Raw genomic sequence first — 109,460 nt, forward strand, 5'->3', positions numbered from 1 at the left:
CCGTGCCTACAACGTTGTTCTGCGCATGGAGACATAATAGAGGGAGAGATACATGAGTTTATATTCCAGCCTGTATGTGTGCACAGGTGTGGATGATTGTGTGTGTGCATGTATTTGTTTGGTAATGGGAAAATACACAAGTAAATAATTAACAGGGATCATTTTAGAGAATGCAAAGCACTATGGAAACAATGAATTATATTGATCTGATTTGGGGTAAAGGAATTTGGAATTGTCAGGGAAATCTTCACTGAGCAGATGATATATGGACTTCTAGTTCTGGAAAGAAGGAACTAGCCATTCTAGCTCCTGGGTCAGGAGTTGTCCCAGTAGAGGAAACTGTGAGAGCTAGAGTCCAAAGGTGAGGGCTACATGGCGTATTTGAGAAAGGAAAAGAAGGCAAGTGTGAATGGCATTTATGTACAATGACTGAAATCCACCTGTGAGATACTTGTTCAAATAAAAATGTTACTTAGTCACCATCATGCATATACTGCCCAACAGCGAAGGGTTGGAGAAAACAGACCTCCCACCCCCCACTTCACATTCACCTTGAATATCTAGAATTTTTAAATCAGTGACCATTAGGAGCATGCTCTTAGCCAGTCTAATAAATCCCTCACCTCAAAAACCCTCACATGAGCATTTTTATTTTCCTGGTAGTCATGACACCAAACACTATTAAAGTTGTGCACAAATTGTATACACTGTCCTACAAGTTACTGCCAGATGAAAGCTGTCTGGCCCCAAGGCTTCACTGGGGGAAGATCCAAAACAAACTAATTGAAAGAAAATGACTTGATTGTAATTATCACCACATGCTGATGAGAGCAATTTTGGGTGTAACTCATTTCATTCTGACTAAACATCACATTTGGCCATTGTTTCTGACTATATGGAAAAGGCATGAAATAAGCTGTGTCTCCAATCGCTGGGGAAATAGGTTACACAATCAGGGCGGAGAATCTGGCTGGCTTCCAAATGTATAGGTACTTAGATGCGTGCATATGGATCCGCCTATAAATACAGCCTGTAGAACATCCACAGTGGTGGACCCTATTAACAAACACATTCCCTACAGACCTCACAGACCTCATTGATCATGAAGCCATCAGGCAGCCTTCTGCTTTTGGTTAGCATGGCCTATTTGTTCCTCTGTGCTGGTGAGTATGATGCATTCATGTGAAACAGAATTCTGGGCCAGACGGGTCAGTGACAGCAGTCATGGTGTGCTGTTGTTGTTGATGATGATGATGGTGATGATGATGACGATGATGATGATGATGATTGTAATTATGATAAGGATGGTTAATGATGGTGGCTGCCCACCATATTTTTTTGAATTAGCTACTTTAATTATCACCATAAAGCTATAACAGTCCTAGTTTTATCAAATTGTAAAGACAACATTACATCTCATAGGATGAGAGGGCCTTTCCTGGGTCACATGGGCCCCAAGTGGGTAATGCAGAACTTACAGGCCAATTGTGCTCACCTCAGCAGACCACATGTAACAGCATATGGTTACAAATAAGCTTCATTTTTCAAGGAACCACTTTATACTGAAATTAGACATTTTCATTTAAGTCACCTTCAAGAAATTCTTATCTAATGAGCTTCAATGCTGGAATTTTTCTGAGATACTTTCATTTTACTGAAAGCTGAGTCATACTTACTTACCTCTAAGTAAGGAGAGTAAAGAGATGATAGATGATAGATGATAGATAGATAGATAGATAGATAGATAGAAAAAGTAGAAAGTACCTGGGATGAGGATTTTAAGATTTGGCCTCTAATCCTCATTCTGCTACCATTTTCTCTAATATTGAGCAACTCACTCCCTTCCTCTGGTTTCAGTTTCATCACATGAAAATAGACTGTGAATGTTATATGCTCTAAGACTTCTTTCAGTAGAAGTTTTCTGTTTGTTTGTTTTTTGTTTTAAAGTACATTGGCTTGAAAGTCTAAAAGACCAAGGTTTGCTTCCTGGCTCTGCCATTTACAAGGTGAATGTCCTTAGACAAGCTACCCAAGAGCTTAGTTTCTTTACCTTTAAAATGAAAATATTAAACTTAATGTAAATGAAATTTAATACAGTGCTTAAAATACAGAAATCTTACACACAAATGGTAGATATTGTTAGTGTTAGCAGGAATGGTGATAAATCATATGATTTTTTTCAAATGCTCTCAAAAATATTTTGTATTATACTATGATATTGGTGCCTTTTTTTGCCAGTTGTTTTTATTATCCTTTAATAAAATGGCTCCAGATTTTGGAATTTCATCTTCTTTCTGGTGAAATATAGGCTTCCTTGACAAAGAAGAGGTCCACAGTTTGCCTTCTTTTGTTCAGGTATAGCCTAGTTTCAAGGTAAACATTATACAAAAGAAAACAACCTGTTGGATAAAAGTCACAAAAATCATCCATAGCAAGTGCGGTAGAGAGCACTCTGCACTGGTTGTTTGAAACTTGTCCTCGGACTCAAGCGTGTAGTGTACAAGGTGAGTGTCCTGGATGAGTTCTCTTTTCTTCTCTGGGCCTTGGTTCTTCAATGGAAGATTTCTGAGGGCAATGTCAACTGTAAGCTTCTGGAATTCTTCTGAGGTGCTGTGATTAATCAGTGTCTGTTTTCTCATTGCAGAGGCTGTGAGCCAAGGAGGCTCTCAGGTATGTGCATCTCGGTCATGGGCACTTCTCTGTGACAAGAGGTTGTCTTTCAAGGATGGTGATCAGTTGGGAAGTTCTGTGACTATTTCAGTAGGATCTTCTGCATTCATTTGGTTGGTCTGGTGAGAAGGTGGAGTAATAAAATGACACATGGGTCTAGACAAAGTGTCATTGTTGGTACAGATGCATTTTTCTTAACAGTGGAAAAGAACTGGAAAATTACCTCCAATTTTCTTTAAATGAGTCAGATGTCACATTTCCATAATAAGGAGTTTATATGCAGTCAAAACCTTAAAAACAGTATAGTGCTTATAAAAGTATGGTATGAATGTCATTATTTTCCAAATCAGGATAATTTTGAGAGTGAAAGTAGTATTTACATGAGTTATCACAAGAAGATAATCATAAACTGAGAGGACCCCAGGCAACTCAAAACATACAGTTACTCGAGATCTGAGTACCTTGTTCATTAGCCACTACAAATGCTTTGTAAAATACATATTTATGTTCCCTACACATACATGTTAAACCTATCAATTGAACAGGGATCTCTAGGGCTGTTGAGGCCTAGGAACCTACATTTAGAAAGTCCCTTGACATAGCTTTGTAAGTGATGTGGGCATAATTGCCTACAATAATGAAAACCTACAGAAATTTTTTAATTATTTATGTTCCCCTTAGGCATATATATTTCCCCACTCCCCACCCTGCTCAAACAGATCGTTCTGAATGTGTGTGTGTGCACAAGATACAAAGACAATTACCATGTTAGTAAAATATTCAACTTGAACTGCCCCCTCCCCAGAAATAAGCCCCTTGACATTTTGGGGCACATTGAAACTGGAGAATCACAGTTCTAAATTTTACTAAACAGACTTAGGTATACAGAGAGAGTATTTGGCAGATTCATAGATACTGGATCTCCCAGTAGCTTGGGTTGGCAATTACTAATTACAGGGTCTACATTTTTGAGAGGGTAATTAGTAATAACAGGGTCCACATTCATAAAAGTAGCTATATACCTTAAAATACAACAATAAATAAGCAGTTAGCTGTTTTTAAATATGGGCTTTGAGAAAGAGAATATTTAGGCTCATATTTCAGCAATATTACTCAGTAAATGTTTGACTTAGAAGTCATTTATTTTACCTTTATAGGTTTTGGTTTCTTTATCAATAAAATTCAGCTAATAATAGTACTTAATTAAATGAGTTATTTTAAATATAGTTCTTAAGATGGTTTAGTGCATAGTAAATGTTAAATACTTGCAACTATTTACTATTAATTATAATTTTTATGATTTAATCTTAGCTACTGAGTTACATTTGTAATTTTATTTTCTAATTGAATATTAAATACTTTTAACAAAACAGTTGTAAAGAGATATAGAGAGAAACAACTCCATTACTTTTAAAACATTAATTCAGGCAACAAAAATCCTCCACACTGATGCCAAAGAATATTCTTTCTAACATTTTAATACTCTTCAGGTCTCAATCCAAAATTACAGATAACCTCCCAAGAAGGTAATTTCCAAATTCCTTAGCCTGGCAATGAAGTCCCTTTCCAGTCGGTTGGCCACCCCTTTGTTCAGTGCTCGGCCACACTATGGCCCACAGTTTCTAACATGCCAGCACCTCTCATATGCTTTTGCTAATGCTGCTCTTTCGTTCCAACAGGCAATTACCCCCCACTATCTGCGTGATTATTAAGAGTGCGCTTATTCTCTCATTTGGAAGGACCCTTAGGCCCCCTCTCATGTGCCCCACATCTGTGGGAAGCTCTTAACAACAAAATCATTTCTACCGTATAGTCTCCACGAGTGATCTATTGCTTTCTTATCTGCATTTCTATTGGATTTTACTAACACACTTAATTCAACACTTATTATATTTTGTTACCCTCCACAGATAGTCTTCTCAGAATATGAACCCCTTAAGGTCCGAGGACGTGTTTTCTCTCCTTTACGAATCCTAGTGCTTTAGTCACTGCACTAATTTACTAAGTGCCTCGCCCACTGGATGGATGGATAGATACGTGGTTTGGTAACTGAATAGATGGGTTTATGAGGGAATGAGAGATTCAGAAATTTTAAAGGATATACAAGAAAACTATCAGATGTGAAATATAATGTCATTTCTACTTTGTAAAAAGGAGCTCACTACAAACAGTTTGAGATGTGTCTTTTTAATCTATACTCTTACTTAAACTGAGTTTAAGATACGTTCATGGAGAGGTCTAAATTGACTTTCTGTACTTTATTTTTGAAAGGATTTTTTAATCTTTTCATTTGAAATAATTTGACTTAAAAAGGTGGTAAAAATAGTATATTGAAATACAATATATTTTTTACTCAGCTTCCCCTTAATGTTAAAATTTTACATAACTTTAGTACAATCTTCAAAAATAGGAAATTAACATTGTTATGGAACTATTAACTAATCTATCATCTTGTTCAAATTTTACCAGTTTTCCCAGAAATATCAGTTTTTCTAATTTAGGGTTTAATCTAAGGTCACACATAGTTGTTTTGTCTCCTCAGTCTCGACTCTTTTTAAACAGCAGTTACTTTCTTGAGGAAAAATTCAGATTTTTAGATAAATGAGTTACAGATGATTTAAATAAATCCCTCTTGTACTGCTCTGTATTTCTAAAGGTTCTATTATAAACATGCATTGTTTGTGTGATTGATAGGTAGAGAGCTAGCTAGTTAATTAACAAGTCAGTGATAGAACTATGATTATACATACACATATTTTATTATCCATTTCTTCAAGGAATTTGCATCAAAAGGAGAAAATGTAAGTAAAAACCAACAGGTTTACACTATTAAAATTTGGTGTCAGATCATAAGTTTGTAGGCATTTGGAAACTGGAGCAATCCATTTTTCCCTCTGGGTCATTGGAAAATTTCAGAGTATAAGATGGTATTTGAGATGTACCTTAAAGAGTGATATGAAATGGAAATTTTATTCCATGGAAAAAGGGTAGTATAGTGTTAGGAAAAAGCAAAATGTTTTTAAAGGTTATTAGTGGACCAGTGTGTCTCAATTAGTGGGTTCCTGCATGGTCAGAATGGTGTAAAGGTTAAGAAAAATAGGCTCTGCAGTTAAATTGTCCTTGTTTGAATCCTGGTTCTACAACTTCATAACTATGTGATCTTGAACAAGCTGCTTAGCATCTCTTTTCCCACCCATCCCACAAATGTTTTTCAACATTTGACTTCTACCGGGCTCTGTCTAGGGATTGGATAGACAGGTAAATCAGATATGGCTTCTTATCTCATGATGTTTTGGCTGTGTTGAGGAGTGACATAAGAGAGAAGTATAGACAAATACTTCCAAAAACTCTGAGAAAGTGATGAAGAATTTGTGCTTTGGTGTACACTTATGATAAAGCAATTTGTCAATCAGTATTGGAAACCTTAAAAGTGATAAACTTTGAGACAGCAATTCTTCTCATAAAAATACACCCTAAGAAAATAATCACAAAATGTATAAGTATTTTATATGTAAAATGATCATCCCAGCTAATTAATGTAAGAAAGAAATACATAACAATAGGGTATTAGTAAAATAAATTATTTTACATCATTATGAAGGCGTATTGCAGCACAAAATCTCTCTTTTCTGAATATGCATAATAGTATAGAAAAGGTAAATGATAAAGAATAAGTGAAACATGTATACAGTGTGACTCTATTTCTAATATTATACAGTGGAAATAATGCATAGAGAGGGGATGAAAGAAAACAACTGCTAATGAAGAGTGTGTCTGGGTGTTAGAACTACAAGTGATTTTTACTTCTATTTATTTTTAGCATATATTTTAATTGTAATAAGAGTTTTCAAAAGACTTGCTAAGCATAAGGTTAGCATGTTTTTATTGCTTGAGAGGGCTAATGATGTCAATGCCTTTGATCATATAATAAAGGAAAGAACTTCATTTAAATCACAGGCTTTTTGCAGCCACTATGAGAAAACAGCTACAGATGGAAAACCTTGTCCCAAGAGCCAAAAACCAGTGTGTGGTACTGATGGGCAAACTTACCACAATCTCTGTGAATTCTGCAAAACAGCTATGTAAGCACATGGAGGCGGATATTGGAACAGCACCCTTAGTTTGGGTTAGTGGGTTCTGAGTCAGGGAAATTATTTATTAAGCCTCTACTATGCTAAATACTTTACATATAATTCTTATTTTAAATAAGGCAATATTATTATTCCCAAACAAACCTAGAAAGTTTAAGGAATCTTTCCCAGTTCATCCATCCTGGGCTTAAGCCGTTTCTGCTGTATTTCATTCTGAGCATCCTCTCTCTTCTTTCAGGGAAAGAAATGGAAAGCTTGGTTTCAGACATGATGGGAAATGTTGATTCTTTTGATGCTGCAATGCTGGAAGTGCCTTCGGTTTGCCTTTTGCATTAGAAGATTTATTCCCTGATACCCAATCTCGATTGCAATGTATTTCCCACCAGTAATTATGCATAAAAGAAAGCCGTTTCAATAAAGTTATCTTGGCGGAATTTCTACATTGATGTTCTTTTCAGTAATAATGGAGCCACCTTTGATTTAGTCAGCCCAACTGCTCAGTGAAAGATAGAATTTGCAAACAGAGACAGGGCAGAGTGTCGATCACCACACTGATAGCACCCAAGTTCTTCATTCAGTGCTCTGACTCTCAAAAAGATTCTTCACCCAAGAAAATATACATCATCTGACACAAATTAGCTTTCTTTAGCACATGGTATGTTTGGGAAGTGTTTCCCTAAGGAACATAGTGAGCTTGTTTTAGAACTTGCATGCGGAGACAAATAAGTAACAAGCGAGACTAAATTTTGATCACTTCAGTCATCGGGGCAACTTAAAAGGTTATGGGGCAGCTGAAGCCTTTAGTCTAGTTGCCTCTGGCTGTATCAGTTTGCTGCAGTGTACGACATAAAATATTATCATTTCTACGAGTGTTAACTGATGAAAAAGCTTGCAAGTATAGGTTTACTGACATGGGGGTCCTTAGAAATCTAAAAATAGATCGAGAAACCAGGCATCTTAAGAATGTTTATAGACTATTTGGAGAGACAAATGTATATACCACCTAACTAAAATATAGTTTGATATGCTGCTGTTTAAAAACATCTCAGTGAATTATCCCATTTATTAACTGTACAAATAATTATTCAATGCTTATGATGTCCCAGATTCCATTCCAAGCACAGGGCAAATAAGATACCTACTTTAAAGAATTGTATGTTTTAGTGGGTGCACAAGAATAAACACATCAAAATATATTTTCAGTTATTAATAGATTTATAAAAGAAATAAAGTTGAGGCATATAATGAAGAAAACTGGTACAGTTTGGAGAAGAGAGGATTTATCTGAAATTGATCACTTTGAATAGAATAATGAGACCTAAAAAAGATTCAGGCACAAGCAAATTTGGAGAAAGAGTGTTCTGAGCAAAGAGAACCACAAACATAAAAACAACAAAACACAAAACACAAAACCCTGAGGTGGAAATAAGGCTGACGTGATCAAGGGAGAAAGGAACCAGTTCATAAAGAGCCTTGGGAGCCAAGTTAAAGCATTTGGCTCTTATCCTAAGAATTATAGGAAATAACTGAAGTACATTGAGAGAAAACATTAAAGAAGGGATGTCACTGTAGCTGATCCATGACATAGGAACATTTTGCCTATGTTCCTATGAAGGAGAGGTAACAGTTTAAGCAGAAAAGAAAACATGCCCCCCAAAACATTGTTAAAAATGGAATCTTTGACAAGTTTGTTTTCCAAGTCTCAAACTAAATATGTGAGCAGAAATAAGATAAGATCAGAACTCTGAAAGGGCATGTACCTGCTTTTAACATAGCACTTCTACAGCAGAGCTCTCCAGCGAATGCTGAACAAGATGGGCACGGCTTAGTGGGGGTTCTTCAACTCACAAACTTAGGTTTAAGTAGATGCCAATACTTAAAAATTGAAAACGTTCACATAAAAAAACCGGATTTCTAGAAACTCTTGAAAAGTAAGAAGATCTGCTTACACAGTGCCCCTGTTTCTTAATAACCAACAATTGGTTAACTTCTGACTCCTCTAGCTGAGTCATTCACACAGTGCCCCAGGATCAGCTGAGCATCCAGATAAATCTTACACCCATCTGACGCCATACGTAGTTATTACAGTGTTACTGACTATATTCCCTGTGCTGTACTTCACATCCCCATGGCTACTCTGTAACAATCAATTTGTACTTCGTAATCCTTTCACCTTTTTGATTTGGGAAAATTCACAGTCTAGAGTAGCAGTTAGTATTTGCCTCTTTATCATTTTCACCAAATGGCAATATTTCTTTCAGCTTTGAAACCACATGCAAAACATGGATTCCAAATCAGACATACATGCACACACACATAAAACTTGAACTCCCCTTTTTACATCCGCCTTCCTCCTACACTTACCTTCTTTCCATAGAATATCATCAGCAGTCTTAGCAAACTTTATTTAAAATCCCTTCTTCCAATAACATCAGCTTAGACTAGTGATCAAATCACACATCTAAACAAAAAATAATAATAGCTAACATTCATTGAGTTTTCTAGTGTTTTTATGTGCTAGACATTGTTCTAAGAACTTTACATAGATTGATTAATCAATATTCACAACAACCCAATGAGATAAGCATTGTCATTTTATTTATCTTACGTAAGGGCAATCTGAAGCACAGAAACTTGTGACCCATCACCAGGTTAATGAGTCAGAGACAGAATTCGAACTCAGGTGAACTGTCTCTCAATGTAGGAATTGTGTAAACATTTTTTTCATGGACTTATTAACAATTAATGTCAAAGTGTCCTCAGGTACCAGTGGAAAACAAAGGAAATAAATAAACCTGGATATTTGAATTGTGCTTACTAAGCCTGTAATGCTGAATACGAAATATTTAAGGACTCCCTGACACACTGTGAAATGTCATACTGCACCACGGTGGGTAGCATCTGATAAAGGGGAAAGCTTGTTGCAGTGTTTAAGTCTCAATACAGGCAAGTGGCTTATAAAATTATAATAAAGAGGTAAAATTTAGAATGTGAACTCTGTCACAATATAACTCTGTGACATTAGCCTCTGTCATTAGAGAAATTAAGGTAATAATAGCTATATAATAGGTTGTTTTGAGAATTGAATAAGCTCATTCATGTGTTGGTAACTGCCTTGCCTGGTTTCAGAAGCTGTAAACCCCCATGGTTAAGGCTGAGTCAGAGTTGGGACCATAAGCCACTAAGGAGACAAAGCTATCTCCCTGGCAGGGATGCCATCTCTGCCCACATTACCCTGCTTGGCCCTGAGCTTGACCAGTTAGCCAATGACAGGTAAGATTCCTCAAGGGAGGAACAACCTAAGACAGGCATGGTCACGGAAAAGGCCCACAGGGAAGGACTCAGGGGCCATAGAAAAAGGGGGTGATGGACCCTCGCCCCTCGGCTTTGACATAGCCTGAGTCCTCATTCTGTCTGCAAGAAGTCTCCTCATCTCTTGGCTGCCTTACTTCCCTTGCCTGACTTAAGCCTGAAACAATGCCAGAGGGCAGTGCAGTCCTGTGCTGTAAAGAGCAGATTCCCTGGGGCAATCAGCCCTGAGAAAGAATGCATACAATCCTGTGAAACCTGCTTTGTTTATACCCTCAGCTTAAATGATAAGGGTCCAGGCCTGAAATGAGTCTGTCTCCCAAAGTTTTATAGCCCTTTAACTAACTGACCATAACTCAGAATAAGCCCTCAAAGTTCTCTATAAGTTATGTATTGTTTGACCCTTACTGCCTGACAATGATTGATGAGCTTTATCTGCATTGCTGTGCAAAATGAACCTAATAAAATCCCATGGAGGAAAAGGCTCTGGGCCCTTCTCCTTTGAGAGATCAGCCACCGCTCCTCCCCAAGCAGATCTTGTCTTGGTAGACTTATTCTCATCCATGGCGGACGCGGGGCTCAGAGATAAAGTTCCACGACGTTCATGTAAAGCACTGGCATGGTGTCTGGTCCTGGGCATGCGTTTAATAAATATCAGTTATTTTTAATATAGAGTTCATAAATTATAAATAAAATATTAGGAAAAAACAGTGAATCAGAATACGAGTGTGACAGAGATGACAGAGATGATATGAGAACCAACAAATTCTATGTCCTTGGGCAATCTGCTTCCCTCTTATAAACAAGACAGGGACTATGAGATCCCACATAGCCTGGCCTCACAATCTCGAAATCTCTGGGTCTTCTAATAAAAGAGTCTAGAAAGCAGGCTCAGGTATGTGATGGCATCAAATATCATAGGCTGCCTGTATCTGACCTGCCCACAGTGGAAATAGCCACACACATTTACTCATAATATGGCCATTTATACTCTGTGGCCATTATCTACCAAACAAATACCTGGAGGAGTGAACACTGGAAGAGGAATCAAACCCAAGCTTTGACATTACTTTTGGAATTCCAGTGATTTTTTTTTCTTGATCCTTTCCTATAAATAAAATAAAATTTTGTTCTTCTCTAAGGTACTTATAGTTGTGATATTCTACTACTTAATAATCTATACATACCAAAGTTCCTTTTGTTTAGTAGGTGTTCATCAGTGTATAAAGTGTTGAAATGAAAAAGAAGTAACCTTAAAATCCATAGAGAATGTGGGGTAGAAGTATTGACACAATGTTTCTTAAAGTACTAAACTGGTATTTCTGCTATAAGGTATGTAATATGATGATCTATTGAAAAAAATTATAGCTATACACTTGTTTTAAAGGGTATTTGGAAAAAGAAAAGTATCCCATAAAACAAATTATGTTGATTAAAAGAAACAGCTCTAAATAAAAATAGTTGATCAATTTAAGAAAAACTGTAAGTATTAAATAGAACAAGTAGTATATCTATAAATGCCAAAATAATTTAGATTTTATTCAAGAAAAACTGGTTTCTTTTTGGAAACTCCAAATCAGTAGATTATAGAACTGATTTGTTTGTTTGGTTTGGTTATGGCTATAGATATTTTTAAAATACAATGGAATCCATGAACTTGCTCTTCAAGAAATATGTCTACAGACACATAAAGTTTAGTTCCACTATCATGCTACGTGAAATGAGCCAGTCAGTGAAAGACAAATACCATGGTCTCACTTACGACAGGAATCTAATGAACAAAATAAACTAATGAGCAAAACAGAACCAGAGGCATAGAACCATGGAATAGACTGACAATGGTAAGAGGGAAGGAGGGAGGTAAGGACTGCTTGAAAGAAAGTAAAAGGATTAGTCAAGGAACATTTAAAAGGGACCCATAGACATGGACAATGGTGTAGGGATTGACTATGAAAGTGGGGGGTGGGCTGGGTAGAGACGGGCAAAGGAGGAAATAATTGGAACAACTGTAATAGCATAAACAATAAAACATTTTAAAAAGGAGCAGACAAAAAATTAGTTCCATTTGACTAATGGAATGATCTATCTCAAATTTAAAATGACTATGCTAAAAAAATAAATCACTAAGCTAGAGGCTGATAGAGTTCCCTATAACCCTCCTGAGCAAGAACTTGACCTTGTCATCAGAGATGTGGGCTGTTAATTTAAAATTAATTTGTGAGGTATAACCCAGTGTATATACTAGGGGAGTCTCAGAAATCATCTCCATGTGGCTGGACCAGGATCTATTTTAAGCCTTGACTTACACTAGAATCTTAGTTCTATATTGCCAAAGACCAATTGATTTTCAGCTGAGGGATTCCTAGGCTGATCTCTTAACCAAATGTTTATTTTCCAAGTCTTTATTTCTATGAAGGGTATTCCCATGCTTATAGTCAGGAGTGGAGTTCCTTAAATAAGTCAAAATATCTCTACTAAGGTTAACTGTGTAAAAATAAGTTATTTAACCACCTTGTGCTTGCTTGAGTTTACTCATCAAATATTTATTGTTACCAAAGTGGTGTTTTAAGTATTCAATGAGATTATGCATATAAAGTGCCTCCATAAATGATAGCTATTATAGTTATCATGAGGCATTAATTCAATGTGGAAAAGTAATCATTGTCTTACCAACAATATATCTATTGTTGTGTAACAAATCATTTATTTACCCACAATGCTACAATGTGTGCAGGCTCTGCGGAAGTGGTCTTCCTCACTCGTGTTGTGTTGGCTGGGTGGCTCTATTGGGATCCACGAGGACTTCAGTCTCATTGCTGATGTTTCAGTGGAGTTGCTAGAGAGGTTTCTCTTTTGTCTCTCTGTCTCTCTCTTTCTTTATCTCTCTTTCTCTCCCCCTTTCCCTTTCCATAGTCTCTCATCCAACCCTGCCAGGCTTTTAAGGCTTAGACTTAAAAATGGCATGTTGTCACACCTACTGCATTCTATTGATCAAAGAAAGTCACATGACCAGCTTAGAGTCAACTGTAGGGGAAATGGACTCTTCTGTAGGAGAGGAATAAATTGCATAAAGAGAGATTGAGGGTTTGTTGGTATTGATTTCCGTATATTCTAAAGATACACTCCTTCCTTTATAATTGTAAGACTGATTATGAATGAACATTATATGGAAAGCAACTGGAAGTAAGGCTTGAGAAAGCAGTTTACAGCATGTGTGGATGGGAATGACTAAAAATAATAAATGTGATGACCAACATGGGACCAAAGTGTATAACTTGTTTTCTCATAAGTTTGAAGATAAGTTTTAAAAAGAGACACTGCAGTTATTTACGGGGGTGGTGATAAGGAGGTTAATTTGGAGCTGAGGAAGAGATTCTATTGCAGATTTTTCCCCCGTAGAATTTGTAAACTTGCACATCAAAGATTTCCACATGATGAAAGTCTCAGGAATAAGTCAACAGATGCTTATTATAGCCAATTTAGTCCATGACTATTATAATCATGCTCTATTTAGTATTGTATTGTTCTCTAGTCTCCACCTGTGTATTTAACTAAAGGGAAGATGGCAGAGGTAAAGTTTCTCATCCCAAATGCTTACATAAGTATTATAACAATAGCCAACCTTAGTGGAACACTTTAATGTGTATGTCAGATATATGCATCATCTCAACAAATAATGATGAAACTAAATACATTTGAATTTCAGTTTGCATTGAAATTTTGCATGCTGAATGAAAAAATCTAGGCCCAAATCGTAAAAGAAGTTACCCAGGATTCTATCTCAAGCATCTGCCACCCAGCAGGGCTCCGTGTTCTGAAACTAATGGCTTCCTACGGGTGAAGGTAGGGTGAAATTATCAAATGAGTCAGTCAACCAAGAAAGGGCAAAAGGCCTTAAGTTAGGTTATCTGCTAGTTATCTATTAGTTAGGGAGATAACCTAACTTAAGTGCTTGAGTGCTGGACCTTGGGCCTCTTCTTAATAGAATTGTGAAGTATTTACTGAGACTTGCTGACAACTGACAAATCTCCCTCTGACAGTACTGTCAACATGACACTGAATTTAAAGGACATTTTCCTCCATGCAATGTGAACTTAAAAGACCAAACCAAACATTCGATTTGTCCACTGGATTCAGTTCAACTTATTTATGTTTAAATCTGAATAGCCAGCCTAATGAATGCTATATAACCGAAGTCTTCCAGCTTTTACTATGCTCAGTCTTCACACACCTCCTAAGGTTCAAAGACAGGTGCTATTCCCCCCTGAGGAGGAATCGAAGGAAACTTAGTGGCTAGAGTATCCAGCAGGAGAAAGCGCATATGGAGTTCAAAGTTCCCCACCCTTTAGCTGCATGACAAATGGCTTGTTGAGACAGAATCAGGTAACTGGATGCAGGACACTGTAAAATAGGTCACCATCAGAAACCAAGGTGATTAAACTGCAGTGATGAACTTTTTCCACCAAACCACAAAATTTTTAGCAAAACTTGACTCCTTCAGTGGGGTATTACCATAATTCGAGAAATAAGAGAAATAGGAGAAATAAAAGGCAGATGGAGAGAGAGAGAGAGAGAGAGAGAGAGAGAGACAAAGAGATTAACTAGCATAAGATCACATAGCTTAAAAACAAGGGGAGCTAAACACCTCGGGTCATTTGATGTCGTTGCTGTTGAAATTTCCACCCAAATATGATGACTCCTGGAAGAATAGTCTTGACCTTGAATCCCATTCCAAGATACATGAGACACTCTCTCCCTTTCTCTAATAAGTGGCTGTGGGGAGCATTTTCTGAGCCTACTCCAAGGCAGAATTTTGACCTTACTCCTGAATGTAAAGGAAGACAATAATGGAAGACAATTCTAAAGGTAGGACAATTCTCATTAAAGGAGAAATTAAATATCCCTTTTAAGAGTGTTGGAAGGTTAAAAGCAATTATTAAGAAGGACCTCTGGAATGGCTTGGAAAATAAGCATATGAAGTGAGAGTGCATTGCCTTACTCAATGCGACAACACTCACGGAGGTCGCCTCTGGGCTTCAGGAAACTTTATCTTCTCACTGCAATGTCCTCACATACAAGGCACTCAGTCATAATTGTTATAAATAACAAATATTATGCCTCAAAATATAATAACACCGGAGTTAGTAAAGAGCATGGCTAAGAGAGATGATGGTGCTAAGTGTTACGAAGTATTTGTTTTGGAAAAATGCAAATGCAGCTATTGTGGTCTATTTGTTGATATTCAGGAATTCACTGCATTGAATGCTATAGATGAGTTTTTGGATATGAAATTAACTGGTGTCATATTTACCCATTTTGACAAATATGGAATAGGGCAAATGTATCAAAATATTAATTGAAGAATTCTGGTGGTCTGCCCATGGGTTTTCACTGTACAATTATTTCAACATGTCTATATTTTGAAACTTTTCAAAATGAAATTTTGGTAAAAATCATTTGACCTTTAATAAATGTATATATAATGTGGAGTAAATTATATGAGGTACATTATATGGGATATATATTAACATATACATTTATGTGTACATATATATGTACATTCATATGAATTCCAGTAAGTATAGAGAATAATTACATAGAGGAATAAGGTTACCTTTTTACTATAATTTTTTTAAATTTGTCTCCATTGATGGCTTAAAATGGTTGGCTTGCTTAAGAGAAATCATTTATCATTTAAAAATATGGCCCTTCTAAATAGGCTAACCTGAAAATCCAACACAATCCAAAACCCTAAATCTGAGGATCTTAAAATTGGAAGGGATTGTAAAAATGATCTTTTTCGTCTCCTTTTCAAAACTGAAATTTTCTTTAGAATTCAAAAATGTTTATCCTGCACTTACATTGGAAGAGTTCTGTCATCCAGTACTATGCTGATCAAATTCTATCTTCCTTCTCCATACAAATGCCCTTCAGATGATGAATGTAATGTCAATATCACTGCTAAGTCTGTCTTTATTCAAGCTTATTTTTCTCACTGACGTCAATGAACTTTTTGCTCTACGGTCTCCAGACCTCACTTTATCAAGGTCATTTTCTTTTGGACATGCTTCAATTAATTCAAGTTTTTCTTATATGGGACAGCCAATCTTGAACACAATATTCCAGTGTTTTATAACATTGAGTTTATGACTGACTAAACATCCCAAGGTGATTTTCACATGAGCTTCTGTTTGGCATAACAGCTTGAGACAAGAAGGCCAAGAGTGTAATGCTATTCTCACACATGAAATCTATTGTGTCCTGTTACCTCGTAAAACTACCTTACCCATCATCATCCCCCCCCCAGATGTATTCATCACTTACAAATGTCCAATACTCAATGTGGTTTTACTTGCTTTTAAAATATAATTTGAGGTAAGTAATTGGCACATAATTTATTTGCAGGGAAAGGTCGTGGGAATGTCTGTTGTGGACGAACTTACAGGGTCAATAAGATTACTGACTGAATATAAGTCTTCTCTTAACGATAAAAAACGTGAACACTGAATTTACTTTCCCAGAGGGGTTTGTCCATTGTGAATTTTTTCTCTGAGGAACATATCCAATAGAAGCATATTAAAGTTTGGATATTAATGGGAGTTGGGGCGTGAAGCTAATTTAAAAAATGACAATCCACTCAAGACACACCTTCCAGTTTGCGAAAGTTGCTCTGTAATTTTTTTTAACACAATGACCGTGTTAGCAATTAGGGTGGAGGATTTTTCAAATATATAACATGGTGGTGATCAACATGCTTATTCAGACAGTATCTCCTGAAGAGTGGCCCTTAGCTCCATCCGACTCAGCTGAGTCTGAAACAACTGGCTGTGACATGAAGGCTTTCCTTTTCCTTCCCTTCATGTTCTTGTCCATGTTCTCAGGTAAGAAAAGTTACATTCAATGACTTCTCTTCCAACTCTTGAAGTAAAGAAATAGAAATGCTCAGTGATTAGAAATACTTCCTCAAAATTTTTTTAAATGGGAGTCTATGGCAGAGAAATGGAACAAGGTAATTTTAGATAACATACAGACCAGGGGTGTAAAAATAGTGATCCAGTGAGACAACAGTGGACGGTTTGGTGTGCCTGAAGAGGAACAGATACGAGGGAGTGGAAAAAGTAAGACTTTAGACTGGAAAGAAAAATTCAGTCTAAAAGGATTATGAGTTTGTGAATATTCGTTATGTTCCATAAAAGCTATGATTTTGTGTGAAGATCCAGCGCTGCACGGTCAAATAGAAAACGGTTCAACTCCTGGCTTTTCAACACTCTACTTAAGTTTTGGGGGTAATTTATTTAACTTATTTTAGCCTCATTTTTCTCATTTGCAGAATGGAAATAATTATACACTCCTACAGGTGGTTATAGGAATCATGTGTATGCTAGCATCAGCTACCATTGCTTGTGTTCTTCTTAGGTGCTGATAACCCAACATGCTTCTCTCCATTCCTTACCTCATACAGTTAGGTTGTCCAGCCAGCAGTGTAAATTTCTCAAGATATAAATGACACAGATAATACATTTCTCAAGATAATAAATTAGGACAAATGAAACCTATTCCAATTTATCTCCAAATGATGACCTCCTGCTTCACCATTCTTTTCTTACACATAGTGAAAGGAAGTAATGAAAGTAAAGTGCCTATGACTTTCAGCTGCTTATAGCTGGAACACAAGAAATAGTGGTTCTCTTCGCATTTTGAGCACTGCAGTTGTTTTCAGGTTTTGAGTACAGGGGTGATCAAACTCATTCTGTTAAGAACTATCAGCCTGTAGTGATACTGAAAGTGGATTAGATGTGAAGAAAGTTGTACAGAGATGCCACTTAGGGAGCTATAAAAGTAATAGAGTTAAGAAGAAATAATAAAGAGCTAAGTGATAGGGCAGGAGAAGGGAAGAGAAATATATATATATGTAAAAATATATTTATATGCAAAAAACGCATACATATAAAGTCCCTTACTAAAATATGTATGTTTCATGATGGCAGGTACCATGTCTCTTATGTACTTCAGTGTCTTGCTAGGTAACATTTAGTATATATTCAGCAGGCATATGTTGTTGAAAGAAAGTACATTATAACACACGTAGTGGTTATATAGATTGGGAGGGTGAAGAAGAGTGAGGAATCAGGAATGCCTGATTACAATACATAGCAATGCCAAGCATGTATTTAGAGTTTGTAAATCAGAAGAGAAAAATACAGAAGGGAGAGTATGATTGATTGATTGATACTAAAGCCTTTATGGAAAATGGTGGACATATACTGATTAAAAAGGAAAGTATGTCCTCAGGAAGGAAAGCCACGTCTTTGGAATGGGGTATACGGGAAAGACCGTATCTACGGAAGCCAAATATAAAGATGGAGAGAATATGAAAGGAGGGCTCATGCCTGAGAACTTTTACATGTAAGAAGTTCATGACATTTTCAGTAAGCTGATGCTGGCAATATGGGAAACAGTTCTGTGATATGGAGGAAGTTTTCAAAAGGCATTAATCAGAGTCTGTTTAATTAATAAGGAAATCATTAAAAGGAACTTGGAATAGTATGAAGGCCTAGTTCAGAAAATTCACATTCTGATTTAGAAATGGGGCAAGCTGTCTTGACTCCGTGCTTTTGGGAAACCAGGTAATATGGTCAAGAAAGAAATGGAGGAACCAAAATATTCACGTTATGAGATGTAATGACAAAATTCTGTTCTTGTGGTTTGGTTAAAAAAATATCAAAGAAGCATTAAGTACAAAAACATCTTGGGATGAATGCTGATGATTTTAACTTCTTGAAGGTAAATAACTTTATTTTTATTTTTGTGCTTATGGTATCATTCCAGTGTCTTCGGCCCAGACTTTGAAGACAAGTGTCATTAAACTAGAAGAGGCTCCAGAACCTGCATTTATGTTAGAGGAAAAAAATGAAGCTAATGCTCAAGGAGGACAAAAGGAATCTAATAAACAACGTGATGGCAACACACAAAGAAAACCAGGGGTTTTTATCCTGCAAGGACGACCAGGGTATTCTAACCAGCCAGGGAAACCAGGGAGCTTTAATCAGCAAGGGAAGCCAGGAGTTTTAAATCAGGCTGGGGGTTTGCAAGGGCATTCAGGAGAATCTAACCAGAAAGGTAGTTCAGGAAATGCTAATAATGAGCAAGGAAAACTGGAATCTTCCAGCCAGCAAGGAAAACCAGGATCTTCTACCCAGCAAGGGAAGCCGGCATCTTCCAGCCAGCAAGAGGGTTTAGGGTCATTTAGCCAGCAAGGGAAGCCGGCATCTTCCAGGCAGCAAGAAAAGTCAGAATCTTCTGGCCAGCAACTAAAGCCAGGGTCATCTGGCCAGCAAGGAGTTTCCGGGTCATCTAGACAGCAAGGAAAACCAGGATCTTCTACCCAGCAAGGGAAGCCGGCATCTTCCAGTCAGCAAGAAAAGTCAGAATCTTCTGGCCAGCAAGGGGGTTTAGGGTCATTTAGCCAGCAAGGAAAACCAGGATCTTCTAGCCAGCAAGAAAAGTCAGAATCTTCTGGCCAGCAAGGGAAGCCAAGGCCAGCTACCCAGCAAGGAGGTTCTGGGTCAGCTAGCCAGCAAGGAAAACCAGGATCTTCTAGCCAGCAAGGCAGGCCAGGATTGTCCAGCCAACAAAGAAAACCAAGGTCTTTTTACAATCAAGAAGAAAGAAAAAATGTAGGCAACCCTTTGGATGGCAATATGGAAAGTCAGGTTTGTGTTAATTTCACTTTCTTCAGTTGTCTTATCTCAGCCATTCTATTTTCCAAGTTTTGAAGTGGTTAACAGAATACAATGTACTAATGACAAGCACTTTGCAATGACCCTGATTCAACAAAAGTAGAGGGTATTTGGAGGTCGTTATTTCTGCATACATCTATGATCATTAGTGAGTGTCGTGGTCTTCCATTACATCTCTCATGTCCTTCTACTCTTTCCACTCAAGCTTTTCTACCTATACTGGGCTAGCTCAAACCCTTATTAATTGAGCCTCATTTCTACCAGATTTAACTTTTCATGCTCATTTCCATCCCATCCAGAGTCTACAAAGCACTCTGGTGGTACTTCTAAATCACAAATCCAATCTGATGTATCACTCTTCTGCTGAAACTCCTTCAGTGGTGCCACACTACCCAGAAGATAAATTCCAACCCCCTGAGCATGGCATTTAAGAGTTTTCAAGATTGAACCCCCGTTCATAACTGGACATGATCGGACATATCATGCCACTCTTGCTCACTTATTGTATGCATCATACAGAATCCTTTGATTTTCTACAAATGTATTCCTAATACTAATGATATCCTTTATCATGGTGTGTACCTTATTTGGTAATTGACTGCCCACTCAGTTAGCATAAACTCTTTTAAAAAGTATCATTTCTTTCCAAACTTGTATCCTCAAATGCTAGAAGAACATAGGCATAGGATGGGTTCTCTTGAACTACTTGTCAGGTAAGTAGATGAATGCCTGATGTTTGGGAGGCATCATGCAAACAGGTGCACATCCATGGCACCTGTATTGCCTTCTGAGTTCCGCTGTGCTCTGCCTTCACTGCCAGTCTCTCTCTCAACTGCCAGCCTCCTAATGCCACTTAACAATGACTCTGGACACTTCACTTAATACACCCAAAAGAGTTTTCTAGAACACTACCTCCATCTCATTATGTTAATGAAACTTCATTTTTATCTCATAACTGATCATTCCTCAACCCCATTTGAAATGAAAGCTACCTGTCCCTCTTGGTCTTTATGTCTTGGCTGGCATGAAGTAACAATCTCCCACAGACATTCCTGCCATTCAGACCTTAATGCCACCACTGGAAGATCTCTGAGTGTTTAGGTTGTCGCTTAACAGAGTATGTGGAAATAAAAGTAATGAATTGATATGAAGAAGATGGTCAACTCTAAACCAATGAAAAAGACCAGGGTATTTGTTCATCTTGCTTGGCTCTAAGAAGACTAACTTACCTGTCGTAGGTCCTCACCAGGGCATTTAGTGTTTCTGTGCCCATCTGCCAGTCAAACCTTCTTTATGTTCAAAGGTTTCTGTCATTCTAGAACTTGATTTTGAGGAAATCCTTCAGGTACTACTTAACTGACTCTGCATAAGTCTACCTCCTGCCTCATTTTCTTTCATGGAGCAAGAAAGAAGGAAGATGCAATAAATATGGCCATATGTGTTTTATATTTGCCAGTATGATTTTCCCCTAATTATCATTTCTCAGGTAGGGGAAGTCCTGTCTAGAAAATTAAAGTAAAGGCATTCTAACATGTAATAAAACAGGGGCTCTAGAGCTAGATAACTCAGGGTTTGAATCCCAGCTTGGGTATTTAATCAATATATGGTCTTGGGCTTGTCACTTAAATATACTGCATGCCTGTAACTATACAATGAGGCAGATTTATACTCTTATATTGTTGCATAGATTAAGTGAAAATACAAAGGATCAATAAAATGATTGATTTAGTATAATGCTTAATCAATAGTTAATGAGCAGTGAATGTTTCTTTTCTTACAATATCAGAATTAAATTGAGTCACCCATATTTATCCAATGGTCTTTCATGTTACCGCAGGCCGGCATCACCAGCAGCAAGGACTCGACTGGAAAGACAGAATGTAACTCTATCTACAAACCAGTCTGTGGTTCTGATGGGAAAACCTATGGTAACCACTGTCTATTTAATGAAGCAAAAAGGTAAGAGGACTTGATGTTTCTTTGAACAGGTGCCTTATCTGTAAGAGTTAGATATCAGAAAGTACTATTCTGACCAAAGGGAACAGAGAACAATTTTCTCTGTGCCTTTGTAGTTTCCTCCCAATAGTGCCATGGGTATTTGTCCTAAGGGTATGTTCATATTCAGCTTCTCCTATTTGTTATTGAGTCATTCATTTAGCAAATATTCATTAAATATCCACTATGTACCAGGCATTGCTCTAAGCACTAGAGATAAGATAATGAGCAAAATACACAGAATTCCCTGCTTCCATGGAGCTTTCATTTTTTTACAATTAAGAAAAAAACAGCAAACAAATAATATCTATTAGAGGATAAAGGGGACTTTGAACCCCAAGGATCCCTAATTATAAACTACTAAGGTATATTTTAAATTTAAAGTACAAAATTAAAGGTTGGTTTTGGTAAGCCATGCCAACCTTTAAGAATTACACTTTATTTACCTACAAAAAAATAAGGTGAGTATAAGGCTGTTTAAAATTAGAATGTGTAGCTAAGAAAGAGTTAGATATCTCAGCTTTCAAAATAAGTGAACATTTATTTTCTGCATTCATCTGTGAAGTTAGGAATAAGGTAAAATCATACCTCTCCTGTTTTTGATCGTTCCATAGTTTATTAAGTGCTTGGTAAGTAGTTATTGCAGAAATAAATAAAAGTTAAAGGCAAATGTCCCTATAGTCATAAAAGTTAGAGTTGAAAGGAAAGTCAGGTATCCATTCTCCACTTGTATAGATAAGGCACCTGGTCCAGGGACCCAAAGGGACTGGCACGAAGTTCACAAATTCTCAGAACAGTCCATATAAAGCAGGCAATCCAGAGCCTTGGCCTGCTTTTTCCCACATGGTTTTCAAATAACTTTCTCTCTATGGTGGTGCCACAATTACTTGGCCTTTAATTTCTCTCAATATCTTTTTTCGAGGTTGAGTGATGGAAACCTGACTCTGGACCATGAAGGAAGATGCTAGGCATTTACAGCAACCAAATTGCCTGGAACCTCCACATTCACTTTCAATTCTCTTTGAGCAGTGGATTTCCCTGGGAGTGCTACTGAGGTCAGCAAGAGTCTAACAGCTATGAGGGATCCTACCTTATTTTCAAGTTTGTTTCACTGCAAATAAAGTAAATTCCAGAGTTGCTTCTGATTTCTGGGATTGTTTATTTTCAAGACTTCCCCAAACCTTGGATCTGTGATCTATCTGTTTGAAGCAACACTTCAGGACCTACAGTAGCACTTTGTAAACTCTAATAGATATAAAAATCTCAGAATTGCATGTAAAAAAAGAGATTCCCCACTTTAGAAATACTTATACTGTAGGTCTGGTAACAAACTACAGTTTAAACCACATTCCAGGTAGTCTCTGGACACTTGATTTGAAATTGATTTAAGACTGTTTTTAAAGGATGCATTGATTGACTTCAGAATATCCTGGAACATAGACAAAATAAATTCTCTGTGTACTTTTCCTTAAGGATGTTCTAAGCTTTTCATTAGATTCTTAAAGGGATGAGCACAGGTAGATTTTAAAACCATTAATCTACAGATATTAAATGTAGAAATTTAATGTATTCGCCTGAATTGTGATTTAAGTCTGGCATAGTCTAAAACCTAGATGATTAGAAAGATCTCATTAGGATATAATGTTGATTAGCAACATGGGTCTCAAGAATAGGAAGAAAACCCAATATGATCGTGAGATCAGAGCTGGTAAAAAGAATGGTTTAATGAAAATGACATCAGAGACACTGAACAGAGGTCAGTGGTGAATGCAAGTGCTTTTATACCCAAGGGAGCCTGTTTAGCAGTAGGGAATTTAGACAGTAATTTATATTTGGAATACGTGGATCCAACAGAGCAAGGGTAGCAGGAAAGTGGACAGTGGAATAGGGCACACGGTCCAGATCAAATGGAATTAAATTAAATTGGAATACAGAAAAGCTGGGGTATCCAACAGAGTAACTAGTTAAATCTAAGGAGATGGAAACATAATAGCAGTCCAATTGTGCAAGTTTTGGCTTGATTCTTACTATCAAAGTCATTTCTGAGGTAATTTAACAAAGTAGAATTTTTAACATAAAATAGTGGCATACCATGTTCAGTCAAGTGATTCTTTTATATTATTTCCTTGAAAGGATGCATTTTAGAGTTTTCTTGTTTTGAACTTGACTAGTCTGACCCGGATACATTTGTATTGATCATTGCCTGAGCCTCTTTATAGTATAAGACACCAAACAAACTTGGTCTCTTCTGAGATAGGAGGTAGATTGGAAGACTTTAGACTCCTTTGAAATATTGGGAAATGTGTACTTTTTAAATTCTTTTTTTCAAAGTATGAAGTTTCAAATAAACCCAAAGCTATATAAAAAGCCCACATTTTTCAGTGGCCTGGGAAAATGTTGCATCCAATCTTGGTGTTTTACATGCTTAGGTTAAATTCAGGTACCTCCCTCCTGTTATTGCCCGAAGTGATAGGTTTCTTTGCCCAGAATGTATGGGGCAGTGACACTGAGGAGCATAAACTCTGCTCTTACTTCCTATTTTCTCTCTCTCTCTTCCTCTCTATCTCTTTTAGTATGGGTGTTATGTTAAAGACACAGTCTTCTGCTTACCTTACCTCACCTCTGGTACAAATTAAAGAATATATTCTTTTTTCTTTCTTCATGAAACTTTTAATTCATATATCTAACTTTCCCCTTACTGGCTAATAAGAAAACAAAACCCCAAAATCTTACAGTCTGCTGTGACTGACAGGCAGTCAGTCTCTCCTGCTCCTGATGTCTGCTGGTAAATAAATATGTATGAATGGAGAAGCCGAGTGCATGAGACATAGAAGACTTCACAATAATTTCAGCTCCAGGCTTCAGCTGACTTTTTCCTCAAATGTCCTGTACCAGAAGGACTGATTTGCCACAGGTGCCTCCCATGGTGTCTATGTAAATAATGCAAAGAGTTACTGTAAGAAACTATAATGATGGAGCAATTCCTGCACTCATCAGATTTTGTGTTCTTCCGCTAAATTGCAACTGAATAGTGCTCCACTCAAAGTTCCCTACCTGAATCCTAGCTTTTTCCCCTGCTGCGAAAGGTAGGTTAGATTACGATAACACATGTGCGTCTGACACCCAGCCTGAATGCAGACTGTCTTAATATTTTATCCCTACCATCTAAGAGCCAGGGATTTTTGCTTGCCCATTGAAAATAAAGAATTTGCTTATTAGACAATCTAAATATTGTGTCAAGGTTACTCAGTGGCAAATGGGATTTGGACTCAGGTATTTTGACTGCCAAGGTCTTTTCAGAAATCAGACTATGAAGATTAGTTAATTAGGGAGACATGCAATTTAAGGCATTTCCCCATGGGGCCTCACTCTCACTCCCATGAGCCTTCTTTATTTTTTCCCAGTTTTACTGAGATATAATTGACATAAAACATTGTGTAAATTTAAGGTGGACAACGTGATGATTGGACAGACATGTATATCGAAAATGATTAACACACCAAGGTCTCTCCTGTTTCTGCTATTCACATCCTGTGCTATAGCCTGGGCTACAGAGCTGGTTGTCCAGATCCTCCTCATAAACATGGCTCATTTGTAAACAATTGATTCACAATCTTGAAGGTGACACCTGACATTGATAAAAGGTCTCTAGTAGCCAATGTCAAATCCCACTTGGGAAATGTGTGCTATAGTTTTTCAGGATGTTCCCATTGGCAGAAACTAGTTAAAGGATTTGGGTGAACTCGATTGTTTCTTACAATGGTATGGGAATCTACGAATATTGCAAAATAAAAAGTTTAAATTTAAACTTTAAGGAGAGTTTAAATTTAAAGCAAATATCCAGTTGAGTCTACTGTGCTCTAGTGTTACAAACTACTAAGGGTCTAGGCATGGGCCAAATTACATTTCATAAAACTCTTTTTGGCTGGTTTTGATTCTCTTGTCCTTTCCAATTCAATAGCTTGGAAGGCTTACATATATTTGCTCTATCTTAGGATCTATAATTATTCATATTACTTTTTCCCATCCACATACTTTGTGTTCATCAGATCAAACCGGCCCAAACCCCCTGCTGAGGGAAGACCTATTGAGGTAGTTCATGGTGCAGAACACAGAGTACCTCAGGGTCTTATCTGCCTTAAGCCATCTGTTTTGCCCCAGCAAGCTGCTCACCAGTGGGCAGAAAAAGGAGACTCCTCAGCCAGTGGAGGTGGCTGAGGAGGAAAGGTGAACAAAACAGGCACAGTCTCTCAAGCTGTAGGCCGCTGTCTCCACTGCCCTGTCTGGGTCAGGTAGGTCAGGTGGGGAAGCCATGGGATGGCCTAGGGGTGCCACAGCGCTGCTGGGAGGGCTTCTCCAGCTCAGACCTTCCTGAAATGCTTCTATTCTCTGAGGAAGAACGGAGAATCCAACGTGCCTATTGCCTTAAGTGGAGTCAGGCCTTTGTGGGCTGAGCCAAGGTGTGCGAATGAACAGCTCCTTCTTAAGTGTGCTGAGAGGACTTGTCTTGGGATTGTGCTCACATCTCTAGGAGGCCTGCTATTCATATATCTGTCCCATTAAATCTGAGAGTCGTGGGAAGCAAAGAGAGTACAGTCCTCTCTTTGCTTTGAGTAAGGACTCAAAGGGGCAGAGGGATTTCTTTACCAATTAGAAACTTTTCTTAGGAGATGGGAAATGTGTCCCTGTGCCACGTCATGTAAACATGTCAAAGGGCCCTTCCACAGACTTGATAAAATGTCTTTCTTCTCAGCATGGAGCAAAGCTATGTTCCTCATTGCCTTGTCATTTCCTCTTTATTCTGGTGAGTACCTTTTCCAGTCTGAGGTGAAACATTTCACATCTCAGAACATGCAGGAGATTACCTCTGTCATCTAAGAATAAAAGAGCTCTATGCTACCAGGTTTGTAAACCTTAAACTCTTAAAGTGAACAGGGCATATTACAAAGGCTCTTTAAGTCAGACTGAAAAAGTCAAGAACACTATGACTTCACTCAGATATGGGATGTAAAACTGAAAGCAACAAACGAACAAATGAGACAAAGAAATTAACAAAAACTCACAGACACAGATAAACAGTGTGGCGATTATCAGAGGGAAGAGGACTTCAGGGTAGCAAAGAGGAAAAGGGTCAAATATCTGGTGATGGAAGAAGATTTGACTTCGGGTGCTGGGCACACAATGCAATATACAGATGAGGTATCATGTAATTGTACATTCTAAACCTATATAATTTTATTAACCAATTTCACCCCAGTAAATTTATTTTTAAAAATTAATTAATTAAAACATACAATTGCATTAGTGGGTTGCTTTTGGTCATTTCCCATTTAGCAAAAGTGGAGACAGAGCAGTGGGTGAGAATGCACAGAACTTTTGCTCTTTGTTCATATATGACTAAAGAACATTACCTAAATTCTTTTTCCCCCTCTCTTTGGAGGTAGATTCCATGGCTGTTAAATGCAAACTGTGGGGAGGAATGATTTCTTCTAGGTCTGGTATTGCTTGATACACATTCTGATTTTTTGATCACTCACTCTATGTCCTCAAAGACAAGCCTTGGTTTAAGGAGAGAGCACATGGACACCTTTGGCGATAAGTTAACCTTCTCAGAGCCCAAGGTGGGCCATGAATTTCAGAGTAAGGCATCTGTGAGGTATTGGATACACACACACGTGTTCAAATCAAAGTACTGATCGACCCCTGGCTGCCGTGACTCAGGTGAGCATTGTCCTGCAGAGAGAAGGGTCGCCGTTTTGATTCCCAGTCAGGGCACAGGCCTGGGCTGCCAGCCCAGTCCCCACTTGGGGTGCATGGTCCCTAGTTTCTCTCACACATCAATGTTTCTGTCCCTCTCTTTATTCCTTCCTTCTCCACTCTCTAAAAATAAGTAAATAAAATATTTTTTACAGTGCTGATTAATTAAGAAATAATTGATATCTTCATATTGAAGTGACATGCTACAAAGCATTGTCTTCTCTGTCTAGGATGTCTCATCTATAAAAAATAAGGAGAAAAACATTGATATATTTAAAGAAGGATGTTAAGGATTATTAAAAAATAATACATGAAATTATTTCTCACAGAGGGAGAATAATTGGGAACTTTAAAATATTTTGAAGTCTGATATCATTTTGTAAATTTTTTCCTTTGCTAATGGCATGAAAGTCTTGCCTCATTACTTGCAGGAGTCTTGAGTAAGCAATTTGTGTACATTTTAGCTGTTTAGAGACATGGGTTCTGTTTGATTCTTCTCTTCCCCCTAGCCCTGGCCCACTTCCTCTTCCTTTTTCTCCTTTTATTCTTCTCTCCTCTCCTCATCGTCCTCTTCCTTCCCCTCTCTCCCCCTTCCCCTTTTCTTCTCCTTCTCCTTCCCCCTATTTTGACTTCCTCTTTCTCCTTCTCCTCCTCCTCCTTCTTCTTTATTAACTTTTTCATTTATGCATTGGCTGCAGAAAATTCTTTTGCACCTGAACTTTTGCACCTATCATACTCAGACTTCAGATTTCCAGTAAGCTAATATTGATGGAAGTGTAAAAAGTTAAACAATGAACTTTTTTATATGTAAATTTGAACAGCAAAATTCATCAAACTTTTTGTACAGACATCTTTCAAAAAGTAAAAAGAGTTTTATTTTTTACACTAAAGTCAAGAATTAAGGGCTTAGCAGCCTTATAAAACCATTTGTCATTATCTAGACAATATAAAATGGACATATCCCATTGCAAAAAAAATTTTTTAAATGGACATAAGTGTGTGTTATGGTGTTCATATTAGCACAAAAAGAGTAAAAATGAACCAACCGAAAAACACACTTAAGTGTCAATACCATAATAATTTTTATATATCTGCTTAGGGTAATATTACATAGAGGTGAAAAAATTAAACAGCTCTAAATATCTGACTGAACCTCGTCACAAAGCATTTTTAAAAGCAGTTGATGTAAGCATATACAGAGAAAGGTTTATTTATGCAAATTATCAATACTGTCAACACTTAACAAGTTGTATTTATATCTGTTTATATACACATACACAAATATACACAGACACACACATATCTATATAGTAAGTACACTAATCAATAAAGACAGGGGAATGATAACTAGAAAAATTCAATTTTGTGATTTCTTTTTGAGTTTGGAAGGAGAAAGATGTCAAGGGAAGGGAAGATTGTGGTCCCTACATTAGAAAAGCACATTCAGCCAATTCTATGACCTTCCCAAAAATGATAACAGCTTTGTAAAAACATATTAATAATATTTTATTTTTAAGTGGGATATGGCTTACTTTACTAGGTGTTTGGGCTGTGGATGTTAGGTTTTAAAACTACATGTAGACTTTATTGTTTCAATTTTGATGCATGGCATTATATTAAGATGAAATACAATTTTATTCAAAGTTTCATGCCTTGACACATTTGTGTTGTCTCTCTATGTTTAACAGCCAAACTGTCAACTATATCTGCCTCAACTAGGAACTTGTTCCATGGAATTGGATCCAATCTGTGCAACCAATGCAAAAACGAATGGCAATGAATGTATCTTCTGCACTGAATGGATGTAAGCACACGATAGCAAACATTTGCTCTTCCAAAGGATACAGTGACAGCAAAGTCCTAGCGAAATCTGTGTTGCTGATTACCTAGGCACACATACATAGAAAATAACTGAAGATCTCTGTAAAAAATGAGGGATGATGCTTGTCCCTTGCCCTGAAGTTCTTGTTTCTGAAAGTAGTGTTGTGTTTGAGCTCCCGCTATAATTTAGCTTAAAATTGTGCCAATGTATAAATCAATTAATTGAACTTAATTATGAGTTACTAATGACAGACTATCAATCAATATAATGTGATTCCAAAGCCCAGATGCATAAGGGTAGATGCCTGTGATGGTCATGATACTGACCCATGCAGGCCTCTAGCTGCAGGGAGCATAATTATGCAAGAACCAAAGGTGATCACTGCACTCTGAAATCCATCACAAAGGGGCCATCCATGCTAGTAAGGGACTCCTATGATGGCCCACGTTGTCTCCTGAAATCCATGATTATGCGGACTGTGGCCCGCAGGGTCTGTGTGTTGTGGCTGCGACGAACAAATTCACACGGACTACAGAAGTCCTGTGGAGAAAAAGGGACAGCATGTCCGCTCTCTAAGTGAGAGAGAGGGATCCGGTGTGCCAACTCGCTCCCCATTGGTTTTCCGAATCAGGGGCTGGGCTACATTCCCCATACCACGAGGATAGGTTCCCTATTCCATGACAGCCTCTGATTCTTCCTTGGGGAGCATGATATTCTACAAGATCTCTATCCAATCTCTCTTCCTGTCTCCTTCACTTTGAAGGAGTTTGCAATCTAATAGTTCAGCCAGCATTTCTATCTCCCTCCTCATCTTCTCTCATAAAATCATTGCACATTTAATTCCCCAAATTGGCAGCTGAAGACCCGCTAAGACAATCTCCAATCTCTACTCATTCAGATATATGTGGGTTCCGAGATTGAGTGAAGACTAAGCATGTAAGAAAAGTTATGTGCCTTCAGGAATAAGCAGAGTTCATCTGCTTCTGAAAGTCAAGCACCATCTCTTCATCATGTTCCATGTTCAAGTCCTACTTTTTGAGAAGTGCTTGCTTGTATGCATATGATCTACATTTTTTGCACCATGGAAAAGGATCCAATCTATACAACATATGGTTAAACTTGTAGAAATAAAAGTACTTTCTGCAGTGATACCGCTCAGGGAGTTAAAGTACTTTTTTAGATACAATTTTTTTTTTGGAAATTTTTTAGGTTTACAGAAAAATATCAAAGATAGTACCAAGTTTCTATATCATTTACCCTGTTTCTCCTAAGATTCACACCTATAAAACCCTGACACACTTGTCCAAACTAAGAAATTAAATTAATACATCACTATTAACTAACCTACAAAATTGATTTGGATTTCACCAATTTTTTTATTAATGTCTTTTTTAATATAAAAAATGTAATATACTACATTTCTTCCTTGAAGATCTGTAATTTCTCCCCATCTTTCTTTCTTTAGAGGACAAATGACAAGAAATTCAGTTTTGTACATTTTGGTAGTTGTGAACATTGATGGGGCTGCACACCAGTATGGCTTTTATTGTATTCACATTTTGTGGTACATCCTACAGACAATCAGAGTCTTCACAATCAGAACCTTCAATTCATAAATGACCAGGTGAATCCTACATGACAGAAGATGGGATATAGAGCATTCAAATATTTTTCCAACTCTAAGTACCTGTGACTTCAGGATTTTGATTCTCTGTTTGATTATTCAATGACAGGTTGAAAACCTACTGTGTTAATTGCATGCTAGAGCAAAATGATTGTAACTTAAAATAATAAATATTTCACTCCTGAAAACGTTAAATGATGTTACCCTTATTAAAATGCCTTTCTTTTCGTTAAAACATGAGTAACTATAATCGAAGCAATATTTTCAAAGGTGAGCAAGTAATACATAACCTAAGCGTTTAACAAAAGTCAGATTCTTTGGCTTCTTTCTATCCTGAAGAATCAAATTCTTCAAGGAACTAGGTCTGGAAAGTTGAATTCTAAAAAACACACAAGGTTAAGGTTATGAGCGTGAATACTAGGCAATAAGAACTTTAATTAATCAATGAATTATAAGTTAAATTCTGTAATTGAATGAAGAACCTATTCAAAGATGCTATAAGATTTCTGAGGCTTGGGAAACATTTATCTTCTCATTTTCTTTTGCTTTTCACAAATAACTGATAGGTGAATCATCTCTGAATGCTAGATGACAGTTTTTTACAACTCAGGATATCCATCTGTGGTGCAAGACTAATGCTTTTCCTTTTCTTTCCAACTCACAACTAAAAAGAGGCAACCCTTAGCTGAGGGGCCAAATGCTCATTTATTTAAAGGTTGATTTTAATGACAGAAATAGATTGACTACTGGAAGATAAGTATCAATCTGCCATATATATTATAACAAGCATGCTCTTTTGAGGTAGATATTTTTCACATTTTATTGATGTGTGTGATCTGTGTAAAGGCTATTTATTTATTTAAAATATCTTATTAATTCTTAAAGAAAATACCCACTGGATTGTAAATTTTGGAAGTCATATTGTAAAAATGCAGTCAGCCAGTTTCATGATCTTTTTCCTCATAAAGAGGGGGGAATGGAGAAAAAGGTACAGGGAATAAGAAGCATAAATAGTAGGTACAAAATAAACAGGGGGAGGTTAAGAATAGTATAGGAAATGTAGAAGCTGAAGAACTTACATGTATGACCCATGCACATGAACTAAGGGGAGAGAATGCTGGTGGGAGAGAGGTACAGGGGGAAGGAGGATAAAGGGGACAAAAAAATGGGACTACTATAATAGCATAATCAATAAAATATAATTTTTTTAAAGATCTTATATTCAAAAAATTCTTCAAGAAGCAAATAAAAATCACAATGGGATAACACCTCATACACATAGAATGGCTATATCAAAAACAGAAACGCTTGTTTCTGTGTTTTGAATGCAGAAAACACTTGGCAAAGTGCTGGCAACAGAGGTGGAGCAACCCTTGCACACTGTTGGCGGAACGTGGAATGGCACAGCCACTGTAGGAAAACACTGGTGAATTCTCAAAAATGAAAACCAGAATTACCATGCGATCCAGTAATTCTACTTTTGGGCATTCTTAAAGAATTGAAGGCAAGGTCTCAAAGCGATATTTACATACTGATGTTTGTTTATAACAGCTTATTCACAATAGCCAAGAGGTGAAAGCAACGTCAGTGTCTATTGACAAATAAATGGGTAAACAAAATGTGCATATGCATACAATGGAGCATCATTCAGACTTAAACAGGGAGGAATGTCTGACACGTGCCACAACATGTACAAAACTCAAGGACATTGTGAAATAAGCCAGTCACAAAAGGACAAAACTGTACAATTCCACTTATATGAGGTTCTGAGAGTAGCAGTTGAATTTATAGAGCCAGAAAGGAGAATGGTGGTTTCTAGGGCCTAGGGGGGAAGGAGATGATAGCTGTTCAATATGTATAAAATTTCAGTTTCACAAGATGAAAATAGATCTGGAATTGGGGCTCAATAATGGCAACATATTAATATTAATGAACTGCACACTTAAAAATAGTTATGGTGGTAAATGTCATATGTAAAAACTGTATCATAATTCGAAATTTAAAAAAAAATTTAGTGAGCACTGATATATTCATACGCATATTCTTTATATTTGTATTACACATGTATAAAAACCTATTGGGCATCATGCCCTAAGATAAATCACAACCCTCTAGCAGCTTTTGGTGTACTAGCTAAAATCATTGCCCATTCTAACATGGAAGCTATTCTCCACTGAGTCACTGCTTTCCACAAAACTCGGAGAACAGCTTCCCACATGTTATCTAACTTAGTTCTTGTAAGAATCTTGCTAGGTAGACATTGGCTTTATACTTCAGCCTGAATAAAGAAAGAAACTTGGACCCTAACAATATTTAAAACATGACATTTTGGTAATAAAGAGTTTTAACATAAAATTTATTTTATTGCTTTCTAAACATCTTTACTGTGGTACATACTCAAAACATAACCATTTTTAGGTAGAATACAATGGTTTTTGTCAATATACAGAGATACATAATCACCACAACTCAGCTTAGAAACACAGCACCCAGGAAAGGCCTCTCTTCTTACCTTTTGGTTGTCACTCCCACTTCCTGCCCTCAGCACCAGGCAGCCACCAATCTACGTTTCATTTTTATTGCTTTGTCTTTTCTGGACACTTCATGTAAACATAATGAAACACTATATCATCCTTTGTGTCTGCTTCCTTCACTTTGTATAATGTTTTTGTGATTCTTCTGTGTTGTAGCAGGTATCAGTAGTTCACGAGTTGTTAATCATGACTAATACTCCATTTTGATTGATATCATCATTTTGTTTATTTTTTCAGTAATTAACAGACATTAGGTTGTTTCCACTTTTTGGCTCTCATATAAAATGTTGCAATGAACATACATTTTCACTTGTCTTGGATAAATGCCTAGGAGTCGAATGGATGGTTCATATGGTAATTTTATGTTGAACATTTATTTAAGACCCAGCCAAATTCTTTTGTAAAGAGGACATATCCTCTAATATTCCTACCAGTAATGGATGAATTCTTTCAGTTCCAGTTCTTCCAAATCCTTACCCATAATTATTAGAACTCTCTTTTTAGCTATAGCCATTCTGGCTGATGGCTTTATTGCTTTTATAATTATAAGATGGCAGTCTAATAAGTACATAAAATTTGTGTATATGTTCCATGGTCAAAATTTTTTTTGAAAAGGCAAGTAATGAATAGAACAATCCAAAATATTTAAAGTGATTACCTCTGGTTGATGGAATTAAGATATTACTTCTTTTCACCCTTTTGTATTATCCCTTTTAAATAAAACATTATCCCTTTAAAGTAAAATAAAGAGAATGTTCTCGCCAGTTGGCCAGTAAGCTGGCCTGGGGCTACTGGAGGCCCCTAAGTGCCACTGATGTGTGTGCTGTTTACAAAACTGCTGCATGGTGCGCTGTAGCAAAGAAGGAAAAAGAAAAGCCCTGCAGTGGGCTGGCCCAGATGCCCAGCGACAGCCAGGAGCCCAAGTTAGAAAGCTGGAAGAAGGGCTGAGATTAGACAAGGACGTGCCCTTGTCCACTACTCTGCTAGACGGAGGGTTAGTAGACGAGGTGGGAAAACAAGATAATAACTTGCAGGCTTTAGCGTGTCATTTTACAGAGCTAGGAGGGCACAGACTGCCGTGGATTAAAAAGAGTGCTTATGACAAATGTAATTAGGGTACTGAGAGGTGGGATCCCTGAAAAATGAGGAGAAGAAAAGGGAGGGTGTTTTGCTGATTGGAAATAAAACAGGTGAAGAGCCTCCATGCTGTCCAACCCCTAAACCAAAGGGAAGTTTCAAGTAACCCCAGACTTCTGACAATAGAGAAGTTTGTACCCCAAAATGCATTTATACCCCAAAACCCATAGGAGAAAATTTACATGCTCTTTCTGTCCCCAGAAGATGTACATTTCACCGTGTCTTTGATATTCCAGGCATTTGGCTTTCTATATAGTCCTCAGAACCAGGTTGCAGATATCTACAGCATTACTTGTCATGGTTTTGGTCGGGGTCACATGGAACCTATAGATCAAATTGGGAAGAACAGAGATTTTAAAAATATTGAATGTTCCCGTAGATGAATGTGGTATATTCCTCTATTTAATGAGATCCCTTTTGATCAGTGTTTTTCCAGGCATTGTGTGCTTCATCAGGTCCACTGGGCAGCAGGACAAGAAGATCCCAGTGGAAGCTGAGTAGGCCCCGTCAGGGTTGTGCAGTAACACATGCATCCCAAAAGGACACACACTGCAAATTCTAGGAGAGAGTGCCTTTTCCAGGCGTGACGAGCTTGGTGTTCTCAACACCAGAGCATGCTGATCCACAGTGAGAGTCCCAACAGCGATGTCTCCTGCGAACTTTGTGCCTTTATGGTACTGGGTGTCTCAGCAGGGGCCTCCAGCCTGCCAGATGCCTTTATGGTACTGGGTGTCTCATCAGGGGCCTCCAGCCTGGCAGATGGGGGTAGTAGGTCTTATTGGTTGGTCACTCAAATGTATTAAAGCTGGGATAGCACTTTAGCCAACCTGGATAAGGTGGTGTTCTTAAAAATTCAATCTGCTGTTTTAATATTCTATTCTTCCTTTTTATTACCTTTGCTGCTTGCATGTTCTTTTGTCCAGTCTTGCCTTTCATGACCTCTGAAATGTGACCTCTGATTACTGTCTATTTGATGAGTGTATCTTTACATGGTACTCAGCCTCTCTACTCCCTTAATGGTGGCAGCTCAGTTTGCATGGCAACAGGGAAAGCTTCCGTTAGGCCAGATGCCAGGAGCATAAAAGACAAGGCATACTTAGAATCCTTACTTGGGGTGGGAGGAGGGCAATATAGTTGAATTGTCAATCTTTCACCAGTTAGGGACTCTAAGGAATGACCCCAGATTGCTTTGGCAGCGCCTTGGGTATTTCATTTTCTTCCACTGTAGTATGTGCTTATTATACCACCAATACTGCACTGCTTTGGAGAAGGTAGCTTTAAGTTAAATCTATTGAGAATATTAAATCTTGATACTGGGTAATGTGAGAACTAGGACTGTATTTTACTTCTTCATTATTGTGTTGGCCATTCCAGACATTTGGCTTTCTATATAATCCTTAGAACCAGGTTACAGATATCTACAAAATTACTTTTCACAGTTTTCACAGGGAACCTATACACCAAATTGGAAAGAATTGAGATTTTAATAATATTGAATATTCCCATAAATAAACATGGTATATCCCTCTATTTAATGAGATCCCTTTTGATAATTTTTTGTAGATTTCTGTAAAACAGACCTTGTACATGTGTTGTTAGGTAATATCTAATTTTTTGGTGCTATTGTAAATGATATTGTTCTCTAAAATTTAAAATTCAGTTGTTCATTGCTGGTGTGTAAGAATGCAGTTGACTTTGTATGTTGACCTTGTTTACTGAAATTGTACACACTTACCTAATTCTGGGATTTGGGGGTTAGATTTAGGGCGATTTTCTACACTGCCAATCACATCACCCACTGATAATAGTTTTTTACTTTTTCCCAATCTTTATTTTAAAAAATTCATTTTCTTCTATTGTTAGCTAGAAATGTCAGGGAGATGCTGAATGGCAGTAGTGATAGAGGGCATCGTTGCCTCCTTACTGATATTATTGGTAGTTGTAGTCCCTTTTACAGGTGTTTTGTATCAAGTTGAGGAAATCACTTTTTTCCTCCTAGTTTACCAAGAGTTTTTATCATAAGCAGGTGCTTTTGCAATGTAAATTGATGTAACCATATAATTTTTATCCTTTAGCTCCTACATATGATGAATTACATTAATTGATTTTTGAATGTTGAACTAGTCTTTCATGTCTGAAATACATCTAAGTTGGTCATAGTGTATAATTTTTTATACATTGTTGGAATCAGTTTGCTAATACATTGTTGAGAATATTTGCATCTATAGTTATGAGAGATATTGTTCTGTTGTTTTCCTTTCTTGTAATATGTTTATCTGGTTTTGGTATTAAGGCAGGGCTGGATTCATAGAATAATTTAAAAGTATTCTCTCTGCTTCTGTTTTCTGAAAGAGATTGTGGAGAAATTGTATTATTTCTTTCTTAAAATTTGGTAGAATTTATCAGTGATGCCATCTGAGCATGGTGGTTTTCTTTTGGAAGGTCACTAATTACTGAATCAGTTAATAGGTGTAGCTATGTATGATATATACATATATAATTTTTCATTTGGTATATGGTGTGAAGTGCAGATTTGTTTATTTGTTGAATGTGAGTATCCACATGTCCAAGCATCATTTGGTGAACAGCTATTCATTCTTCACTTGACTTTATGCCTTTGTCAAAATCAGTTGCCCATGTTGTGTGAGTCTGTCTTCTTGTCTACATTAACTTCCATTGATATAATTGTTTTTCTTGTGGCCAGTAAGAGACTGTATTGATTATTGTATCTTTATAATAAATGTTGAAAACAGATCGTCTTAGCCCTCTGAATCTGTTCTTTTTCAGATTTTGTGTGGCTATCTTATATCTCTTATATTTCCATATGAATTCTAGAATTAGCTTGATATTGATATGATAGGGCTTGTGTTGCAAACATGCATTAATATGAAGGAGAATGAACATCTTAATAATACTGCGTTTTCTTACCAAATTCAGGTCATGTCTCTCTATATTAATTTAGGTCTTCTTGAATTTCTCTCATGTAATGACTATAAATGTACAGTTAAACTTTTACATCTATTGTCAGTTTTATCATTATTTTATTTGTCAATATTATTATAAAGTGTTTTTACATTTTAATTTCCTATATTTGGTAGCTAGTTCATATAAAAATATTTTATATTAGTACACTGGTTTGTGTTTTTAAACCTAGCAACACTCACCTTATAATTTCCAGTAATTTTTGTAGACTTTATCAAATTTTCTATAGATGATCATATTATCTGAGAAGAAGGACAGAATTGCCTTTTCCTTTCAATCTGGTGAATTTTAATTTTTTTCTTGCTGGATTACTGGCTAGATCTTTCATAACCATTGAATGGAAACGGCAAGACAGAACATCTTTTATCTTTTTTCCTTTTTTAATAACTGAAGGAAAGCCTTTTGAATTTGAATCATTTCTAGGCCCTGTCAGCTGACATAAGAAAATATATTTTCAGCGAACAAACACAATCTTGGTCCACTTTTCTAAAGTTTACTACTTGCAAAGGAACGGCTCCAACGACCTACAATCCTAATTAAGGTCAATTAGTTCCTTTTTCTTTCCCCAACCCTAAGATCAACAAGATATTTATAACATGAACAGAAGGCCCCTTAAATATGTGAGACAAAGTGCACAGAAGTAAAGTTCTCTTTACACACCCAAGAAGGAGCTACTTACTCTCATTTGGTCAGCCTATGAGAACATTTGCCATATTTAAAGAAAACCTTTCCCTTTGAATCTCAGTGTTTTTCTCAGGGAAATAGGAACTATTATGTCTGAAAGGAATGCTGTGCAACAGGGCTGCTTCCCTATATTCCCCACTTGACCAGCCTCACACCGAGCAGGTGGTGGAGAGCGAGGTTAACAGCAAGGGAGATCGGTTATCTTGTTTGACTTTTCTTCTCATTCCCATTGATCCAGCCTAGGAGTTCTTTAACCTCTCAGTGAGTAAGGAGCTGGATCGGGTAAGACAGATGGCCCGAGGCAGATAAGACCCAGGGGTATTCTGTGCTCTGCCTAGAAACTTTAAAGTAGATCATGGGCGGTCAGAGACAATTTGATGGCAATTTGATGTGATCAACTCAAAAATATGGGGAAGGCAAAAGATAAGAATGGTTACAAATTCTAAGATAGAGAAGAAAAGAGCAAGTTTTCTAAGCAAGTGACCTTGAAAATGCAAGAGAATCAAAGCAAGAAAGAGAAGAGTTTAGGGAACTACACACAGCATGACTGCTTAGAGGTTTTCCACACTAGAAGCACATTAGACTCAACTGAATTGTTTAATTTTTTAAAATTTCAACCTGTTATTATCAGACAATTTTAGATTTAAATAAGTTTTTAAATGTTTGAAGATATATGCTCTATAATAATATATTGCAACATACATGTGTACATATTATAATATATGTACATATTAACATATAGAGTAATGTATGTGTGTATATTATTATATGTATATGTATAATATATTGTAATATATTTTTTGTATCTTAGAGCCATTTTGTTCAATTACAAAATTGTCCATTAAGAGTTAAATGAAATTATTCAAACCAGTTAATAGAATCACAAGTTCTGTCTTTTATACATTCAAGTATTTTCCATCTAAAAATGTAATATAGCTCCGTATTTTTTCCAAGTTCTTTTATGTATGAAGAACACATAAAGCAGGGAACAAAAACTTCTAAGAAGGTGTAAATGCAAAGGTAATTGCTAGAAAAAAAGATAAATTTTCTTAAATATCAAAAGTATTTTAGAACATAAAAATGAAAGAAACAAATCATGTGGAAAATGCACAGGAAATATAGTATAATATATTTGTATGTTACATGTAATATATAAAATATAGCATAATATATAACATTGAGACTGGTGTTAGTAATGATATATGGGAATAAACTTTACTCTGTAACTAAAATTTTAAAAATTTAATAAATTTAATATGGCTTACAAAGTAAGATCCAACTATATGCTGCTTTTAAGAGATACTACTATAGCAAAATGATTCTTATATTAACAATAAAATAAATTGCAAAGGTATAGTTTGTCAGTCAAGAGTCTTATATGCTGTAAAACTACCCCTCAAAAATCAAGGGAACTAAGACATTCTCAGAATTAAAAAATAAAAAGAACCCTTTGCTATTAGGCTTCTCTACAAGACATTTTAAGAGAGTTTCAGGCTACAGTGAGAGGACATAAACAGGAACATTAATTCTTACAAATAAACATGAGTAAAGGTAACTGCATATTTAAATATAAAAATGATTTAAATATATAGTTTTCATAACACTTTCCTTCTCCAATAGGATGTAAAAGCAAAATGTAAAGAGCAACAATTATAACACTGGGAAAAATATTTACAAACTATATATTTAATATGAAACTTCTATCTAGAATATGTAAGAACTTTTACAACTCAAAAGTAAAAAATGTGTTTTTTCTCAACAATAAAAAAAAATCAGATTTGTGAATGGACAAACTATGACTTCAATAACAAAGTGTGAGGGGAGAGAAGTAAAAGTTTAGAGTTTTTGTATGTGATTGGAGTTCAATTATTACCAGCTTAAATTACATTGTTATGACTAAAAGATGTTTTATGTAAGCCCTTCGTGCCTATAGAAGAGACACAAAAGAAAAAGAAAAGGAATCAGAGCATATCACAGCAACAAATAATAGTAAAGGATTTCAGTACTTCACTTTCAGTAATGGATAGAGCATCCAGACAGAAAGAATATCAATAAGAAAACAACAGCCTTGAACAATACTGCAGACTAAAAGGACCCAACAGATATATTTACTACATTCCACCCCAAAGAATCAGAATACACATTCCACTAAGTCCACATGAAACATTCTCCAAGATAGACCACATTTTAAGTCACAAAACAAGCAGTAATAATTTGAGAATATTGGAATCAGACCAAGTATTTTTTAAATGATGTGTATGTAGCCATCAAGCTAAGTCTCTTTTATTGATGTGTGAGTGAGGAGCTTCATGGGGCAAGATGGATGGCCTGGCGCAGACAACAGAAGTATTCTGTGTCTTGCCTGGAGGCTGTTAAATAGATCAGGAGAGATGCCTCACAAACCCTTTTCAATTATCTTCTTAGGCAGGAGGCTTGGGAACATTTTGATCTAATAAACCCAGAAGTATGACAAGGGGTTACAGATTCTAAGAGAAGGTATGTGAAAACTTCCCAAGCAGGTGAGTTGGAAAGAAACAAGGACATCATCAGAAAGTAAGAGATTGGAAATGTTAATTCAATAAGGGTTTAAATCCTTAGTAGTTTTAAAAATCAGATGAATATTAGAATCACCTAGAGAAATTTTGATGTACCATTTCACTGTCAGGATTGTGAATCAATTGTTAATAGATGAGTCCTGGGCATTGATATGTTTTAAAAGCTCGTGCATGGAACTAAAGTGCAGCCAGGTTTGAGAAACCCTGAGAGAGAGCACAGGGTGGGAATTTTTGGAATAAGAGGGATAAAAGGCTGGGGACTGAAGTTGACATCAGATGGGACATTGCCCTATAGTATGTTAAATAAATTTATCTTTGCTTTATAGGTACATGAGAGATACTGAAGGCTTTTGAAGTAAGGAAGAAATTTGACCAATTTTTTCTTCCTAACCAATCAATCAGCTTTACAAGACTGGTTCAGTGGAAAGAGCTCTGGGAGCTCAATTCAAATCCCATCTACCTATGAATAACTTATACTCCAGATCTAGGAGGTCCATATCTGGGTCCATATCTAGACCTTGTAATGCACATTTTATGTATTTGAAATGAGTAAGAATTTCTGTCTCATAGGTTTGTCACAAATATTAGAGATAAACTATTTAAACTGTCCACACTTAAACTGAGGACCTACTCTAGACCTATCAGTAATTTTTGGCACTGAAGGAATCTAGGACTGAGAAAGAAAGTTTGAGACTGGTAATGTTAGAAGCCACTTTAATGAAAGAACACAAATTCAAATCTAGAAAATGATCCTTTAATATTCTAAAGTAAAATCATGCCTAAAATTGTGTTTTCACAGGGGTAGCAAAGAGTAAAGGGGGCCCAACATATGGTAACAGAAGATGATCTGACTTTGGGTGGTGGGCACACAATACAATACACAGATCATGTATCATAGAAATGTCCACTTGAAACCTCTATGATCTTACTAACTAATGTCACTCCAATGACTTTAATTTTAAAAAATTTATTTTCTCAAAACCTCATAAATCTAACGTTATCTTTGTGTAAATTCTGTAATCCATTTAATTTTAGACAGGTCATAGGTCTAAGAGTCTACGAGGCGGGACCCCCTCACTCCCAAAAATGGAGTTATCTTCTGGAGGGCGGGCCCCTTGTAGTACAGGCCTCCCGGACTAGATGAGTGTTCTAGGAGGCCATCTGTATCCGTGTACCAGCTGGCATGTGAGAGGTTGCATTCGGCTTAAGTGAATTTTCTTGAAGATTCTTTGAGGCGTTTGCCCATTTCATGATGGGTGATTTACAAGCACACCTGTGTTCAGCAGTTTTTGACCAAAAGGGGCCTGACCCCCATGCCCCACTCTCTATTCACCCATTCTTGTTCTGAGCGACTCCTTTTTGTTTCCCTGGGTGAAAAATTTCCTCAAAGGGGAACATTTTGCCAGTGTGGAAGAAGTGAAACAAAAAACAGCAGAAGCACGAAAAGGCATCTAAATCAACAATTTCAAAACCTCTTTTGAGCAGTGGAAAAAAAGTCTTAATAGGTGTATTGCATCAGATGGAGTGTACTTGGAAGGTGACTGAAGTTTAAACATGTAAGATAAATATACAATTTTTTAATAAATAAATTTTGGTATTTTTGCACCCCCCATAAATCAATATTGTCAGGATTAATGATCATAATGTTAATCTGATGTACTTGTTAGAAATTCTAGTTCTTAAACCCAGCAACTGGAGTTTCTGATCCTTTAGGAAGGAGAAAATCTCATGCATCTATACTTTTTATAAATATCCAAGTAATGCAATATTTGGAAAGTAATTCTTCATTTTTTTTTACTTATCACTACCAAAATATGCATTTGTGTTAACCCACTACTCAACCAAAGAAATAAAGAGTATTTTAATAAAGATAATATAATGTAACATTTTATTAAGCAAAATATTTAAGATTGTAATTGCATTAGGTTTAATCTTAGCAAACATACATTTAAGGGATTACTCTTTCAAACTGTCATTGAGAACACAGAGAATAAAACCCCTGAAATTCCAAGATCTTCGAATTGGAAAGATTCTTGAATGCCTAATATTTCATCTTGTGTCCAATACGAGGGTTCACTTTGGTCTTGTAGAAATATAAGATCCTGATTGTGAAAACACTAATCATATGATCACAATAAATCCCTAGGAATATATAACTCCATCAGAGGTCAACATTTACCATAATGAGCCAAATTAAATTTGCCACCACTTTCTCTGCAGAGAAAGAGAGAAAGGAAAATTATTACATGAACACATTAACCTCCCTAGAAATGTACAAAGTGCTTCTTACTGCAGATGATTAGAGCTAGGGACATGATGAAGGGATAGTGCTCCACTTTGGTAAGCAGCTGGGTCCCCCTGCTCCCAGGCCCTACGCATCTCACACCTCCCTCTATGGGAATACTTGACCATTCCTATTGGCTTGACCGTGCACTGAGCCTGGGACCTGCCCAGGCCTGAGAAAGGAGAGAACTAGGAATTGTGAAAGGTATGGCAATTGAGGATCTCAAATGTAAAGATTTTATGAGAGGAAACATCTATCTGAAAAAAATGGGGATAAGGCAGGAAAGCCTGGCAGAGCCGTCAGACCACAGATGTCTTAAGGATGGAGAGAAGGAAGGAAGTTTTGGCGCAAGTGTCCTAGGATGCTCTGCAGTCTTGGAAAGGTTTGGAAGGTTGTCTTGGAGTGCGGGGGACAGAGTTGATCTTCCCAGGAGTTTCTTTCTAGCATGAGTGCACTCTCTGAGGTTCTCAGAGTATGGCTGAGATCTGTTTAGCATGGGGGCTTTGGAATCACATCATATTGGTTGAAATCATGGATTATGAATTACTCATCTATGTGTATGTTTGTAGAACACCCAGGATGGTTATGTTCTGAGAGTCCAAATGCAAACAACTTTCAGAAATGAGAATTTCAAGGAAAGGTAGTGTTCCTTTGTCTTTTACAGCAACTTTAGTTATTTTCTGTGTATTCCTTGCTTAAGTATATCAGCAACACGGATGTACTAAGGTTTTGTAATTAGCTGTTCATTTCTGAAAAAGAGCACGTATCTACTACTGTGGTCTTACTTCAGAGCGAGACAGAAAACACATTTGTTGGAATAGGTGCGGCCATTGGTTGCACAGACTGGGAAATACTCTTTGGTGCAAATTTTTAGAGAATGATTATATAGCCTACACGCTGTCTGTAAAACAGAGAAAGCATAACCTTATCAGATAATTAACATTTTAATGACATGCGCTTCATTCTTACATGAAATGTCATATATCCAAAATGCGGTAAGTATCTGTATTAGGAACAAAGACAACACCTGTTTACATACAACACAGTAAAGCTTTAAAAATTATTAATATTTTTATAGATAGTTCCCTATTAAGAAAGAGGTGATTAATTGGTCTAAAGTATTTTTATAATGTAGCTAATCCATATCTATATCCAAGATCTTTCCCCACTAGATCATAACTGCCATATCCCCCCTTACCAGAAGAAACCACCAAGCTGAATTATTTGTTTATTATTTCCTATATTCACCTATAATTTCACTGTATATCAAGATACATATTCATTACATATATGTGTATTTATGCATGCCATATTTATACATGTATTCATATATATTTTTTAGTTTTGGATATCTTGATAATTTACACAAAGAAAACAATAATATGTATATTCTTATATGATTTGCTTTTTAGTACTCCTTTGTGACCTTTATATATACTGATATTTAGAACTGTATGTAGTTCATTTATTTTCACTTCTATGTGGCATTCTACTATGTGACTATATGGATATTATTAATTTTTAACATTAAACCGATAATTGGGTGGTACATTTTTTCCATGTGTTTTATAAGGTTGAATAATTCTACTCTGATACCCATTTCTCTTTATTGTATTTGTGTATAATAGCATCTGATTGCCAATTAATGCAATCTTGGGATAAAAAGATATGTTTATGATTATCTTGAATGATGATATAGGTAATGGTAAATGGTTTTGCCTTGCCAGCTAGATTCTATTTCTTGAACTTGGTATAAGAAAATATGTATTTTTACTTTTGAAGACCATTCTCTTATGCATTTTGTTTGGTACATTTTGTGTTAAATTTTTTAGTAAAAATAAGGTTAAAATTTTACCTTTTCCTATTTTCAAATCAATCATTAATAACTTACCAGATACCTGAAAATTGCTGGTTTTGTCAAGAAAGTTTCTGCAACAAAAGCAGAGATAAGTAAGTTTTAAAAATAAAAAAGAACATAGTCTCTGGTAAGAAGTTCCCACATCTGTATGCAGCAGAAATTGATGTCAATTGCCTACTTACTACAACTAATAAGTCAAGAATGATATGGTAGTAGTAAAAATAATAAACTCTTAAAATGAATCAAATCTTTAAAATTTTAATTTTCAAATTAATTTTGCTCTATAGAAAAATGGTGTCATAAACTATTTTTAGTCATCCCTCGTACTTTGCTTGAAGATATTTTTCATATATATTTTTAAATGAGCCATTCTAGTATCAGGGAAGAAGGTGCCTTGCATGCAATTACTTAAATTAAAAAAAAAATCAGTACTCTATACCCTATTTGGGGGTTCCAACTAATACCTCACAACCACCTTATTCTGAAATTCATAGACAACCTTGAACTTCAAAGGAAGACAAGTTGTCAGCAAAATGATCAATTAGTTCTCTCACTATCCAAAGCATTAACTTTAGTGGACTCAGAGCTGGCAAACAACAAAACACATTGTCAAGAAATGTCAAGCCTAGAAGACATTTTTCCCTGCATTTTGCATTAACAATCATGGAATCGGGGCCTCAGAAGGAAAAAAAAATAAAGTCCTTGAGTTATAGATGAACAAAGTCCTCAAACCCACTACCCATTCTAACCTACCACTCTGTTTGAACTTCTAATGTGGGAAATGAGAAAATGCGATCCACAGATTTAATTTTAAAATGACATTTGGGACATGGTCCTGTTTCATGTTATTAGCTTACATTTTCCAGACTCCATAAAACCAGCTCCTCTTTTCCAAAATTACAGCATTTTCTAGGATATGTAAAGTGCTTTGCCCAGGAGTAGAAATTTACTCACCAGAACAAAGAGGGAATGCCAAGGCAATGATGAAAATGGCTCTGATACTTGATGAGAAGAGGAACATTTTGTCAGTCTGTGAAGGAAACCTGTAGGAATGTTTGTTAACAATGGTACGTGCCACATTGGAGAAACACAAAGAATTCAAAGCCCAGTTTCAGAGAATTTCTTACTTCCTAAATGAATTGCTCCAGCCTCCTGGATACCTATTGCCTTTACCACCGCCACCCCTAAATTCTATAAAGCGTGAAGTGCCCTCATTGGAAAGTCCCCCCCAAGAAGTAATAGTGAGCCCAGGAAAAGAAACCTGTTAACCAAATGGAAGGAACTGATTACTCTCCCAGCTCTGCAGTCAGTCCAGAAAAAGCCCAGTTGCCTTTTTTTAAAAAATGCACCTTTGAATCTCAAGTTATTTTCCTCAGAAAATTGGAAAGACGGACCTGGAGAAGTCTTCAGGGCAGCTTTGCACACCAGGGCTGCCTCCCTAGGTTTCCTGCTTGACCTACCTCACAGGAGAGGAAACGGGGAGTGAGGCCCACAGCTCCGGAGACTGGTTCTCTTTTCCTCCTCAGTCTTCTCCTTCCAGCTAAGCCTCTGTAGTTGCTCCCCTGGTGGGAAGTCGGATGGGGGTGGGGGGTAAGAGTGATGGCTCCGGGGAGATAAGACACACAGGTGCTCTGTGTCCTCCTTGAGGACGGGAAGTAGGTCAGGAGAGGTTCCTCACAAATACTTCTCACTAAATGGACCCTCTGTGGGAGGTTTGGGGACAACTTGATCAGATAAGTATGGGGAAAGGTCAGGGATCCAAAGATGGAGCAGAGATGTGAAAGCTTTGCAAGTGAGGGGGTGGAAAAAGGACAAGAGAAGCAAGCAAGAAAAAGAAGAGTTGGGGAATAATAATTAGATAATGAAGGGCCTAAGTCCTTAATACTTTTTAAAAACTACAGGCATATTACAGTTTAAACTTTTAAAGGCTATGAATGTACTGTCCTGCCCTCAGAATTGTGAGTGGATTATTAGTAGATGGGGGCTGCGCTCCGGAGCATTGGGAAAGCTTCCCAGTGAGGCTCACGTGCAGCCAGATTGGGGCGAACTTGTGCACAGGGCAGGGAGTGGATTTTTGTTTGGGGGGCGGGGATTGACACCTGGCGTTCACAGTTTATGGTGTGCAGCATCTCAGTTTGATACGTTATATACTGCAGTACGATTCTCACTGTAGAGTTAGCTCACACCTCTGTCACATCCCTTAATTATCTTGTCTAGTCTCTGAGCAGCTTTAAAGTTTATAGTATTGTTGGCTGTAACCGCTATTCTGTGCACAAGATCTCCAGAACCTATTTTTTGGAGCAGCAGAGAGTGAAAGCTGGGGAGTGACGTTGAAACCAGACTGGGACAAAAAAAAAAAAAAAGCCTTAAATTTTATGGTAAAAAATGTCCTTCAAAAATGAGGGGAAAAAATGAAGACATTCCCAGATAAACAAAAACTGAGGGTATTCACTGCCATGAGACCTGCCCTACAAGAAATGACGGAGGGAGTCCTTCAATTTGAAGTGAAAAGGACAGTACAAAACAGGTCGAAGTGACATGAAAATACAAAGTTCTCCAGTGAAGGTAACTACACGGACAGTTATAAGATCTTATTTTATTATCATTTTCATAAATCCACTTTTTATTCCTTTATAGCATTTGGAATACCAGAGAATAAAAACTAATGTAAATATAAGGTGGGGCAAAAGTAGGTTTACAGTTGTGATTCTGCGAAACAGCCTTCATTCTTGAATTATTTCTATTAATTATTGTATTATTTTCCATATGAGCAGTGGTAAACCTGCTTTTGCCCCACCCTGTATGTTAATTTGTAGACAATATAAAAAGATATAATTTGTGACATCACTAACATAAAGTAACAGAGCAGAGCTGTGATAAATTTGGTTTTGTATGCAGTTTAAGTTATCAGCTTAAAAAAGATTATGTAACAATAGTGTGTATATATATGTATATGTTTTAACCATAGTATGTGATATGTAATCTCCACAAAGAAAATATCTGTAGAATATACACAAAAGAAAATTATAAGGGAATTAAAATTTGTCACTACAAAACTTTAACAAAACCCAAAGGAAGGCAGTCAGGGAGGAAATGAGAAACAAGAGAGCTGTAAGACAGATAGAAGTCAAATTTAAAAGGCAATAATTATTCCTTCACTATCAGTAACTACTTTAAACAGAAACAGATAAAGTTCCCCAATCAAAACAGAGATCAGCAGGACAAAACAAACGAGAAAGGATACGACTCTATTCTATCTACAAGAGACCTATTTTGAGTCCAAGAACAAACAGGTTGATCTGGATTATTTGGCAATGGTTTCTTGGATATGATACCAAAAGCACAGGCAACAAAAGAAAAAAAGATAAATTGTCCTATATCAAACTTAGAAAAAATAAAATCATTTGCATCAAAGGCACAACAGAGAGAGTGAAAAGGAAACAAATACAATGGGGAAAACACTTGAAAATCTTATCTGATAGCATCTAGAATGTATAATGAGCTACAACTCATTAAAAAAGACTGACTAAACATGGGCGAAAGATTCTAATAGAGGTTTCTCCAAAGAAGATACACAAATGACAGGCAAGGGAATGAAAAGATGCTCCACATCACTCAGCATTAGGGGAAAGCAAAAGAAATAAATTTGTATGTATACTTTATGCCCATTATAATTACTGTTATTTAAAAAACAGAAAATAATAAATGTAAGGAAGGAAGTGGAGAAATCGGAACCCTTGTGCTGTGGGTAGGAATGCAAACTGGTACGACCAGCACAGAACACAACAGTCAAAAAATGAAGCATAGAATTACTGATAGTTCCAGCAATTCCACTTCTAGGCATATTTTCAAACGTTGAAATGGGGATCTTGAAGAGATATTACACACCTGTTAATGCGAGGAACCCTGTGTAGCTAACATAAAAGTGAAATAAAATTTTGGAGGATTCAGATAACCAGATTTTAACTCATACTGCAAAGCTGTAGTGATAAAACAGAATACTGTGCCATTGGCATAAGGACTGGAATTTAGAACAATGGGATAAAACCGAGTCAGAATAAATTCATACATACATGCTCAATTAATTTGAAGACTTTATTTTTTAGAGATTTTTAGGTTTACCACAAAATTGAGGAAGGGGTACAGAGACTGCCTGCCCAGCACATGCACAGTTTCCCCCATTATCGACATCACTCACCAGACTGGTACACGTTTCTTTTTACTAAAGATAAACCTACAATGACACATCACCCAAAGTCTGTAGTTTCCCTTAGGGTCCGCTGTTGGTGGTGTGTATTCTGTGGGTATGGACAAAAGTTGAATGAACTGTATCAAGCATTACACATCATACAGAGTATTTTCACTCTCCTAAAAATCTCTGTGCTGTGTCTATTTGTGTTTTAGAATAAAGATTCACATTGCCTGTCATTTGGGGTTGTAAGATTGACCTGGGGTTCGAGTTCCCAGAGCCCTCTTCTAGAGGTTTTGATTCTTTCAGACAAAGAGGAGCCCAAGTGTCTATAATTTTAATGAACACCCAAAGAATGTATTATTTTTTCTCCTTTGAAAGTGTTTGCTTAATTACAGTTTCCAAAAGTAGTCATATTTTAACTCAAAATCAACCAAAAAAGAAAGTATTTATTTTAATAAAGATATTATTTAACATTGTATTGATGGAAATATTTATGATTGTAAATTGCATTAGATTTTATATTATCAAACACATAATTAAGATAGTTTCTCAATTGTTATTGATTAATTGAACAGAGAACAAGAATCTTTCAATAAAAGGTTCTGAGAGTTGGAAAAACCCTTCAACATCCTGTATTCCATCATGTGTATGATAGGAGGTTTCGTCTGGTCCCCTGGGAATGTAAAGAAAGCCCCGATTGACAAGACTAATTGGTTGTAGAATCCACTGCAAAACAGCATTACCATAAAAGCCATAGGAATGTATAGTGTAGGCAGAGTCAGCATTCCCCATGATGATGAAATCCAAAAGCTCTATTATTTTCTCTGTAAAAAAAAAAAAAAGAGATAGAAAAAAATTATTATAAATAGCATTTAAAATTTCCAGGTATTGCACGAAGTGCTTCTCAGTGAGGAGCATTGTTCCCTCCACCCCCACCAGCAGCTGGGGCCCTGTGCTCCTCGGCTGCACACACCCTCCCCTACCTGGGGCTGCCTGACTCTTCCTTTCTGCATGCTCAGTCCTGACTCCCTCTTGGAACCCACCCAGACTTGAGAGAGGAGAGGATTAGCTATTGTTTTAGTGGTTCTGTAGAAGTTGAAGCTGATTTTGGGATTAAATAAGAGGAAACACCTGTCAGAGAAAATGAGGAGGGAGGTAGCCAGGCTGAACCTTTGGACTTCGGACCCCTTCACAGTGAGGAATATGTAAGGGGAGGTGGGGTGGAAGTGTCCTAGAATGCCCCGCTCTGTAAGGAGGGTCTGGCATGTGCTGTGCAGTTCAGGAGATAAGGGGGCCATCAAAGGAGTCCCTTCCTTAGCGTGGAGAGGCCCATTGTGATGGGCCTCAAATTTCTGTAGTCCGTAGGGTTTCTTCCTCAGTTACGCTCCCTGTAGCTTGAAGCTACATCACAGGGATTATCAGCTATCATATGCACTTCAGAACTCAATATATTGGTCATAGACTGCCATTAGTAAGTCTTGATAATTCAGTTAAGTTAAAATTGATTTTTATATGCAGAATATCCAGCAGAGTTATATTGAGAGGTCAACTACAAAACTGCTTTAAGGAATGAGAACTCCCAGGAAAGGTACAGAAGTGTTTCTGTGGCATTTACAGAGATAGTACAGTTATTTTTTGCATATACTGTGCCTAGGCTATCAGAAAAAAACATGGATTTTTCCTATCATTTTTAATGATTTTTTCATTATTTAGGAAGAGCCAATATTTAGTCTTTTGTGTTCTTACAACATTTTACTGCAGAAAACGCATTTATTGGAGTAAGTTTGGCCATTGGTCCCGCAGACTGGATTCCATTCTCTGGTGCAAACATGTAATTGATCTTTATACACATCACAGTCTGGCTGTTAAACATAAAGAACAACATAAAATTTGTCATATAATGAACTTTTGGAATGAAATGTTCTTCATCCTCAACACAAGATATCATACATCAAAATGGAATAAAATATTCTATATTGAGGGTTAGAAATAAACAACCCACTTAGACGAAATACTATTGATGTATTTTTACAAACCCAATGTCATTTTTTAAAAACAGACAAGTGGCTGAATGTATTTTTATAATGTAGCCACTCTGCTCTCACTTCCCCTCATACCTGCATCCAATTTCCTCTATTATATCATACAACAAGAAATCATAAAACTGAATTTTTTATAACTTCCTTACCTTTCTCAAAGTTTTCACTACTAGGGAAAATGATACTTTCAGTTTTTTCACCACATATATATTTTCATATATATTCATATATATTTGTATTTGCATATGCGTACATATATACATATATATAATTTGGTTAGTGATGATTGGTAATTTACATAAATAAACAATATTGTTTGTATTCTTACATGAACTGCTTTTAAAATGTCTTTGTAACCTTTATCTGTTTAGAATTGTAGTTTATTTTCTTCACTTTATATAATTATATATAAAATAATAATAAAATGAAAATTGTTATTTTATCCACCCTTAAGTGGAAGAAAATGTTTTTATTCCTTTTGCTTTGCTAGGATAAACAATTCTACTTTAAATATACTGTGCCCAGCCCTGACCAGTCGGCTCAGGTGGTTGGAGCATTGTCCTGCACACCAAGAAAGTTGTGGGTCCCATCTCTGGTAGAGGGCACATCCCTAGGTTTTGGGTTAGATTCCCCATCAAGGTGCCTACGGAAGGCAGCTGATCAATGTCTCTCTCTCTCTCTCTCTCTCTCTCTCTCTCTCCCCCCTCACCTCCATCCCCTCCTTTCTCTCTAACTTTTATAAGGTGCTTGCATATAACAAGGATATTTAATAATGGAATCTTTGAATAATTGGATGTTTTGATCTTATTTAAGATACCAAATGGTTTTATATGGCTGGCTCAATTTTATTTCTTGAACTGAGTGTAACAATAGCACAGTTTAAAAAAAATTTTTTGAAGGATCATTCAGTTGCACATTTTGTTTGGTTAAATTTACTATTAGAACAATATGAAAAATTTAAAAGTTTACCTTTTTCAATTTCCAAATTAATCAGTATTAACCTACCTTTTTGTGAGTGGGTCTTGAAAAATGCAAATAAGTTTCTGGAACCAGCACACAAAAGAAAATGTAAAAATAAGAAGAGGGGAAAGCAATCAGTCTCTGGGGGAAGAACGCATCTCTTTGATTATCAAAATACAGTGCGAATTGCCCACTGAAGACCCACATGTTGTGAGGTGCGCCTGTTGTAGCAGCAGCACGACAGTGAGTTCACAGCAGCTGCAAATCTGGAAACGTAACTTCAAGTTATTCTCACTCTGTGTAATAACCACCAGGCACTCCTGTGAAGACACCGTAGTTCTTTATATTCTCTTTATAAATGAGATGCCCCAGTCAGAGAAGTCAGTGCCTTGCTTAATGCCACTCAATATACCTGACATAAGGAATGATGTCACTTAATGTAAAGGACTTGATTACTACTTAATGAATTAGTACTCAGTTCTAATACCAGGGGTCTAGTCAACACCTTGCAGCTACTTTGCTCTGAAACCCATTGGTCTCCCTGTGTGTAAAGGAAGATCAGTTGTCAGGATAGGGATCAGTGAGTTCTCACCTTACACAAGGCTTTGACTTCAGTGGACTCAGAGCTGGCAAACAACAAACCAGATTATCAAGGAAAATCAGATCTAGAAGGTGTCATTACTTCCTACACTCTACATTTAGTGACCCCAGAATCTGACCTCCAAAAAAGAAAAAAAAGTAGGTAAATATCTTTAATCAGAAATGAACAAAAAGCTAAGTTCTACTGCTCATTCTAACCCACGTCTCTGTCTCCATCTCTCTAAGTTGGGAAATGAGAAAAAGCAACCCACTAATGCAATTTTTAAAAGGTATTTTTAACATGCCCCCTTTCATTTTGCCAGTTTAAGTATTACAACCCCAGTCAAAGAAGCTGCTCCATTTCTAGATAATAGTAGTTGTCTCCTGCATTTTCTGAGACGTAAGAATTGTTTCATCCGGAACTGAAAAATGTACTCACCGGAATACAGAGGAAACGCCAAGGCAGTGAGGAAAGTAGCTTTGATCCATGATGAGAAGAAAGACATTCTATCAAGTCTGTAGAAGAAACCGAAGAGGAGTGTTTGTGACACCTGACATGGAGACAAAAAGCCTATTTCAAAATGAAAGCTTCTTACAGGAGAAGGACCTGCTTCACTCCCCTAGATTCCTAATTACATTGGACTTACCCCTCTTTTCCTTCCCCCCAAACCCGCAGGATCAAGAAGACAGACATGTGAACAGCAGGCCTCGCAGGGACCTGAGAGAAGCACCAGGACACGTTCTCAGCACACTTAAGAAGGAGCTGTTCATTCCCACCCCTTGGCTCAGCCCGCAAAGGCCTGACTCCACTTAAGGCAATAGGCACGTTGGATTCTCCGTTCTTCCTCAGAGTAGAGAAGCATTTCAGGAAGGACTGAGCTGGAGCAGCCCTCCCAGCAGCGCTGTGGCACCCCGGGGCCACCCCACCTACCTGACCCAGACAGGGCAGTGGAGACGGTGGCCTACAGCTTGAGAGACTGTGCCTGTTTTGTTCACCTTTCCTCCTCAGCCACCTCCACTGGCTGAGGAGTCTCCTTTTTCTGCCCGCTGGTGAGCAGCTTGCTGGGGGTTAGAATAGATGGGTCCTGATAACATGGCTATAAAAAAGATGGCCAAGACACAGGGGTGGTATTTCGGGTTCTGTCAGGGCCTGCAAAGTAGCTTGTGAGAGATGCAGCTCAGATACTCTTAGTAGGTCTCCCCTCAGCAGGATGTTCGGGACGATTTTATCTGAGGTGCCCAGAAGAGGAGGGCAAAGTAACAAACAGTGCTTTGAATCCCTAAAATAGAGAAGAGATGTGAAAGCTTTTCAAACTGCCGAGTTGGAAAGAAAGAAGAATCAAAGCAAGAAAGAGAATAAGTTTTGGAAACTAATTAGATTCATACAGAGGCCCTGTAGTATTTTGCAACACTAGTACAATAGACTCGATTGGAGATTTGATATTTATTAAACTTTTTATTTTGAGGTAAATGGAGAGTCTCATAAAGCTTTGAGTACTAGAACAAAGAGTTACCATGTTCCTTTTAACCAGTTTCCCCCAATGGGAACATCTTGTAAAACTGCAGTACAAGTTCACCACTAGGAGCCTTGCAAAGGCCCCCAGATGAATGCCGGGCAGCCGACTTGGGAACCTGGGCTAGAGAACAATGTGCAGACATGAAGATCAGGAGAGAAAGAAGGCTCGGGAGTGAAACTGAGACCCCAGGGAACTCTGCCCTAAATTGTATGGTGAACTATTTGGTCGGAGGAATGAGTGAAGAAAACAAGATGAAGTCGGCACCGCTAAGCTGGCTTAACACAGAGTCGTTAGGTCAAGCTGACGGAACTAGTTCAAACCGAATGGGCTGAAGCATGAGGAACAGATTCTAACTAGCCTGAGAACTTTTTTTCCTAACTTTTCGGTTGTGATCAATACCTGGAGATACATAGAGTCTCAAAGGTAACCCTCTGAGGGACTTAGGAAAGAATGGAAAACTTAGGAAAGAACGCTCATGCGTTCACCACCTGACATCCATTATTCAGAACACCAGACATCTGGAAAATTACTACTTCGAACCCATCCAGAGTCTAAGAATGCACGACTGATTCTTCTCAAGAATGTACCTTTTTACTATAGGAACTCTCAATTTTGCTCTTTCCTCTGAAATTCTCTGGGTCTTACCTAGTATTCATGATTTGCAAACCCTAAGACCCTTGAATAAAACTGTCATATTGAATTTTTGAAAAGCCTTCTGATTCATTTACGCTCAGACAACAGATCTTTTCCTCAGAGCTAAGAGGGAGCCCCTGCAGGGTTTGAAGTGGGAAGAGTTCATCAGAGCAACTTAACTAGTCTGCCTCGCAGTCTCAGTGGCCAGAGCAGATGAAAGTCCTGAGTTCAAATCCCATTTACTACTGAATAACCTTGATGCTGTATTCAGACTTTCTAATCCACAATTTCCCAATTTTACATGTGAGAATAATAATACCTGTCTCGTAGGTGTGTCATAAATATCAAGGATAATAGTAACACGGTCTACATTTGGGTTGTGTGCCATACTTACATTTGTTACCCAATCTAACCTGTCTTTTTTTGTTGTTATTGATAAAGAAAGCTAAGAAAAGAATCTTTGAGTCTAGTACTGTTCCATGCCAATTTAATGAGAGGATAAAAAACCCCTGATAGCACAATGATTAAAGTCATTGTCAAAGTTGCTAAAAATATTTGCCACTAAATAAACTAAATACTCCATTACTTAGGGAACGTGGAAAATAACCGTAATGAGATGCCACATCACACCTGTTAGCATGGCTCTTACCAAAAAGGCGGTGAGAGATGACAAGTACTGGCAAGGTTGTGGAGGAAAGGAGCCCCGTGCACTGCTAGTGCAGATGCAGATTAGTGCGGCCACTGCGGGGGGGCAGGCTGGGGGTTCCTCTAAAGATCGAGAATAGAGCTGTCCCATGACCCAGCATCCCATTTCTGGGTTTCTATTCTTCTTAATTAGTAAAGTGCATATCACCATATTACTAACCATAGCACTAAGTAATATAGCAGATAACTAGAACTTTTTTGCCTTGTGTAACTACAACTTTTTAACCATTAGGCCACAACACCCCTCATCCCCCACCTCCAACCCCCTGGCAACCACTACTTCATTTTCTGCTTCTGTAAGTTTAACCACATGAGTTAGCTCATGTAAGTGGAATCATGCGGCCCTTGTCCTTCTGTGAGTGACTTCAGTTAGCCTAATGTCTCCTAGTAACGTGTTATCACAAATGAAAGTATTTCCTTCATTTTTAAGGTTGAATAAGATTCCATCGTTATGTACATATCACATTTTCTTTATCCTTTTTTCTGTTGGTGGACGTCTGGCTTGTTTCCGTATTTTGGTTACTGTGAACAGTGCTGCAATAAACACAGGAGTGCAGACTTCTCTTTAAGATCCTGATTTCAGTGTTTTGGATATATACTTAGGGTCAGAATTGCTAGATCAGAGATGGGACTATTTTTAAGTTTTCGAGGAACCTTCATAACAGTGGGAAAGGCCGGGAAGTTCAAGATCAAAGTGACAGGATGGTTACATGCTGGTAAAGATCCTGTTCCTGGTCCCTAGCTGGTGCCTTCTCAAAGTGCCTCCACATGGTAGGAGGGGGCTAAGGATCCCTCTGGAGCCTCTTTTATAAGGCATTGGTTCCATTCATGAGGATTCCACCCTCACGACTCAAGCACCTCTCAAAGGCCCCACTTCTCAATATCATCATCCCTAAGAGTTAGGATTTCAACATCTACAAGTTGGGTATGGGGAACATTTGGACCCTAGCATTAGCAGTGACAAGGGTTTCAATTTCTCTACATCTTTGCCAACATTTACCTCTTATCTTTTTAATAATATATGTCCTGAAATGTACAAGGTGATATCTCATTGTGATTTTGACTTGCATTTCCCTGGTGATTAGTAATGTAGAGCATCTTTTCATGTACCTCTTGGCCATCTGTATGTCTTCTTTGGGAAAATGTCTATTCAGAAAGTCTGGCCATTTTTAAATTGCATTGCTTGGGTTATTTGCTGAGTTGTATGAGTCCTTTATGTATTCTGGATGTTAGTTCCTTATCAGATAGATGATTTGCAAATATTTTCTCCCATTCATTAGTTGCCTTTTCATTAATTGTTGGGTTGGGGTTTTTTTTTGCTGTGTAATAAATTTTTAGTTTAATGTGGTCCCACTTATTTATTTTTGCTTTTGTTGCTTTTGCTTATGGTACCAGATTCAAAAAATCATCTCTGAAGCTATAATCAAGGAGCATACCACCTATGTTTTCTTCTAGAATTTTTATGGTTTCAGATCTTCATGTCTTTAGTCCATTTGGAGTTAATTTTTGTATATGGTATAAGATAGTGATCCAGTTTTATTCTTTTGCATGTGACTGTGCAATTTTCCCATCATCATTTATTGAAAAGACTGTTATTTCTCTATTGTATATTCTTAGCTCCTTTGTCATAAATTAATTAACCATATGTATCGGGTTAATTTCTGGGCTCTCTGTTCTGTTTCATTGATCTATGTGTCTGTTTTTAACATCAGTACCATGCTGTTTCGATTACTGTAGTTTCGTAGCCCTGGTTGATGTAGTTCAATGGATTGAGTGCGGGCTGTGGACCAAAGGGTCGCCGGGTCAATTCCCAATCAGGGCACATGCCTGGGTTGCAGGCCAGGTCCCCAATAGGGGGTTTGCGAGAGGCAACCATACATTGATATTTCTCTTCCTCTCTTTCTCCTTCCCTTCCCCTCTCTCTCAAAATAAATACATAAACTTTTAAAAAAATAAATTACTATAGCTTCATAATACAGTTTAAACTCAGGGAGTGTGATGCCTCCAGCTTTGCTGTTGTTTTTTCCCCAGATCACCTTGGCTATTTTAAGTCTTCTATACTTCCACACAAATTTCCGTATTGCCTGTCCTATTTCTGTGAAAAGCATCATTGAAATTTTGATAAGGATTGAACAGAATCTGCATATTGCTTTGGGCAATATGGACATTTTAACAATATTAATTATTCCAATTCATGAGCATGGCGTATCTTTCCATTTGGGGTGTCTTTTTCAATTTATTAATGTCTTGTAGTTTTAATATACAGGTTTTCTACCTTCTTGGTTAAATTTATTTCTAGATATTTTACTTTTGATGTAGTTATAAGTGTGATTGTTTTATTAATTTTTTTCTAATAGTTCACAATTAGTTCATAAAAACATAATCGATTTTTGTACATTGATTTTTATATCCAGCAACTTTACTGAATTTATTAGTTCCAACAGTTTTTTGATGGAATCGTTATGGTTTTTTATATATGATATCATATCATCTTCAAATAGTGACAGTTTTACTTCTTTCTTTCCAATTTGGGTGCCTTTTATTTCCTTTTCTTGCCTAATTTCTCTGGCTAGAATTTCCAATACTATGTTGAATTAAAGTGGCAAGTTTACTGGTAGATTGGAAACAGCTGAAGAAAGCATCTCTGATATGACACCAGAGTCATAATCCATGAAAGTAATAATTGATTCATAATTTTAGTTAATTAATTGATTAAAATTAAAAACTTCTCTGCAAAACACAATATCCAGAGGATGAGAAGATAAGCCATAGACTGGGAGAAAATATTCAAAGGACATATCTGATCAAAGGCTGTTATACAGAATATGCAAACGGTTGTTAAAACTCTTCAGTGAGAACATAATCGGAGTAAGTAATGGGTCAAAGACCTTAACAGGCACTCACAAAAAGATACACAGGGCAAATAAACATAGAAAAGATACTCTACATAATATGTCATAGGGATGTGAAAATTAAAGGAAAAAGGAGATCCCATCACATGTCTATTAGAATGGACAAAACCCAGAACACCAGCCAGACCAAATGTTGACAAGGACGTGGAGCGACAGAAACTCTCGTTCATTGCAGCCACGGAGTCTCCCCATACGATCCAACAATTGTACTCCTCAGCATTTACTCCAGGGAAGTAAAAACTTATGCCCACAGAAAAACCTGGACACCAATGCTTACAGCGGCTTTATTCAAAATTGCCAAAATGTGGAAGCAACCAAGATGTCCTTCAGTAAGTGAATGGATAAACGGTGGTATATCCAGACAGTGGAATATTATTCAGACCTAAAAAGAAATGGTCTGTCAAGCTATGAGAAGACATGGAGGAACTTTCAACCTGTATTACTAAATGAAATAAACAAATCTGAAAATGGTATGTACTGTATAATTCCAACTATATGGCATTCTGGAAAAAGCAAAACTATATAAGGAGTCAAAAAAATCCATGGTTGCCAGAAGTTGAGGAAGAGAGAGGGATGAACAGGTGGGGAACAAACGATTTTTAGGGTTGTGAAAATTTTCTCTAGAGCATAATGATGAATGTATGTCATTATACAATTGTCCAAGCATATAGAATGTGCAACACCAAGATTATACATAATGTTAACTGTATACTTTGGATGATTATGATGTGTCAATGTAGTTTCATCAGTAGTAACAAATGTGCTACTGGTGGGGGACATTGACAACGGGTAGGCTGTACATGGGTGGTGGCAGCAGGTACATAGAAAATCAATGTACCTTCCTCTCACTTTTGCTGTGAACTTAAAACTGCTCTGGAAAACAAAGGCTCAGTTTTTTTAAAAGACAAAAAACACTTAAAAATTGGCAAGTTACCTGAATATACATTTCTTCAATGTATAAGCTATGGTGCATAAGCACTGGAAAAATAGGTTATGCCGTTGGATGCACATATTGGCCTATAGTTCTATAGAGCCAAGTGCCGGGTGGTTGTTACATTCATTCTGTAAAATGCAGACGACACAGAAACAACCAGAGAGTACACATCTGCCAATATGTTCTTCATATGTTATTATGAAATGCTGCACATTTAAAACATAAGTAATGTGTATGATTTTATCATAGGCCCATAACAAAACAAGCATGCCTGTAAACAGAAACCAAATTCAAATATAAAACATTTTTCTAAACCTAGCCCTCCCTATCAGGTGCTTCGCTCAAATTCCATTCCCCTGCCATTTCAGAGGTAATCGCTAAACTCAGTTTTCTACTCATCATTCTCTTGCTTCTCTTTACAGTTTAGTATATATAATTAATCATAAATTTGTGTATTAAAAGTTTTTATAATTGTTTATTGAAATAATATATTTTAACAGTCTTTAACATATTAATGATGAATTATTGTATTTCTAATGAGAATCAATCATGGGTTGCTTGTAAATGAAACCTTGTCATAATTTGGCAATATTTCTATATACTGCTATCCTTTGCATACCAAGATTAAATTTAGGATTTTTGGATGTTATGTTAAGAGTGACATTGTCTTCCATTGTTCAGGCTGAGGAGTCTGTTCACAATCTAATTCCAATATCTCTGTAGATAATCTTTTTTTTTCTTTCTGGCTACTCTTAAGACCACGTCTCTGTATTCATAGACTTACAGTTTTGTTACAGTGTATATTAGTATGGATCATAAATAAATGCCCCAATTAGAATGCATTGGGATCCTTAAATCTGTTCATAATAGTCAAAAGCGTAAACAACCCAAATGTTCATCAGTTGGTGAATGGGTAGGTAAATGTGATATATCAGTCAGTGGAATATTGTTGGCAAGGGGTGGAAGGAAGCCATAGAAGAAAAAAGAAAATACATTAAAAATTTCAAAGACAGAAGAGGGGAACTGAGAAAGCCCATCGTTCCTGTAGGGGAAAAATAACTGTAAAAGGACCTGATAGACAAGGAATTGTTTGCAGTGAAGGAAATTAAAAGTCTCAAGGTAGAAGTCTCTGAAATTCTGAAAGGCATCACTTTTCAGTAAATAGAACGTAAAAAAAAAAAAAGAAAATAGAGAGAGTGAGGTACAGACAGGGATTCTTTAGAGGCAGGGTAGTGAAAGTGAAAAGAGGCAAGTGGGACACCTTTAGAATAGTGCAATAGAAAAGACAGCCAAACAATATTTTTAAAAAATGCAACACACACGGTGCCCGCACGCGCCCATCACCTCATAAAAGTAACCGCATTTTGCTCTACGAACAGAAGAGGGCAGTCTTTCACCAGAAACACTCACACCTACAGTAACAGCCAACTGTGTCCCCTCAAATACGGAACAAACTGATCATTATCTATGCAGAACTTCTATAAGAAGAAGAAAATTTGAGAATCAAATACTTGCAGCTGAAGCCTCCTAGCCTTTAAGATAGAAAACCATGAAACAAAAGAAAACCATAATCCAAACTCAAAACAAAATGAATTCAATAGCCTCTAGCAAACATGTGGGATGTTTTGAATCCTTGAACCAAAAGTCAAACTCTAGCACAGAAACTTATTGTTTTTAAATATATAGAACAACTTTTGATTGATTTCAGGATGGAAATAAGTGAAAATGTTTCAGAAATTATTAAAGTGCAAGGTGCTTAATGAAGAACAGATTTAAATAAATATTAAGGCTGTAGAAACGTCACACACTAACGAGTAAAAGTGAGTCCTTCTTTAGCACTTACTAATGGAGGATTTTTATGCAAATAAGAGATTATTGAGGAAACTTCCAAGGACTGATTACGAACATTAAATATATTTAATTTGTATTTTATTCTAAAACACCAGTGAAGAATGTGAAAGAATATATAAATTTTATATATCCTGAAAAAGTAAAAAATGTAATTGATAGACGGAAGAAGAGAAAGAGAAAGAGAAAGATGTACTGCTTGGACTTTATTACGAGAACTCCCAACAGTAACAGGTGTGGTATTGCAAGGAAAAGGCCAGCGCCCAGCATGCTGGGCAGGTTCCACACACCAGGGCACAGCAGGGGTGAAGCAGGCAGTCTCTCCATTGTCATGCGGCTGATAGCCTGGGTGCTCTATGACATCAGCAAGAATCACCCCTCCTGACCATTTGGCTTTGCTTGCTTCCCTCTGGGGTGGTGTTGAAGCAGGGTGCAGCCAAGAGGAGGGCCCCAAGAAGGGATTTGTAATGGGGTCCAGGACTCAGGGTGTCCAGGAAATATTAGAAAAATGTATGTAGGATGTCCTCACCCCCACAGGCCTGAGCCAGGGGGGATGGGACACATGGAACAGGGCCATTCAGAGCTATTTGGGGTAGCAACAGCTTTGCAGCTAACCCCTGGCAGTCATTTAACATATCTATAACCTTTAACTGGTTTCATGGATATGTTAAATAGCTGTGGCCCTGATTTAAGCCAGGGAGATGGGAGTGACTTCCACCCAAGATGGGACTGGGAAGCAACTCCCCTTGGTTACAGGGCCTGTGTGAGAGCTTGGAGATGATTGGCTCCACGCCATGGGGCCACACCTGCCCAGACTTACTATGGCAGCCCAGTAAAGCTGGAAGAATACGGGGATGCTGGCAGGTGTAGCTGACTGTAGGAGGAGTCGGAAATGGGGCTGCAAAGGAAGATGGGCGCTGGGATTTAAACCTAGGCCTGGCAGCCATAGAGGGGGAACGCCACGCGGTTCTTAAGTAAATAGAACCACGCGGTTCTGAGGGGAAAGGAAGAGGACCACATGGTTCTGAAGGAGAGTAGAGAGGACCGTGTGGTTTTGGAGTGCTTCTTTTTGCCACGCGGCTTAGGCAGCAGGAGAGACTTTGCCGGGAAGAAAAGGGGAGAAAGGACTCTTGCTGGTGAGCCATGAGAAGGTGCCACATGGCTTTGGATTAACTGGAGATTGCAGCAGCCACACAGCTGATGGTGCCGGGAGCCTGAGTCACGGACTTCTACTTCCTTTCCTGAGACACGGTACCCCGGACTGGGCACAGGGAGAGGGAAGGACTGTGCATCTGTGGGTATTCTAAAGGACTTTAGTATCTTATTGAAGACATTAAGCCATTACTCCAAGTCTGTGTAACTTTTAAATAAACAATTCCTTTCCTTTTCACCAGTGTCTAGCATTGAGAGACATCTTTCCTCTGGCGGTGGGCATTTCGAACCTAGCAGGTGGGCGTGGGGGAAGGAACCTCCAGAGACAGAAAGGGGGAATCCTTTCTGTAATAATTTATTGTGAACCACCCCCCCCTTGCTCTGTAACAGTGTCATCTCAGGGGGGCCTTTAAAAAAAAAAAAGTCTTAATGAAAAATATGGGGAACTGTTCTAAGCGTGGGAAATGTGGCTCAGCCCCCACTCGGAAAAGCCAGTGGGGAGTGAGGTTGGTGGGCAGGACCCACGTCCACGGATAGGTTCTCTCGTGGGGAATCAGGCCTGCATTGTACCTAGACTTCTATGAGACTTCCTTTTGCTAAAACTCCCTCACCCTGAATTGAGGCAGCAAATGTTTACTGAGTATCTTTGAGTTCCTAAAGGCTGTGCTAAACCTCCCAAATATGGAGTGTAACCAGTTCAACCACATTCCCCCTTGAGCTGTAACATCGTTCTCTTTGAAGTAATTAGCAGTATTCTGTCCTTTGTTGTCCGTAAAAGGTAGTCACCTTCAGTAAACCTGTGCATAGTAAATGAGGATCATCCTCAATGTAATGTGCCCAGAAAAGAATAAAGGCCTGTCAAGGCCAGGGTGGGTGCTCTGCTCTTGAGAGAGTGGCCAGGCCGTCCCTTTTCCTCCACAGGACTTGGTAGTCCATGTGTATTTGTCTATTGCAGCCACAACACAGATCCCAAGAGCCGGATCCACATCAGAAAAACATCAGGATTTTGTAATTGCGGGAAATTCTAACCCACCCCACCATTCTTTTGACGTTGTTTCTGTAAGTGCTGACTCTGAGTAATGTGTGTTGAGGGCTAGGCAAGAGAGCTAGGCAATTATAGCATTGCTAAGCAGAAAACCTCTTGAAGGTCACCAGAATAGATAGGGGAGAGAAACAACATTGTCGGCCAAAGTAAGGGTAAACAATACGTGATTTGCAGAGGGCTTATTCTGAGTTACAGCCAATTAGTTAGAGGGCCATAAAACTAGGTGCCAGACTCATCTCAGGTCTGGACCCTTATCTTTAAACTGAGGGTACAAATTAAGTGGGACAGACAGATGGTTCTTATCAACAGGAGACAGACAGATAGTTCCTCCTGACCCCAGAGCTATGCAGAGATAACCGCAACTCCCGCTTTTGTAACTTGCTTGCTTCTCACCGTATAAAAGACCTAGCCTGTGAGCATTCGGCGCGACTCCCCTTTGCAGCCTTAACAGGCACCCTGGGAGTTCGACCCTGCGCAGGTAAAAATAAAGTACCGTCTAAGTGCACTCCACACGTCTCCATTTGATTTTCTGCTCGCGTTCGGGATACAACATGGGTAGTTTGTACATAAACAGCATGTTTGTATAAGAATCTTAGGAACTAACTTCAGAAGATACAGACCCAGACCTTCAGGCGTCCCAGCTCAGGGAGATTTGCTGCCCTTCATCCATGGGACCAGGATGACTAAACCAGGGTGAGGCACAGCGGACCATCATTTGCCTTGTAGGAGTGGGCTGTGCTAGTTTGCATGTAGGGAACTTTTCAATCCCTTCCTTCATCTCTTTGTTCTATTCCCCTCTCCCTCCTTATAAAAAGCTTTGCCTCCACTGAGATGTGGAGATGGGTTCTTAGACATGAGTCCCCCTCTTCGAGATGCAGCATCTGCAAATAAACCACTTTCCTTTACATCAGCACCTGACTCTTGAGTATTGGCTTTCGTAGTGGCAACAGCTGGACCTGCTTTCGATCACACTTTGACCAGACACCCTTCTCCAACCTCAGTATGTTTCTTCCTTGGAAGAAACTCAGTAACAAATGAGTGTGAGGCCATTGCCCACCTAGTGTGTAAAGCTTCAGCTCCAGTGTCAATGGGCACAAAGTATGTGAACCTACTAAGCACTCGAGGTTTCTGTTTTTTCTTTCTCTTTCACAGCCACCAATCGGACACTGTGTTTCCGGGAAGAAGTCATTGAATCAATTGTTCACTTGACCTCTTTGCTGACTTATATTCCCTGTCCCATGACAAAGATATTTTCGTCCATCTGCTCGTTATTAAGCATGAATTTCCCCCATTGCGTTTTAAGCCACTGGTTTGTGTTTCTTGAGACACATTTCTCACATATGCTAATTGTAAAATCTAGTTCTCTAGTCACAAGTGAAATGGGCCAGAGAATGTGGATGATTTATGAACCTCCGTCATCACTCCCCAGGAGAGGTGGCGGGTTTTCACAGGAGATGGAGAGGACTACCTGAATGGTCAGAGCGTGGGCTCCGGGGCAGAAGGCCTGCTTTGAACCTAAGCTCCGCCACCTGTGAGCTGTGCTGAAGTTTCTGTGTGTCAGCTGCCATGCTGGTTACCTGTAGGTACAATTGTTCCTACCTGAAGGTGACTGTGAGGATTAGGTTAATAAATAGAAGGCCCTCGGGCAGGCCTGGCCCATGGGAAGCACTTTAAAATCTTAGCTTTTCTCAGTTATCTTGTCTTCATACACTTGTTAGCCGAGGCTCTTCTACCTGGCATGCAGCAAGTATCAACTGGAGGAATGAACGGGTGCCTCCTGGCGTTTCCACCTGAAGCGGTGGCTGTATCTCCTTCTCTGTTTTTTATTCTGCTTTCCATTGCTGTAGGTTATATTTAAGGGGTCAGTGCTGTCCGCCTCCTGTATCCTTGATTCTCCATGCAGGATTCCCACTGAGGATGCACATGACCAGCAGAGGAGGCAAAACAAAAGGCAGTTTGTCAAATGAGGTGCATTTCCCTGAAGTGACAAATCTATAGTGATCCATTTGAGCTGATACGACTGAGTTTTTACTTTTCTGCTTGCTAACAGATGTCCCTCTGAATTGTTAAAAGATAAACTGAGGCCTATTAAAACGTTTTAGTTTATTGGAGCTAAAATCAATTTGAATCGGGCAGCATTCAGTCTAGCAGACAGGAAGGACCTCCGAGGAGCTGTGCAAAAAGTCCTTGACAAGGGAACTAGGACCAGGAGTTACACTAGAGAAAAAGCAGGCTGGGTATTTCAAGGTTCCTGTCCTTTAGGGGATGGCAGAGGTCTCTCAGGCAGGTTACTAGTGCTGATCAGGTGATTCCTGATTGACTCGTGTAAGATTTCACTTTGGATGGGCTGAAAATATAATTAAGTCTCCATTTGATCGTGTGGGGCTTCACATAAGCAACTCCATTTTGGGTCAGTTGTCTTGTTAACAATGTAGAAGCACTATTTGCAAAATAAACTCACCTGGAGGCTTCTAAAGGGAATTTCCTTCAGTTAAAAAATGCATTAGTCATTTCAAACCATATGTCCTATTCTATTTCAAGAGGGAGAATTTCTGAATTTTTTCTCCTCCTCTTCCTTCTTTTTCCTTTCTCCTGGTCCTCCTCCTCCTCCTCATTCTCTGTCAAATTCTCTTTCTTTTTTTCTTTTTCCTCCTTTTCCTTTCCTTTCCTTTCCTTTCCTTTCCTTTCCTTTCCTTTCTCTACTTCCTTCCCATTCTCTTCTTTTAACAGGGCTCAAAGTGTGTGGCCTTAATGGTGACACTGTCAGTGAAATGGCGCCAGGTGTTGGACAGGGTCTGGGTCACATGGCCTGATTTGCATCTAAGCTACACCACATATGAAACCAGACTTTGGTTCAGCAACTTCAGTACTTCAATTCTGGTTAAGAAAGAATTCAGAGCTAAGACTCAAACTATAAGAAAAAGTTTATTTAGGAAGTCACAGAGGTAGAATAAGTGAGCTGTGCAGGAAATGAGCTCAGGAAACAAGTTACAGAGGGAGAAGAAGAGCCCTTGGAGCTTAGGAGAAAGAAAGAGCAAGGTGAGGAAAAGGCACTTGGGGGAGAGGGTGGTGAAAGGCACAAGTGTGCTCCATAGGGAGAGCCGCATTGGTCTCTTTCAAGGGAGGGACAGGGGAGGATCTCAGTGGAATATTCATCAGCTTTCCAGATGTGTCCTTTCATGGCATGGTCTCCACTGACTGGTCATTGCTAGGGCGGGGGGTCATTAGTCAATGCATCTGGTCCTGATGTCAGCCTTAGCTTCACTTGTCTGGTTTTGCTGCTTTTCTGGGCATGGAGCTGAACCCCAGCTGAGGCCTAGATGTTATTCCTAGGGCTTAATGCTTAAGGAAGTGGTTATGCAAGGGTGGACCCAAATGGGAGATGCATGGAGCCACTCTTTCACCCCTTGTTCCTAGCAATATGCTGGGGAGGCAAGGTCAGGGAGGCTGTGAACCACATGACCGGTGACACAAAGTCAGGAGAGCACCCAAACCACACAGAGGTCAAGGTCCAAACTGCATGGCCAGCAATATGCTAAGGTAGGAAGGTTATGCTGGGGGTGAAGTCCTTGTTTTCCTGGTTTTGCCCATTGGTAGGCAACCGAGGTTGTCCGTCCTGGTGACCTTCTGTACTGGGCCCATTGTCCTTGCTGTGCCCTTATCTGTCTAACTGCCTGCCACAGATAGGTTCAAGAAGGCTTGAAATGCCAGGCCACGGCGTGGTAACCCGGAGACACTGAGATGTGTATCTTTTATCCTTCTTTTATCTTTCGTATTTTATTTTTTCCATTTTTCATTTATCTCCCTTATACCCACCTCCCCCCACAGTCACCACCCTGTTGTCCATGTCTGAGAGTCTGTTTTCCTTTTTGCTTGATCCCTCCAACCCTCTAACCTCCCCCCTCCCCCCACCCCCAGCTGTCAGTCTGCTATCTGTGTATGAGTCTGTCTCTATTTTACTTGTTAGTCCAGTTTGTTTTTTGGATTCCACGTATGAGTGATTGGCTTATTTTACTTAGCATAATGTTCTTCAGGTCTGTCCATGCTGTCGCAAAGGGTAAAAGTTTTCTCCTTTTTAACTTCTGAGTAGTATTCCATTGTGTAGATATCCCATGGTTGTTTTATCCACTCATCGTTTATCATTCTGAATGTGAGGTCCTGACCTCATCAGTATTTGTCCAGAATCCACAAAAACTGATGTATCCATTTAAAGCCCTGATTACTCTTTTGAAAATATTAAATGTAAAGGCAGAAACATCCACTCTACGCTTTGTGAGGATTTGACCTGTCTCCAAATTTAGCCTTGAAACTTCAGCAGAGAAGAACAAGGAACAACCAGAAAAGTTCCACCTTTCTATTTTCTCCTTCAGAGGATCTTCATTTCTTACAACTAACCCACACTTGTGCACTCACTACGCCCCTTGGGTATCTCTGCTGGTGGCAGAGTCGATTCAACCTTTAAGGCCTCCTGGGTCTGCAGGTTTCCTTTTTCTTTCAGACTTTCTGTTTTACCAGGATCTTTAAATAAAGTCCAGCAAAGCCAAGGTGCTTCTCAAAGCCAGCTCTGTTCAAATTTTACCCCGGTAATTAGAATTTATTTAATAGTGGCCATTCCTCTGATAATATGTGTTCACGCTAAAAAGAGATATTTTGAAGTTCAGGGCATATTAAAATGCAAAGTGGTCTTCCTATTAAAGATTTCTGGAAGTTCTCTGACAATACATTCAAATGTGAATTGCCAAAGTGTGGATGCTAAAATTAAAATTGGAAACATAATACACCTCCATGGAGGGGCCAAAGCTCTAACAGCAGAGAGAAAGCAGTGCCCCAGGCCCATCGTATTGTCATCACACAGTCGGTCAGTGAGCAGGTCTGGACAGCGGCAGGGGGAAACATCCCTACCTCGCAGTCATCCCTCTCCCATCCACACTAATTCTGCAGAAGGGATCTGAGCAGAGCGGACTCCTTGCATCCTGGTAACCAGCCTGCCATGGTGCCTGGAGAGACAGGGGCAGGCAAAGCTCCTGTCCCACTGGTATGATGTACTTTGCGACTCTGCCCTGCCCTACTCACAGCCTTGCCCAGGTTTCTCCCCTCTTTCCTGATCTCTCTAGAACTGGAGTTTTGCAGGAAACAGATCCCCATGGCAATGATACAAGCCGATGTTTTCCTAATTCTGTTTTTGTGACACTGCAGGGCCCTTCTCATTATTCCAAAGGGTGTCACAGGATTCTCAAACAAAATTAGTTTTAATTCTCTCTAAGAATTTAATTCTCTAAATTTGTAAGTACATATTTGTCATTCCGTGGTTTGGGGCCTCTGGATGGTGGAGGATGTGGGCTGGCAGTAAGAGGGTGATGGAAATGAAATTAGTGATTAGCTCAGAAGACTCAAACATTTAATGTTAGCGATCATTTTCAGGACTGTGTGATTGATTGCTTTAGAACAATGTGGAATGTGCTCTTAATTCCTAAAACATAGCTCACAGGTGAATGGCTCACAGGTGAATATCTAAAATAGCCTGGGCCACGAGGAGAGCCTTTCTTGGCAATGCCAACCATTCCAGCCTCTGACCTTGGTTTTCCAGGTGACGTGTCTGTAGGGCCTTTCTATGTGGCTGTGGGAAAATGTCCTTATGAAATAGGTCTCTCTGGTACTCTTCATTGAATTCTCCATTTAAAGGTAAAGTTTTGTTACACAAATAATACACGGACACATTTTCCTCCAAGATCTCTTTTTGTAACCAAATGCAAGTCCAGCTGCCCACCACATTGAAAGCCAATGCTTGAGAGGCAGGTGCTGATGTGAAGGAAAGTGGTTTTATTCAGGTGCAGGCAAGCTGGAAGATGAGGGACCTTTGTCTCAAAGGGCGTCTTAGCATCCCAGGTGTCCTGGACAGTTTATATAGGGGAATTGTGGGAATAGGGGAACTAAGGAATCTCTGGCAACGTGCAGCCCCTGGGGGGTTCAGTGTTATCTCCTGGGCGTGTCACCCTGCAGCTTCATCGCTCCATCTGCAGCTTCACTGCTGATATCTGGGAACAGGATGTGCGGGCAGTGCTCTGCTGGTTCTGACATGGATCGCTGATGCTTGCCCAGTTTCTTGTGGTCAGGGCCATTTCTTACTTAAGCAGGAGCTGCAACTGCTTAATATCCCTAAAATACTCACAAGCAAACTTTTAATATGTGAATCTTCTATGAGTTTGTTAGTACAGCCTATTCTATAATTTCCACCTGATTAGTATGTTTACTTCAATCACTGTTACCTCTTCTCTTGAAAGTCAACCTGTGTTGCTAATTGAGTATGTACCCTCGAAAATAATTCCTTTATATTTATATATTTATATATATATATATATATATATGTATATATATATTCAGGGTGGGGCAGAAGTACGTTTGCAGTTGTTTGTATGGAAAGTAATACAATAATAAATGATAACACAAGAATACACTCTGTGTTTCAAGTACTCACAACTGGAAACCTACTCTTTTTTTTTTTTTTTTTTTTTGCTGTTTGGAAACCTACTCTTGTCCCACCCTGTGTATATCTATTGATGATACACAAAACTACTGTGTATCTTTCTAAAAAGAAATTACATTCTATAATATGATTTTTGTCTCTCAATGTTTTTAGGGGTTATTAATTTTGATGATTGAAACTTTAGTTTTTGATTTTTGAAGGTTTAATATTTGCTTTTAGTATTATTTTACGTGATTATATCACACTTTATTTAGTCAATCCCTTAATAGCAGACATTTAGATTACTTATAATTTTTTACTGTTACAAGTAATGCTACAGGGAATACTTTTGCATGTGGTTCATGTTAGGGTAGATACTTAGAACTGGAATTACTAAGACCCTAATGTGTCAAAGAATTGGCCCCCTTCTCTTAGCCCTCTATATCTGTCAGAAGCCTAGAAACATTCCTTTTTGACTAATAGGTTGTGGTTTTCTGGAAGAAGAGATCTTATTCCCTATTGCAACTCTATTCCATAAATCTGCATAATTAAAAAATAACAGTATTGCAAGAAATTACATCAGAACGACAGACATATCCTGTGTTCTCTCCATAGTGCAAATGACAAGGTGTGAAGCAGAGCTCTGAGTGATAGAGTTAATATTTATTCAGTGTTGCTGCACATCCATAGAGTCTACATTCTTCCCTGAGGGTGAAAACCGCACCGTATATTCTTCCCCTGAGTGTTGTATTTCTCTGTAAAACTCCACTAGAGGGCAGAAACAATAATTTGCGATTGTATAATTCTCTGTGTTCTTCGGTGAGTCTCAGTCTGGAAATACTGAATCATCTGGTAAATTCAGGCAGTGTTGACAGCTCCAAGTTGATGATGACGGTGATGCTGCATTGGGCTCATCAGAATTCTTGCTGAGGAAAAGAGCACCACCAATGACTTCCTTTTGTAGAATGCATGCTGAACTTAGAAAACAGACAGGCATTTGCATAGGGAAATATCAATCAGTCACAGACAGCTAAGCTTGGAAAAAACTTAGACCAATACCATGATATTTCATCCAAGAAAATTGGATCTCAGAGGTGACATATCCTGTCCAAGATCACTTAGCAAGATAGGGTCAACATTATAAACCAGATTTTTAAAAATTAACTTTTTAGATTTTACTTATAGTAACAATTCACTTTTTTCCCCTTTTTGGTATACAGTTCTATGAATTTTGGCAAATTCACCAACAGAAAGTACAAAACAGTCCCATCACTACAAAAAATTATATGCTGTGCTTTGTAACCAAATCCATCCTCCATCCCTAACCTCTAGCAACTACAGATCTCTGAACTAGTGCTATTCCCAGAATTTCATACAAATGGGAGCATGCAGTATTTATTCTTTTAAGCCTGGCTACTTTTATTTACATAAAGATTCCTTCATGTTTTTGAGTGTATTAGAAGTTCATTTCTTTTTATTTCTGAATGTCATTCAATTATATGGATATAAACAGTTTGAATTGTTTGTTCGCCCATTGAAGGACAATTGGGTGGTTTCTTACTTTTTGTGATTACAAATAATGCGGCTCTATATATCTGTGTACAAGTTTTTGTGTAAACATAAGGTTGTATTTCTCTAGAGTGAATTACTAGAAGTGGGATTATTGTGTCATATAGTAAGTACGTATTAATGAATGTGTTATGCAATGTTAGAAGCCACAGATGAACAGTTTGCCATTGTTACTGTACTCTTTCGCCGTTGCACCTGAATAAGGAGGTTTAAGTATTGCAAAGACTATTGATTGTGGTGTTGGAGTTTTCCAGGCTGAGTCAGAAATCACGCCCTAAAACAATAAAACAGGTAAACCTGAAAAGCAGGATGGACTCAGTGACCTCAGGAGGGAGAGCAGATGACAAAGATTGGAACCAGTATTGAATGCAGCAGGAAAGTTCACCACATCCTCTGAAATGTGGTTGGTAATCAACCCAATTTGCAAATGTCATCAGATATTTAGGGTGCAAGTCCTTTTGGTTCTTATGATCCACAGTGAGAAACCGCAAGTACAGAACCTCCAGGTACGTCCCTGTCTGCTGGAGCATAAAACATCAGAGGAGGTGGCTCAAGGGAGGGATAGACACGGGGCCATTAGACGTCTCTGGCCACAGCCACTCTGCTTAAGGCTAACTGTGACCTCAGAGGGACGGCAGCAGGCTGACACTCTGCAAAAACCTTATTCAGGTAACATCGCTTTACCTCTATCCTTAGGCCAAGTCTGCTCTGGGATCTCTTTGGCTTTCTTCTCTGTCAGTAGGTTTCCCTGCATGTTTGTTTTCCTCTCCCACCCTCTTTTGTTCCTCTGCACTTGAAAGTAGGGCAAACTTGGAAATTAATGTTGTTCTTCCTCATTTCTCTGTGTGCCAACCAGCTGTGCTTTGGGGAAGAGACAGAATGTGTAGAGTAGGACATGATGACATGACTTGGAAAGCGTCTTCTTGCCTGGGCCTCAATATTTCCATCCTTACAAAAGAAGAGTTTGGCTAAAGAAATTGACAATTGAATATAGTTATCCTCTTTACTTATATTAATATAACCTGATCCTCTCAATATCCTATGAAGTTCGTATTTTTTCTCAGGCTCACATTTCTAAGAGATGTTGGAGTTAGAATTTGAACTCACATATATGTATATATACATATATAGGTATATATCTATTTGTGAGCACCTATATATGAGTCATAAAAACCATTGTGTACCTATGTATGAGTCATAAAAATTATATTTAGATATAATTTTTCTAACTATAGATATATATCCTGATCCTACTTCAGGGAAGGGCTACGTAATTTTTATGACCCAGGACCAACAATTCCATTTTCAATCCATTCTTTGTGTTTGAGCACATGCGCCTGGCCTGGAAGCAGAAACTTCACTAGGAAAAGAAGGACTTTGGGGTGGGAGGCACTGTTGCATCCCAGGGAATGAAATGACTTAGGTGGCATCTTCCTGATTATGCAGGACAGACCTGCATTCACACCTATGATCTCAGAATTCTTACAATTCTTCGTGTCCATATTCACTAACATGAGTGTCCCAGTTGAGATGGTCTGTTGTAGGGTTGAGGTAGGACAGTAAGAAGCTACAAAAATTCCTAAGCAGGTAGAATGGGGAAACTGAGTCAAGAAAATTAAATAAGGCCAAACATTTTGAGCAACTTATAGCCAGCTGGTGAATCACAAGAACATTTATCTCCCCTGACCAAGGACACTTGAGAGTGAATGGTTTATAGCACTATTCCCTAACCAAAGAATATATACTTAAATCTCCCTGGTCTGGGAGATAGAGAACAGAGACCCAATTAATGTCACTTGTGCCAGCTAAACCCAAGGACCGATGAAGTCGGGGAACAAATAACAAAAACCCCATTAAAAGCCAGATAGACCCAAGGAAAGTAAAACAGTATAGCAGACCAAAAAATATTCCTACCCCCCATATGCTCATTTTGACACATCAGCATATTAAAAATGCATTTGGAAAACTGATGAATGTTCTGCTGCAACCCTCCCTGAAGGTTCTCTTTCACCTGGAGTAAAAAGATAAAAAGCCCTCAGGACAAAGACTCAGTGCTGGGCTCGCACCTTTGCCAGTTGAGTATCAACTTTTTATTTCCTCCTGAACTCTAAAGGTCCCCAGGAGACTTGCAGCCCAGGGAGCAGTAGGCAGTGGTAGCTCAATCTGGGTTTACCCTCTCTCTAATCCTGTCTCCAGGCCCCCCTTTCTCTCTGACTTTGCGGGGAGCTAACAACAGCCCCGTCCTGGCTCACTTCGTCTCTGTGACCTTCACTTCCCAGTGAGCTGACAGCAGCCCCACCTTGGCTCACTCCCGTTGCTTCTTCTACCCTAAGTCTTTCCTGTGCTTTACTGTCCCCAGCCATAATAAGCATACTGTCAAAATCACCTGGACTCATGTTGTGAAATCTTTCCTGTGGGAAGTCAAGAACCCACACACTGCAGGCCATCCTGAGGCAGACCCACTCTGGCTGGTTCATGTCCAATAACAGGGTGAACCTATTTATAGGTAACATGCCTGAGGTGAGAACCCTGAGCCTAACTTCTCTTCCAAGCCAGGATGATGACTGTAAACTAGCTACTGGCAGAGAAGAAAAGAAAAGAAAGACTTTTTAATTTTCTTCCCCTCTTTAAAGCAGAAGGGCCTTCTGGGGTCTGAATCCCTGGAGACCAGGCCAGGGTGAGACAGTCAAGGCCAAGTGTGCAGAAATGGCGTCACCTCCGATAGGAGGGGCTGGAAAGGTGGCTCGGCCAGGGATTAGGAATTAACTGTCTTGAGCATTTTCACAGGCCTCTCCAAGCAGGACGCTAGGTGAGATCGAATGGCCGCCTTCCCTCGCGTGACCATGTTTCTCCTGGTATCCATCACTGGGGAGCACACTGTGTCTTCAGGTAAACAAATGTGTAGGTCTTAGGAGAGACACACCTGATTTTCTTTTAGTTGTAAGGAAGAAAATGAATGCCGGGACTGGACGGAAAAAAATTTGGATGAAACCTAGACCCAAAGTTGGTCTTGACTGTGCAAAATGCTATCAAGCGGGCATTACTGTTGGAAACAGCACGATCTGAAAACGAAGCAATACATTTCTATATAAGGCACAGGTCAAGAAAAATCAAAAGGACAATTCAAAATTATTTTGAACATAAGGAAAATGAAGCATGATGAACGGAAGTTCAGATCAAAACGCATCGTTGCCTCCGTGCCCTTTTCCTTTTGCTCCAATCCTACCGTCCTGTGTGTACCCAACCTCATCAGTCTCTGTTTTCTTTCCTGTGTTTCTTTTTGCTCAAATATACATATGTACATCTTGTTATTCCTCCTCCTTTCTAACAGAAAAGATAGCATGCTATATAGGTAGATACCTGTTGAGTTTGTTTTTGTTTGTTGCTTTTTGTTTAATGCCCCACATGGGAGTGAAACCATAGGTTCTCATCCTTCCCTGCTTGACTTATTTCACTTAGCACAATACTCTCATTTGAAACACTTAGTCCTGGATATTTTAAATATCATCTGATGGGGAGAGATAGGGAAGAGCAGAACTACAATATGTCTCCTTTCCTTCTGCCACAGCCAGCTGGTCATCCTCTATCCCCAGGCAATGCTGGCACCCCTCACCCACACCAGTGCACCGTGTCCCTCAGCCTCCCTAGAGCCAAGGAACTCCTGAGTTTTCTCATCATTCAGTGTCATCTTTAGTCCAGCCTCCTGGCAGGAATAGACCTAATACCCTATTAACTGTGTCATATTAAATTCTTACAACAGTCTTTCAAATGCGTGTACTTATCCCAGTTGTAGGGAAAGGGAAACTAAAGACAACCAAAACGGAGTCACTTAGTAAAAACGACATGGTTGGCGAGTTATGCCAGTACAACCCTGAACAGTTTTTACTCTTTTCTCACTGTCACAGCAAAGTTACAAATGAAGTCAGGACTCTGAAAATGAAAGAAGAATAGATAGATAAAGTAGTTACCACCCACCAATTCTGTTGTATCACTTTGTGCAAAGGTTTAATTAAGTTACGTTTCCTTATTCAGTTGGTAACTTCAGTGGGTGAAATCATATTCCATGGAAAACTCATTTTTTAACCTGTTGTGTCTTTATTTGCAGGATTCTGGAAATCACATGACCCCTCTAGATGGCCTAAGGTAAATTCAGATTTCTCAGTTCTGAATTCTGACTCTAACCTGATCACTCTCTAGACACAAGAGACCCAAAACTTCATAGTGGGAAAGTAGAATGAGAAGGTTTCTGTGTGACCTTGGACATGTATCTCAGCCTCTCCAGACTTAGAGGTACTGACGGACGACACAAGCATGACAAGAGGAAAATGTACCTCTGTGAGACCTTGGACATGTATCTCAACCTCTCCAGACTTAGAGGTACTGACGGATGACACAAGCATGACAAGAGGAAAATGTACCTCTGAGCATTAAGAGAAATAATACCTATCGCTCAGGGTAACAAAGTTAAACAGTCCTATATAAACAGTCTTTTATAAATCCTATATAAAGGATTTATTCCCAGCCTCAATACAAGCCCTCACTCTTTTAAAAAAATTTATTTGTCACTTACAGTTGACATTCAGTATTATTTTATATTAGTTTCAAGTAGACAGCCTCCTGGTTAGACAGCCATGTAATTTACAACATGATGTTTCCCCTGGTATTTCCAGGACCCATCTGGCACCACACATGTAGTTGTTACAATATAATTGACTCTGTTTCCTGGGCTGCACTTTATGTCCCAGGACTGTTTTGTAACCACCAACTGCACATCCCGATACCTTCGCCTTTTGCACCAGCCCCACAAACTCCCTTCGCCCTGGCCACCGTCAGTCTGTCCCCTGTATCTGCAAGTCTGTTTCTGACAAACCCTCCCCCTAACAGCCACATGTGAGTCCCTGTCCTCTCAAAGTTCACACACTCCCTGTGATAAGTATCTAGCATTGGGACTCCACCAAAGTTTAAATGAAAACTTTGCGTTTAGGGTTTAAGCTGAGATAGCAGAATGCTCATAACTTGAAGAAATGATGGGATGTTTGAAGACACTTCAGTCAGAAAAAAACTTGCCTGACTAAAACACAGAGCAGAGAAAATCCTTGAAAAAGATCAGCTGGCTAGTAATATTTGATGTTATTTCTGTTTGGGGCAGAAGGGGCAGGGCAGGAATAAATTGGGGGAGGGGATCCATCAATCATTATTTACATGATATTTTGTAACATTCGCAGCCCCCGTGTGAAATGTACTACCCGCCGGATCCTCTGAACGACTTATTCTGCCCTAACGTAACTGCATATGTGTGCAGCACACTTGGCCACACTTACCAGAACGAGTGTCACTTCTGTGTTGCTCGGTGGTAAGTCCAAGTTAAAATGGCATTAATTTCCTCTTTATTTCTTCATCACAGAAATTTCAAATAATCTGAGCAAAAGAACTGGATTTACTAATGCATGGGATTTTTGAAATAAGAATAGCCTCTATTAGTCACAAAATACTGCAGACAGGCTACATATATAGTAATTTCTTTTTTAAAAATGTAGTGTACGTTCAAAGTTGACTCATTACAAGAAAGAAAATATTACACGATTTTTTAATTGAATTGTGTAGAGATTTTAGTAGATAGTCTATATTCAAGCAGTGAACAGAAATCCAGGTTTTAGAAATCACTCCATTATCTGTACAGCTCACATCGACATACCTGTGAATACCACCTGTTACTGTTGTTTGGTTGATGCAAACAGATGCAGACACAGATGTAGGCTAGGTACAGGTGGATACATGCATATGAGTAACAAAGTAGTTACGTGGTAAAAATTGACAGTTGACTTTCAAGTAAATTCAATAGTAAACTTAGATCAAAAATTAATACTGCTTGTGATTTATTTTAACTCCACTTGCAATTGTTTTTACAAGTGAGCCTTGTGTCTTGTCAGTAATTCTCCCGTGACTAAGAACCCCCTCAGGTTCGATAATTTGCTGGGAGGACTCACAGAGCTCAGAAAAGCTGCTCTGTGCATGATAATGGTTTACTGCAATGAAAGGACAGAGATTAAAAGCAGCAAGGGCAGAAAGCTCGCAGGGTGGAGTCCAGAGAGGCCAGGTACAAGTTTCCAGTTGTCTTCTCCCAGTGGACTCACACAGGCAGTGCTACATCATCCAGCGATGACGAGTGACCATATAGAGGAGGCACTGGCAGCCTGGGAAGCTCGCCAAAGCCTTAGTGCCCAGGCCACATGTTGGGAGCCAGTCACCAAGGCATGCAGCGCCTCCATGACTGACCGCCCCCCTTCCCGCGAAAAGGGGGTCGAACTGATACAGAGTGGCTCAGGACGACAGGCATTCATCTGAGCATAAACTGCCTGGCCTGGCGAACGACCTGGATTACAGAGACACTCTTACCAGGCATGATATTCCTGGAACTAAGTTGAGCATCCCCAGCCTGCTGAATGAACTGACTCTTTCATGCACGTCTTCCTTTGGGAAAAATCCACATGGGCTCCCAACGTCCTGTGACCGTCCAGTGAGGAGGTGGCTGAGCACTGAAGGAAACAGACTTAGGAGCTAGTCCCGTAAAGAAAACTTCGCTCATCTTCAGAGCAAGGACTAGCCTCAGAGGATGATTGAAATGTCCTCTAAAGGAAAAGCCTGAGAACTGGACAATGTGAATGGACTACGTTTCTACCATTGCTGGCAGAGGAAGATGAGCTAGAAGGAGGGGAGTAATTCCTATGTTCCTGCTTTTAGCAGTGTTTTCAAGAAAAATTCTGGCAAATTGGACTCACAGTCCTACAGATACCCACCATGTATGAATAGTGTAAACCCTTTGGGAAAAGACAACCGAAGAGTGAACACCTTGGCCAGAACTGATACAGTCATTGTCGCCATCCTCACACCCCCCCAAACCTATTGAGTGTAGGGCCCTGATAATGGCAAGAAAATGGAGAGTTTATGAAACAGACAGCAGACCCTTCAGAAGCCTGCAGTCTCATTTGGCAAAAAGAATATATGCGCAGGAAAATCCGTAAGAGAGTATAGCAGTGGTTGTATTCAGCCAAAACAGTATTTTCGGAAGTTTTGAAGTGCTTGGCAGTATTTCAAAAATCAGACTTTACCTGAAAATACAGATTTCCATCTCATTTTGAAAAATCAAACATTATACTCATAGTAAGCTAGGAGTTTAGAATATTAGAATGTTAGAATAAGCAACAGTTGCTTCATAGTAGCTTCCCATCCAAATGGGCTTGAAGCATTCCAGGCAGCCAGAAACCTCCATGATGGTAAAGATGACCCGCTTTGCTTATTTATATCACCAGCTTGGCTTCCACGAGCAATTGCATTTATAACCCCTGACCCAAGTGAGTAGATAGATATTAAAGGTGAGCCTGATATAGGGGTCAGGATGGGGAGTCTCTGAAAGGAGGAGGAGGTTAAAGGCTTCTTAAAGAAGAAAAATGCAAAAGAAAATAGAACAGGCAATTTACACAGGGCCCATTGCTTGACAAAACATTTGGAATTGATAAAATGTGTGATGCCTTAGGGAAATAAAGAAAAAATTGTGTTGAATGGAATGTTATGTATTCAGAGAACAGTAATACATAAGGATGGAAAGTTAGGCAGAGGCTAACTTCTAGAAAACATAAACATTAGAGGAAGGTGAATAGGCTGTAGTCTGCGGACATGTAAACCCAGTGAAAATTTGAGCAGAGAGATGAAATATGTGAATTATTACGCATCACATTATTGCTACGGTTATTTTTTACATCTTGGTAGAAAAGTCTGGCATTGCTCTGCTGAATGCAAAGGTGTCACAATAGGGACGGATTAGGGGGTGGAATATCCTCTGTTGAAAACCTTCACAGAATGCTGCTTGAATAGTCACGGCATGGAGGAGGCCCAGGCGTGCTGTGGTGGTGACAAAGGGGACTGGGAGGAGATGGGTGCAAAGGGAGCCAACTGTAAAGCAGCACCTGTCTTAGGGTGTCGTTTGAAAGAAGAGAATGTGAAACCGTGAGACTAATCTTTCTCTGTGATACTAACCTTCTTTTTTTCTCTTCTCTTTAGGGACTATGGTTCGCATATTAAATTTGATAAATATGGGAAATGTTCTGATAAGTAACAGAGTATTACATTTGCTTATTCTTTCCACCACTGAATTCTGAAAATCATTTCACTTGGAATGTATACATTTTGAGACCGTATAATAAACACCACCCTATGCTGCACTCAGGTTTGGTTTTTGTTTTCTTTAGAACCCAAACGTGTAACAAAATTGGGAGACAAATCAAGCTAATGGAGAACCAAAATGTTGCATTTATTACGAATAAACACTATAATAAAAGAGATGGTCAGCATTCATCCCTGTGTGCCGACCGCTTAAAGACAGCTTTCCTTTGGCTCCAGTCTAAGTTCTGTTAGCAAGTAGGCTCACCTGCCACTCTCCTGAATTAAATTAATTGCAGATCGCTGGCCTACCTCTCTGCAAGGTCAGACCCTGTCCCTCTCATCTCACCTAAAGACCTGAGCAAAAGAAAATTTCCCCCACACATGTACCCACAGCCATTTGAGGCTTTCTACCTGGTATTCATGAGGGAAGCCCACCTTCACCAGGAGAGAAAAATTTCCACATGCTCATAGGAGGGAGAAGGACGGCCAAGCGTTTTGGGGGCACACTTATTTTGGAGAGAGCTAAAGAGCGCTGATGTCGTTTAACAACCTAATGCCAGCATACCCAATCCTCACTCCATCCCATCGTTACTATTACGCAGATCGGTACATTCCTTTTTCTTTTTGTGCTTAATCTGACTCATAATTTGTCACCTAAACTGAAAGATCTTGACTAATACAGAATGAGAGAGTCATTTTTACATTTCAGGCTGGGGAAACGAACAGTAAAAAAAGGCCTTTGGCTTGTGCGTGCTGTGTGTCATTACTCATTGTTGACACTAGATGTCAGCCTCACTCTTCTCAGTCTGACTAGTGTTTTATCGAACTGGTAACTTCCAGAGGGGAACGTACAACTCTTACCATCACCTTTCCGGCTAAATCACAGCCTATCTTGGCTGGCAGCAGGACACCCCCTCCTCTCACAGCTTCCTCCTTCCTGGCTCTGTACAAGCTTTTGTATAGAGGCCCAGGCCTCCCCCATTCTAATGGCCCTGGGCTTCTGTGTGCTGTGTTCATTCTCCAGGTGGCGCTAATGCACATCTACATTTGAAAACTACATTCTTTTACTTTTTAAATTTTATTAAATGTACTGGGTGACTTTGGTTAATAAGTCATATAGCTTCCAAGTGTACAATCTATGATCCATCATCTGTGTGTTGCATTGTATACTCACCACCCAGAGTCAGGTCTCCTTCCACCACCATATATTTGACCCCCTTTCCTCTTTTCTACCTGCCCCTTTCCCTCTGTGTCTATGAGTTTTTGTGTGTCTGGTGTGTTCTTTTGTTGTTTTCAGTTTTATATCCCATATATGAATGAAATCGGGTTTTTTTACTTTTTCCATCTGACTTATTTTGCTTAGCATGATATTCTCAAGATCCATCCATGTTGTTGCAAATGTCAGTATTTCACCTTGTTTTATGGTGGAGTAATGCTGTGTTAATATGTCAGTGCAGGGAAGACTGACAAGATTACACACTGTAAAGGAAATATTAAAGAAGCTGAACCATATAATTTTGCGGGGGGGAGACCTTTCTAGGCACTCCAGAGCTGCCTTTGCATATCTGAAGAGGTCTACGTAGAAAGAGAGCAGACTCATTCTATTGGGCTCGGTTGTAGAGAACTACTAGAATGCATGTAGAGATGGAGTTCTTTTCAATATGGAAAAAAGTACTGAGCCGTTCAAGCGGACCAAAAGAGCAGTGATCTACCTTGGTAACGAGTCTATACATTAGATGTTATGACATTATGGGAAATTGGAGTAAATTTTTCTTTCTTAATGTCCAAGAAAACACTAGCATCCCTTGAGATATTATTAAGTGTCCTATAAAATATATAAGTAAAGCTTGTAGTGTCCTATATAAGTGTCCTGTAGCAAATTAAATTTGGGGAAAACTGAGTTAAACAAACTGGAAAGAATTCTGTATTCCAAGAGCCTGTCACAAATAATTCCCCAAAATGAAATAGATTATTCAAAGTTTCCCAAATCTGGTTGGCCAGAGAATCCTTTAGTCATGAAATACTAATTAACTTTTCATGGGATACCAGTGTCTTGAAGATTGAAGATCTGTGATTCTCTGCATGTAAAAAGGACATGAATTGGGGCGGGGGGAGGGGAGCACATGTCAGAATGTTCTAGATTGAATTGTGTCTCCCTCAATTTATATGTTGAAAACCCAACTCCTAGTGTGACTGCATTTAGAGATAGTGCTTTCACAGAGGTAATTCAGGTTAGATGAAGTCATAAAGACAGGGACCTAATCTAATAGGACTTTAATCCTTGTTAGAAAAGGAGGAGCCACCGGGGGCCATGCACAGAAAGCAAAGGCCATGTGAGGACCCAGTGAGAAGATGATTGTGTACAAGCTGAGGAGAGAGGCCTCAAGAGAAACCAGCCTGGCCAACACCTTAACCTTAACCTTCCAACCTCCAGACTGTGAGAAAATTAGTATCTGTTGTTTACATCACCTATTCTTTGGTATTTTGTTATGGCAGCCTTAACAGACTAATATATGTGCTAATGTTGGCCCACTCTCAGGTTACAGGTGTTTTCCTTCATCACTGAGCACAATAGACAAGATTTCCAAATAGGAGCTGGGAGGTGTGTGTGTATGTGTGTATGTGTGTATGTGTAGTCTAGATCCAGGTTGTGTGAGGTCATCAAGGAGCAACATGAACCAATAGGAAGAACTAATCATTGGTGTTCATTCAGCAGTTCCATGATTGCAACTGTTTAGCCTCAGTCATTCAAAGAAAACTGAAGAGAACCAAAAGGTAGTATGCCTACTTGTGCTAACTTCCTGCTCCCAAGAGAGGCAGGGGACGAGGCCCTGCTGGACACAAGATCAAAATGCAAAAAAAATAAAAATAAAAAAAATAAAAAATAAAAAAACATGCAAATGTCACTGTGCCTCAGTGTGCACAGAGGCACAATCACAGCAGGGCTACCTTAAAAAAGGAAAAAGAGAAGCTAGAGCATAAAAGTATCACACAGGGAAGGAGAAGAGGACAGACCAAAAACTAGAGATAGTCCAGCCAAATCTAGGCCACAGATTTTAAAACTGTCACAAGAAGGCCCCCAGGTGTTGAGTGGGGGTGTGCTGGACACTAAGAAGGAAGGAGCCGAGGTGGGGTGGGGTGGGGGGGTGGGCTGGTGCAGCCATTCAGATGGAAAAACAGAATCTCATAGAAGTGTTGCAACTTCTTGCCACTCACCCTGAGTCCTCGGCCTTGTTCATCATTTGCACATATTAGTGTTCCAAGGAGGGTCTGTTAACTGGGAAGCTTGAAGCTCTAACTCTAGGCTTATCTCACGAGATATTTGTGGAGCAGAAAGCACAGCATGGAGAAGGGACTGTCACACATTGCCCCTGCGACAGATGAGGGTACAAGGACAGAGAAAGAAGTCTTGTCTCCCAGCTCTCAATCATCTCCTCTCCCCACTGGGACCCTCCTTCTTTCAAGATGTTGCTCAGCAGTGCCGGGCGCTTGGACCCAGTGCTCAGCTCCCTCTGCCTCATTCAAAACAGCAGCTATCCTTCCTGATGCCTCTGATTCTGCCAGTGTAACTCCTGTCATTCCAATTTTCAACCTGTCTCCAAATATACTGCTTAGAGTTAAGTGCAAAGGCAATGCATCAGAGTAATTAAAAGCATTGGCTCTTAACCTTAGCCACTTCTCTAAGTCTCTGCTGCCATGGCTACGTAACAGGGCAAACAACCACATCCATCCCATAAGATTACTGTAAGTCTCGAATGAGATAGTACACACAGCAGGTGTAGCACACAGCTCTAGCATGGAGTAAGTTCCTAATATATGGTTAATTTTCTTATTATAACTTTCACGTCCTCCAGCCGTTATTCTGTACTTGCATTACTGCCCAGCTGTGGTCCCGGCTTCCCCATTTCCCTCCTGCCAACTGACCCAGGAACTCTTCGTTCAAGCCCTGCTCCAATTTCATTCTCTCGCCCTTCTCTAACCTTCTAGTGGGCCACCTTCCTCTTCCCCTTGGCACCTCAGATCCACGGGGAAAGAAATGAGGGATTCAACCCTGTCTAGCCTTTCTTCCTCCATGTTTATGTTTTTATGTTTTCAATCCTATCCTGCCTACCCTGGCGTGAAACCATTGTCGTAGTGATCCCCTCTGACAAGGCCTCAGGGTTTGGCCCCTTGCAAGAATGTAAGGAAGAATAAAGAAACTGCCCTTGGCAAAAAAGAAAAAGAAAGAAAGAAGAAAGAAAGAAAGAAAGAAAGAAAGAAAGAAAGAAAGAAAGAAAGAAAGAAAGAAAGAAAGAAAGAAAGAAAGAAAGAAAGAAAGAAAGAGAGAAAGAAAGAGAGAAAGAGAGAAAGAAAGAGAGAAAGAAAGGAAGGAAGGAAGGAAGGAAGGAAAAAGGAAAAAGGAAAAAGAGAAAAGGATAGATTGATGAAAAGTCTCCACAGTCTTCATCTTTCACTCCCGAATGACCCTCCATAATCTTTGGCTCATTGTGCAGCTTAAAAATTGTCTGTCCATGTGAACAGCTGTCAAACCCCAAAGCAATCCACACCTGATCGCTTGCCCTCACTTTTCCTCACCTTTTTAAATCCAAAGACCTTTACCTCCACCCATTCTTCATCTATTTTATCTTTGGGTACACCCTAAGGATCATTATCTCAGTCTCAGCCCTGAGAAACTCACCTGAAACTTAGCCTACTAGCCACAGCCTCCATACACAATTGTTCATATTCCCCACACCCATTAAGTTCACACATAGCCCAGACCTTGGCCTCTGAACCCTTAGCTGCTCCCAACTTGCATATCCACCAAGAACCTTCCTGAACACTTGACTCTCTCCCAAGCCTACCGCAATCTTCATGGCTCCCCCCCACGTCTCTGAGGTACACAGTCCCTATCCATAAAACCCCCTTTCTCCCATTTCTTACTCAGTGTCATAACATACAGTATTTGGGGAGAAATATTCAGCATGGTACTGACTGGGCCTGCTAACGTCTACTGCTAATTCTGTCTAGTGTCCATTTTTATATTCCTGTCGACTCTCTGGCGTGCTCCCATCAATCTCTGTGCCAAGCTTTCTCCATCCTTCTCCAGCTCCCAGACCAACCCAGTTCTTCCACTGCCAGAGTTAATCCAGTTTAACAGCTGGAGCCAACCTTAAAGGAAGCTCCCCTACTGCTTTCTCCCTCACCCTTTCAAAATATCTGTCTTTACTTTCATCTAGTCTCCTCTGTCCCTCATATCAGAGGGAACAGGGTTTCAGTCTATGCTTTTAATCTTGCTTCCTCCTTTTCTGAACTCATTTCCTTACCCACCCTCCACCAGGTGTCTGAACTTTCTTCTTCCCTTTTGCTCTAGGACTGTTGCACTGTTGTCTCTCCTAGATAGCACTTGCTGAAGGTTTAGCTTCTTCCACTCCCTCCTCCCTTTTACTATAAAACAGCTAAAAAGTATTATAACCATGTATTTCCGTTTTACCCTGATCATCCTTTGATTCCACTCCCATCCCGCTATGTTAAAATGGCATTTTCAATCTGCAACAAAGATTCCACTTCTTGAAACATAGTGGCTTTTTCTCAGTACTCACTCTCTCCACACATTCGTTGCAACAAGAAAGTGTATAATTAAATCCCTTTATTAGGACATTTCCTTCCCTCTTTTCCATGACTGACTTCAACACAGTCTTCTCCATTAATTCGTATTGTGATCTTGGGGGAGATTATTTAAATCCTCTGAGCCTCAATTTACTCATTGGTAACATTAGATTCATAAAAGTTCCTTCCTCAGCGAGTCATCAAGAAGCCCGTATTCCATATAATTAGGCACCACCCTCAAGCTCGGATTGTGGTCTTGGCAGTCTGCCACACACGCAAGATTGTGTACATAATCTCATTTAACCCTCAGAACCACTCTGGGAGGTAAATTATTTCCCTCTCACAGATGAGAAACCAACATACCCAGAGCTTAACCTATATACTCAAAATCACAAAGTCAATATTTATTAAAAAACAAGATTCCCAAATAAAATCCAGTGGACTCCATGTCCATATTCTTACCTACTAGATTATATTAACCCCCAAACAGGTGCAAGAGTTGAAATTTTACGGAGTCATGCAATGTCATTTGTTAATTAGCTCATTACCTTTTGTAGCCACTGTGTTTCAGGATGCACTGAAAACAAGCCTGCCAAGCAGAGCACTGCTGGAGGAGAGTCAGCTGCTGTCCCCCAGGGCTTCATACACATGTCCTTCAACTCAGCAGGCAGGCAACAGCCGTTGGGATGTCCGTGCCTGCACAGCCCAGTTACAGGCTACTATCAGGGACCCAGAGCAGAGACTCGGCTCATTAGTCATCATCATCATCATCATGGTCGTCATCACAATTACAACGACATGCACTGCCCTTTAGAGCAAATTTCTCACAAAAATGACACCAATTGTGTGAACTCTGTTGTGTCAAGCCATAGTTCCCGCTCCACATGGGATAGAACTGAAGTTCTAGTTGTCAAGGGACAAGGTAAGATCGTGCTCCACATCCTCTGTGGTTGGGCCAGGCCAGATGGCAGCGAGGGACGGTGACAGCGGTGTCTCTTCTGGACCGAAATACTTAATTGTTGAAAAGGGAGACTCTCAAGAGCACACCTTCAGTCAGCCTCAAAAACAAACATTCCCGATAGTGACAGCTCCGCCCGCTGGGGCCCACTGAGCACCTTGCAGCACCATCAGCTGGTGACCATACACATGTGCAGCTTGATTAAAAAATAAACATACTGTTTTAAGTTGCATAAAGCTTGGGGTTACATGTTACCACAACATAACCAGGTATTCTGGTTGATACAGGCTCACAGCACATAAACAACTTGCCCAGGATCACACAGCTAGAAAATGTCAGAAGCCTTCTCCAAACTTCAGAAATGCTAAAGTCACTCTTCCTCCTACTAGGTCCCAGCCTGCTTCATAGTTTATTTCCTCAAAAATAAAACAATAGTTTCCCAGAAGCCAAAATATAAACATAACTATGGTCTGTCTAACCTGGATTAAATACCCTCTATTCTTGTGAAATAAAGAAACTGATAATTTCACTTATTTCATAACTAGGCTGAGCAGCCTATACTTAAGATCTTCTAATACATGAGGTTTAGAATTCTAACAGTCCCCGCCTCTAGGAGAGACTGACAAATACTTGTCACCTCAAGTAATTAATGTGTTGGTCAGACAGGAATTAGCAATTAAGTGACAAGGACTGCAGCACCACCCAGGGTGTGACACTGTGCTTGGAGAGCCTCTCAAAGCCAGCATTGACTCTAAATGACCTCATAGGAAAGGTGGAGAAGCCAGGCTTTGCCATATAAACATGGCCCCTTCCCTGCTGTGACAGCCCTGAGCAGCCTCTGCCTCACAGCCACCTCCACCATGAAGGCCATCGGGGCTTTCCTCATGCTCTGCATGGCGACCTACTTCTGCAGCAGCTCAGGTGAGTTGAGGGTAGGTAGATAATTTACAGCCGTTACACTTGTTGTTCCAAATAACCCCTTTGGGAGGCAAGCATCATAGAGGAATTGTCTGGTCGTGTAGATTTAAAGTATACTGGTTTAGAATAAAAAGCATACTGGTCTAGAAAAGAAGCAGCTCTGGCCTGAGAAAAAGAGAATCTTAGGTCCCTAATGGAGTTGGCGGATTTGGGTCTAGGGTCTTCCCTATCAAGGATTTTTATTTCCATCCAGGGAACAGAGAAATGAACTCATTTCTTCCTAAGTCTTCCATTTCATAAGGACACTGGCCGTGGTTATATAGTATCAGGTACCAGATACAGAAAAACCTGGATGCCTCCCCAAATCAATCTGGGAGGAGTGAAACAAAACAGAATTCTCCAAAGGCCAGGCGTCAACAATTAGGCTTTTTATATGGCTGGAAACTTAAATAAAAAATGATTCTAACACCTTAAAGACATTTTATTACATTCTTCTACCTCATTTAGAAGGGGAAGAATATCAGAGACAGTGCTTCAGGTTCTTGGGAGTGGTGACTGCACCCTGCCTGTTGCTGTCTGACTTTGAACCATTATCAAAGTCACAATGAGCTTCTGAAAACAACCCTTGGGAATGAAGGGAGGAGGTGTGGGTGACTCTCTTGCCTGGGTGACTCTCTTCCAAGGGCTTCTCTAATCCATTGTCCATTTAGCTTCCTCAGAAAACATCTGGAATTTTGTGTAAGGATGGGGCGTGTGCTGAGACTTATTGCCAGAGGAAATACAGAGTCTTAATCTTAGGGGATCGAATTTACATTAGTTCATGAGACTTCAAGACTTTGCTTTATTTTTAACATTTCTGTCTGTATCTCCCTTTCAGAAGCTGCTAGTCTGCCTTTAACAACCGTGAGTATGTTGGATTGCATTTTCATTTCAATCCATACTGACCGTAATTTAGTCAACCAATAATTATCAAATATATATGAAGGAGTAAGTCAGTAAGAATGTTTAGGGTGTAAAAGGTGGAGGCAGACACCAATAAAGAAATCTCTGCTGCTTGAAGAAATATGACATACACATAAATAAACAGAGCCTTAAAAAAATTCAGAGTTAAAGGAGAGAGAGAGATGACTTTTAGGTGGTGAAGCCTTCATGGAAAGTCAACATGGAAGAGGCAGGACTTTGGTTAATTCACATGCTCTGGATTCAAATCCCAACCGCACCACTTTCTAGTTTTTATGTTATACAGATTACCCCTTTTTAAAAATCTTCATCCAAGGATATGTTCACTGATTTTTAGAAAGAGAGAGAGAGAGAAATATCAGTCTGTTGCCTCCCATACACACCAGGGATTGAACCCACAAACTAGGTCTGTGACCCAACTGGGAATTGAACCTGCAACTTTTTGGTCTATGGGACAATGCTCTAACCACCTGAGCTACCCAGCCAGGGCCAAATTCCATCTTCTAAGCCATCCATTTCCCCTGTCCCCACTCCCACCCCCACCTCTGTAAATAGGGATAAAAATAGAACCTACTCTATTTGGTTGTTCTGAAGATTAAACAGAGAAAATGCATGTAATATTTAAGTTTAATACCTGGCATAGAAATGCTCGGCAGTTGTTAACTGAATACACTAGTCATAATAGAAGCGGTGCTAATATTACTGGTTTCTGTCATAGTGATGGCTTTAGTGCCAATAGAGGCAGTGACAGCAGCACCAGAGTATCTGAGCTGGAACTTCCAAAATGGTATTTCACTGCCTGTGCAACAGAGGCCAGGCTAGCCTAGCTTGGGGGCCGGGAGCAAGGCAGGATGTTTCTCCGCTATCTGGCACAGGTGGACTGCGACATTTACAAGAAGTACCCAGTGGTGGCCATCCCCTGCCCCATCACCTACATGCCTGTCTGTGGTTCCAACTACATCACCTATGGGAACAAATGCCTGTTGTGTACTGAGAACTTGTGAGTACCTCATGGGAGGAAACGAAGCTGGGGCCAGTGTCCTCCACTGCAAACCTCTCCTCTCTCCATGAGCCTGCTTAACTCTCCACCTAGAAGCAGCCTGTGCAGATAGCAAGCTGACCGCCTCACAGTCAGGCTAGGGCTGGGGCCCATGGCTGCCAGCTTGGACTGGTTCCATCCGTCCTGAAACCTCCACTTCCTGCTTGTCAACTGAGGATGTCCACTGAGACCATGTGTTTTCAAATGGCTGTCCCAGAGCCCAGTGGCTCTGTAGAGGCAAGTTAGAAGTCACCAAAAGTGTTAAGGGGACCGTTCAGGGTCATCTCCAACTCCACGTTTTGACTACGTTAAGTAGTGGAGTTCATACAATGTCTTGGTTGAAAAAAGTATCCTAAACCCCATACTAAAAATAATCGAAAACCACTATCATACACAACTTTTAAGAGGTCTTAGCACAGCTTGTTCCTTAGACTGACTGTGGCTAGAGGACCTTTATCCTCCTCCTCAGCTTCCCAGAGGCTGTAAACATCTGTAGCCTTCAGAGGGATAGAGGGATAAGGCTATCACAAGGGTTTTTTTTTCTTTTATCTAAAACAGGGGTATGCAAGCTGTCAGTATTTGGACCTGCATCCCATGAACATGTTTACTTCACATATTTTATTTGGCTGGAGCAGTATTTTTGAAGGCAAACAAGTAGGAAGACATCACTTCTTTGGTGCAGAACACACATGCAACTGAGTATTTACTGCTTTACAGCAAGTCCACTGCACTCACTGTTAACTCTTTAGACCACTGGGTTGAGGCTCACATAGCTCTTGTCTCCTTCATCTTTGTGGTGATCTTAGCAAGTTGAAATATCAAGTTAGACCCTGAGCCCAGAAGGATATGTCTCCATCTTTATTCCTATGTGCAGGACACTTACTTGATAAAAAGGAAGCTTCTCTAAGGTGCATGCACATGGGGCCCTTGGCCTGGAAACTAGCTCGTATTCAAGGACACTGGTGGGGACATGGTGGGGAAGCTGTTCTCACCGAAGCAGGATCCAGCTCCAGCATAGGGCCCGCTGACCAGGAAAGGCAGAAGGGCAGCCACTCCGACTTCCCTCAGCAGGATCCCCCCTGTCTTTGTTGTTTTAAGACATGGGGTGATGAGCCTGGGACCTGGGATCAGTGGAAGCGGCATGTGGGGTGGCAGTGTCACTAGACCAGGGAATTCTGCTTCTGCCTCTGTCAGAGGCTGCCTATGGCAAGGATGTTCCTTTTCAGAGACACCTCACCTGCAAAATGAGGATTTAACTCAGGAGCTCTGTGGGTCCCTTTCAGCTCTACTATTACATGAGATTTCCTCTAGTGTGAATGAATCTTGTTAACTGTGTCTTCCTGTAGGAGAAGTTATGGAAGTGTTCAGTTTCTTCATGAAGGAAGATGTTAACTCCTCCGTAGATGTGGGGGTGGAGCAATGACATCCTCAGCGTCATCCTCATCGTCCCTGGGCTCTGATGACCTTCTCACTCATGATGGCAGAGATTCGGGGGTGGAGGACAGGGTGGAGTCATCTGTGGGGGGACAGAATGGAGAAAGTTGTTGTGTTTTCCTTCAAACTCTCACCTCACTGACAGACTGGCTTCTTTTTGCATCTCATTAAAAGACCCCAGAGAATTTATCTTAACTTCGGTTTGTCCTTGTTTCTTAGATCAAGGTGTACTATCTCAGTTTGCAAAAAAAAAAAGTGAGGAATATGTAAATCTGGTTGTTCAAAGAGGAGAAAGTTTCCTACAAGGAATCCCAAGTGGCTTCCAAGACACACACACACACACACACACACATGCTCACATACACACAGAATGGGACAGAGTTCAGTTCAGTTAAAGCTCAAACTCTAGAGAGGGATATATATACAAATTAGAAAATAATTATACCCTCTAATAAATGCTGGTGTATAAATCTATACTAGGTACCATATTTGAGTAATCTCTCTGTGGTGTAAATCTGATTCTATTACTTCTCTTTTCAAAAATCCTTTGTTTGTTACCCATTGCCCCCAGGATAAAACCCAGACTCCTGAGAGTGGCTTTGCCCACCCAATCCCCTGTTCTCCTATTGTCTGTGAAGGACACTGGCTCTAACAACCGCCCCCCCCCCCCCGCCAGCCCTCTGTGTCTGTACATGCACAGTGTCCTCTGCTGGAAATGACCTTTACCCTTAGTTTTCAGCTCAAGTGTATCCTTCTTAGGAAGCCTTCTCTGAATTTAGTTTGGCAGAGAAATGGCTGAGGAGTCAGGGGTTCATTTGTAAAAAAGTTCTGTCACATGCAAGCCGGACAACTTCGGGCGGGTACTTAAACCCTATGCTGGGCATGTGGGGCTGTTGCTGTTGTGATTAAAGGAAATCACACAAAGCACCCTACATGTGACAAACACACACAACAAATATGAGAGCCTTTGCCTGACTGCCCACCATTTGCTCATCTGCTGTTTCATAGCATTTTGTATTAATACTACTTGCCACATCGTACTGAATAGTTGGTGGATATGTTCCCCTATCTGTAGTAGATTGTAAGCTCTTTCAGGGTAGGCCTATACCTCTTTATATACCTAGTGATTAGTATGATGCTGGATCTATGGTGTTTCATAAACATTGCCACACTGCTATGGGCCATAGTGGAAGGTGAGTCTAATTCTGCCTGGGGTGTTAAGGAAGCCCCTTGAGTTGTAATTCATCTGAGCATGTATCAGTCAGGTAAGGGACAGGTGACTCCAGGTAAAGGGAAAAGCAAATACAAAGGCACAGAACTTGAACAATGCATAGGAATTAATTACTGAATGCAATTTCCCAATTTGTAAAAAAATATAGATTGAATACCCACCATACTCATATCTGAAATCAAACTCAGCCTCAGCTGCCTTACTTGCTCCACTGGCAGCATCCCTGTCCCAGGAAACAGCGCAGCCACTCAGCAGTTGCTCCAACCAAAAGCATGAGAAGCTTCCATGATTCTCTTTCTCAAACTCCACTCTTAATCTACTAGCAGGTCCTGTTAGCACCACTGTCAGAATAACTGCAAAGTCTAATCACTTTTCGCCACTTCCAAATCTCCTACCCCACTTAAAGTCTCCATAGTCTTGCACTAGAACTACTGCAAACCCCTCCAGATTAGAGCTTTGGGGGGCATCAGTAAATCTGTGGCAAAGGGAATAGACAAAAGAAACTGAATTTGATAGTTTGGGGTGTATAATTAGCAAAGATACAGTAATTAACTGGAAATGTTTACTGAGAGAGAGGAATGCAGTTACGCATTCGTAGTCGGGTTTCTAGTTTCTGGGTTGAGTAACTACTTGGGTATTGAGACAAAGTCTTTATGTTGAGAGTGTCTTACATATTAAAATCTTGATTTTGTAATGTTGGAGTCACTTTTAGTTATGAGAGTTTACTTATGAATGTCTGTTAGGAAAAATATGGGTAGAGGCTATTCTCACATTCAATAAAGGAATCACCCCTGGAGATGTTCTAAAAGGGAGCCCCCTGGCCTCCACTGGGACACTTAAATTGATAAAATTCTCATCACCTCTAGTCATTATCAAACATCTCTGATCATTACGAAGTTCCTTTTTCTATGATGTCAAGATCTGTTATTTCCAGTAAGGCCACAAAGATACATCATTTGCCTACCTTAAGATGGTTCCTAAGTGCTTTCTGAATGTTTTCCTCTCCAGATCACTGTCACCATTATCATCTTCACTGTCATGGCCATTGTCATCAAATACTAACATTTGTTGAGGGCTTACTGGGTGCCAGGCCTCAATTAGTGCTTTACCTATACAATCTTCCTTAAAACAACAAGCTTATGGTGATGGTGTTGTTATTAACTTTATTGTAAGTTTGTTAAAGACAAATTTTTTGATACTTGTTAAAATGGTAAGAAAGACATTATTGAAGGTATAGTCTTGAGTAGCTTTATTCAGTACACCTGTTGTGATAAGGGAACGAGATTAGGCTCAACTCCAAATACAAATGGGGATTTATTTCCAAGGAGCAGGATGAGGAAGCCAGTAGGTGGAAAATTACTAAGAGGAGATACCAAATGTGGAAGATTCCTGCTAAACTAGATGGACAGAATTTTTGCAAAAGGCAGGCCAAGGGTTTATACATGACAGGTGGGGGATGAAGGGGATGAAGAACCTGACCAGATGTCAAGGGTGATCAAAAGTCACTGGTAGGGGGATTACTTAGCAGGGTTCCATGCTAAGAGAGACCTGGACAGGCCGAAGACATGAGGTTCAGGGAGAGGCTGCGGGCAAGGTCAAGACCTAATCAAGAAGAGGACTCAGAGAAATATAACTAAAGTTTGGTCAAAGAGAGTGTTTGTCAAGCAACAATGGGGACAGTGGCAAAGCTTCTCATTAATCATGGTTGTATGTTCAAGCTGCAAAACAGTCTCTAAGAGTAAAGGCCCATCAATAGTTACTAAATGATCAAGTTAAGATAAACTAAGGCTTCTAGCAGTTAAATAACTTACGCAAGGTCATGCAGGGAATGGTAGACCTGCCAATGAATTCATGTCGGCAAGACTTTTAGGGTTTCAGCTCTCAGTAAGAATATGACACCTGCTCTTACCCCCCACCCCTGACCATCCCAACACTGGTTTCACCTGTTCTTATCTTTTCCAAGGGAAACAAACATGAATTTTAGACTCCCAGCCTTTGGCACTATCTCCATTAAACACATAAGACAGTGACTTCTGATTTCTATCTACCAAAACTGCAGGAGCTGCTTCCAAGATCTACTCATAGGGTCACTCTCTTTGAAAATTGTCACATTCTAAAATAAGTGTCCCTGTAGCCTCTATCAAAGTTTTCCAGTGAAGCGTGTTTTGACAAAAACACAATTAAACTTATTTAAACCATGGGGAAAGAATCTGTGGCTTGTCTACTAAAAATCACTGTATTAGCAGAAGACGTCACTCTCCATGTATGTAACTATGGCCCCAGGACAAAGTCAACACCTTACTCTTGGACCATCGGTCTGCATTGGGGGACTAGAGAATCACAGCCAAAGCTTCGGGGACAGTCCAGCCACTGCAGCCAGTAGGTCCATTCCTGGTTAAAACGGCCCCAAAGCTTTTTATTATTGGCCTTGAGGAGGCCCTTCTCCCAGGGGCCCTTGACAAAGAAGCATCCACCAGGGATCTGGAAAATAAACATGGTGTGAGCACTCACCAGCTCCACCCATTGTACCAGCTCCCCAAATTTGAGGTTCTTGGGAAAATTATCTCCCTGCCAAAGAGTATGAATCACTGCTAGTTTTGCCTTAACCAAGACTTGGGTGTTGATGGGAGGGGGTCAGGAGGATAAATGAAAAAGGTGAAGGGATTAAGAAGTACAAGTTGGTTGTTACAGAATAGTCATGGGGATGTAGAGGACAGCATAGGAAATATAGTAGCCAAAGAATATATATGCATGGCCCATGGACAACAGACAATAGTGTGGGGATTGCCTGAGGGAGTTGGGGGTCTGGGTGGATGAGGGCAAAAGGGAAAAATTGGGACAACTCAATAGCATAAACAATAAAATATAATTTAAATTTAAAAATAGCACAACATGACACCTCTCCCTCCCTACAAAAGAGGAAGGTATTCTTATTCCTCCTTGTTTAACTAATTGGATTATCTTGCGGTTCAAATAAAAGATTGTGAAGGTATTCTGTTAAAAAAAAAAAAAGACTTGATATTTTTTCCCTGTGCCCAGTCTGGTGTCTCAGTTGGCAACATTTTCCATTTGATGCTGGACAAGGAAGGAGGAAAGAGGGAAACCTGGGAATATGCCAACACCCACAAAGCTGTCATGTTAGCAACTGTTCCTGGCAAAGGCAGTACAACAGTCAAAAAATGCAATAAAATTAACCTTCTGTAACTTCCTTATCTGTAGTGCAAAGAAAATGGTAATAACTATGTGACAGAGTCGTTATGAAGATCAAATTGTGTGACAGATTTGAAAGTCTTGAAACTTTTTAGGACACAAAAATAAAAGGACATAATGCCAGGTTTATTGGGTCCTATTACTTTTTACAAGATCTTATGACCTATTAGCATGTCTTTCACAATAAAAGAACTTCTATACCCAGGAAAGAGGTGTTTCTGGCCTCCTCTCAGGATTCTGATTCCTGCAAGTAGCTGTTTCACAATTGAGGAAGGAACTCTTGACACTATATAAGGCAGCACTGGCAGACACCAGAAAATCACTTATTTTGCCTCCATCTGACTGCCCTTGGCCTCTCCAGCAACATGAGAGTGACAGCCTTTGCCCTGTTCTTGGCTTTGGCACTCACAACCACCGTCCGTGAGTATCTGTGTCATAGCACTGCCCCTGCCTAATACCGATCGCTCACGCCATCCTCTGCCCACATCATCCTGGGATGCACTCATCGCATCGATAACGAGGGGAGTTTTTGGAAAGGCATTTTTTTTGTCTCCACTAATAGATCACTAAATCATATCATATCAGGCACTTGAGTGGACCTAAATGGCCAACTAAGGCCAAATTCTTACCCGTATACTTTGTGTAATTTCCTTGCAAAGTGTTCATCCAGACTCTGCTCTGACTTGATATCATTATTTATAGGGGCCTGATTTCTTCAAAGAGCAACCCAATCCATTGTCTGGCAGCATGAACTGCTACTCTCCTTCCACTACTGAGTTAAAATCTGACTTCCTAGAATCTTCAACCACGGTCATCTATGACTGCTCCAGAAAAGCAGCCACTTCCTCAATAGAAAACTCTCTTGATTTTTACAATATTTTCTGAGCTCTGATTATGAGGTAGGAGAGAATAAGACAAACTCCTTATTAGTATAGCAGCTTTTCTATCCTTTTGACTACACTCTAATCCTGCTCCAAAATCAATAAGTAAGTAAATGAATCTGTGTTGCACTTCAACCTTTGATGTTATGCTGAGACAAAAGTTCTGAAGAGACTCTTATATTTTCATTACAGGTTAAGAGAGCTGAGACATAAATCAAAGATTATTTTTCTAACAAGATTAGATTCTTCCAGAGTTAATTTTTTTCTTGTACTTGTTTTTCTTACAGATGTGGAATGTGCCAGACGTGGTCAGCAGGTCAGTATATCTATCTTGATATAAAAGCCCTACTTTTTTGTAATTTTAAAGCCAGTGTTAGTACATAAATACATTTTTTGAGTACCAAAATTGCTTTTATTCAAAAACTGTAGACAGACCTTTCTGAAATGGAGGTGAAGGAACAAAATGGTTAGAAACTTAGCATCAGAGTTATAAAGTCCTGGGTTTCTATTCCAGCTCTTGGATCATGTAGCCATGGCAACAGGACTTGCCCCATAAGATTACGGTGAGACTGAAAGTCATAGTGTATGGGAAGGGTTCAGGGCAGTACCCAAGAGTAAAGCTCAGTAAGGACAAGTCTGGATTCTTATAATTTTTGAATGGACCACATATATCTTTGTCCTCTACCCTAAAGAATGAAGATTTTACAGTGAGCTTTTCTTCGTGGCTCATATAAAGTAAAGACTACTCTTGAGAAAAATGTAGATTTGGTAGCAAACACTTTAAACCAGCCGTCGGGCACTTGGGGTTCCTTCCCAGCTGTGTGACCCTCAGCCCTTAGCCACCTCCTTTCACTGCTTTGAGTCATTTGTTTTAATACATTAAAGGAAACAGTAAGGTTAAGAACATAAATTTTGGACCCAGGCAAGCTTGAACTCAAGCCATCCTTTACAATTTAGCAGCTGTGTAAGGAGGAAAAGGGTTCACGGGCATGAAGCCTTGGTAGTTTCCTGATCACATTGTATCACGCCAGTTCTGGCACCAGGGGCTGAGCAGGCGAAGAGAGGAAGGGAGGTCATTCACACCGGCATGTCTCAGCATGGGGCGCCACAATTTCTATTCAGCTCCACTAGTCCCTGAGGTCGCTTTGCTGATATGTCATGCTTCCCAACCTCTGAATTGCCAGCACTCGGCTCAGCCCAAAGATTCAGAAGGTTGCCTAGAGCTTAGTAACCAAAGGAATGACTAAGTTAACTCCTACAACATATCTGAAGGGCAGGAGGAATTCGACTTTAAGTTTGAGCGTATTTCAGGTTATCCAAGTAGAAATATTCAACAATTAGTAAAATATCATGTCAGGAGCTCTCGAATGGAAAGAGCTGGAACCACAACCTCCTGTATGGAGCTGGAGTTTATGCAGACCCAGAAGTAAAGCCAATGGACAGAAATAATAGCTATTATTCACTCAGTATTTTCCATGCCATGTAGTGCTAAGCATTGTACACATATCTTCTCAGTTACGTAGTTGTTACTTAAACCTGACAATGTAGGTATATCACTTTCATTTGCAGATAAAGAAACTAAGGCTTAGAGAGTGGTGAAGTAATTGTCCCAGGGTCATACAGGCAGGATTTGAATTCTAATGTATATTACTTTACTAGCCACACTCTTCAGTTTGCTTATAGATGAAAACCCAGAAAATTCTTTCATGGTAATGGTCTATTTGCTCCCACTGTGGCTCATCATCTTGGCTCTGCTCCCTAAATTTCAAACAGTGGCTCACAATTACAATGTTAACATACATTTGTCTGTCTATGTGCTGGTGAAAGTAGAACAAGGAACTTGTTACCAATAATTAATGGTAAAAGTTGCCACTGATGTACTAGTTATTAAAACTACAGTAGTTATTTCTATAACACATCTCACAACTATATTCAGATACAACTTTTCAAGTGAAAAAGAAATTGCAAGAAGCTGAATGTGCCATGGGTGTTGAGAACTGATGCGTTGGTACCATGGGATAGATTCTATATTTAAATAAATTTTGATTTGGTTACCAGCTACCACAAAGAAATTTATCACTCATGATTTCGTATCTGATATAAAAATATGTATACTTGATCTATTTCAAGGAGGTTACAGGAGGACAAACAATGGGAATAAGAAGTGAATGCTTGCTTGGAAAATTCTAAATCCTGGGAATAAAGATTTGGCTGAGAAATTGAAGGTTTTTAATATGTATTTTCAGATTGATTGTAGTAAGTTTAAAAAGTTGCTACCAGGAGAAGGGAGAATTTGTTATTCCGTATATGCACCAATTTGTGGATCTGATGGCAAAACTTATAGCAATGATTGCACCTTTTGTGATAAACTTATGTAAGTATCAAAATATTTTTCTTTGTAATAGTTAAGGTATAATAATTACGTGTTAGGATAAATGCATCTCAATTCAAAAAAAGTGGTTTAGGGCATAAGGAATATGTTCATCGTCTCACCTTGACCCTGATGAACAGAATGCTCACCATTTATGGGATCTGGAGTCCCCCCATGCTGCTACTGTCTCCCAACATCTCCTGGGAGTAGTAATCAGAGAAGCTTAGCATCTCTGCGTTGGAAGGAAGCTAAAGGGTTAATTACACTTTCAACTACTAATTTATTGCTTAAACTCCCTATACAAAAAAGTAACCAAGTCATCTCACAGTCTGTTTCCCGGGATGAGGAATGTCCCTCCTCCTCGGCACACCAGTCAGCATCTGTTAGAATGAGCCCTGTTTATTGTTGAGATTCCGCTAAGTTTGAATACATTAGAAACCCCTAATGACTGGTACCAAAGGGAGATGATACCTGAAAAACCTAAAGAGCTTCCTCTGTTTCAGAGTATGATTTCTCCACGAAATATATATGTTAGAGCAACAACAAAAATTAAATTTAGAAAATCAAATAGCCCATAGTAGTTTAAAGGTTACAAAGTAATTGTCTGCAAGATATATTAGCATCAGCTCAAAAAAATTAAATGATATATTATATACTGGAATGTATAGAAATACATAGTTCCTTTTAACTATTTTCAAAATATACATGAATGAAAACAAACATCTCATATATATGGTATATCCTTCTGGGTATTTTTTAATAAGAAAAAAGTTACAATCATATCACAAGAGGTGTCTAATTGTGCATCCCCTTTAAGTTTTAAAAAATCCATTAAATATATTTTCAGGGATATAAATTGTGATGTATTTGGAGTATTACTCTTATGTAATCAGCACCAGCTGCTAAAATATTTCTAAATTGAACTCACTCCTGTTAAACACATCAATAAATGGAGTGACATGCGTGTATTTGGGGGGATCGTTGGTGAAGTTTAGATGCTAATAAGGTGCCTATGGCTTCACCATTTCTCATTTGTTACTCTTTCCTCTCCACAGGAAAACTGACAACAAACTTCAATTTGTACGTTTTGGAAAGTGTTGAATCTATCTTGTGATTTTAGTACAAGAAACACATTTCTTCTCCCATATAATCTTGCCACCACTCTTTCTTGATTTCTTTGTGGAATAAAGTACACCTGTGGGAGATGAACATGTCTGACCTTTTTTGTTTACGTTGAATCTTATAGACTCGTTTCACTTTCGGATGATGTCTGATAGGCCATCTTAGGGACACATTCCAGGGGGGAAAGGCCAGTTACGACCGGTGGTGGGAATGAAACAATCAAAGGACCTAAAGCTGATGCCTTCTTCTTTCTCAAGCTAGGAAAACACCCCCTGGGCATTACTTAGTTCTGAAAAGTGAACAGATAAAGAGGGTATTCAATTAATGCTTTATAAATGAACTACATTAAGGTGAACTGAATTTGACTTATATCAACAAGGAAGCAAAGAAATGATAAGGTCTTATCCTAGATAATCCTGAAGTCACATTCAACTCCCGATCCAGCTGTGTGATTTCTAAGTATAGTAGCATTCTAATGTGCAGCATGTGGTTTCCTTTCAAACTCTAAATGGTTTCTTCTAGTTCCCATAAAATGAATCCACAGACACACAGAGAGAAATGAATGCTTTTCTAGAGATTGTGGGGGAGTGCCCCAGATGGCGGTTACCTTGCACACCTACAGCCTAAAAGTGCTCATTACATTCCCACCCTCTACACTCAGCTCTTACAACACCACTGGGCAAATCCTTGTCATCTGGAACATGAAAAGAAAATTGCCATAAAAGTTTAAAGGCGCATGAATAAAATAACATGAAAACAATTCTTTGCTAAAATGTGTTACTAGAAGTGAAGCTTACTCAAACTCTAAGATAGCTCTCTCTGTTCCCTTTTTAATTAGTTCTTCCTCTTATTTAAGCACAGCGGGCATTATTACACCCAGTAAACTGGTCCTTCTGGAACAGGTAACTCCTGTCCATCTCAGAGAACAAAGTTGAGCGGAAACATTGACTTCAGAATTTCAATTAACAATAGAAGTACAAATCAAGGAAATGGAAGTCAGATCTATAAATACATGTCTTAACAAAACACATTCACCCAGATGCACCCTGAAGACTGTTCAGGATTTCTTAAGGAAAAATAAAACACCAAGTCAAAATAAAATGAAGCTTTTTTAAAGTGCCTACTTAAACACTGAAAAAACAAAACAAAATGACTAGAGTTCTGAAAGATGCTTCTGGAGAGTTTGGGAAACTATCCTATTATTCCCAGTTGCTTCTTTCCTGGGACATGAGGCATTTACTGCCCAAAAAATAGGCTCAGGTTTAAGGCTGGGCGAGCCAAGCCCTGTGTGACTCAAGGCAGAGGAAGCCTGCATGCGGGGTTTTCTTCAGCATGTGCTCAGCTCCTCAATCTCATCCCACAGGCGCAAGCCCCACGGTTCTGACCCCCGGCTGCCTCCCCAGCCTGAGGCCTCTACCAGCAGCCAGACTCTCTTGTTCTCTGCTTGTCCAGGTCGTGCGCCTGGATTCTCTCCTCCTCTCTATTTTACCTCTTCTAGAAATGGAGCCCAGTGGCAGACGCCCAAAGCACTGGCAGACTTCTGCTGTGGCATGCACCTCCCTGGCCGCCCTACTCTTGTTTTGGCTGTCTGCCTGGGTTCCAGTTTTTCTTATTTCTTTTTGATGTCCACAGATTGCCTGAACTACCATCCGTTTGCTGCCACACCCTGTAGATATTAACATGTGCACCCCGCCAGACTAAAATTATTTGGTTATAATACACATGCTTAAGACATATAACCATCGGTTAAGATAGTGATCATTATGCAATATATATAACTAGCCAATCATTGTGCTGCACATATGAATCTAATATCATGTTATATGTCAGTTAGACCTTAATTGTTTCTTAAAAGCATTAAAAAAACACCTAATGATTTTTTTTTAATAAAGATGGGGGCTTTAGAGGTAGAGAGCTCTGGGTTCAAATCTAGCTTTGCCACTTCTGAGTAACCTTGAGTTAGCGGTTTGACCTCTGAGTTTCAGTTCCTGCATTTCAAAGCGGGGGCAGCAGCATTTCCTATGGACTGGCATGACCAATGTGCATACACTACATGATATAGGGCCGGGCACATAATTAGCAAACGATTAGTAAATGTTTTTTTTCCTTTTGTTAATTGTTATTCAATTACATGTGTCTGCATTTTCTCCCCTTCCCTCCACCCCACTCCAGCCAAACCCACCTCCCTCCCCTGCCTCCAACCTCCCCCTTGATTTTGTCCATGTGTTCTTTATAGCAGTTCCTGTAAACCTCTCTCCCGACTATCTCCTCCCCACTCCCCTCTGGCTATTGTTAGATTGTTCTTAACTTCAATGTCTCTGGTTATATTTTGTTTGCTTTTTTCTTCTGTTGATTATGTTCCACTTAAAGGTGAGATCATATGGTATTTGTCCCTCACTGCCTGGCTTATTTCACTTAGCATAATGCTCTCCAGTTCCATCCACGCTGTTGCAAAAAGTATAAGTTCCTTCTTTCTCTCTGCTGCGTAGAATTCCATTGTGTAAATGTACCATAGTTTTTTGATCCACTCATTTGCTGATGGGCACATAGATTAAGTTGTGTCACCATAAAAGTCCTAGAGGAAAACATCGGCAGGAAAATCTCAGATATTCCATGCAGCAACATCTTCACTGAAATTGTCCTTTTGCATAATCAAGAGGCCTTGTAGCATTTTTCAAAGAACATAAATGAATTTTTTTGAAATACTGATTCAAAAGTTACTTCCCAATATCTGACGTTGTGAGATGGGCAAACGGTGCCCTTGCTTTGGACAAGGGCAGGGCGGTTGATGATATCACTGCCCCAGACACTAAATGCAGAGGAGGTCTCTGGCTCTTGATCCATGAAAATGCACTTGGCTTCTTAGTTTCTGTTTGGAGACAAAGAAATCATGGCACAAAACATCCAGGACAGTCCAAGTTCTGCACCATTGTATTCTTAAGATATCCACATGGACCCTCATTCTTGTGCTTGAGGCTATCATTGATCTCTCCCTTAGGAAACCTGAATAAGCAGCTTCCAACAGAGAGCAGGTATAGTCCCAGTAGATATCTGGAGCCCTCTCACTAGCTCCACTTGTACCACAGAATTTAGGGTTCTCCAGAGAGCCTTGGTCTACTGTACAGGCATAGTGGCTGCTTAAAGGTTATCAATCAAAATCAGTGAATTCCTCTGTTTTGTATCTAGTCTGGAACCAGATGAGGACTCCAAGGAAAGGGCCAAGAGAACTGGTGCTGATAGACATACTGATCCCTCCATCAGACCCATGAAAATGACACTACTGCAACAAATGAAAACTAAACCCAGGAACCTGTATTTCAGATATTTATTCATTCTGATACCTTAGGCAACTTCTCTAACACCCAGTTTCCCACTCTGTAAACTGGAGATGATGGTATTACCCAATTCAGACTTACCTGTGAACAAGTAACATATATATGAAAATACAAAGAAATGTATGTACCATCCAAATGTGAAGTAGTATTAATTAGGGTCATATTATGAAATCATCTTTCACAATGAAATCTTTCCCACAATTCATTGAATTTTTTTTTTAAATCCATTCTAGGGTCTTGTTCTGGGAAGTACGTATTTCTTAATAGAGATGACACAACCGGCTAGGATATAATGCGAGCCTCAAAAGGGCTAGGCTAATAATAGCAGGTCACTTCTCCACCCCATCTTACTGCCCTTGGCCACTTTCAGCATCACGGGAGCAATAGCCCCTCCTGATCCTACAACTTTCATTCATCTTTAGACTCTCAGCTGAGAACCTGTGTCCAGGAACTTCTGAGATTCTTTCATCTTGGAGATGAGCAAGTCTATTTTTTAAAATGCATTTTCCTCTCTCGCTCTAAATCACATAAACTCAGAGCTGAAACGACTGCAAAGCTTATCTAACCCAACTTCCTAACACTATATAGAAAGCTTCTTGGGAGATTCCTGAGAAGTGATCATCATTTTTTTTAGTTCTGCTTTGATACAAAAACTCTTAAAAAAAAAAACAAAAACAACAACAACAGCCCATTCTTGACCTGTTTGAATCAATAGAATATTTTTGTTTTATTGAGTACAAATCAACATTGACTTAACTTTCTATCATGACTCTGAAAAGATTTTAATAGTTTAAAATCTATTATTTATTTATCCATTCTCTATTTACTGAACACTGAAAATATGGCCTGGCATCAATGAACTAAACTAGCTCCTCATTGTGATGACCACCTTCCCAGTCTGAGGTCCTTTAGTCTGTACTTCATTCTTACTCCAAAAGAGCTACTGTGGTATTCCCATTTTTGCCGAGTGAGTCAAACCTGATTATTCTTTTGATTCAAAGCCTTGAGGAGAACCCCATGTCAGCTGGCACAAGACTAAGAACTGAAGCAAAATCATCTTTTTTTCCAAAAACAATTGGTTTTGATGAGAGAAAATGACCATTTCACATTTGATACAGATTTACTACTTTTATGTAATCTCAAAGTCGGGGTGAATTTTTCTATTTCAAAATCAAAACCTCTTCCATACATCTGGTAATATATAAAAGATCTGATTTGGAACCATTTATCTAGAATCATAGATAAATCTGAGATGCCACATAATTTTGTTATGTGGCTGAGTATTTATCCATGTAACTGTCAAAGTCAGTTTTATCCAAAGCATTTCAGATTTACCTCATTATTTAATGCAGGCAACAGAGCACAGTGTCCCAGTGTACTGGTCTTAGCATCAGACAGATTCTGCTGGTTCCCAGCTTTGTGACTACGTAACTGGGACAAATCACTCTAATTTCTGGACCTCAAGTTCCTCATTTATGTGGTGAGGATAATTATTATACCCACCTCATCAAATTACTATGAACTTAAATGCTATAATTTTTGCAAAGGAATAAACGTAGCCCTTTGTGTATTGTAAGAATTCTAGGAGATTTAGCTAGTAGTATTATAAAATGTCGTGTTTCTTTACTTACTCTCCAGGGGGTGAAGGATATGATTTACTCTTTTCATTTTGATTCACTGTAAGAATTATTAATATTCTCATAGGTGGTAATAAAAATGTTCCACTAAGTGACACCCTTAATTCTCTTTGAGGCTGTTCCTTGTAAGTAAAAGAGAATACTACATTAGCAGAGAAGTTAAGAATATGAACTTGGAAGTCACAGACTTGTTCATCAATTACTAGCTATATGATCTTAGGAAATTTACTTTTCTCAGTTTGGATTTTCTTTTCTTAAGGAAGTATTAATAGTGTCTACTGCAAGGTTTGCAAGGGTTAAAAGGTAAGCCACATTCAGTGTTTTCAGAGGGTTCCTGGCAGTTAGCCAGGAGTTCCATAAACGTCAGCTGTTACCGTTTTGCTTCCCCAGGAAGCACGCAGGCTGCAAAAACGGTGACAAGACTGTTGGTGGGATGAATGAGTGAGCTGGTCTTGAGAAATAAATAGAATTTTTTCCTAAGCAAACAACAAAAGGCACTAAAGTACATGACCTTGATTTGGATGCAATGAGGATTTTACTGGACCTAAAACAAAAAATATTTGGCTGAGGGTGGAGGTTGGGTCACAGGACTGGAGAGTTCTCCTAGGGCTCAGAAGGTGCCCTGGGGTAGCAAAGACCAGTGTGTGTGGTTTTAAGCCATTCAGCCTCTGTCTTGTAGGCATGGGCTCAGTGCCATAAGCTTACAGTTCCTAAGCAAATCTGTCCTTCTGGAAAATTCCTCTCTAAGCAAGAATTCCAGAGGTAGTAGAAATAATTATAGCAAATACATACAGCCCTTTCTACATGTCAGCTCCTATCCCAAGAGCTTTATGTGTATAAAATCATTTACTATCTGTAAATACTGTATGAAGTAGGTACTTGTACCACACTTTGCAAATAGGACAGTAAGCCACAGAAGTCTTAAGTAATTTCCCCAAGGTTACAGAGAGAAGATTCGAACCCAGGAATTCCAGCAGCAGAGTCTCTACTTTCAACCACTGTACCAGGCTGCCTCTGCTTGGCTCTGAGGTCAACAGATGCTGAGAAATAAAAACAAGGAGTAGCGGAGCAAGCAGCTCTCTGGTGAACTGTGGAGGGTGGAGGCTGAGTGGAGAATGGGGAGAAGAGAGGAGAAAAGTTAAGGGATGTTTGGAGATTATAATATGCATCTGTCCAAGATTAGTGAGCAGGAAGACAGGAAGATAATTAGGGCATGGATGATTGTAGACAAATTTCAGTAACAGAACTGAGAAGAGCTGTAGTTCAAACAGAACTTTGAAAGTATCCACAAGTGAGGGACAAGTTTTCTAAGCCATAGTGGTGAAGTTTGATGCTAAATAAATGCTTACCTGCTTAGTATGTTATTTGTGTTTATCATCTCTCCAGAAAACAAGGAATAATAAATGTGAGTTTTTATAGGCTGGAAGCTGAGGTGCTTCTGGAATAATTTACAGGGCATTCTAAGCACCAGAGGTAATTATTTCCCAGGAAAAGGAGGCCTGGCCTTATGCACCACCATACATTTTATTGTTTTTAAATAAAACAAACTGAAAGACCTGAAGGAAATTCTTTCTGAAACTTTTTGGTATGAAAACTAAATTTGGGGGGGTTCACTTTAGTTATGAGTATGGCTCATAGACCATTGTAAAGACTCTCTGTTGCTGTTGTTTTTTGTTTTTTGTTTTTACTAAACAACAGTGAGAATCAGTAGATCAACGGGCTCTAGACATATGCTTTTTTCTAACCTAGGTCAGGGAAATAAGCCCTATGATTTGCTTGGTTCACATGGATTTTTTTTGCTACCCACTCCTCCTCCCACCCCAACCACCAAGAACTAAGGAAAACTCTTTATGCAAAAGAAGCTTAGATCGCTGACCTCTGACAACTAGAAACTGCATTTTTACCAGGCATGGTGGGTATCCCCTGTTTAGGACCCTGAGAACTGCCTTGGATGGGACTCTCTGACTCTTTCCACGCTCCCAGGTGGAAAAGGCTGAAGTATCTAGGAAGTGAACCAAGATAAAGTTGTGCACGTTCTAGTGGGTCAGTTTCTGTCCTTCCCTTGCTTCCTTTTTTTCTGATCCCTACAACCAGATATGAGGTGTGTCTTGTACCCTAGTTGATCCCATGATCCTTGGCAATCAAGGAGGGCAACTTCACCATCCTGAAACCCTCTCACATATCATTGACCAAACAAACAATTACTGAATGCCTAAATGCATGTTATGTGCTAGGCTCTGGGGCTCAAACAATGAACAAAATAGACATTGTCCCTGCTTGTACTGAGTGTTTTTCACAGTCAGGGAAACATGATATACCCAGTTCAGTAGCTTGAATATAATAGCACCCAATATTGAATGAACAATACTTGGGCTTAAAGGGCATTTTCATTGTGTTATTCCCTACTTGAAAATCCCCCATGGATACTCTGAAAATTCATAAAAATGGTTCCTGACTTTATGGAGCTTGCATTTTAGCTTGGGAGATAGGTATGTAGAGGGTATTTGCAAAGGCAAACAATAATACAAGAACAGACACTGAGTGCCACAGGTGATCAGAGAAGGAGATAATTCCTTGGCTGGAACACCGTGAGAATGCTTTTGAAAGACCTGGGCTTTATTATGTAGATGGCACTAAAGCCTCTTACCCATCCTTCTCTTGGAGCCTCTTCTTGGATTAATTTTTGGCTCCTCCAACAATATTTTCTGTCCCTATTTTTCTTTGAAACTTATTTATTTGTTTATTTTTAGGCAGAGGGAAAGGATGGGAGAAAGACAGGGAGAAACACATCAATGTGTGACTGCCTCTTGTGCACCCCCTATTGGGTACCTGGCCTGCAACCCAGGCATGTGCCCTGACTGGGAATCAAACCAACCACCCTTTGGTTCAACAGGCCGGCGCCCAATCCACTTAGGCACATCAGCCAGAGCTCTGTCTCCATTTTTGATGTTACCATTCCATGTTATGTATTTTTCTACATAACTGAAACGGAACTCTCTGCTAATAAGCAAAACACTGCTGGAGTATGGACCTCTTAAAGAATGAGTGCATCTTAATCATCTTCTGCCCTATGGCCTAAACAAGTCTAAGCAAACTTAGAGGCCATTTAATAAGAAAGTGTTGAACTAACATTGAAGGTTACCCCCAGCTCAACTATTAAACATTTAGAGCTAGCACTCAGTTAAATCAAATTCTCTCCTCTTATGTTACCAAATGTAGCTTCATTGCAATGTGAAAACCCAGGCTGAGATTTAGAATTCTCAGCCTCTGTAACATTCCTGGACAGAAGTAGTGGCATTGGAGAAGTTGGCACCAAGGCATTGTTCCCTCTTTTGTCCTGCAGTCGGTCTTCTTTCTCCATCCCCAGTTCTGTCATGCCCCTTGGAAAATCGTATTCACATGCACCTGTATACTGAAGCCTACATGTCCAGTCTCCACCCCAAGCCCAGCACGCAGGCACCCCTGGGTCACACTGGAGTGAAGGGTATGCATAGTAGCAACGCAGTCTGCCTTGAGGGAATGAATTTGGGGCAGAAGTTTACAAAGGCCCTGTAAGCAAGGTCAAGCCTGCTTGGGAAGTGAGTTCAGGAATTCAGGGTTTCAGGGTATAGTCTAAAAGGGATGACAACTGTGTATAGGGCAGATGTTTCTGACCTATAAGCTCTTAGCCCTATGGAGGAGCATGGCTATGAAGAGCCAGAGGGAAGCCCTCTGAAACTTGGGGGCCTAGGGCACAGAAGCCCATTTTGCATGGATTTAAAGATGGTACCAGTGATACTTACCTTTCAAAACTATTATAAGGATTAACAAATAACATGGAAAGAAAGTATTCAGAACATATAACAATGTTAACAATGTTAAATGATATAAATGTAGCTGCTGCTGTAACTGTTATTATTGTTATTATTATTATTATTAGAATGTACTTGAAAAACCACGAGGCATTACAGAAACTTGGATATTATTTTGGTAATACCTCCTTAGGATCCTATGAGACACAGGATCTCCTAATCCATTGGTTCCCAAAGAGGTGAACCACACTCTACCACGCAATTTAAATGGTGTGTGTGTGTGTCTGTTACTTGTCTGAGTCACACTCTGAACCTACTGAATCAGAATCTTTGGCTTAAAGGGAGCAGGTGTTGAAGGCAGACATGTAAATTTTAAAAAAATTCCCAAGAACAACTCATTCTAATTTTTCCCCCAACACTTGTTTCTCTTTGCTAGTTAAACAACCAGAATGTACTTTTATGGAACTGAATAATAATTGAACAATCAAACAAAACAACCTTAAATCATGCTGATCATGCTACCATGCCACAGCCTGTTAAGAATGAAATATGTGCCCCTGGAAGCCATCTTGGTCTTTGGTGACCTTATGACTTAGCTCTCAGTATCTTATGTAAACAGACCGTTTGCAGATGACTTCATAATGGGGTCTGAGGCTCTCACGGTGGGGCCATAGCACCAGATCATCTAAAGGACGGAGCCTTTTGAGTTGCTAGGCAACTCGTGACTGAGGGAACTCTGGTGGATGAATCATATTGTTCATCATGGAAATGAAGAAAGCTGTCTTGCTTGTCCTCTTGGCCACTAGCTATTTTTCATGTAAGGATTTAGCAAAGAACCTTGGGGAGGGAGTAAACATTTGATCTTCCAAGTGACGTACCAAGCCAGAGATAACTATTTTCTAGATGTAGGGATTTTTGAAACCTTGAAGTTACTTTCAGAGATAAAGAATTCACTACTTCAACTATAGTGAATATCAGTGATTGAATCCATTTTTTAAATATTCCAAGAACTGCCATAGACAGGTTCAGACTTGAGATATTTTAAGGGATGATCCATGAGAGTTGTAATTAATATTTGACAAATAATTTGGCCTGTTGAATTGATAATCAATTTCATCTCTCCTCCCTCTTCTTCCTAAAACTTTCCCACCACACTGCCCCCACACTGGTATTTCCTGTGAGTGTCCTCACACTCTAGTGTCATCTACACAAAACTGTGTGTGTTTCCAGAATG

At 39.3% G+C, this 109,460-nt stretch overlaps 5 protein-coding genes and 1 long non-coding RNA gene across 7 annotated transcripts; 5 read left to right on the forward strand and 1 right to left on the reverse strand.

The window, feature by feature from the left end:
- The first annotated feature begins 1,034 nt into the window (after nucleotides 1-1,034).
- Nucleotides 1,035-7,188, forward strand: LOC123478317 (uncharacterized). The gene is made up of 4 exons (XR_011651391.1): nucleotides 1,035-1,163; nucleotides 2,645-2,670; nucleotides 6,628-6,752; nucleotides 7,000-7,188. It is a non-coding gene; the product is annotated as an uncharacterized lncRNA (long non-coding RNA).
- Nucleotides 7,189-16,844: 9,656 nt separating this feature from the next.
- On the forward strand, nucleotides 16,845-20,241 carry MARCOL (MARCO like). The gene is made up of 3 exons (XM_053927417.1): nucleotides 16,845-16,951; nucleotides 18,900-19,783; nucleotides 20,110-20,241. The coding sequence occupies exons 1-3, from the start codon at nucleotides 16,903-16,905 to the stop codon at nucleotides 20,239-20,241; spliced, it is 1,065 nt and encodes a 354-aa protein (XP_053783392.1). The 5' UTR covers nucleotides 16,845-16,902.
- A 29,392-nt stretch (nucleotides 20,242-49,633) lies between these two features.
- On the reverse strand, nucleotides 49,634-86,032 carry LOC112319466 (sperm-associated acrosin inhibitor-like). The gene is made up of 5 exons (XM_045185091.2): nucleotides 85,888-86,032; nucleotides 53,252-53,328; nucleotides 52,279-52,316; nucleotides 50,981-51,096; nucleotides 49,634-50,058 (listed from the first exon to the last, which is right to left on the reverse strand). The coding sequence occupies exons 2-5, from the start codon at nucleotides 53,316-53,318 to the stop codon at nucleotides 50,013-50,015; spliced, it is 267 nt and encodes an 88-aa protein (XP_045041026.1). The 5' UTR covers nucleotides 53,319-53,328; nucleotides 85,888-86,032; the 3' UTR covers nucleotides 49,634-50,012.
- On the forward strand, nucleotides 71,992-79,795 carry SPINK13 (serine peptidase inhibitor Kazal type 13). 2 transcript variants are annotated; one of them, XM_045185090.2, is made up of 5 exons: nucleotides 71,992-72,096; nucleotides 74,378-74,479; nucleotides 75,696-75,733; nucleotides 76,816-76,943; nucleotides 79,649-79,795. In XM_045185090.2, the coding sequence occupies exons 2-5, from the start codon at nucleotides 74,410-74,412 to the stop codon at nucleotides 79,701-79,703; spliced, it is 291 nt and encodes a 96-aa protein (XP_045041025.2). In that variant the 5' UTR covers nucleotides 71,992-72,096; nucleotides 74,378-74,409; the 3' UTR covers nucleotides 79,704-79,795. The 2 variants fall into 2 exon arrangements, with proteins under 2 accessions (XP_045041025.2, XP_045041024.2); XM_045185089.2 differs by lacking the exon at nucleotides 71,992-72,096 and adding an exon at nucleotides 72,163-72,259.
- Nucleotides 86,033-87,050: 1,018 nt separating the features above from the next.
- Nucleotides 87,051-90,843, forward strand: SPINK7 (serine peptidase inhibitor Kazal type 7). The gene is made up of 4 exons (XM_024576841.4): nucleotides 87,051-87,218; nucleotides 88,093-88,118; nucleotides 89,051-89,175; nucleotides 90,561-90,843. The coding sequence occupies exons 1-4, from the start codon at nucleotides 87,158-87,160 to the stop codon at nucleotides 90,604-90,606; spliced, it is 258 nt and encodes an 85-aa protein (XP_024432609.1). The 5' UTR covers nucleotides 87,051-87,157; the 3' UTR covers nucleotides 90,607-90,843.
- A 4,558-nt stretch (nucleotides 90,844-95,401) lies between these two features.
- On the forward strand, nucleotides 95,402-99,550 carry LOC112319468 (serine protease inhibitor Kazal-type 9). Its single transcript, XM_024576771.3, has 4 exons — nucleotides 95,402-95,509; nucleotides 96,258-96,286; nucleotides 98,217-98,344; nucleotides 99,397-99,550. Exons 1-4 carry the CDS (start codon nucleotides 95,455-95,457, stop codon nucleotides 99,440-99,442), a joined length of 258 nt encoding a protein of 85 aa, XP_024432539.2. The 5' UTR covers nucleotides 95,402-95,454; the 3' UTR covers nucleotides 99,443-99,550.
- The last annotated feature ends 9,910 nt before the right edge of the window (nucleotides 99,551-109,460 follow it).

This window comes from Desmodus rotundus, chromosome 6 (assembly GCF_022682495.2).
Source record: "Desmodus rotundus isolate HL8 chromosome 6, HLdesRot8A.1, whole genome shotgun sequence".
NCBI classification, from domain to species: Eukaryota; Metazoa; Chordata; class Mammalia; order Chiroptera; family Phyllostomidae; genus Desmodus; species Desmodus rotundus.

What these genes read in the sequence shown, in the direction of transcription:
- MARCOL (XM_053927417.1), top strand. Translation starts at nt 16,903, where the DNA reads ATGAAGGCTTTCCTTTTCCTTCCCTTCATGTTCTTGTCCATGTTCTCA. An exon ending in GTTCTTGTCCATGTTCTCAG is followed by an intron (nt 16,952 to 18,899) that starts GTAAGAAAAGTT and finishes GTATCATTCCAG; the next exon opens with TGTCTTCGGCCCAGACTTTG. An exon ending in ATGGCAATATGGAAAGTCAG is followed by an intron (nt 19,784 to 20,109) that starts GTTTGTGTTAAT and finishes CATCCCATCCAG; the next exon opens with AGTCTACAAAGCACTCTGGT.
- LOC112319466 (XM_045185091.2), bottom strand. Translation starts at nt 53,318, where the DNA reads ATGTCTTTCTTCTCATCATGGATCAAAGCTACTTTCCTCACTGCCTTG. An exon ending in GGCGTTTCCTCTGTATTCCG is followed by an intron (nt 52,317 to 53,251) that starts GTGAGTACATTT and finishes TGCTGGTTCCAG; the next exon opens with AAACTTATTTGCATTTTTCA. An exon ending in GTTTTCTGCAGTAAAATGTT is followed by an intron (nt 50,059 to 50,980) that starts GTAAGAACACAA and finishes TTTTTTTTACAG; the next exon opens with AGAAAATAATAGAGCTTTTG.
- SPINK13 (XM_045185090.2), top strand. Translation starts at nt 74,410, where the DNA reads ATGGCCGCCTTCCCTCGCGTGACCATGTTTCTCCTGGTATCCATCACT. An exon ending in GGAGCACACTGTGTCTTCAG is followed by an intron (nt 74,480 to 75,695) that starts GTAAACAAATGT and finishes CTTTATTTGCAG; the next exon opens with GATTCTGGAAATCACATGAC. An exon ending in ACCCCTCTAGATGGCCTAAG is followed by an intron (nt 75,734 to 76,815) that starts GTAAATTCAGAT and finishes TAACATTCGCAG; the next exon opens with CCCCCGTGTGAAATGTACTA.
- SPINK7 (XM_024576841.4), top strand. Translation starts at nt 87,158, where the DNA reads ATGAAGGCCATCGGGGCTTTCCTCATGCTCTGCATGGCGACCTACTTC. An exon ending in CTACTTCTGCAGCAGCTCAG is followed by an intron (nt 87,219 to 88,092) that starts GTGAGTTGAGGG and finishes TCTCCCTTTCAG; the next exon opens with AAGCTGCTAGTCTGCCTTTA. An exon ending in CTGTTGTGTACTGAGAACTT is followed by an intron (nt 89,176 to 90,560) that starts GTGAGTACCTCA and finishes GTCTTCCTGTAG; the next exon opens with GAGAAGTTATGGAAGTGTTC.
- LOC112319468 (XM_024576771.3), top strand. Translation starts at nt 95,455, where the DNA reads ATGAGAGTGACAGCCTTTGCCCTGTTCTTGGCTTTGGCACTCACAACC. An exon ending in GGCACTCACAACCACCGTCC is followed by an intron (nt 95,510 to 96,257) that starts GTGAGTATCTGT and finishes TTTTTCTTACAG; the next exon opens with ATGTGGAATGTGCCAGACGT. An exon ending in ACCTTTTGTGATAAACTTAT is followed by an intron (nt 98,345 to 99,396) that starts GTAAGTATCAAA and finishes TCCTCTCCACAG; the next exon opens with GAAAACTGACAACAAACTTC.